The 106,085-nt window shown below is 38.1% G+C and overlaps 11 protein-coding genes across 13 annotated transcripts; 6 read left to right on the top strand and 5 right to left on the bottom strand.

Moving 5' to 3' along the window:
- The first annotated feature begins 745 nt into the window (after nucleotides 1-745).
- Nucleotides 746-2,296, top strand: LOC102708207 (CBL-interacting protein kinase 4). Its single transcript, XM_040529563.1, has one exon. It carries the CDS (start codon nucleotides 843-845, stop codon nucleotides 2,175-2,177), a length of 1,335 nt encoding a protein of 444 aa, XP_040385497.1. The 5' UTR covers nucleotides 746-842; the 3' UTR covers nucleotides 2,178-2,296.
- A 14,615-nt stretch (nucleotides 2,297-16,911) lies between these two features.
- LOC102707926 (ethylene-responsive transcription factor RAP2-2-like) lies at nucleotides 16,912-22,341 on the top strand. The gene is made up of 2 exons (XM_006664656.3): nucleotides 16,912-17,208; nucleotides 21,390-22,341. The coding sequence occupies exons 1-2, from the start codon at nucleotides 16,968-16,970 to the stop codon at nucleotides 22,049-22,051; spliced, it is 903 nt and encodes a 300-aa protein (XP_006664719.2). The 5' UTR covers nucleotides 16,912-16,967; the 3' UTR covers nucleotides 22,052-22,341.
- A 7,542-nt stretch (nucleotides 22,342-29,883) lies between these two features.
- LOC107305429 (ethylene-responsive transcription factor RAP2-3-like) lies at nucleotides 29,884-31,854 on the top strand. Of its 2 annotated transcripts, none has more exons than XM_015843115.2 (2): nucleotides 29,884-30,030; nucleotides 31,068-31,854. In XM_015843115.2, the coding sequence occupies exons 1-2, from the start codon at nucleotides 29,931-29,933 to the stop codon at nucleotides 31,556-31,558; spliced, it is 591 nt and encodes a 196-aa protein (XP_015698601.2). In that variant the 5' UTR covers nucleotides 29,884-29,930; the 3' UTR covers nucleotides 31,559-31,854. The 2 variants fall into 2 exon arrangements, with proteins under 2 accessions (XP_015698601.2, XP_040385630.1); XM_040529696.1 differs by having other exon boundaries at nucleotides 31,065-31,854.
- Nucleotides 31,855-34,171: 2,317 nt separating this feature from the next.
- On the top strand, nucleotides 34,172-35,546 carry LOC102707642 (dehydration-responsive element-binding protein 1B-like). The gene is made up of 2 exons (XM_006664655.3): nucleotides 34,172-34,443; nucleotides 34,766-35,546. Exons 1-2 carry the CDS (start codon nucleotides 34,230-34,232, stop codon nucleotides 35,335-35,337), a joined length of 786 nt encoding a protein of 261 aa, XP_006664718.2. The 5' UTR covers nucleotides 34,172-34,229; the 3' UTR covers nucleotides 35,338-35,546.
- Nucleotides 35,547-43,708: 8,162 nt separating this feature from the next.
- LOC102707366 (arogenate dehydratase 1-like) lies at nucleotides 43,709-44,484 on the bottom strand. The gene is made up of 2 exons (XM_040529884.1): nucleotides 44,365-44,484; nucleotides 43,709-44,233 (listed from the first exon to the last, which is right to left on the bottom strand). Exons 1-2 carry the CDS (start codon nucleotides 44,482-44,484, stop codon nucleotides 43,709-43,711), a joined length of 645 nt encoding a protein of 214 aa, XP_040385818.1.
- A 4,545-nt stretch (nucleotides 44,485-49,029) lies between these two features.
- Nucleotides 49,030-54,696, bottom strand: LOC102707086 (light-inducible protein CPRF2-like). Its single transcript, XM_006664653.3, has 6 exons — nucleotides 54,452-54,696; nucleotides 52,227-52,314; nucleotides 51,371-51,524; nucleotides 50,790-50,865; nucleotides 50,590-50,715; nucleotides 49,030-49,694 (listed from the first exon to the last, which is right to left on the bottom strand). The coding sequence occupies exons 1-6, from the start codon at nucleotides 54,584-54,586 to the stop codon at nucleotides 49,386-49,388; spliced, it is 888 nt and encodes a 295-aa protein (XP_006664716.1). The 5' UTR covers nucleotides 54,587-54,696; the 3' UTR covers nucleotides 49,030-49,385.
- Nucleotides 54,697-60,130: 5,434 nt separating this feature from the next.
- On the bottom strand, nucleotides 60,131-61,226 carry LOC102706807 (auxin-responsive protein IAA31-like). The gene is made up of 3 exons (XM_006664652.2): nucleotides 60,960-61,226; nucleotides 60,528-60,863; nucleotides 60,131-60,397 (listed from the first exon to the last, which is right to left on the bottom strand). The coding sequence occupies exons 1-3, from the start codon at nucleotides 61,142-61,144 to the stop codon at nucleotides 60,319-60,321; spliced, it is 600 nt and encodes a 199-aa protein (XP_006664715.1). The 5' UTR covers nucleotides 61,145-61,226; the 3' UTR covers nucleotides 60,131-60,318.
- A 7,630-nt stretch (nucleotides 61,227-68,856) lies between these two features.
- LOC102716180 (auxin-responsive protein IAA30-like) lies at nucleotides 68,857-74,083 on the top strand. Its single transcript, XM_006664108.3, has 5 exons — nucleotides 68,857-69,408; nucleotides 71,443-71,651; nucleotides 72,992-73,124; nucleotides 73,306-73,367; nucleotides 73,504-74,083. Exons 1-5 carry the CDS (start codon nucleotides 69,104-69,106, stop codon nucleotides 73,539-73,541), a joined length of 747 nt encoding a protein of 248 aa, XP_006664171.1. The 5' UTR covers nucleotides 68,857-69,103; the 3' UTR covers nucleotides 73,542-74,083.
- Nucleotides 74,084-75,873: 1,790 nt separating this feature from the next.
- On the bottom strand, nucleotides 75,874-80,126 carry LOC102706527 (putative uridine kinase C227.14). 2 transcript variants are annotated; one of them, XM_015842924.1, is made up of 12 exons: nucleotides 80,046-80,126; nucleotides 79,734-79,879; nucleotides 79,587-79,651; nucleotides 78,860-78,937; nucleotides 78,291-78,498; nucleotides 78,184-78,214; nucleotides 78,047-78,105; nucleotides 77,891-77,964; nucleotides 76,901-76,987; nucleotides 76,660-76,721; nucleotides 76,538-76,566; nucleotides 75,874-76,219 (listed from the first exon to the last, which is right to left on the bottom strand). In XM_015842924.1, exons 1-12 carry the CDS (start codon nucleotides 80,080-80,082, stop codon nucleotides 76,127-76,129), a joined length of 969 nt encoding a protein of 322 aa, XP_015698410.1. In that variant the 5' UTR covers nucleotides 80,083-80,126; the 3' UTR covers nucleotides 75,874-76,126. The 2 variants fall into 2 exon arrangements, with proteins under 2 accessions (XP_015698410.1, XP_006664714.2); XM_006664651.2 differs by having other exon boundaries at nucleotides 78,291-78,483.
- A 1,328-nt stretch (nucleotides 80,127-81,454) lies between these two features.
- On the bottom strand, nucleotides 81,455-86,011 carry LOC102706249 (F-box/LRR-repeat protein 17-like). Its single transcript, XM_040529586.1, has 11 exons — nucleotides 85,469-86,011; nucleotides 84,547-84,648; nucleotides 83,917-84,061; nucleotides 83,651-83,835; nucleotides 83,458-83,562; nucleotides 83,254-83,351; nucleotides 82,935-83,173; nucleotides 82,764-82,830; nucleotides 82,579-82,664; nucleotides 82,026-82,124; nucleotides 81,455-81,898 (listed from the first exon to the last, which is right to left on the bottom strand). Exons 1-11 carry the CDS (start codon nucleotides 85,969-85,971, stop codon nucleotides 81,833-81,835), a joined length of 1,695 nt encoding a protein of 564 aa, XP_040385520.1. The 5' UTR covers nucleotides 85,972-86,011; the 3' UTR covers nucleotides 81,455-81,832.
- A 14,872-nt stretch (nucleotides 86,012-100,883) lies between these two features.
- On the top strand, nucleotides 100,884-102,799 carry LOC121055993. The gene is made up of 3 exons (XM_040529553.1): nucleotides 100,884-101,056; nucleotides 101,388-101,610; nucleotides 101,707-102,799. The coding sequence occupies exons 2-3, from the start codon at nucleotides 101,443-101,445 to the stop codon at nucleotides 102,055-102,057; spliced, it is 519 nt and encodes a 172-aa protein (XP_040385487.1). The 5' UTR covers nucleotides 100,884-101,056; nucleotides 101,388-101,442; the 3' UTR covers nucleotides 102,058-102,799.
- Nucleotides 102,800-106,085: the final 3,286 nt, after the last annotated feature.

The raw sequence follows: 106,085 nt of genomic DNA, 5'->3' as shown, positions 1-106,085 counted from the left end.
ATACAGTTTGATCCATGAAGCTGAAAAGCCACATACACAGAGAATTGACCCCAAAACAGGGACCTTATACTACTGAATTTTTTTTTCTATATAGTTTCTGCAGAATTGTCACTGTGTTCCAAACAAGACCTTGAATTATAATAAATTGGGTTGGTGGCCACATGGAGGAAATTAAACATGGTGATATATATTATATTTTCTGTTGTCATCAGGTTCAGCCAAAGGCATCTTGGTGCAGAGATTCCATCCCCCAACATATATATGGCCCTAGGAGGGCTTGCCAACACTATATATATGGTCCCAGCAAAGCAAATATCAATGGCCAATTGCAACATGCCATGCCACCACCACATTGGACACATCAACCCCACACCTCAAACCAACAAAAAATAGCATGATACAGTTGAATCAACGTGTATTTTTCAGTACGCAGTAAATTGAGTTTAATGTTCGAGAACATACCTAATCAAAAATAAATCGCGTAAGATAATATATGTTAAAAACTATAATAATTTATCAGGACCAGACATCATAGACGACCACACACACAATTTGGTACACATGAACACTGACCAGAAGCTACTCTAATGTTGCACCACTCCATTGGTTGGAATGTGCTCCTTTATACCAATGATGATGACTAAGGTTACACTAACCATGGTTTAGCTAACCCACCCAAGCTACTTTAGTTAATTAATTGGAGTAAATAATAGCTAAGCAAAACTAATTAAGACACCAAAACCAAGTGAGCTCCATCATATAAAACCATCACACACCTAAAGCCGTACATGTACACAACTCATTGGCATAGTTAAGCTAACCTTCGAGGTGTGTTGGTGTCCATGGCCATGGACGCGAGGAGGAAGAAGAGCAAGAGCGGCGGCGGCGGCGAGGTGCTGCTCGGCAAGTATGAGCTAGGACGGTTGCTTGGGCGAGGGACGTTCGCCAAGGTGTACCTGGCGCGGTCGGTGGGCGGTGGCGAGGCGGTGGCGGTGAAGGTGATCGACAAGGCGGAGGTGATGGGCACGGCGGGCATGGCGCCGCGGGTGCTCCGGGAGGTGGCGGCCATGCGCCGGCTGCGGCACCCGCACGTGCTCCGCCTGCAGGAGGTGCTGGCGACGCGCGCGAGGATCTACCTCGTCATGGAGCTCGCCACCGGCGGCGACCTGCTGTCCAGGCTCGCCGCGCACCCGCGGCGGCGGCTGCCGGAGAGCGCGGCGAGGAGGGTGTTCATCCAGCTCGTGGACGCGCTGGCGTACTGCCACGCACGCGGCGTCGCGCACCGCGACGTCAAGCCGCAGAACATCCTCCTCGACGGCGGCGGAGGCCTCAAGGTCTCCGACTTCGGGCTCTCCGCGCTGCCGGACTCGGTCCGCGACGACGGCCGCCTCCACACCGCGTGCGGCACGCCGGCGTACGCCGCACCCGAGGTGCTCCGCCGCAGGGCCTACGACGGCGCCAAGGCCGACGCGTGGTCCTGCGGCGTCATCCTCTTCGTCCTCCTCGCCGGACACCTCCCCTTCGACGACTCCAACATCGCCGACATGTGCCGGAAGGCGCACCGCCGCGAGTACGAGCTCCCGCAGTGGGTGTCCCAGCCGGCGCGCCGCCTGGTGAGCCGCCTGCTCGACCCGAACCCAGACACCCGCGTCGCCGTCGAGTCCCTCGCCACCCACCACCCGTGGTTCAAGCGCTCCCTCAGCGTCGACTCCCAGCTCGACGGCCTCCTCAACGGCCAGCCGGAGCGCGCGGTGGCGTTCCAGGCGCCGGCGCCGCTCAACGCGTTCGACATCATTTCCATGTCTCCCGGCCTCGACCTGTCCGGGCTGTTCGGCGAGAGCAGGACGAGCAGGGAGAAGCGGTTCATGACGACGGAGTCGCCGGAGAGGACGCTGGAGCAGCTCGGCCGCGCCGGCGGGAAGCTGGGCTACGTGGTGGTTGGCAAGAAAGGAGTGGAGTTCCTGCCGCTCGGAGGGCTGTCGCCGTCGGGGATCGCGGCAATGTCGGTGGAGATGTCGGAGGTGGCGCCGCCGCTGATGCTCGTCGAGCTGCGGCTGGAGGTGGCCGCCGGCGACGGAGACGGCGAGGTGCAAGGGTTCGGGTGGGAGCAGCTGAGAGTGGAGCTAGGTGACGTAGTTAGGGCTTGGCATAGTTGTGAGGATTTGGGTGAACTCTAGGGCTTTTTTGTAAATGATAAGGGACTCTTTTGTCGCATGGAAATGTAATTGTAATTGTAATACATATAGGGGTGATTGTTTAAACGAAAAATAATCTGTGAATTTTTAGTAATTTAAAAGCTAAGGCTAAAAAAACAAACTGCGATGAAGAAGCCACCAAATTAACTCCAAATTTAAGGTTGAAAAAGTTTAAATTTTAGCTCCTAATCATAGGTAGAAGCGAAAAGATGCGGATGATAATGTACGTATTAATGCTAGATTTATTTTCTACTCATTTCAAGTTTACATAATTAATCGGGAATTATTAGAAACTAATACTATATGTTGATAACGCTAACATAATCTGTTAACTTGTTAACCACTATACTTATTTCTATCAACTGTGGGATGATTCTTGCATCACAACGGAAATTTACACTTTAATGGTTCCATTTTCCCTTATAAGCTATAAGGAAATGGTTATTCGTAGGTGCTACTCCCTCCGCTTGAATATATATAAATATAAATATATATATATATCTAATATTTGCACCCCTATTATAATAATTTATTTTATGCCCCTCCCCTCATATGGCCCAAACCCACCACACACCCCCTCCAAAGACCCAAAACCTCTCAACTAGCCTGGTCAAAGCCCTCCCACGCCGATCAAACCTGTGCTTTGACCTTCCTCCACATCCCACCTTTGCCACTCTCGTCTATCTAAAAGTGCAGTAATATAAAAAGATAAATAAGGAAGAATAATCCAAAGATACCATGTATGATTAAACGATGAGGCAGAGGCTATAAGGGAGATGAGCCACTTCTACGTAATCTTTAATATAAAAAGATAAAAAAGAGTAGATTGGTTAAGCCATGATTAAAATTATTACACCAGAGCGAGTATAGATGTGATATGTTGCATGCATCATCTCTTAATTAATAAGTTGCTTACATGGATAAAATTAAATAAATATAGCATCCATCTCTATTGTAGAACTTGCTCTTAGCTTTTATTTTGTTGTCTAAAAAGGATAATTATATGCACGATGGCATATGATTTTGATCATTTGCAAAATAGTTTAAGTCTACATGTTGGAGACTCAGTTTTTGTTGTTAAATTGTATATAGTACGACGTTGGCGACATTGACGGATTATTTGCATTTGTATTTTGCATCACCCAGACCTAGAATTAGAACATGTTGAAGTGGATATGCACAGCAAGCATGCCGACGACATTGATGCAATATTTGCATTTTACGGTGTAGGCCTAGCTGCCACAGTTAGAAGTTTGTCATGACAATGGAAGCGTGGTATATATGAGTAGACATGTCAAGAAAAATACCACGTGAATACATGCATGACTACACAAAACAATTAATTATTTGTTAGTGAGATAAATCAACGTGATTTAAATATATAAGATTAAGTTTCCTGATAACTTCTGTCGTTTAATTTGCCAAGTCTTTAGAAAGTGATTTGTTTACCATGCATGTTTATTTTCCATCGAGAATTAATGTAATGACAACCATGTATGGAAGCATATGAATTCGAGATAATCAACATACCACTATGCATTTTTTCAATAAAAAAACTCTACCCATCTTATACACAACAACTTAATTTGATTAGTTTTCCTCCACTTTCTTAAAAACTACACTAAGAGCTGACTTAATATCAAGTTACTCATCATGATAAGCAGGAAGAGTAAAGAAAGGGTGACAGTTGTAGCATAGCTACTTTAACTGGTATTTATATATGTCAGATGCTTTTCCGATTATCACGAACTTCTGTGTTAGACACACAGAATCAGTTTATTTCATGCAAATCTGACCTTTTCATTCATTTGAGAGTAACTTCAATAGTATAGCCAACTACTAGCTCCAATTTATCTATAGTCAATCTAATAGTCAATTCATATAATAATTACCTACAAAACATTTGTACATGGTCTCACATGTCATATACACACTCTGTCTTAGAGTCCGTATGCAGCTGGCTACAAATTAGTAGTCCACCTCTCTTCTCTCTCCTCTCTTATCTTTTTAAAATATGCTTATAGCTGGTTTATAGACTGCTATTGTACCTGCTCTGACTGCATATACTGATCAGTTAATCGGTCTCTAGCTAGAGTTGCTCAATTCTCAACTCAGAAAGAGGGATGGATACGAGTTTGAATATGGAAAAGATTAAGGAAAAAAAGTTGAACGAGTATTCAGAGTTCTCTTTGGTAAAAGTTAAAAAGATATCATGCTTGCTCTGTCCTGTACGTACAATCAAGAATATCTTGCTCTTTCGAGGACATAAACATTAGAGCAATTTTATCATTATTTAGTAGGTACCAAGAGGTACCAAATTTTTCAGGTACCTGTTGATACCTTAGGTACTAGAATGTACTAAATTTTACATAGAAAAGAGTAGTGCCTCGTGGTATCTATTCAAGGATAGGAAAAAAAACTCTAAACAATAACACTATGTCGCACCATCATTTCGATTTTTCAAGGATGAATTGTGCCTAAAAAAAAAAAGTGTAACTGCTCTCATTCTGAAAAATCTCGGTTTAAAGTTCAGGTGCCATCATCACTGTATGGGTGGCTTTAGCATTCATTCTATGACCTGTCTGAGGAAGATATCATAATAACAAATCCTACTTAAACAAAGTCATTAGATGGGTTTGATCAAGCTGGCTCCCATAGCAGGCTGGAAAAGTAAAGATAAACATCATTGCTGATCACCTACTATCCTACTACTAACCCTGTCCTTGCTTTTCAGCAAGAATACAAGCTGCAGTCACAGGCCAATGTAACTGACATATTCATGTACCAATCAGGTGAGTTAGATTCATAGCATGAAGACACTCCAAAATACAGTGACATGTTTGGCTCAATTGTGGCCTGCTTGTACACAAAACGGCTGTTCAGATTTCAGAGTCAGGTGCATCATTCAATTGGGGAGCCATGTCTGGCCTTCTTTCAGTAGAGCAGAGGTGTTCATGCATCAGGGAGGAGAATATTTCCTTTTTTTAGACTAACTCTACTCTGTTGATGATCTTGGATGAGATTAGTGTTAGTGTATGTATGTGAGAGAGATGAAGAGGGTCACTTTCCATGTATCTGTTCATTTTCTTGCATCCAATGAAGGTTTCTGTCGGCTGAATTTTCTGAATGATTTGATCGATACCCTGAAGAAAGTGAGAGCGAAGGCTGTGTGGTAGAGTTCATGGCAGCCGTTGGTTTGAGGGGTCTGAATTGACAGGTCCCTTAGCATCATGAATTCATGAGCTCATGACATACCATGAATGTGACTATACATGTTAATAACATCAACTTGCAATCAAGCAAAATGGTACATGAAAGAACCCATTGCTGGAACTGACAAGGGAAAAAAAACATTATTTCCTGGAAAAGAAGTTGCAAAGATAACAGAGTAACTGTATCCACTCATTATAGAGTTTTTCTACCATCCTCGAAAAAAATATTTCGAGATACCACATTTTTCAGTATAAAAATTAGTACCTTAAAATATCTTATACCTTAAGGTATTAGAATTTTACGCTAAAATTTTTGACACCTCAAGATACTTCTCAAGAATAGTAAAAAAGCCCCTTTTTATATTAGTAACTGAATGCTTAAGTTATGCTGGTTTATTTTGGAAACGCATAGTAGAAGTTACATGAGCTCAAACAGATGTTCAGTTGACCAAGCTGAAACCCAAGGTTAATTGCTGTTGATAGCACCCATTGATGAACAAGAACACATAGTCATGTCATGATGATAGCTCTCCGAAATACAATCAAAGTGACCTTAATTTACTAATTAAATTTTCTAGATGACAAGATGGCAAAGACGTGGATCTAAAGAGATGCAAGTTGGAAAGAGTTAATAGTAGATTAAACTGTGATTTGACCTGAAAACCAGAAAAGAAACAAACAAGTAGTGCTGCCAAAAGAAGTAGTAGCTTAGAAATTCAGCCCATCTCCTAATTGGTTCATGGCATAGGCTTATTTTCTGAACCAAGATGGCCACTCTAAACTCTAACCTCATTGATCAGTAAAAAAGGTGAAAAGGAAATCACTGTTTGACTAAACTAGTTAGGCCACACCCATAAGATGTGACTGTTGCATTACTAGTTTGCAAGCATTTGGATGTACCTGATTAATTACCCTAAGGTCTATGAGCACATGAAAACAATGATATATATATATATACACATACTCCAACAAGACAAAGTGTTGGATAAGTGAGTACATATCAACTTCCTAAACATATCTGCCATAGATTTGTGCTTATCAAGGCATCATATCATATTATGGAGGAGGATCGATGATGCCTATAATCCAGGAGTAATCCAGAGAGCATGAGAGATGTCCTAGGTCTGAAACCATATATAATCTCTTTGCATTAAACTAATGAACCACTTGACCATCCTGCTTGAGTCTCATTGGAAGGAAGTACAGAAGAATATGTTATCTCCACTATGCTCCAAAAAGTGCAGCGACAAGTCATCGTCACTCGATCAAGAACAGTTTCAGACACATCGTGGATCTGACCACCGATGGCTGCTGCTGCTGCAAGTCTCTGCTGTCTGAATATATATATATATATATATATATATATATATATATATAAGGCCCTCTTTAGTTTGTAAAAACTTTTTGCAAAAATATTACATCAAATCTTTAGACACACATTTAAAGTATTAAACTTAGTCTAATTATAAAACAAATTTCAGATTCCGCCTAGAAACCACGAGACGAATCTTTTGACTCTAATTAATTTATCATTAGCACATGTTGGTTACTGTAGCATATATGGCTAATCACGTCCTAATTAGTCTCAAAAGATTCATCTCACGATTTCTTCTATAAATATGTAATTAGTTTTAACATTCATGTATATTTAATAATTTATTTAGATATCTAAAAATTGATGTTTTTAACTAAACGGGGCCTAACAGCGTGGCATTATCGGTCATCGTCGTCACAGCATATACGAAGATTCTTTCGCACAACCGTTTATGCTACCTACAGCAACAGGAGCATACCTTGTTTTCTTCAGAGACCTACTAATCTACTATCATGTCCTGGGCCTAAACTTCATTGACATAATGTATGGCAAGGGGAAAATAATTGAAGAGTAAAAATACTTATTTTGTAAAGAAAGAATGTATCTTCAAAGATGGTACAACGAGGATAAATACAAACTACGATAAAAAAACCCCTAAAATCAGATACAAATTTAAGCCAAAAAACTTAAATTTTAATTTATAAATATAAGTATAAGCGAAAAGATGATGGCGTGCTAATCTACTCGGTCATGAGCCAGAGTCTAGAACTTGAACTCAAGGAGACAAAATACCAATGCAGAGTTAACTGGGGGCAGAACAGAGTACAAACAATTTCGCTGCACAAAAGGAAGAAGTCTTCATCGGAATGTTGCGTTATATTGACGGCCAGTTGCCACCGGAGAAAAAAAAAAGAGAAGATTTTATGGGCCTAACTCTTTGCCATTGGCAGGCCCATCTGAAAACATCAGAGCTATGATGAATGGGCCGGGTTGAAAGAGAAAAAAAAACAATGTGATTTTGCCTCCCTCAACTATATAGCAAGTTTGGTTTCCATCCATAGAGCATCTCCAAGAGTATCACTTGTTATACTTAAATTTGGTAATTTTGTAAAAAAATATCCTCCAAGAGAGTGGCTATTTAACTTGCCATGTCATTTGAATGGCTAAACTTGAGTTCTCAATGGCCAAATCTAGTAACTTATTCCTTCACTAGCACAATTGCTATCCGTGGGTTCCACATGGGTGGACCCTCTTTTCATCCTCCCCTTGACAGGATTTGGAGAGTGAGCATGGATAGTCTCTTGAAGATGCTCTATGAATTTGAGTTGCCAAAACTAAAATGAATGGCTAAATTTTGATTTGAAGAGTCAAAATTTAGCCATTCTCTTGGAGATGCTCTTAACCGCAAAACCGGGTACCACGTATCCCTTATCTCTCAAAACCGGTAGGAATGAAGTGCTAAGTTAGTTTGAGCCTAGTCTTTGCTGACGTGGCTAGCTTGACCTGATCATCATCCTGCGTGAAACTGATATGTCATTAGAAGCAAAATTAAAAAATTAAAAATAAAATATACATGGCCCATATGTTAGCCAAACAAAAAAGATAGAGAGGGAGATATTGAGGAGGAAAATAGGTATAGAGGCTGACACGTGGATCTCATTGTCATAGACTTAAGATAAAGAGAAAGGATAGAGATATTGTTGGCGTAAAAAACGAATTTGACTTACCAAATTGAGTGACCAAATATATATTTGAAGAGTAAAATTTAGCCATCCTGAGATGTTCCAAATATATAGTTCCATGTTCTTACACCAAATCAAGGAAATACTTTTCAGTTCCCAGCTTTACAGAAAACTGAAGTGTAATGTGCACAGCAAGAGGCCAAGCTCAGCTCTGATCCATTTCTACAGGTCGCCATTTTTCTTGGCATTGTTTGTCTAGACTGAGCAATGTTTAATTCTTCTAATCGCGATGCATTCAATTTGTGCTTTGTAAATTATTTTTTTACCGCAAATTTTGTAACGACGAAATGTGGCTTTTTCAAAAGGGTGGAATGATTTTCCCATTACCTAACAATAAAACAACCACTTAAATACTACGAGACCCAGCTATGTGCTCTTTAAATGAACTGAAATTAATTAATACCATAGGGCCGTTTAGCAAACTCATTTTTTAAGTGTGCAAAACTAGCCTATACTCCTCTAAAATATACTACCTCCGTTTCATAATATATGATGTTTAACTTTTTTAGTTATAACGTTTGATCATTCGTCTTATTCAAAAATTTAGTATAAATATATAAAAGAGTGAAGTGCACCAGTGGTCCCTAAACTTGTATGCATGTGTCATCTAGGTTCTTGAATTCTCAAAATGTATTTTTAGGTCACCGAACTTGTTCGGAGGTGTCATATAGGTTCAAACGGGCTCCGACCCGCTCCATCCGCTGATGTGGCATGCCACGGTGGTGTCTACAAGAAGGGAGAGAAAAGAATAAAGAGGAGAGAGAAATTGACATGTGAAACCCACATAGCACCACCAACACGTAGGCGTCACCATGGCATGCCATGTCAGCAGATGGAGCGGGTCAAAGCTCGTTTGGACCTATATGACACCCCGGACAAGTTCAGGGAACTAAAAATGCATTTTGAGAATTAAGGAATCTAGATGACACATGCACATAAGTTTAGGGACCGCCGGTGCACTTTACTCTTCTTTTAATAATAAACTAAGTCACAAGCAAAATAAATAATATTTTATAATTTTTTGAATAAGACAAATGATCGAACATTATAAGTAAAAAAGTCAAACATCAAGTTAAGATGGAATACATTATGATACTATCATTCTAGATAAACATGTGTTTAGAAGGTTCTAGCTAGCTACGATACTATCTCTATCACAGAGTTTTTAAGCGTATCATTTTATAGTTCGAGTTTAAAACAAAACGAGTTGAACGATAAGATCACACTTTAATTAGCTTACCTAGCTCATGGATGCATGTAACTTATCTCTTAACGATCGCCATATGTAATTACCCAGCACAATGCAAGTTGAGTGCGTTAGGCTGCAGGCCAGGTCCTTGTTTACACCGCTACCTCCGTTCTTAAATATAAAAAAAATTTAAATACATTTAGATAAATGATTGTTTATATTTATATCTAGAATCCTATATTAATCCCTATAAAAAAACGATTTTTATCACCAAATTTTAGGTGGACCATTAGATAGCCTGTCTTATGATGTGTTCAATCGCAAGGGTGGTACACATCTGTCTACGAAAGTTTAAGGGTTGTTTAGTAGGCAAAAATTTTTGCTAAAGGGTCACATCGAACATTTGATCGGACGTTGGAAGGGGTTTTCGGACACAAATGGAAAAACAAAATTCAGATTCTGCCGGGAAACCGCGAGACGAATCTTTCGAGTCTAATTAATCTGTCATTAGCACATGTAGGTTACTGTAGCACCGATGACTAATCATGTCCTAATTAGGCTCAAAAGATTCGTCTCACAATTTCCCCCGTAACTGTGTAATTAATTTTAATGTTCATGTATATTTAATGTTTCATTTAGATGTCCAAAAATTCGATTTGATGTTTTTGGAAAAAAAAATTTGGAAACTAAGCTAGGCCTTATTATGTCAGACAGACCGATAACTGCAGAGAACCATCTGAAAAATGATGGCATTATTACAGGCGGTCACTAATAGGATCATATGTTAAAACCGATTATCCCATACATTCTCTTTAATAGCCCGTTTGCAATAATATAAAATTTAAAATAATACATACGTCTACCTAATTTTTTTCATATAAAGTCGGATGAATATGATTTTTATATGAAAATTATGGTTTGGATAAGATCTAAAACTTTGTACTTATTTTTTTTCATTTGACATTTTTTACACGCTCAAAATATTCATTAATATCTTACTTTATTTACAAAATCTTAGATCTACATTTCAAATGATCTCAAATAAAGATATGATCTAATAAAAATTATACAGCTCAACTAGATCAACTTTGTAATTGATTACATTTCGATTTAACATTATTTGTAAACATTATAAGTTTAGGAGATGTGAAGTTAAAATAATAGCATCTTGCTTTGTAAGTATTTCATAGTGTTAGTAGTAAGGATGAATGTGTGTGCATAGGATGTCTTGGGTTCCAATCTCATAAGCAACACATGTGCATATATTGATTAAAAAATATGACGGGTAATATATGAGTTTGCGAGTGTGTAAGGATGCGTTTGGTTCGTGGACGAGGTGGGTTGGGTTGGCTCCATCCCTGGACTATAGGATGAGTTAGTTCTATTTTTCTGTTTGGTTGGATGAATGAGTTGGACCTGTTTTTTATTTGGTGGAAGGGATGAGATGGGATAGGTTGGACTTGTTTTTTGTTTGGTTGAAGGGATGAGATGAGATAAATGTTATCTCTCATATCTAAAATAAAATATTAAATAATAGGATTAATATATGAATAACCTATAGTAATTGAATGTATATTTATACAAGTAATATATTTTAAATAAATTTAATAAATAAAATGGATACCTCTCTATGCGTCATGATCGTCCTAGGACGGATCCGTCCCACCGTTCTGGTGGGATGGGTTGGACCTGAATATAGATGGAATATTTCTCTCCTGGGTCCAATCCATTCTACCTATCCGTCAACCAAACAGGGTCGGGGATGGATTGGCTCTGTCCTAACCCATCTTATCCCTAAAACCAAACAAATCCTAATCCTAAGGTGACTCGTCGTCTTAGACGGAAATTCATTTCCCTCAGACAAGCACACTAAATAATCCGATTAGGATAATCAACTATCTCAACCGGATGGATTGTCCATCTCTAAGGTGACTCATTGTCGTAAACAGAAATATATGGGTACATGAGCCTGTGTATGTTGCTTAAAAAATAAAAATATGTTTTAGTATTGACATAAAAAATAATTTTTATACCATCGACCCGTATAAGATTACCAATAGTAGTATGCTATATGAGTTGATATGAGTTGAGAAAGGCTTATTATGGCAGACAGAAAAGGACAGCTGGACCAACAGCCTGCTTTTGACCGTCCGTGAAGATGGGTGCAGTAGTAGTGATTTTCTGTTTTTGGTTAGGTGCAATTCACCAGGTCGAGTCACTTCCTTTATTGGCCACTTGCTCTTGTACTAGTACTACGTTGATGGAGTACTGTACTATTTGGACAGAAAAAGATGTACGGATTAACACGTTGTTAATTACGACTGGTGTCACATGCTGCTAGCTGCAGCAGCATCATCATCATCATCAACCGTACGTACGCTCTGTCGCGTGGAACAACCTAGAGCCGGTTTATTTCCATCTAATTTATAAGTATCTATCACATGTAATGTTAATACTAATTAGAAATATTAAATATAGATTATTAATAAAATTCACTTATACTCTGACTATTTCGTGAGATGAGTCTATTGAGCCTAATTAATTTATCATTAACAAATGTGGTGCTACAGTAAACATTTAGTAATCATAAATTAATTAGGCTTAAAAAATTTGTCTAATGAAATAGCCTTTATTTATGCTATTAGTTTGGTTACCAATCTATATTTAATATTCATAATTAACATCCAAACATCCGATGTGACAAGAACTTAAAAAAAGTTTTTTAATCCAAACACCCCCTAATACTAGCACAATATATAAGCTTTATGATTAAATTTAATTATAATAATCCTACCTCACCAAGGTCGTGACAGAATTTACTAATAGAGTTATTTTTTATTATACTTGAAAAAATACCCCAGGATATTATATTTTTAGTGTAAAAAATTAGTATATTGAGGTACGCACAATATAAGTACAGGTATTAAAATTTTGCACTAAAATTTTTGATACCCCAAGATACCTTTTAAGGATGGATGGTAGAAAAGCCTCTAGTAATGTCACTCTGCCCACATTTATACTTAACGACTTGCACTTTTTTAGAAAAAAAGAAATAGATGATATATACTTTTTATATCGTAACACTTTCTGTTCTTACATAAATTCACTCATGAATGAATGGATATAGTTTGTATATATTTAGATTAATTAACATCTATATAATACATAAATCTAGATATTAAATAAGTGAACGTCACGATTGATTAAGATCAGAAAGTATATAAATAAATTAAATGAGTGATACTACATTGGAATTGATTAAGATGAGATATCAAACTACCCATATTATATTACCAGATAAAGTTTAAATGTTAGGTTTCCGTGTACTCGTCCGAAAAAAAAGTAAAATGAGTCTTCCAACAACAAATTAAGGGCATCTTCGAATCACAGGAATTTTAGAAAAAATAGTTCAATTTCTCTATTTTTCCTCTGAAAATCTTTCAAACCGAAGAGGCGCTAAAGGTACATCAGCTTAGAGTTTGGATTTCTAGAGATAACTTAGAATTCCATATTTTGGATTTTTTTAAGATACTCTTTAATAATTATGAGTTGTTCGTCACTTTAGATCCAAGGACTTTGATCGTATTATACTACACCGATACCGATAGTAGATGCAGTAGAGAAGTTTTATAGAGGTAAAATGAGAACTAAAATATATAACATTCCGATAAATTTATGTATCATATATCGTGTTAAAATAGATTAATCGATAAATATATATTACCAAAGTTTCAAATAAAATTTTTAATATACCTATTGAAAATACATGGTTGGATTTAAATTTACTATACTACTACCGTTAGCAGTATGAGGTACCATAAAATTCTTGCATATAAATTATATACATTTATCAATGAATGAATTTAGGCGAGGCGAGTAACCCTTACGAGATATAAAACAGAGGTAGTATATATATATACACGTGGAGTCCACTCTAAACATAGCATTTCTCGATTAATTTTGTATGAAAAGAGAACAAAACCGTAAATTTAGTGCTATGCAAGTATATACGAATGGACCCAACCAATGTGTTAAATGGGTTACATGGATCTAGCGGGTACGTAATTGTTTGATTTTTTTTTCATAAAAAGCCAAATAACATATTTACAAATAAAAAATAATTTGTGAATAAAATTTTTATATATGTATTATTAGCGATATAAAAGCAAATATTGAAAAATAAACTTCGATAAAAATTTAAACATTGACTAAGTAAAAGCAAAAGATGGGAGGGATAGAAATTGGAGTGTTACAAACAGTAATAACCCTATAGATATGCGAGCTTTTTATTTTTTTAATGAGCTCGATCATATTAAAAATAAATTAATATATATTAAAAATCGAAATATTATATTAAAAAACTCAAATCAACTGCGGCAGCGAGCTCAAGCCGCTGTGTAATTAATTTGTGTCCACCCCGTAAAACATTCGTGAAACCCATTTCTCCTTCTTTAGAGGAGATTCGATAAATATACGGAGTCATTGCAATCTGTGGGCAGGACCATATATATTTTTGTATTTGGCAATTATAGCGACATCAGTATTATGTATAAAGTAATTGCAATAATATACCTTAGCTGATGGCTACAAAAATACCATACTATCTATCTCAAGTTAGCACTAAAAAGTGAGAATATTCCTCCGTTTTAAAAATATAAGTATTTATATAATTTAAATCATATGCAAAAAATAAAGGATATATGATATTAAAATCTTGTAATAAAATATAATTATTTCTCTACCGTTCGCAAGACTACTTATCATCTCAACCATTTCTCGTTCAAAACCTTTTTCTAATTTTATCATCTCTCATCCTCATTTATTATGGGATGCTATAATTGCCTCATGTTAACCTTAATCTTAAATAACCTATGAATAATAATATTTTAGAACAAACTAATTACTTTATATCTAAAGTCACCGCCTGAAAGCTGACGGTTGGAACTATTTTGCTCTCTTGGGATAAGTATAGTGCTTGCTCTCGTGGAATAACTGTAGTGCTCTACCTGACGTCATTAATATTAATTTTTAGATCTATGCCGACCATTTTGTCTTATCCAAAAATTTTATGTAAATATACAAAGTTATAAACCATTGACTGTAACACAATAATTATTACTTATTTAATTACTATTAAGATAAATTGGCAAACGTAGATCTAAAAGTCAAAGACTTCAAATAAAAAACACGGAATAAGTATAAAAGTAAAATGCTCTTCACTTTTCTCATTGTATTCGCTACTTTCACAAAGTATAATGCAATGATTGCTCCAAAATGCAATTATTTTGAAACAAATAAGAGAGGAAAAAAATGATCTTATTTTGAGATGGAGTACTGCTTCTGCATAGCTCACGGTGGCAATCGTTGTCAGCTGTAGAGATGCTTATGCATGTATCCTTCATACCAAAATATCGCAACTCTCAGCATTTAAAATTTGTTCAAAATGATATATTACCTTAGTTTCGTATTGTAAGACTTTCTAGCATTGTCTAAATTCATCAATTGATAAATGTATATAATTTATATATATGTCTAGATTTATTAGCATCTATATGAATCTAATAAATCTAGACAAGGCTAGAAAGTCTTATATCGTGAAACGGAGGGAGTAACAAATTCCATAACCACGTTCTCTTTTTCAATCCTCTTTTCTTAACCAATCATAACTTTTTATAGTTCTACCCGTTTTGTTACAAGGTATGCTCGGCGCTAAAAATCCTTATATTCTACGGGGTCGGCACAGCTTTGCTATACCTGAGTGATTATAGAAGGTAGCTAAAGTGTCAATTCAGTAATCAGTATATACTCGATCTATCCTAAAATATAAGTATTTATAAGATTTGATTTTTTTACTACAATATAAATTAATATTTCTGCACTGACTCGTATGATTTTAATCATACCAGCAGTGATTCTAGAGTTAATAAGATGCTTAGAAAAAAAATCTAATCAACTCAAATTTAAAAAGATCACTAGAATGATTAAACATGAATCTTTTAACATATATTTAATATATACTAAATAAGTTAGAAATACTTATTTTTTGAATAGTGGTATTATACATAAATATTTAACTCTATGTCACCATTACATTTGACACTTAACTGTACCATTGTATCAATGACATATGTACCCTAAACGATGTATTCCGTAAACATGATACTCCCTCTGTCTCAAAATAAATCAATCTTTTATTGATTATCTATAATGTTTGACTATACGTCTTATTTGAAAAAAATACGATTAATATTTTTATTTTTATTAGATGATAAATTATAAATAGTAATTTACGTGTGACTAATTTTTTTTAATTTCTTAAAAAAATTTAAATGAGATGGATGGTCAAATTCTGGATTGGTTTTTTTATGGACGGAGGAGTATCTATTTATGAAAAAAAATGCCCCATTATACATAAACCTGGGCCGTTGGTCCTGCGTGCGCCCAGGGATTGCTGGCCGGAAATGGCATAAAAGGCACTGGCAGCAATGCCACTAGCTACTGTAAGCTATCTATAAGCTATCTAATGGGTATTTATAAACTATTTATAAGATGTACTATATAATTTTTTAATAGAAGAGAGATATAAAAGCTATTAATTAAGAGATAGTCTCTTACACGTATTTTAATATCAAGTAAGGATGAATGGTGGGGTTATTTGTATTATAAGTTTTTTTGCTAAAAGTTAAATTATTGAAGAAGTTATCTTTTAGAATGTTTAGAGATAGTATGCTATCTCTATTGTGTTGGAGGTGGCCTAATGGTAGCAGCAGGTAGCTAGGGTCCTTTGGAGCTGAGGAAAAGCACATGCACAGTCGTGCTGTGCTGCAGCAGATGGCAGGTGTGCGTGGCCTAAATCAACTTGAGCCGCGTGTGCGCCTCGTCCCATCACTCTACGCCCACTGCTGTCCCGTTCTTGAGCCGCGAAACAGTATATTTTTTCACGCTTAGACTCCACGGTATATTTTTATAAGAATAAAAATTACTTTAAAATACTACGACAGTCTATTTTTTAATTTTTTATAATTAATAACTAATTAATCATATACTAACCCACAAATAGATTTTACCGTGACAGATAAATAAAACACAGCCGAATACAACTTCGTGTGAAGCTTGGGTTGGGTTGGGTTTGCTTCGCTCTCTTCCATTATTGAACAGGGGCCCGCCGGCGATGTCGTCTCCTCCTGCTCCTCTTCAGTGCCTCCAGCTAGCCGGAGACTGATCGAGTGCTTTCGCTACTCCTGCTGCAAACCCGGTCTCCATCCATCCATCCATCCATCTAACCTAACTACTCGATCTCTATCTGCATTGCCCATGTGTGGAAGAAACCCCGACAACCACCACGCCCTCGCCGTGGTGCCGGCGTTGGCCGCCGAGATGGCACTGGAAAAGGAGGAGGAGGAGTATGATGAGGTGGAGGAGCAGGAGGAGGACGACGACCGTCGTCGCTTTGAGGAAGAGTTCCTCAGGTTCAGCATGATGGAGGATCAGGAGGACGACGACGAGGTCCTCGCCGTCTCGCCGCCGCGCCGGCCTCCGGCCTTCGGAGCCAGAGGTACTACTACTGCTTGATCGATCTCCGGTCTCCTCTCATCTCTCTACAAGTATATATATATATATATCGTCTCGCTTTATTTACTTGCACCTGTATGTATACGTACATTCCTTCTTGGATCGTCCTTGAAATAATTTTGATCTTGGCATATTTATATATTCTCTCCTCACAATCTTACTTAAGTTGATGGAATGGAATGTGTTTTCTTTAGTTTTTTTTATTAGATCTGGAATCTACACATCAAATCAAGTTGGATGTATATATTACTCCAGCAGGTCAGGTTGCGTATACTTTGACATTTCTAAGGTTCAGCTAGCATTATTCTATATTTATACTTTGACATTTCTAACTAGGATCTTCGTATATATATTTTTCTTGTATCTTTAAAGAGGAACACAGGTAAATCATCCACGCATAACTAAATGAAATATTACTTCCCATATATTGTGACACTGATCTACCTATTCCACAGAAAATTACACCGATTGGGAACTTTCAAATTCCAAAAATTAATGTAGATATGTTTAGCAAACTATATATGTCTGCAGGAAAGATTATATCTTGTGTACTGAAACGCAGTGATGCCGTACTATTGATCTATATGATCTCTTGGGCTTATAGGTTGCAAAGGACACGCTATGAACATCATGCATGTCCAAGTCCCTTTTATTGGGTCATCCAAACGGACATTGTAACCATGCTCCTTATCCTTTATAAAATAAAGAAAAAAAACAAATTAACCGACATTGTAATAACCATATATACAACATTCTTATCTTAAAATAAAAGCATAAGGGAAAATGCAAAAGGGCATTATTTAATTAGTACTAAAAAATACATACATATATATATATATATATATATATATATATATATATATATATATATATATATATATATATATATATATAGCAGCGCAACTGAATATATATAATTCTAGTATACATATACTAACTAACCTGATTATATGTATATACGTTCAGCCACATGTAGTACACTGCTGCTATGGTAAGCCAACTTTCCTTTTACTTCTACGGCAGCTGGTTTTCATATGTTCCTTATATAGCTAGCTAGCTCATCTCTCGTCCATCCTTAGCTAGCCAAAATGCCAAATTCAGCTTGGCTACTGATTAAAGTGGTGAATATTTTTTTTCTTAAAAAAACCAAACTACATATTTACAAATAAAAAATAATTTGTAAATATAACTTTTATATACATATTCTTACTGAACTAAAGACTAAAGTTATAAAACAAACTTGACGAAAAACTTTAAAATTAACTATAAAATGTTAGGTTAAAATTTTAACTTTGGTTTATAGTTAAACATAAACAGAAGCGAAAAAAAGGGATAAAATGTTTGTTCATGAATTGGTTTTTATCCACAGAAGATAAATATGGATCCAGCTAGCTAGCAGCTTAATTTCACGTGCATGTATATCAGTGCCGCTCGCTAGCTCACCGTTTTACCCAGTTAGATTCATGAGTCCTTTGCTAAGCAAAATGTCAAATCCAACTTGGGCTTCTGAATTGAAATAATGCCGGTTCATTAACTGGCCATTACCCAAGAGAAATGAACCCATGCATGTAGCCCATAGCTTTAGGATTCGTAAATGTCCCATATCCAACTTGGCTAGCTTCCGAAATTGGTCATTATCCATATAAGATAGATAAAATACAATCCAACAATCGACATATAGGGGATTGTTACAAAGAATGTCACACAGTACACACTTCTAATAGATTAATTGACACACACCTAACTGTTCAATAGTACAAAATTAACCATGCATGTGTCCGAAGCAGTGCATTGAGGGGATCGATCTACAGCTATAGTATATTTGAAGAGTAATTAAGGTGATAGGCAGTGTGTTTGCATAACTTTGGTCATAAAACAAAAAAAACACTTTATTAACTTCTCCAAACTATGTTAACAATTAATGCTTACCATATTACCATTTGATTAATTGGTTGTCAACTTTTGTAGGAGCTGTACTTGTCGTATGATATATTTACATCAAAGTGGTTAATTGAATTGAACGAATGAGACCTAAATATATAGCTCCGGGGAATATTTATTTATCGGGAAATTTTGCTTGTTAAGATGCTAGTACTCTCTCTGTTCCACATTATAGAACTTTTATATGTGTGCTAATGAATATATACACACATTGATATATGATATATGAGTGAATCTCAACAAACCTAAAAAATCTTATAATATAAAACGGATGGAGTGTTACTAATATCACAAAAATATTTTACCTACGTTATCCATGGTTTTGTGGATTATAGATATCCCACCCCGATGATCCCAGAATTGGTTAGTTTTCTAATAAATTTGTAAGAGAAATTAACTTGATTACAAAATCTACAAGGTTTGGTGCCAGAAAATTAATGAGTTCAAACGAGTTCAAACTTTTAAGAAACAAACTCATATTTGGGAGGCAGGATTTTAATGCAAGGAGCAAAGTGATATGAGAAACTGGACCCTATCAAATTTTTTTAATTATATCACACCTTGATGATTTCAGAGCTGGATTTCTAATAAAATTGCAAGACATCAAATAAACCGGATAAATAATTATCAGGTTTGGCACCGGAAAATTATTGACTTAGTACAAGTTCATTCTACAAAGGAACAAAATTAATAGCCACACATATGGGAGGAAGCTAGGATATTTATGTAAGTAAGAAAATTAAGAAAATTGACCTTTTTTTATTTTTCCCGGTTTAATTCTACCCTTGGTTCATTTCTGTCAAACATTAACCTTATGTGGTTATATGCTAATTGTTATACCCTTTCAAATTAGATTTGCCATTTCCCAAACGGCTGATTTTATACAATAATCCTGTGAAAATACTATGCATGACCACTGTTGTCTGATCTTCTACTGTTATCTTCCTGGCCACGGTATTAATTTCTCTGTGTGTAGTATAAAGTTTCTTAATTAAACGTAATGAATTAGATATGCTTGCTGTGATGATGAAGCCTAGCTAGCTAAATAATAAACAATTAATATAAGTTGTATCTACTTAAAATGAAAATTGGTTAGCTTTGATAGTATATTTTCTCCTAACAGTTCCCTAGCTCATGCTAGTACTGGCTATGTCGCCAATATATATATTTCTAATTTGATTGTTCAAATTAATAGATAAATCTGTAGTGTACATGTCTTGCATATCGATCTAGTCCCTCTATATCTGTTTGTGTTCTCTTGGTGGTACATGGGATTAAATCAATGTTTTCTCTTAAAGTTTCCATATACAACTTTGCATTTGCATTTACTAAGTATATACTATTTTTCATATATGAACAAAAAAAATGGGGCTCAATATATGTTTTCATTGTTAAAATATGATACGGATTGGTTCCAGTACATATACTTAAAAATGGAATTCTACTTCTAGTTGCAAACCATTGTATAAACCAGAATGTTATATGGTCATTGGGGTACTACTTACCAACTTTGAGAGTAAATTTTGATACTCTTGCAAGTACGTACTCCTCAACATATCAAGTAATTAAGTAGAATACTATTTCTCTTTGATATATTGATTACATCAAGCAGCAATATTTTATTATCTTTACTGCATAATGATCAAATTATTAATTGCTGGCAAACTTGATTGGTAATTCATCATATCCTGCATGAGAGACACACTACATTGATCTGGCATCCTACTTGAGCTGAAACCATGTCAATTATTTTGACTCTGTTTAAATAGCTGGTTCAATTGGCACACGGCGACATGAATTGCTGGGTATGAAATTTACAAGATTCTTGTCTTCTTAAAGATAGAGGTCGCCTGGATCAATATGAATAAACTCTATGTACAAAAGAAAGAGAATGAAGTAATCAACAAAAGTAAAGTGGGAAATTATTAGAGTGTTTAGTTACCCTGCATCCATTTACCTGATACAGGACTGTTTGCCAACTAAATATGTTTATTTCCATGTGCGGTTTTTATTATATATAGAAAAAATCTGATCGGCATGCATGGTATATATTCTCTAATAGATTTCTGAATGTATTTACGCATGTGAATGTCAACGGACATAACTGCACTGGATTTTATCACTTTGCATTGAACATATATCCAAGTTAAGCTAGTTAGGTTTGTTCAGATCTAATTTATGTGAAATTAATTAATGCTGCATGAATTATAATAATGCATGCAGATACTACATCAACTGTCCAATCTGTGACAATGCTCGAGACCGGCGGCGATGGCACTAAAGCCAAGCGCCGCCGCGGCGGCGCGAGGCGGCCGGCGAGCAAGCACGGCTTCCGCGGCGTCCACCAGCGCACGTACGAGCGGTGGGCGGCTGAGATCAGGGACACCGTCATCAAGGGCAGCCGCTTCTGGATCGGCACCTTCGACACGGCGGAGGAGGCGGCGAGGGCCTACGACGCGACGGCGCGGAGGATCTTCGGCCGCAACGCCAAGACCAACTTCCCCGCCGACGACACCTGCCCGGCGCCGCCACCGGCGGCGAAGACGACGACGCCCTGCAGCTCCTCCAAGCGGCCAAAGAAACACAACATGATTGGCGGTAGCGCCGCTCCTCGTTGTCGTCGCGGCGGTGACCATGGCGCCGCGGCGCCACCTCAAGCAGCTGTTGCCGACGGAAGTGTTCATCTCGCCAGCCATCCTCCGGCGCCAGCTGCCGTCGATATGCTAAGCCTAAGCACCGCGGCGGCGCAGGCTCTGGAAGTCACTGCCGGCTGGGAGTTCGAACCGTTCTTCCAGGAGCTCCTCGTCGGCGTCTCGCCGCTGGAGCACTACCGCGGCAGCGGGAAGGAGCACGTCGCCGGCGGCCTTGATCTCTGGAGCTTCTGATCGAGCACTACGGTGCGTACTGCCATTGTCGATCGAGATAGTGGACAGCGAGGCAGAGTTATTTGCTGCTGTTGATTATATATCAAGTAATGAAGCACGCATCCGTTCATGCATGCTAGTTAAATTAATTAATTAAGTACTGGTGTAGTTATTAATTAGTAGTGGCTTGTACGCAGATTAATTAAGAACCCCTTTAAATTAAGTATGTATTGCTACTTGCTACCAGTAGCTAGGTTAATTAATGTACTAATAATCATTATTCGTGGCTTGATCCATTTATCATACGATCGTACTAGCATGCATGTTAGAAATATGATCCGAATTATTATCTATAACGTATTTGGATTGTATTATTAGTTTTCTAGTAGGTTTCTTCTAAACCGTTTTCTACTTGGAGTAGGGCTAAGATTAATTTCCTAATAGAATTCTGCAATCATTTCCCTACTAGAACTCTTAGATTTCCCGTTATATAACTCTCGTAAGCTGCACAGGAAAGACGCGATGGCTCGGTGTATTCTCCTGTATTGCAATCATTACGTCAGAGTGGTTATTGTCTGTTGGCGCCCGTGGTTTTCCTGTAAAGGTTTTTCACGTTAAATCCATGTCTCGGTTATGCGTCTATTCCTAACAATTCATGTAGTAATTAGCCACTCCTTTCGTTCTAAAATATAATTAATTTTATATATGCAAATGTATATGGTCATGCAGAGTCTGGGTCCTATGCCATTAAAGAAATTAAATCCCTCGTATTTCAAGAAAGAGGGAGTATATATATACACATGCATACAGTAATTAGAGACGACATCCATCGTGTGGCTAATGCAGAGAAGCACAGTGATAGGGTCCTTAATTGTCTCCATCGTATAAGCTAATGTGAACACACTACAGTAGTGATCGTTGGGAGCATCTTCTAAGAGCATATCCAACGGCTCATCTATCTCATTCTCTATCTTAAAAATAAAGGACGAAGACTACAAATTGAGCTCCAACAGAACGGCTATTCTATCATCTATTTTAGATGTCATCTATATTTGGAGAGAACCTTCATATTTGGATGATCTCAATTCATCCTCCAAATAGATATAGAGGATGTCATATATGGATGATCTAGTGGAGCACAAAGAGATATGAAAAATAAAACTAGTTTAGATGATGCAAATAAAGATATGAATAACCAAATTTAGATGAGCTGTTGTGATACTCTAATCTCCTAAGGAGTAGTACTACTAAAACCAAAAGGCACGTTCATTTGCCGATAGTAGACCTGACAGTCCTCTGCTTATATATGTACAGTTGACATGTATTCACAATGGGTAAAGTTATTTGAAAAGTACCTACTCCGTTTCATAATGTAAGACTTTTTAGTCCTGGTTAGATTTATATGAATGCTAATGAATATATATATATATATATATATATATTATACATTGATGAATTTTGACAAGTCTATAAAGTTTTACAATATAAAACGAAGGTACTATCTCTATATTATTATAAAAATATCTATACAAATTAGTTATTTTTGTTGTAGCGTAAGTACTAAGTGTGAGAACGGCATATTCCACGGTGCGTGCGTGCTCAAGAATTTTCTCAAAACCGAGCTAATACTGATGATGCATGCGTTCATGATGGATGAATAATATTCTCAAAAGAAGAACAATTAATTTAGAAGAAAGAAAAGAAGAACATAAGTCACTACTAATTAAAACCGATTAAGGGCAACCGGAAACAAATTCGGACCTCTATAGTAACATATGCTACAAAGGGCTCCAGTGAGTTAGAGCATCCTCAATAGCTTCTTTATTAGCCTCTCAAAGCTAAATTTTAGTTATTTCAGCTGGCCAAAAACGCTTCCTCACTGGTCAAATTTGGCCAGCCTTTGCCCAGCCAAAAGGGCTTGCCAAACAGGAGGCCCTACATGCAGCTACTCTTTTACGCAATCGTCGGGTTGTTGTCAGGGTCATCATCGAGGTCGTCATCATGAGCCGCTGGCGTTGGCGCCGGTGCCGCCGAAGCCCTCAGAAGTCGTCCGCCTCATCGCGCCTGGCCGCTAGGGGTGAAAACGGGACGGATATTACCCGTCTGACCGCCCGCCTGAATTAATTCGGGATAAATTCGGGTCACCAAATCGGGTATCCGGAAGGTAATACGGATTTCGGGTCGGGTTCGGGTATTTTTTCTCGGATACAAATACGGGTTCGGGAACATGGTATCCGACGAATACGGGTTACCCGGCAAAAAACGGGTATTACCCGGTTAAACATCCGGATATGACCCGGATAGTTATAGCCCACCAAAAGCCCATGTTGCATTCACATACAATTAGCCTAGTAACAAGAAAATATTATTCTAAGTGTTCCATATACATGTACATTAACTTTATTTATACTTCTTGTTCATATATACTAACATACTAATGATATAATTTAATGAATCAATTATATTTCCTTACAAGCTTTGCTAATGCTAGTTGTTACTTCCATGATATAGTTGTATTTAAGATTTATGGAATAGTTGAATAGCTATTATATGTGATATATATATAGTTGTTGTTTTGATTTGATATCTGAATAAGTATCCGTAACCGAGATCACTCGTATCCGTCCTAGCACGTATCCGTTCCGTATTTGTGTCTGATATTATCCGTCTTCGTATTCGTAAATATCCGTATTCGACCCGATCCCGAAAAGAAAATATAGGTTAGGATACGGGAAGGATGCTATCCGACCGTACACAACCCGGTTTCACCCCTGCTGGCCGCGCCGCCGGCCCGTCGTCTTCCGCCGCCCCGAGCTGCGCCGCCTCCCACGCAGCATCGCCATCGGCTTGGGGAAGCCATCGCCGCCTGGAGAAGCCGTCTCCATGTCTCATGCGTCGCCGTAACCGTCCGCGGTCACCGCCGTGCAAGCCCTCGATCGTGGTCTCCGTCGCCATCATGGCCCGTGGAGGCCGTTGCCACCGCCGCGTATGTCCACGGTTGTCGTCGCCGCCACCCGCCGAGGCCACCGTCGGCCTCCACCCCGCCGCCGCTTGTTGCTTGCTGCAGCCTAAAAGAAAATAGGAGAGGAGGAAGAGAAGGGGTGGAAGAAGAGATTAAAAGTGAATGACTTGTGGGTCCCACTTGTCATACACTTGTAATGGAGAAAGTATACAGAGAAGCTGTTGGAGTAAGCAGTGTCTTTGACTTGTAAATCAAATGGATAGCTGGTTATATGGATATTTGGAGAGTCTATTTTAGAAAGATTGTTGGAGATGCTTTTAAATTTAGACTATTTTTTGCCATTGTACTAAAACAGACGGGCCAGATCAAACGATACAGTGATGCTACAATATTCGATACAGTACCTGAAAGCATCGTGGGTACAACATTTTTCACTGCTCATACTATTTCTTTACTGTGCCACTCGTATAAACAGTGACCATATGCTGTGACGCAGACAATCCGGACTCGCCGGAAACCAGGTTTGGTTTGCTCCGGTTTTGCAGTGATCTGGTGTTGTGCTTAACTTGCGTGGCTGTGATCGATCGATCAGCGAGTGTGCCTACTGTCTGGGCACACACACCAGACATGCATATCTTAATCTTATCCATAGCCGATCGAGAGCACTTCAACTAAACGGTCAAATGGGTATTTGATGTGTGTTTATATATTCTTAGATTAAATATTTAAGTCCTGCTATAAACAAGTCTATAATAATAAAGATTCATCGAAACTGTATTTATTTTATAGTATAAGATTTTTTTTTAAAAATATTTGCTAGATTTATATAGATGTTAATGAAATATATATACATATATAAATAATATATATGTGGATCAATGGATAAATTTATACGTAGTCGATGGAACCGTAGGAAGTAATAATAATTAATATACGAAGATATTAATTGCATGAATTATGAATAAGCTTAAGGCCTGGTTTAGTTTCTAAATTTTTTTTTCAAAAACATCACATCAAATCTTTGGACACTTAAATAAAGCATTAAACATAGATAAACCAAAAAAACTAATTGCACAGTTACGGAAAAAATTCTAAGACAAATCTTTTAAGCCTAATTAGAAAGTGATTAGCCATAAGTGCTATAGTAACCGACATGTGCTAATGACGGATTAATTAGGCTCAAAAAATTCGTCTCGCGATTTACAGCCGGAATCTAAAATTTGTTTTATAATTAGACTACGTTTAATACTTCAAATATGAATCCGAAAACTTGATATGATGTTTTTTTAAAAAATTTTTGCAAGCTAAACACCACCTAAGCTTTAGGCCTTGTTTAGTTCCCAAAATTTTTTTTCCAAAAACATCGCATCAAATTTTTGAACACCTAAATAAAGCATTAAACATAGATGAACTAAAAAACTAATTACACAGTTATGGAAGATATCTTGAGACGAATCTTTTGAGCCTAATTAGCCCATGATTAGCCATAAGTGCTACAGTAACTAACATATGCTAATGACGTATTAATTAGGCTCAAAGGATTCGTCTCGTGGTTTCTAGGCTAGCCGTGAAATTCGTTTTTTCATTCGTGTCCGAAAACCCTTTCGACATAAACATTTAACGTGGCAATTTCCTAAAAATTTTCTCAATCTAAACACCACCTTAATAACTTTGCAACTAGCTGCATGCTGCATGTGAACCTGGTATCCAGCAGTACTGGACCCCAGCCCGTACGGAGTACAATGCATCTCCTTTTATTGGCAACTTTCTGGCTATCCAATTTTAGGCTCGTGGCCAGCTGCTCTGTCGGTCTCCTCGGATTATGGAAAAGCCCGTCACTTGCTATTTATTTATTTATTTATTTATTTATTTATTATTATTATTATTATTATTATTATTATTATTATATATGAGTGCATATCAAGATTAAAAGTTCATCTGAAAATAAGTATTATCGGATACTACTCGTCTTATCAATTAACTCTCATTTATATATTTATCCTCGTTCTACCCTGAATATCCTCCCACTTTCAACCAAACTTTATTAACCATGTCCAAATTAATTAAAATTTATGTGTTCTTTTATGAAAAAGAGAAGCACCGTATTCTCCTGCAGGCAGAAAACAACTTTGCCGACAATGCAGAGCAATGGTCGTACCCAACTTGCATAGGTGGCATAAGTTGGTGGTGCAAGGGGGCCCACACACTGGAGGCATCTTTTTGTTTTTATGCAAAAAATAGATTTGCCATATATATGTATATATGAAAAATTAGATCATATATGTTATGTTATTGTACCTTTCAAAGGACAATAAAACATCTCTTGTTAACAGTGTAGATAATCAACTTATTTATTGGGAAAAATGGGTAAACGTCGCACAAATAAAATCTTTAATTTAGCTCCATCAAATAATATGTGTAGCAAATTAATTCGGCTATGCACGCTTAATAAATATATACTGCATAATCTGGTGCGCTCGTGATTATTTGACTTTTCCGTTATCTAAATAGTCCCTCTCCGTCTTAAAAAAAAACACCTTCCGAGGATGAATCTGACAATACATAAATCTATATTTAATTCTAGAAATGCGTTTTTTTAAGATAAAGAGAATATTAACCACAAAAGGCATTTCCGCTTTCTAAAATGTCAGATAATTCCATTCTGTAAGATTATTGTGTATATAAAACACAATATATGTTAACTGCTAGCTAGATGATTTTGTTTTTAACTGCGTCAGATTTTTTTTTCGCCTTTCTTAATTATAGTAGTGGTGTCGACTTAGAGCATATTCAAAGGTCGAGATTAGAGTTGACTCTTCTCTATCCATATTAGCAACAACCAGAATTAATCTTATCTAGCAATATATAAAGACAGAGTCAACTACGGTCTATTAACGAATACTCCTTTCTTTTTATCTATCCCCATGTAATAAAATTTCTTTTAATAAATAGTAAGAGTTGTGTGTGATTTCTTTTAATATAATATATGACACACAAATTTATCCCAATATATTTTAGTTCTATTTTTTACATCTAGAGGATTTCTACTGCACATACTGTCGGTGTATTATAATAAAATGCAATCCGTCGGATTAAAAGAGTGCGATGAACGGCTCACAATAATTCGAGGGTATCTTAAAATATCCCTTTTAAATGTTCCATCAACAAACTATATTTATTTCACTATATATATATTGTGGTATTTTACATGGCAATACGTGTTTTTCCATTTTTTTAAAGAATGTAAGCTTTTTAAAAGTGCATTAATGTCATCATCCTTGAAACAAGAAAAATGGATTTTTTTAAAAAAAAATTGAAAGACGTCATTAAAATATACGGATGGAGCTTAATAGGAGTATGTTTTACGGCTTCTTTTTGACAATTATATCTACGTAAGAATTTTGGTGTCATTTTTAGGCTTTTTTTTGAAAGAAAAGTCAAGCGGCATATTTTTAAATGAAAAATAATTTATAAATAGAACTTTTTTATACATGTGGTTTAGGGATTTAAAGCCAAAGGCTGAAAAAAAACTATAATAAAAAACTCCTAAATCATCTTCAGATTTGAGATTAAAAATTCAAATTTGGCTTATAAGATTACTCCCTACGTCCCAAAATAAATTTATTTTTTAGTTTTAGATACAATATTAACTCTTCATCTTATTTACAAATTTTTATGATTAATATTATTATTATTAGATGATAAATCATGAACAATACTTTACACGTGACTAACTTTTTTAAAAAACATATACTTTTTTCAAATAAAAAAATGATTAAACGTTGTATCTGGAAAACAAAAATAAAGTTTTTTCAGTACGGGTGAAGTACGAGATTAATACCAAGAAATAAAAATAATGTTTTTTTTAGGGATGGATGTCGTACGAGATTAAGGCCCTGTCAGTTTCCAAAACAAAAATGTATGGAGTATTAAATGTAGGGGAAAAAAAGACTATTATACAGATTGATCGAGTGTAAATTACGATACAGATTTTTTAAGCCCAATTGATATGATTTGTCAATGTGGTGTTAAGTAAATATTTGCTAATAATTAATTAATTAGGTTTAATAAATTTATCACGCAGTTTGCTGGCGGAATCTGTAATTTATTTTGTTATTAAACTACGTTTAATACTTTAAATATATATTCGTGTATATATATATATCCGAGGTGACAAAAAAAATTTAGACCCTGATTAGTTTCAAAATCATTTTCCAAAAACATCACATCGAATCTTTGGACATTTAAATAGAGCATTAAATATTGATCAAAATTAAAACTAATTACACAGTTATGGGAGAAATCGTGAGACGAATCTTTTGAGCCTAATTACTGTGTATGATTAACCATAAATGCTACAGTAACAAATATGTGCTAATGATGGATTAATTAGACTCAAAATTAAGATTCGTCTCGCAGTTTTCTGGTGAAATCTAAAATTTGTTTTGTAATTAGACTACGTTTAATACTTTAAACGTGCAACCGTACGTGCCGATGTGATCCCTCTCCCAAAAAATTTTGGGAACTAAACTAGACCTTAGGGCATTATAAACTATCTTGGTTTCTATACTCTAGAATATCGTGTCAAAAAACTATCTTCCAGAATACAATTTTTGTATCTTGTTATTATATGGCCTACTTATCTCTCACAGGCGGTCACCGTTTATTCATTTTTATATCTCTATCTAATAAATAACATGTCACATCAGTTAAGTTGCTTACGTAGCATAGCAATAAATAGAGATAGAAAGTATTCTTGGGTGCATGTTGGGAGTGCCCTTAGCAACCGAACTAATCCTGACCGTAGATGTCCCCGTCGTGCGAAAGCTGCCAACGTCCGAAGCGTTAAATGCTGCGCGGTGCTCTCTGCTCCTCCCCAACCCCAAGAAGCTCTTGTTCCTCTATCTGCTCTCTCTTCACAGCTAGCTATAGCGAGGGATGTGTGGACCAACCAGAGATGCTACTGGCGCCGCCGTCGGCCAGCTGCCGGCGGCGATGGTGCTCCCTGCGTCGCGCCGGCCTCCAGCTCCCACTGCTGGTACAGTGCACTAGCTAGCTTCAACATATATATATATATATATATATATATATATATATATATATATATATATATATATATATATATATATATATATATATATATATATATATGTATATATATTGTGTATTTTTTCCACGGTTCTGGTGTTTTCTGTTTTTCATTATATTTTTTGGATGGGTTTGTCTCTGTTGTCGTTGATCCGGTTGAAATATATAAACAAGAGCCCACTAACAATACTCTACATTAAACATCCCATCGTTTGGTCGATCCCCTAGTCTAACGTGTAGTCCATGACTTCAGGGGGGAAAATAAGTTTAAACAAATTAATAGTGAATGTCTGACAGATCGAACTATATATATACCAAAGTATCCGTGTTTTACAACGGTACATATATTCTTTAAGATAATACGTTCTTTAAGATAGGTAAATTTGTATTCTAAAGATAAAATAAAATATTAATAATATATATAGAAAGACTACTTTTTAACACTAAAGGACGTAGAGCAGTTCATAAAGAAAAGAAAATAAGATAGGTGGTAGGGTGACAAAACCACCGTAATATTTAGTGTAGAGGATTCTGATGTAACAGAAGATATCTCATATTCTAGCATAATCTAGCTATCTCTGGATATATACACGTATGTACGGTATTTCATTACAAGATACTCCTACTTTCCGGGAGCCTTTTTTTTTCTAACTTCGATGTGCATGGTAGTGATTTGAGCATTTCCCTGACGAATTAAGCAGAACACACTATTTGAAAGAAAAATCTATAGCTTTGGAGTGAAGCACTATCATCGTCGATCTAGTACTAGTTATTGGCTGGAAATTACGTTGCCGGTATTTTTTTTTCCTTTTTGAAGGCCAGTTATCTTCTTTTTGCACTTGTTTATTTGGACAGGCAGAAGAGATCGAAGAGTCAGAAAAAAATAGTTTCGACTGAATATTTATATTATTTGTGGTAGTTTGATTTATTTATATGTAGTAAGTATAACTAAAAAATATTTTATATATATTTCATTTGTTGTAGCAGCTGCTCTGCAGCGTGGAAAAAATCGCCGGAACAAGAAGAAGGGGAAAACCGGACGGCGGCCGGCGGTGAGCTGGCACGGGTTCCGAGGAATCCACCGGCGCAAGAGCGGGCGGTGGGCGGCGGAGATCAGGGACGTCATCCAGGGCTGCCGCGTCTGGATCGGCACCTTCGACACGGCGGAGGCGGCGGCCACGGCCTACGACGCCGCGGCGCTCGCCATCCACGGCAGCAAGGCCAAAACCAACTTCCACGGCTACCGCGCTACGCCGCCGGCCTCCCTCGTCCAGACGAAGGAGCCGCCGGCGGCGGAGCTCTGCTACGCCGCCCCGTCCCCGGTGCTGCTAGCCCATGCTCTGGAGGCCACCCAAGGGTGGGAGTTCGAGCCGTACATAGGAGTTGTCCACGGCTTGTCGCTCATGGACATCAACTACACATACGCCGCCGCCGACGAAGAGCAAGGCGCCGCCGCCGCCGGTCTCTGGTACTTCTAGCCGGCCGGCCCTGCACCAGCTATATATGAAGCAATTAATTAATAAATAATGACGTACGCTAGCTAGTGCGTACGTTTAGTGTGTTTGTTTGTTGTACTTTGTGTTCGATTGTACCTATCTTCGTCCACGTGCTCCACCGGTCTAAAATATAAATATTATCGACGATATATTAATTTGTATAATAGATAGGAGAATATTTATCTAGTACTATTTGTATCTCTCTTTGATCTCTACCTATGTGTGTTTGTAATAATTTGGCACTGAGCAAGCAAGTAATGTAAGAAATATCGTGTTTACTAGTGAACTATTTCTCAGTTCTAAAATAAGTTTATTTTTAAGTTTTTTTATATAATGTTTAACTCTTCGTCTTATTTAGTTCTTTTTCTTATAAAGAAATATGAAGGATATTATATATGGATGATCTGTTAAAGTACACAGAGATATAGAGAATGAAACTGTTTTAGATGATCATTCAAATGAAAAAATGGATGACCAAATTTACATAATCTGTTGGGATGCTCTTACTCGCACTGAAGATGCAGGAGCTAGCACGACCCCAAGTTGATCCATACTACTCCATTCTAAGGTCATGCTAGCTTGACACACAACTGTGATTCGGTTCGTTTTATTTTTTTAACGAGTCGAGCTAGCATTTTAGCTCATTAGAGATAACGAGCCAGCTCGAGCTGACTCGTGAGTTGCTCGCGAGCCTAACGAGCTAGACCAAAGACACAAGATTCACCGGCGTTCATTGATTTCACCCTGAAATGCATGTGTTCAATACTTCATATGTTCACCATGTGATTTGTTGGTTCAAACTTTAATATTTAAATACAATTTCATAAGATTTGTATGTTTGAAATGAAAATTTGTTTGTATAATATATTGAAAAATTGTTTAGGTTAACTTTTTATGCATGGCTTATTAGCCTAACGAGCCAGCTCGAGCTTTATAATGAGTCGAGCCGAGCTGTATTTTTAACTCGTTAAGATAACGAGCCGAGCCGAGGCAGCTTGTTCTTAACGAGCTGGACAGAGTCGAGACGAGTCGAGCTGGCTCGTTATCCAGCCCTAGGTGTGTCATTTGACCAACAAATGCACGCATGTGGATGACCACAAGAGGACATATGCCTGCAGCCCTTGCCCCTGCCGGGTCCGGCAGCATTATTGCCCAGCAACAAGTGAAAACCTCGTAGCTCTGATCTGATTGGCTCCCCGGCCAGCCACTTGCACGAAGCATCCTCTATAGTGTATACTGAAGTGGTGGTGGTTTGTCTTTCACAAGAACCCGCATATTTACCAACTAAAAATAATTTATAAATACAATCATTATTTATGTGTTTTTAGTGATTAAAAGTTAATGCTGAAAATAAAATACGATAAGAGAACATCAAAATTAATTTTAATTTTAATATTAAAATTTTAAATTTTGACTTAAAAGTATGATCAAAACGAAAACGAAAAGATGATTACGTAGATTAATACTGTGCATCCATCTGTCGTAGCCTGCGTTCCTTTAATTTGCTGCTGCGCCTACTTACATCTCTGCCGGTCCTGTGCTTGGCTTTTTCCGCCCGGCCGTCAATTAAGAGTGGTGGCTATATACTTCTAGTTTTTTAATAGTACCTTCGTCATTAAATATTATAAGTATATTTGGCAATAAATATTATAAGCGATTGTAGATATAAATATAGCGAGAAAAACATTTATCTAGATTCAATTTATCTCTAGAATTTCTTGTATTGTACTACCTTCCTTCCAAAAAAGACTTTATTTTTTCATGTGTCCAGCGTTTGATTATCTGTCTTATTTAATAAAATTATTTAAAAAATTTAAAAAATGTCACACGTAAAGTAAGATTTATATTATATCCTCTAATAATAAAAAATATTAATTATACAAGTTTTTTAAATAAGACGAAGTGTCAAATATTATATCTAACAACTAAAAAATAAACATGTTTTGAAACGGAGCTAGTGCAGCAGAGAGAGATGGAAGAGAACCGGGAGATGTCACACTAGTTTAATTATTAAAAGTATTTTGATCGAGAGATATTATGTTGTCGCCATCGCGCTAACAGTAAGTACAATAGCAAGCTATAAGCCAGCTATAAGTATATTTTAAGGTAACAATAGAGGGGAGAGAAGAGCAGCGGGCTACAGATTTGTAGTCAGATATAATACGGACTCTAAGACATATATGTGTATGACATGTGAGCCCAGATATTAATTGTGTAGCAGATGACTATCGTATGAATTGACTATTAAGTTGGATATAGACAATTTGTAGCCAGCAGTTGACTATATTATTGAACTTGCTCTAAGAGCAGGTACAATAGCAAGCTATAAGCCGGCTATAAGTGTATTTTAAGGTGATAGAAGAGGAGAGAGAAGAGCAGTGGGCTACAGATTTGTAGCCTGCAGCTGTAACACAGACTTCAAGACATATGTGTGGATGGTAGGTGGGACCGAATATTAATTGTGTAACATGTGACTATTATATAAATTAATTATTAAAATTTGTATAGTCAGCAGTTGGGTATACGATTTAAGTTGCTCTAAAGCTGCCTGGCTGCCAGCCTCGGATGGCCACATTTATTAATGCTCTATGCGCTTCCTCCGAAACACTGGCCGGCTTGCTAGCTAAGCTGCGACAACAAACTGCCTGGAAACATGTGCGGACGAAGGAATGGCGGCGTCGGCGGCCACCCTCTGCCGGCGGTGGGGGATCTGCGAGGCCGCCGCCGCGACGACGAGCAGGAGCAGCTGAAGGTGGTGGTGGTGGACAGCGACAGCGACGATGAGCATGAGGAGGAGATGAAGCTGGAGGAAGAGTTCAGGAGGTACTGCGAGACGGGGGAACTGCAGCCTCTCATCCCCACCAAAGGTTTAATTATATATTCTTCTTTTTCATAATATATATATATATATATATGCTGCTGCTGCTTTTTTTTTCTTATTCGTTATATATATATATCCTCCAACTAGCTATTTGCTACCCAAACTCTTTGGAAAGAGTAACGGCTATTATTTTCTTTCTTCCTCTTCATCAGGACTAGATGCACTTTCTTATTTCATCCATTTTTTAAGTCAATCCATTCTTCATTATATATATTGTGTTTTTAAATTTATTAGCATATGTACGAAACGAAACGAAACAGAGATGATAGTAGTATGGTAACTCCAAAATCTTTTGGTGTTGGATGCAGCCGTCCTCAAAGATCACCGGTCCAAAAAGGACAAGCAGCCGGCGCCGGCGGCGAGCAAGAACCGCATCCGCGGCGTCCGCCAACGCAGGAACGGGCGGTGGTCGGCGGAGATCAGGGATACTACCGTGCTGGGCGCCCGCGTCTGGCTCGGTACCTTCGACTCGGCGGAAGCGGCGGTGCTGGCCTACGACGCGGCGGCGCGCAGGATCCGCACCGGCGGCAACGCCAAGGCCAAGCCCAGCTTGCCGGCTCCTGCCGCCGCCTCCTCCAACAAGATGAAGAAGCAGCCGCCGGTCCCGGCTGTTCCCAAGAAGATGAAGAAGCCGGTGGTTCCGGCGGCGGCCGAGATGGTCCCCGGCGACGGCGAGCCTGCAGGAGAGCTGGCCCCGGTGCTGCTGGCTGACGCACTGGAGGCCACCGACGGCTGGGAGTTCGAGCCGTACTACGGCATGAGCCTCCACGGCCTGCAGGGCGGCGTCTACGCCGACGACGTGCCGGCCGATGAGCTGCAGGGCGGCGGCGCCGGCGCGACGGTCTACGCCGCCGACTACGGCTGTCTCTGGTCCTTCTAGCTCCTAGCTGATTAAGGATCGATCGATAGGCAGCAAGCTTAGCTGCTAATTGCAGTAGATTACTAGTATTAATTAATTAGCACTAGCTTTGAGACTAGCAACCGTACGTACGTGCTACTGCACCTATTGGGCATTTTTCACATTTGAATCTAGGGTACGTTGTTATATATATATATATATATATCGTTCCGTTTATGCTTGTACACGTATTGTCTATGTCCTTCACTTTTACAGTTTTTTAGCAGAATCTATAATTTATTTTATTATTAGACTATATTTAATGCTTTAAATATGTATTTATGTATTCGATGTGATAACTAAATTAAAAAATTTCCATAGCTAAACAGGGCCATAGTTAATCGATACCGTAGAGCAAGTGTGACTTCTAGCTGTGAGCTCGCAAAACGTACGTACGAAAGAGAATATGGTAGCTATGATCAGCTATTAAGTAGCTACAATCATGGATGACATTGTAAATGTGTAGGTAAATTGACAAATGCCTAGCAGGACCTATCCCCTTAATTTTCAAAACTGAATATTTAATTTACCAAATTAAATTCTCTTCTTTCAAATTTCTCAACTTTTATTTTTTTTTCTTTTTCAACTTGCCATCCATATTTCTTCATAAATTATCTGATGCTTGCACACGCAACTTGTGAAGCACATTACAAATCCATCATCACACGATGTTGCTCCACCATGTGTCACCTCGTAGTTAACATTATCACCTGGCATCCTTGACCATCTGGATCTCAGCTCTTTCCCAAGCCTAGTCTCTATCCCACAATTCACCGTTGTTGACCTCTACTCCCTCCGTCCCAAAACAAATCAATACAATGGTTAACTCTTCGTCTTATTAAAAAAAATTATGATTTAATAATTTTATTTTTATTAGATGATAAAACATGAATAGTACTTTATGTGTGATTAATTTTTTAAAAATTTCTTGAGAAAATTTTCAAATAAGACGGATGGTCAAATGCTCGACACGAAAACCGAACAGATGATTTTTTTGGGACGGAGGGAGTAAGTATCACAACTCTAGTCTAAATATGTCACATGGCATCTCGACCGTCTAACATCGGTTCCTCCTTAAACCTAGTCTCGATCCTCACCATTGACCACGGTAGACATACATAGAGACAAACCAACTATATCCAGGCACAGATATCGTAATTTGACGCACATGAGTCAAACGCACTCACACCAACACTATAAATATTTCTAAAGCAATTTATATTAATAATTAATTTACAAGCTAATTATTCATCATAAAATATTATTATTATTCATGACTTTGATCCCACGGTACATACGAAAGAGAGAATGGGAGCTATGATCAGCTAGCTGGGGCAGTTAATTAAGTAAAGTAGCTACAATCATGGATGCCATTTGCAAATGTGTACTGTATATGTAACGACGCTCCCGGGAAGCAGGAATCATGGATGCCTTTGCATATGGACCTACACATGTCTCCTAGACTAGTCGACGGGTGTCTGCTTCATGGTCTCCGTCTCTGTCCATCCACTTGCTGAAAAAACAATAATTTTTAAATATATGTGTTATTAGGGATCTAAAGTCTACGCTAAAAAGCGCCGAGAAATATTAAAATCAACTCTGAATTTAAAATTTTTAACTTATAAGTAAAAACGGAAAGATAAGTGGCGTAGTAATTTCTACGAGAGGAAATATATCTTTATATATGCATGGTTAATTTGTTGAATCCGATTCCTTTTTCTCCTGATAGGACAGCATATATATCTGCCAGTCAGTACTCTCTCAAAAGACACTCCAAGAAAAGACTTTAATTTACTGGCCGGCTGATACCATGCATGTGCACAAGCTAGCTAGGGGACACAACAACACAAGGACATGGGAATAGCAAACTAAGCATAGTACAGTGTATGATTCATTCCTACACTTCCAACTCTCTAGCTAGCCGTCCATCGTCCAGATCAGGTCAAAGACTTCTTTATCCTAGCTTCAATTCATCACAACAAGGGTGTTAATTAGAAAATATATGACAATTACAGATACGTTAGCATACGATTGATTTGTTTAGAGTTATTTTCGTTCTCTACCCTCATAACTCTATATATACCAACCGCTCCAGGCTCAATATAAGGTGGTGTTTAGATTGAGAAAATCTTTTGAGCCTAATTAATCCGTCATTAGCATATGTTGGTTACTATAGTATTTATGGCTAATCATAGGCTAATTATGCTCAAAAGATTCGTCTCAAGATCTCTTGCATAACTGTGCAATTAGTTTTTTAGTTCATCTATGTTTAATGCTTTATTTAGGTATCCAAAAATTCGATATAATGTTTTTGGAAAAAAAATTTAGAAACTAAACAAGACCTAATATTTCATTCCCAGTACATCTCCCCTTCCTCTATTATTATATCGGAGTTGGCAATCGCTCAACGCTTCCGTCACTGTTGCCCTAGCGAGGGATCTGATCCCTCGGGACGACAATTATTTTTTGTCAATCGTTGCTCTTCTTAATTTTGTCGTCCTCGAGTCATGGTCGAGCTGATTTCAGCACGACATCAAGCTCAAGGACTCCTCGTCCTCAATATGCATTTGTCACTACATATCGGGTGATAAGGCTACAAAATAAATAGGCTCGTAGGAAGTAAAGGCTGAAAAAGAGAGTGATAGAAGAAAAACATGTATATCAAAAATAAATTTAAAATGTTAGAGCTCCCATGTTGGATATTATCCTTTAGTGCAGCCATTGGTTTCCGGGATTTCACTTGCGGGATCCACTGCAGTTTAGATTATTTGGGGTTGTATGGTTGGCCGGCGGTGGCTAGAGCTTCCCCCAACAGCTTATTTAAATTTGGTCATCACTATCTCCATTTAGACGATTAATATCTAAAACAGTTTCATTCTTCATATCTTTTTTACTCCAACTGATCATCCATATACGACATTATCTATATCTCTTTGGAGAATTGAGAAAATATCTAAATATACTTTTATTCGATGGATGCCCTGTTAGAGCTTAACTTTTACTCTCTATCCTCTTTTTCTAGAATGAATGATGGGATAGCTGATCTGTTGGAGATGCTCTTAAAAGCCGTTCCAAGCACACCAACATTCAACAAATAAAATGGGTAAATTTAATTCTAAGTTTAACTACATTGATCTGCTTTAAACATATCTAGCTATTTCCACTAATTTTGTTGTTTTTCAAGTCTTTTTTTGCACATTCATAATCACTAATTTTGTTGTTTTTCAATTCTTTTTTACAGTTTGTAGATACAATATTTAACCCTTCATCTTGTTTAAAATTTTTTAGGATTAATATTTTTATTGTTACTAGATGATAAAACATAAACAGTAGCCTACGCATGACTAATTTTTTTGTTTTCCTATAAATTTTTCAAATAAAACGAATAGTCAAACGTCGGAGACAGAGATAAAAAAAAATATATTTTTTATGGGACAGGTGTAGTACTGTGCAGCAAGCTAGTGTGGGCTGTGAGCAAAACCTAGGAGAAGAGAGAAAAGGTGACCTTATCAGGTGGGCCCTGTCTGTACCGTAGGTACAAACGACGCAAATTTAGGGGTTGTTTAAATGGGGCTAACCTTTTTGTCACATATCACATCAGATGTTTGGACACTAATTTGAAGTATTAAATATAGACTAATAAAAAAACTAATTTCATAAATAAGCGCTAATCCACGAGACGAATTTTTTAAGCCTAATTAATCCATAATTAGAGCATGTTTACTGTAGCATCACATAGTCTAATAATGTATTAATTAGGCTCATTAGATTCGTCTCGTAAATTAGCCTAAGATTATAAATAAATTTAATTGATACTACGTTTATTATTTATAATAAGTGTCCAGATATTCGATGGGACAATGGGCTACAAACACCCCCCCCCCCCCCTTAAGCTCCTCGTGAGCAGGAATGGATCATCATGGATAGATGCCATTCCAAATGGAGCACTTCATCCACTTGCATTGATCGCCCCGGATCGAACAACCGCAAATCTCTTCCAAAATACATATATAATCATTTTCAATGGTGGATCTAGGATCCGAAGGTTAGATGGGCTGATTACTTATTCTACCTTCAGCCCTCCTATTCCCTTCTCTCTATTTTCCACAGAAAATCCAGCGCGTAGGGGGCTAGAGCCCCGCTAGCCCAGCCCCTTCCCCTCCACGTAAATCCGCCCCTGATCATTTCTAGGTTATTTTGGAGTTTAAATGTCATTTCAGTAGTTATTTTTTAATTTTTAAATTGATTATAATCACTTTCTAATTAAGCATTTGATTAGCTCTTACACATGTATACAAGTTTAAAGACCGCTGGTGCACTTCACTCATAAATCAATACAAAAATATTTATATTGGAGTACAAAATTAGTGCAACAGTACTAGTTCCTGTTGCCCTGCCCCTCTGCTTCATCCACTTGCATCTTCTTTGTCTTGGCCTGTCGATCGATTAGCCAGCCAGAGTAGCAATTTCTGTTAGAGGAAATATATACAGATTTGGGGGTGGGTTACCCGGCCTGATTACATTGTCGAATCCGGTTGCTTTTTCTCGGGAAGGGCAAGCATATGGTACTCCACTGTAGTCCATGAGAACAAGTTCAATAGCATAGTCAAACTACTGAATCTAATTTATCTATAGTCAATCTAATATTCAATTTATATAATAACTATCTACAAGACATTAGTATATTATCCCACATATCATACACACATTTTGTATGTGGGTATAGGCAGTGCCTACCCGTGTCTGTTTATCCGTTGTGTAGTACTATTCTTCATATTTTAAATGTTTTCATAGATGACTCCATCGACTTTTTCATACGCATCTAATTGTTGATCTTACTAAAGAAAATAATTTATGTAATTATTATTTGTTTATTGTGATTGGGTTTATTATGGTTGGATTGTACGTAAAATGCAATTTTTCTTAATTTTATGCCACAAATAATATTTAGTTGTATGGAAAACGTGTTACGGTAAACAGAGTAGTCTATCCAAATACCGGAATGGGGCATACATATATTTATAATTGAAAAAATTTCATACATGCCCTTGATAATTTCTGACTTTATAGGTTTGTCTAGATTCATTAGCACATATATAAATCTAGTTAATTAATGTCAGAAAGTCTTATAGTGTGCAATGGAGTTAATAATCACTTATGGCCCCAAAATTATATATCATTCCCCACATGCCTTTGATTTTTTTTTTATTTTCTTCTGCTCTATATCATTTTATTAGTCGACCATGAGTTAATCGTTAATTCTTTTAAATGCTTATATCGTTCATATCTAATATTTATACTTATGTGCTAGCTATTTTATAAATCTCAACGTGAATTTTTTTCTTTTTACTTTGAGATTTACAAATGGGTGTAAAGACAATCTACCGTAACACATGTATAAGGTATTTTTTTAAAGTGTTTGTATGTTAATGTAAAGACATTTAAAAAGTATTTTTATAGTATTTGAAAAATATCTATACAAGTAAGTTATTTTTGTGGTAGTATAAGTACTAAGGCCGTGTTCTTCTCCCCCACTTACTTACTCAAGATTCTCTTGTTTTCGCGCGCACGTGTGCTTCCCAAACGGCTAAGCAGTGTGTTTCTTTGAAAATTTTGTATAGGAAAGTTGTTTTAAAAATATATTGATCTATTTTATATTTTTTTATAACTAATAATTAATTAATCATGTATTAATCTATTCTTGTATTTTTTACGCTGGATAACTGAACTACAACCGAATGCGGTCTAAGTGTGTTGCACAGGAATTTTGTCAAAACTTAATACCGCTCGTCCATGCGTTCATGACTGATGAATAATTAATATCCTCAAAATTATTGTCACTTCACAACAATTAAGTTAGAAGAAATTAAGAAAAGAAGAACAGAAGCCAGTAAAAATTAAAACCGCTCAAGGGCCACCGGAAACCAGGTTTGATTTGCTCCGGTTTTGCTGTGATCTGGTATTGTGCTTTGCGTGGCTGTGATCGAATGGGTGTGTGTATGTATATAATCTTTTTTTTTGGTTAATTTATTTATGTCCTGGTAGAAAGAAAAAGGGGGCAATAATATTATCATAAGATTCAATAATATTGAAATAGTAATAATAATAGATGATAATATTCCAGAATAAGCCAAAGTTGCAACTCGTAAGGTTACGTTCTTTTGGTTGTTGGAAGATAAATAATGAAATATCATATGATTTTCTAATAGCTATTTAATAATATAAACAATGAAATCAATTATTATAAAATTAAAAATGTAAGATGATATTAGTATATAAAACTTTTTGAAAAAAAAATACGCGCCTAATAACGGAGAAATAATAGAGTGGAAAAAAACGCAGCCGTTTAGCTGCAAGTTGTCTCTGCTCTAATTGGCAACTTTGTGGCATCCAATTGCAGGCTTGTGGCCAGCAGCAGCTGCTCGCTCAGTCGATCTATCTTGAACAGTTTCATAGGATTATCGAAAAGCCAACACATACTACAGTATTAATTATTATTACATCCGCGAGTCATTCTAGATCAAGATGTATGTTAATTTTATTCAAAAATAATTATAATCTTATAGTTGCTCTATCAATTAACTCTAGTTCAAGTTTATCCTCGCTCTACCCTAAAACATCCTCCTATTTAATTTCAACCATATTTATTTAACATGACCATATATATGCGTGTGTATGTCATTTTACTAGTCTTTTAATTTACCCAATCACTCCTGGAACCACTGCAGTTAATATAGAACGGAGATAGCACTGTTAATCAAGTTTGATACTTCCTCCATCAAAATAAGTTTATTTTTAGTTTTTTAATATAATATTTGACTCTTCATCTTATTTGATTTTTTTAAAATATTGTTATTAGATGATAAAATATAAATAGTATTTTATGCGTGAATAATTTTTTTAAAAAAATTCAAATAATTAAGATGGATGGTCAAATGATGGACACAAAAATCGAAAAATAAAGTTTTTTTTTTAACGGAGATAGCAACTGTAAGTCGCGGATATGCTGGTACGTTTCTCTCAGGAATGTGTGTTTTTATTAGCAAATTTAACAAGACTAGCATGTTTCTTGTCTTGGTACGTTGGCTTGTTTGGATTGAAAAGGAATTAAACTGAAATTTATTAGCTCTTTTATTCTCTAGCTGAAAACAACCTGCGGACAAAGCACAGGAATGGTCGTACCAACTAGCACAAGTGGCACAAGTTGGTGCTGCGTCCACGTATCATATCAACTACTTTACCAGGCAAGCATAGGAAAATTAACTGTAGGCATCTTTCCTAGTACAGTACATTTTCATCTAAAAGTAATTACTAGGCCTATAAAACATTAAAAGAGATGGATACAGGGCATCATGCATGTTAACAGGGAAAGCAGGAAGATATGCTCTACGGGCATGCACTCTGCAGGCTAATTAATGGAATAGTTCTAGTTAAAAAACAAGTGACACGTAGGACGAAGTTACTCTTCTCATGGTGCTAGTTACTCTTCTCATGGTTACTCTTCTCATGATGTAAATATGATAAGTATATAGATCGGCAAAAAATCATCGGCTACAGACGGTGGACAAACAACCAAGATCTATAAAATACCTAGCCCAAATTGCTAAGAATAATCATAGAAGATCGGACTTAACCGAGACAATTTAAGATTAAATCTATCAATGTTAGGATAGATACTAAACAGATCTAGATTGCTATCAAGCCAATAAGTCGATGACTGGTAACTTATCGGCTGGTACTCCGATAAAACAATGAGTAAAATATATCAATCTGATATAAACCATCTGACAGACGCAATCTACTAGATCGGACCTAACCAAGATATTACTAGATTGAATGTGTCAAAGAACGAATATCAAACCAACATAGATCGCTCAAAGTGGTTGACTAGATCAACTCAAAACACGAAAGCGGTCTAAGTTGAAACTGATACGATAACTAGCAATCGCGCAACTAGATTAGAAGATCAGACCGAACCGAGATAGTTCTAATCTAGCCGAACGATTACCGTGGCCCAGCGGAACGATGGACTTACCCCTCCGCTGGAGATCGAAGCGATGCAACCTCGCGTTAGGTGCCAAGTTCCGACGGAGTTGAAACCTCGGTGAAGAGGGTGGCGATGCGCCGAAAGAAGTTGATCTAATTGATTTGTAGATGATTTACAATGACCCGGGGCACATATATTTATACCCTCGGGTGGATAATAGTCCATGTCGGACACAACACACGACTTCTAATAGATAAAAAGAAATAGAAACTCTATCTCTAATTTCTATTGAATACAACACGGATTCTAATCTATACTATTGTAAAAAGCGGTAACGATTCTGTCAACCTATTTCGTCCGTCTGTCCTATGGGCCAACCAGGCCGCGTGTGGGCCTCCAACAGCCCACGCACAAGGAGTCGACTACCCGCCCGTCGTCCGTACGCGCTTCGCTTTCCGTCGCCCGCTGAGCCAGATCCGATTCGGGGGCGGACTGGATGCCGTCGACGAGGACCTGGAAGCCGTAGAGGTCGGCGGCTCGGTAGGAGGCGATGGCGGCAGTGTCCCATAGCCCCACGATGGCGACGCTCTCGGCGGTGGCCGCGGTGTCGTCGATGGCCTCACGGGCGACGTTGAGGCCCATGGCGTTGAGGAGCTCACACTGGGCGAGCGCCTGAGGGTGGGAGATGACACGGGTGAGGATCTCCTTGTGGATCCTCGGGAGCGCGAGGAGGCAGTGGTGGACGGGGAGCTGGATCTCGCCGATGATGTGGAGGCAGTGACGGAGGAGGAGGTCGCAGTTGCGGTGGATGCTGCTGCCGAGGGAGTTCTTGACGTGGAGGACGACACGGTCGGCGATCCAGAGCTTGACGGCCTGGATGGCGACCTCGAACTGTTCGTAGGGTACAACGTCGTAGCATGGGTAGGCCTTTGCCGCTGCTGCCACCTCGCTGTAGGCCCTCGTGAGCTTCTCGCAGTCGACGGCGCCAACGCCAACGCCGGCAAGGACCGGTAGGCCTTTGCCGCTGCCGCCGCCTCGCTGTAGGCCCTCGTGAGCTTCTCGCAGTCCACGGCGTCAGCGCCAACGCCGGCAAGGACGAGCGTGGTGTGCCTCGAGCTGTGGCACGCGTGCGCTGGCCCCATCGCGTCATGTACTTGCCGCAGGGGCACCTTGAGCACCTCGGGGACGCCGCGTGGTCAACGCCAACCGTGTCTCTCTCCGCCAGTTTTGCTGCTCAATGCTTCATTTTCCTCTCTCCACGGCTTTGTGTTCTATTGCAGTTGCAGGCGGACCTGGCCGCCGACGAGGTCTGCCCGCAGCTCTCGCTTGTGCCGGAGAATAGCATTTGATTTTGATTTCGTTTTGGGTTTTGTCTGAGTTTTGGGTTGGCTATTTCCAGTCCGCTTCTGATGCCGATGCTGAGGAGGGGGACGCCATGAAGCAGCGCTTCGCGCGGATGTCGTACATGTTCTGCAAGACGGTCACGGTGTCCAACACCAACACGTACGGTGGCTTCTCCATGCCGAGGACTGCTTCCCACAACACCACTGGTTGGTGCATTCGAGAAAGAAAGCTCCACCTTTTTACGCCAAAAGACTTGATCTTTTTTGGGTTTGTTCATTGATGAATCTGTTGGTTTCGAGCTCGCACGATTATAGCTAGCAGCGGTCGTCGCAGGAGCTTGTTGCGAAGGATTTGCACGGGGCTGCCCTTTTATTAGTTTTGCAGCAAAGATTTTGCTTACTTTTTTGTTTTTCTTTAGATTAGTTAATCTTTTTTTCAAGATTCAAGGGGTGAAGTAAACCTGTTTTTTATTTTATTGGAAACGAGCACCATCTTCCTCCGTGCGAAGAAAACGAGGAAATAAATTAATCAAATTACGAGAAGCCTTCTCTCTTTTGTAATAATAATAATAATAATAATAATAATAATAATAATAATAATAACAATAATAATAGATAACATATGCTATTGTAATCAATTGTTGCTACATATAGTGTTTGTCTCCACGCATAATATTTTAAATATTTTATTTTGTTTGTATCAAATAAAAATCAAAAGAAATAAGAATTAGAGAGACTTAGTTAAAAATGACATAACAAGTTTTAGTACATGCATCTCAAATTAGTTGCACGTTGACAATAGTTTACTATTCCCGACATGACACATAATTGTTTTTAAAATTTATTTTTAATTTAGATAATTAAATTTAACTGTCCCGGTGCAACGCACGGGTATTTTTCTAGTAGATAAAAGAAAACAAACAAGTACCGATTGGACTCTAACCTCTTAGAGATAAGATCTTAACTAACTCTAACTACTAGATAAAATTATACCGCCAAACCTTGGTCTTCACAATTCTTTCTTGAATTCGGTCTCTTCCGGATAAAATATCTATTGACAATTGCATCTTTTCTTATCCGAATCCAATACGAAAATTTACTAAATTTTGGTGTTAACAATTATAAGATTAGACAAAAAAATGAATTATAATAAAATATGGTTTGTAAAATTAATAGATTGATTTATAATTTTTGGCGATGAACAATTGGTGGTCCGTGGTGTGTTTTTTGATGTGCTGAGACTACAGGTATGGCAATGGTAAGACCACTGCAACAGTACTAACGGTTAATTAGACCGTAGGACGGCGGCCGACAATTGTCGGTTTGGTCTCAGGTTTTGAATATTCTTTTCGATTTTTGGTTTGTTCTTCGAGCAATGATAGTCAAACTAGTGCAGTATACAGAAACTTGAATGAATCTTTAGTCGAAGGTAAAATATTTTAATTACATAAAAAGATTTGGATTTATGATATGCCTACCATTTATCCTATTAAACCCTATTTGAATCGTACAAGGTTAACATAAAATTAAAAAGGCCCAAATACAAAATATATATCCATGGGTCCCATTAAAACAAGTCTGCATTGTGAAGAGGGAGTTTCGACGTGTCTTCGTCCCACGTACGCACGACCCATGAAACCAATCCTCCGGTGGCCTCAATTATTACTGCCCATAGGACACCAATTTATTTGTTCTCTCCGAACACAGAAATTCTATTTGAACAAATCAACTTGAAGTTTTCCTTACAAATATTCCCCTCTTACTTTATTCATCGTTACCTCCCAAAATCTCCGTCAAATTTGAAATCAGAACTTTTCTCGAAAATCAACTTTCAGCTTCCAATACGGCCGCCTCGAAATCCTAAAATTCCCAGAATTAAAATGTCATTTTCTTTTGTTCTTTGGTCATCTTCCATGCTACGTCCCTATCCAGGGGTTGGTAGTAATACCCGATGGATACCACGACCTTATACCTATCTCCACAAAATAAAATTTTACTCATTGAATTACCCAATTACGTTCATAGGTATATTATTTTCTCATATTCATACCCACGTAGGTATTTTTTATCTACGGATAATCCACACCTAATTATTACATACCCACGATGAAATAATTGGGTCGTGGCTCGGCGGTGGCGGTGGCCAGGTGGCGTCTACTACTCTGCTTGTGCTAGGGTTTTGGGTCTGAGAAATGAAAAGTGGAGACTGCTGGGCGGCGGTGGCCGAGATGTTGAGTGGCTGAGTGCTATTCAGTGTTGACCGTTGAGAGGAAAGGGGTGGCCTCTAGGTTTTTTTAGTGGGCTGGATGGGCTATTTTTTTTATGTTGGGCCTAATATTCATAGGTGAATGGTGTAATTTATTTTTATTTATTTTTAATGGCTACCGATTAGGTGATGGGTATGAATACTACCTACTCATATCCAAACCCAATTACCCATCAGGTATAAAAATTTCTCATTAAAAAATCCATGGATAAAAAATCTAACCCATTTAGCTACCCTAATGAGATAAATACCCATCGGGTATCGGGTAATGGGTCCCCATTGCCACCTTTAGTTGATAATGGGCTCACCTAAAAATTATCATAATTTAAATGTTATTTCTTTTAATCCCCTGAAAACTGGGCCCATTCATGAGTGCCTAGGGCATTTACTTTTTTTTTTTTTGAAAGCCAGCATTTACGGTTCAAGAGTGGCCCTATCCTCTAAATATAAACAAAACTTAGTGTTAATATAACTTGCTTATGAGAGAAAATAAAAGGAAATGGAACTAGGAGTCGCAAGGGGACATGCATATGGACACTCGGAGAGGGGCCCACCTTCTTAATTGGTATATTTCGGACTAAAAATAATTTATGAATAAAATGTTTATATATGTATTCTTAGCGATCTGAAAGTGAATGCTGAAAAATAAACTTTAATAAAAAACTCAAATCAACTATAAATTTAATATTAAAAATTTAAATTTTGACTTATAAGTATAAGTATAAACGAAAAGATGTTGGGGTCATCTGATTAAGTGAAAATCATCCAAGTCTTGCTTTTTTTTTCTTGGCATTATTAGGATAGCTCTAATTTATAATAGGTGATACGTGGTAGCTTTCGATAATTTTTTCTAATTTATGAGAGATGGCCTAAAGTGGCTTGAGCGTGCTCAAAAGGATGTTTAATGGGACCCTCATCATGGACCTTGTTGATTGTAAATAGTACAATAGTGTGAAAAAAAAATACAAAGTTATGTGTATAATTTAAAAGTCATGTTTGTGTAAAGTTTATTATTATAACAATAAATTTATCATAAAATACTCTAGCAGAAGGGAAGGTATTGAATAGTGGAAAGCCGGTGGTGAGGGACGGGATAGGGTTTTCAATTAGTGGCATGTAGATTTTAAAAATGTAACTATTATTTTTCTCATCATCTAAAAAATCATTATTTTTTAATAAATATCTTATAGTACATTAGGTGGGAGAGATTAATATCTTATAATAAATAAATTAATCCAATAGTCTAAAATAGTGGGTCAATTAATTTAAATAAAAAAATGATGGTCCGATGTTATGCCATTTTATTAGAATTTCAAAGGTTTTTTTCCCTAATTTACTAGAGCGCCACCCAACGGTATAGGAGCGCTCTACAGAACATTTAATGAACTTTTAGTATATAACAGATGGAGTTATATGTTAGTATTGTTAAGAAATAAAATATATGGATGATCAATTAGCACATGTCAATTGAGAGGCACATCTTCACTACTAGGATGTGTTTACACCTAGTATGAAGAGATACCTCTTCACTAATAGAATGTGTTCACATCATGTTTACAGTTCTTACCTCTATAAATAGTTATAATCACCCTTATATAATGAACTAATAGAAATTGGGAAGTACATAAGTTGATATCTCTATTCTCTCTACTTTCTGTTTGCTCAATCTCTCTCGCACTTTACTTTCTAACAAATATTAGCTTATATGCTCAGCTTGTTTCAGCCTACCTTCATATTATATTTCTCATTCCATAATCACCATTAATCAACTGGCAATTGAGTCCCCTCCTGACATATTTATCTATAGTTAAATCGATTGATTTGATCATTCAGACTTGTAAAATGGCAGATGGATTGATTGGTTGCAAGTGTTAACTTAATTCAACTCAATTATGTTTGTGATGGCTTATCGAAAAGGGATCCTCTGACTTAGAGTCAGAAGGACTCCTCTCACTGACATGTGGACCCTACATGTCAGTCTCAAACCTCATAGACTCAATGTCCCTCTGACTTTAAGCCAGAGGAACCTCTTCCATGGCTTATCAATCACCCACCAAATGGGAATAGCAATAGCGTGCAATTGGAAAACTTGGGTACACATTATTTACCATTGATCTAGATCATAGTGTACAAAAAACCTCCCCATAAGTGTACAAAAACTATGCATCCAGATACATTGATGCCATAAACTCCATTAGACCATTACCCAAAAAAAAAGGACCTTAATACACTATATGGCATTTAACTTTTTGCCACTGCCACAGTAACTAGTTTACACATTTGTCATCCTATGTGTCTATGATACGTGGATCTAAACCCACACGTCATAGATACATTGATTAAATACCATGTATAAGAGCGACAAATAGTTAATTATTCCATATTTAGCAGCACGACAAGCAAGCTTGTTCCAGAGCAGTCTTGGCACCTGCTGTTAGTACTGCTTGTCACTGGCAGCAGCTTCAGGAACTGACAAGGTTGATGCCGCCTCAGAATCTGCACGGATTCTCTTCTGCAGGTTCTCCAAGCTGGCGACGCACCGCATCGAGGCCATTGCCGGACACGACACAGGAATTGCTTCATCTGGGAGGCTGGAATTTGCCCAATCATCTTCGACGAGGGCAGAAGCTGCATCAGATAGACCTGAAGAAAAGGGCGTGCTGCTTGCAGGCGTTTCAGATGTAGTGAACAACAGAAGGCTTCTTCCAGTTACTCTCCTCACAGCTTCCTCGGCTATATTCACCTGAACACAGAGTGATTCGTCACAATGCGTAACACTAAACCGTAAGAATTAAATGACATCCACAGATTGCAATGATATAAATCAGTGTCTCAATTGTAGCTCTGATAGAGATATATTCCAGTAAACATTTTTACCGAAAGTAATGCTGTTGTTTTCGGAAGACAGAATCATCTCATATACAAAGGGTTAGAACAGTAGGTTCTTGCGAGTTCATGTTCCTTTCGATATCTCGTTATGTGTAGTGTTAGTGAACACATAATTAAAATTTTGAAACTACCAACAAGTTCACTATGCAGCAAGGCTCATCACTGAACTGAATGTTCTAGAAAATAAAGAACACCTTACCATGCAAGACATAAATAAGAGTTGTGCATATACTCACATACAAGCATTAACAAATGTTTGTATGATTGTGCGGTTGTGCGCTGCATGGACTCCTCATATGAAGGTTTTTGTTCTTCTCAAGAGAGAAAAGCCCTTCCATAAGGACCAAAAGCATAGATTTAATGGGACACTCTTGAGCAACATGGTATGAGCGCTTTTAAAACGTTTTGTTTCTTTTTTACAGCGCCATACCTGTAAGAGAACATTGTTATTCTTGACACCAAAACTAAAATAACAAAATATTTAAACATACTACAACTGAGCTCTTCCTATTCCACATATAGAGAGGACAGTACGTACCTGCATCCTCAGAAGAAACGGAAACTTAAAAACATTACAATGCTATGTAAATGGACTTCATTTGATCATAACATTTTAATTATTGAAAGAATACTATGTAAATAGATACTATAAGTAGCTATAAGCCTATAATCAAAGGATTCATAACCTTCAGTGGGAATGAAAGAAGTGCAGATGCAATCAAACACTCGTAACAACAAAAGGAATATACCTTTCTCCTCATAGTGTTCACATCAGCTCGAAGATTGCTAGTTTCAGTGGTAGATTGCTTGTATTTCTGAGTCATGTCAGCTAGGCGCTTTTGCAGACATGCATTCTCAGATCTTAACTCAGAAACCTAGACAATAGTGTAGTAATTAGCATTTCCTTCGTTACATTTTACTAAAGCACTCATGGTTCATGAATTGAGACCTGTGATTCTAGATCATTTAGGTGAGCTTGCTTCCTTTTTCTTGACCTCCTGGCCGATTCCCGATTTGACAGCATTCTAATCACAACAGAACACCAAGAAAATTCAGCATAGCAAAGGATGTACTAGTTTTCCAACACTAAAGTGTCCGGTGTCATGTGTAATCAAACTGTTGTTCAGAAATGTAAAGATTTGACTTGCAGACAAAGCAACTCATAGAGAAAAACTAAAACATGTGTCAAAGTGGATATTTTCTTCCTTAATTCAAATGGCATAGGCATTTTACTTGTGACAACTAAGGCAGAGCAAATAATTTTGATATAATATCCTTCAAAGACAACAATTTCTTGCCTGTGTTGGCACCATGTGTTGATTTCCAACTATATGGCAGAAATTTGTCAAAGGGTACATGAATCGAGAACTGCACAACATAGGATTTTGATTTTTGGGTGGTAATAAAATCCTTCGAGACAAATTCTAGAACATACTATCCATGGAAAACAAGAAACTTGTATTAAGATTTATTTCACAGTATGGTTGTATCTATGATAAATACTAATAGCGGAGGAATGTAGTCCGATACCTTTTTGTCCGCTTTGCATTAGCTGGGTTTGTATTTTCCTCAAGATCGCCGTCATCATCCGAGTGCTCCTTTGATGTAGCACTATTAGCTGGTTTGCCTTGATCGTCATTATCATGAATGGCATTGGAGTTTGTTGCTATGGTTGATCCATAACCTATAACAGAGAAGTAAAGAGACCAAAAGAGTACGGTAAACAGGATAGTATATGATAATGGCATTTCAAACTCTGTAAAACCACCTAAACACATTCCAAAGAGTCAAATTGTAGGTACTCCTGCACATATCGAATGGTGCAGAAACTTGTCCATGGTGCACACTGTTAGGATTCATATTGGTAGCAGCAAGTTTGCATATCAAATGTGTCATGACAGTGTTCCACGTCACAGAAGCAGGATCAGAGATTCAGAGTACACATTTCTAATCTTTATATCGATGCCACCAGACCACAAAGTGAAGCCAAAATTGGCATGTCCCCCATTTTGATCCTTTGGGCATTAGTTAACCTAACCACAAAAACTGCTAGCGAGACTCTTCTTATCTTTGTTTCTGTTTGCCTTCTTATAAAGCTGGATCATAAAGATCTTTGTGGAACTAAATCTGATGAAGTTAGTACAGCTTCTTGTGGATGGTTCAGTAGAGCTAGAGAAGCAAGACAGGAAGAAATCAAGTGTGACAATTTAAGAAAATAGGCAAAATGTCAATTGAAATGGATTTGACAATACACTCTGACAGTAACTGTCAAGGCAGATGGTATTTGACCCAAAAAAGCACTTCTTTCAGATGACATAATTTCAGCTCGATTTTCCCCAAGTTTCCATAGATTGATATGTATGCGACTATGGAAGTTTATAACTACCATTAAAGGAAGCTTGAGAAACCAATTGTGAAGTGTCTGAAGCTTGTGAATTGAGGTAGCCCAAAGAAGATTCTTCCAATTTAGCTTCCTGAAATAGATTTACATAAGTATCTATATATCACAAGCAACAAATGATCAAGGGGCTTGTCGCAGCCAGCACATGGGACTTCTGCCACTATAAGCTCCGGAAAACTGCTTATATACATAAAAATATAGCTCATGATTCTCCAAAACTATCGAATAGAACCAGCAGTATTGTAGTTGTCCAAGGCTGTCTGTTCTGTATTGACAAAACTGAATAAAACAAACATGTATTCTTCAACCAAATCCATAAATGAGGACCGTGCAACTAAGAAGAAAAAAAGGAGTTAAGAAAAGGATTTTGTGAAAAATGTCCTTCAACTAGCTAGTAGCCTACTCCTAAAGAAATCGCTCCAGAACTATTTGATGTACAATCTCATTTGCATATAATTATTGTGGACTCACTACCCATATAAACCTGAATACTTTTTTCTCTGTTGTCAGTTGCCACCATTTCAAATCACCGGTAGGGACAAGACCCCAATCCATAGGACAACTTAACACTCATTTTGAAAACATCAGGTTAGAATTTATAGTAACAAAGAAATGATCATGGAAAAGAATCAATTGCAGGAAAACCGCTAAGCTTTTTTTCAATGTATACTGCTTATGTTTTGAAATGAACCAACCGGTAAAGAGGGGCATTAGATCTATAACGAGAGAAGTGGAATATAACAGGGGAGAACATATCTGCCACAAGGATTCCAAAACCGGCAAGTGGTCCAGAGTCAGGGGCTAGTTAAGAAGAGGTTACAAACTCGAAGGCTATAAATTCGAACTTTGAATTTGAATTTTAACTTTAGACCATTTCTGGTCAATATCACTCCGGGCTCCTAAAAAGGGTTGTCACGGGAAAGGACATGTAGCCTGGTGGTTGCAGTGACCTAAGTAGCACCCAAGGTTAAATGGTTGCATATATCCGGGTGGATATAAAGACCGGGTAAAAATACCCTTCTCTAAAAAAAAGGGGGGGGGGGGGGGTTGCCACAGCTCAGAACCCTGTCTGGGACTCGAGAGTGATGAGCTTATGAAGGGATCATGCTTCTGTGTGTATACAACTTGAGATCTCATTAGTTTCTCTGTCACTTTCTCAAAAAACAGAATATACCAAACTTTTTCTTAACACTAAAAAGTTGGAAAAGAAAGAAAAATCCTACTGGTCCGATTCTTAAAACATCGTATTCATCCAGCCCTTATTGGATGTGGTCCACTGGTCCATGAAAGAATGTCTTCAAGACTATTCATATTGCTCCCGTTGACAAGTCAGCTTCCCTTGAAGCCACAATCTAAACCATACCAAATCTACCGTCCTACTCCCATTTCATATTATAAAATGTTTTGATGCTATCTAAATTTATCCATGGATCAATGAATATGTTTTATATAGGTGTCCAGATTGATAAGTATCCATATGAATATAAAGAGGGCCAAAACATTTTATAATGTGAAACATGGGTAATACATGTCAGTACACCAAGATTCATCTAGCTCAAGAATCAAGAGTAAATATCCCCTGCCCCCCTTGCCTTTCAGGCAGAAAAGGCGTGGTGCCACTTGGTATCATTTTCATGTAAAATCTTAAGCAGACTAAAATATTACCATAGTATGTTACTCCATCATATTTCCGTCAGATTAAAAGTTTTACATTAGATATTTTATTCACGAAACTGGAAAATTGATCCAAAGTTGTCTGATTCTTCAGACATATGACTGAAAGATGCCATCTTAATCAGACATGTAGTTGGATTTTCAATCTCCATTACAGAATTGGTTACTCATGCCGCCCATTTATTATTGTAGATAATAATGATGCCACCCATTTATTAGCCAGAAAAAAAAATCTTCTTTTCACAATCCATGCTTAAATGCTTTGCCAGTCTATTACGGTGCAGCTGGCCATGAACCAAACTGTCCTTATAACGCCATTAATCTACTGCAGTGCAGAGTCTGCAAATGAAGCAGCGATTTCCATCCCTTCGTTAGAATTTCCTAAACTTGAAAATCGCAGCAGAAAATCCTCCCAAAAGGGAAGGGGGATTCGATAATTTCGCGATTGAATAACTGACTGAAAAGCAAACTACCCCTCCGCCCGCGACTGAACCAAGAAGAAGAAGTGATCTTCGGAGCAAGAGCAAGAGGTTTACCATGGACTTAGCCACGGCCGCGCAGTACAGGTCGAGCTTCGACTTGAGCACCGCCGCGTAGGCGCCGGGATCTCCGCCGCCGCCGCCGCCTGCACAGTTCACCTCGGCCGCCCCGTCTCCGGCGCCGCCCTTCATTCTTCGCGAAAGCCGCCTCCTTTTCCGGCTCCGGTGGGCAGCAACCACCGAGGGGAGGTAGATTTTTTTTCTCTGAGCAACGGAGCAACGCCCAATGGCAGCGATGAGTGGAGGGAGGACTGATCGGTAGTGGCCTGGGTAGCCGTAGTATTTATACTCGTTTGTGGGTCCCACCTGTCAGTGGCAGGCACTTCACCCATTGTGCGATCCTAGTGATATTCTTCTGTCTTTCCCTTGTAATGATTCCCTTTACTGTTATTTATTTTGTTAGAAGAAATAAATTCCCTTGCTTTTGTGGAGGAATATCTTTTAGTATTGTTGTACCAGATTAGTAAGCCATCTGTAACCCCATTAGGCTGTGTTCTTCTCCTCATCTTTTTCTTACCTTTGTTTTCTCTGTGCGTATGTGCTTCTCGAACGATTAAGCGGTGTGTTTTGGTAAAAAAGTTTATAGATATAACCTTTTATAATAGATTTACAAGTTAATTCCATCATTTATGCTATTAAATACCAGATCTGTTTTATAATAAAGATTTTCTAACATTATCTGATGAATCTAAACACTTCAAGGTTACAACTTACAAATAGAGAAAATTTAACAAATGTCATTGACAAACACTTAATTCTAAGAAATGTCATTGACGAGTGTGAGTTCTAAGAAATGCCATCGTACAAACGATGTCTAAGAAATGACATCGCCGTTAGGGTTTCGTTAACTTTTTTCCGTTAAGTGCTATAGTATGAACAGTGCTTTTAACGGTGGAAATAGATAGAACCCTAACGGCGATGGCATTTCTTAGACAAATTCGTTTGTATGATGACATTTCTTAGAACTCGTATGCGTCAATGGCATTTCTTAGACTTAGACGTTTGTCAATGATATTTTTTTAGGTTTTCTCTCAAAAATATATTCCAGAAAGGTGAGATGATTAACTACTATATAAAAATTTTTCGTAAAAAAACATGTGGTTTAGCGGTTCGGGAAGCGGCACGTAAAAGCCGAGAAATAATTTTGAAATAATCTAAGAGAAGAACGCACCATGATCTTATACCCCAACTGCATGAATTCACAAAGAGAAATGGGTGATTGCGATATATTGTAAACGAAAAATAGTTTATGAATAAATTTCTATATAAGTGTTTGTAGTGATGTAAAAACAAAGACTAAAAATAAACTATTATAAAAAAAACTTTGAAATTAAGTTAAGATTGAAAATTCAAAATTTTGACTTATAAAAATAAACAGAAGAAAAAGGATAATGGTAGAAGAGAAAGAGGAATGATCACCTAACCTCCCAAAAGAACAAAAGATAAACCTCAATCAAGTCGAGAAGGCATCCTTGTCAATTCTGTTGCAAGCAGGACGATGGTAATGAGATGAGTGAGCCATTCCTTTGCCCAATTGCATGCCCAAGTGGCAGCTTGCAAGTTGCAAGCCATATGCATATGCATGCACAGAATCAAAATCTTGGCTCCACAGCTGCGTCCTTTTCATCTCCAGGATGAAAGATAGAAGATTATTTAATTTCTATGGTAATTATTTTAATGATCTAAATGATGAGATGAGATACTATAAAGTTATAAATATATTTTAGAAATATAAGATGATTAACTTCTGTATAGAAACTTTTTAAAAACATATGTACTTATTATGTCCCAAAATAAGTTTATTTTTTAGTTTTGGATTTAATATTTGACTATTCGTTTTATTAAAAAATAATTCGTGATTAATATTTTTAATGTTATTAGATCATAAAACATAAATAATACTTTACGTGTGACTAGTTTTCTGTGTTTTTTATTAATTTTTTAAATAAGACGGTTGGTCAAACCCTGAACATAGAAATAAAATATAAAGTTATTTAGGACTAATAGAAATAAAATATAAAGTTATTTAGGACTAATACAGTAAGTTTAGTAGCTCGGGAAGAGTGCGCATGAGAATCGAGAAAAAAAATAAAGAAAATGAAAGTTAAAATAACGTAGCCCACAAGTGATTATTTGGATGCAGAATCTCCTCCCTGTGGGTGGGCCCACGCCGTATCATTTTCGTGGCGGCCAAAGCTGCCACGATTTTTCTTCGCCCACCCTGGGTGGAGATCGACACGTCAGACGGACAGACGATGCACGGCATTTTGCTCCCGGCTCGTTCCTATCAACAAACCTGATGATTCCCCTTCTCTGTTTCTTTCTCTTCTTTTTTTTTCTTTTCATGTTAATTACTAACTAAATTTGTTGCTGTCTGATCCGTGCCATGTTGCTTGGGCGATGGCGATGCTTCTTATAATCTTATCCTAGTAGAGGAATCATGGGTTCTTCTTCATGCGTGCGACTTGCAGTGCCATGTTGCTGTCTGTCTGCTACTTGGTCGGCAGCGCGATTGTTCGGTGATATTGAGACACATGTCGATGTAATGACACTTCACTTGTGCTCCAACTTTTAGGACAGTCACATGATAATTTGTATCAATGTTATATATTTATATTTATTTGTGGTGGTCAGTTGTGATTCTGGAAGCGAGATTTGCTACGGCTGGACTAGGATGAAATTGGTCGGAAACAATGTTATCTTTTATCATTTTTCATGAAAAAAGGGCCTCGGTATGCAGCGTTTTTCAGGGGCCGGTGCGAAAGGCCCCTGCCAGACTATACGATAATAATTAATAGATACTAGTGTATATGTATGAATTATTGCCAAAATATTTAAATTCCATTCAAAAATAATATTTATATAAAAAGCATGTTGCCTCAAATTTTTTTTCTGATGTTTCTGATAGTTTCTTCTTGATGCATAAAAATAAACCTAATTAATAGATGATAGATGAATACCAGAATATATCAGTTAGTTAGTAGTAGTAGTTACCTAGAGCAAAAGTGACAGTGCAGTTATGCTTCACTTTTGCGATCAGCCGAATAGACGAGGAGTTGGCCTCGGTGGGCCTGATCCACGGACAGCCCATCAACCCAAGAGGATTTGGGGGCCCAGGGGCGGCCCTGTCTGTATGGTCGATAATTTTGCATGTTTGTGAATTTAACTATTTGGTGCCGGTTTCAGTGCAACATAGAAAGTTTTCATATAGTTGTAAATAAAAATGGTCAGAAGTGATATTATTTTTACGGAGATGGTCAGCCACCGCAATCATATAGAACTAATCACGTCCATCGACATGTTTGTGTAATGCGTGTTTGTGATCATGCTATAAGCAGGTAAAAAAAAAGGCCTTATGACAAGTTTTCAGTCTCTTGTTTGGGCTAGCAGTTAAAATTATTTTTATTGGGATTGTAATCTCCCTTCTCTAAAGGGACAAAAAGACCCTATGGTCAAAATGGCCTTAAGCTTTAGTGTCAATCCTTCCTTATGGGCCTGAAGCCCTGTAACTTGAAGCATTTCAAGTGGGCCAGCCCACAGAAACACATGCAAAATTATTCTTTGGGCCACAGTTAAAGCCCAATCCTTTGGGCCATTAATTACTAATTAGGCTATCCCAGACAGCTGACTGTTCTTGCTTGCCACTGGACATTTGGACCCAAGCCAGTGTCACTTCTGACATGGAGTACTTGTTGGCTGTGGATTACCTAAATTTGGCTGTTTTTCACTGCTTTGTGCATCATTTGCCTACTGCAGATTAATTATCTGACCATAGTAAATCTTCTTTTTATTTTTATTGATACCAATATCAATTCGAAGATGCATGTATCACTGGCCACAGTTTTAATTTTGCTGCTTGCAATTTTGCGTGCCATAATACCTGGAGTTTGGAGAATTGGAGTAACTGAATTAATGGCACAATACTAGGCCGTTCTTCAGATATGGAAGTACCTGAATCTCACTAATAAGAAGGGTATTACTTCTAGGGTCTATAAGGTTGCATAAATAAGTGGCCAATAAATGTAGTTATATTGCATCTTGACATATGTGTGTTGTATTAGCTGTACTTACGCAAGAGTGCAAGACCAAAATGGTTGCAGGTCAGATTTCCTTTCTTGGGAGGTTGGACAGTCAGGTTGAGGCCTCTCTCTGGTTTCAGAAACCAACTGAACCTGCTCTGAACAAAAACAAAAAACCTGCTACTCTCTACAAGGAACAGACACAACACAACGGACAGAACTAAAAGCTACAGCTTCTGCATCAACCATCCAGGCTGTGCTTGCACTGACCCTGTAGCTAGCAAGCAATCCAAGCCAGCCAGCAACCTCCACAATAAACACACTAACACCCAGCTCTTGTTGAACCTAACATCAGAAATTAATCATGCAGGAAATCTGCAACCAGACAGTGACTCTGCATCTGCATCTCCATCTCCATCTCCATCTTTCCACAGCTCATTTTCCTTGCTGCTTCACACTCACATATCATGGACCCTACCCTCTTCTCCAGGCACTATGTTCTCCATTAGCCAAACCATCACAGCATCCCAGGAGATAAGGAGGATTGCTCCTTGCCTGCATTGGATGCTATGCTACTCTCCTTTTTTTTCTTTCTCTTTTCTCTCTGATCAGAGTGAAGCTACAGCCAGCTAGCTAGCTAAGCCTTGACCACCATTAATCTTTGTTTCACTCTCATGTGCACCACATGTACTCTGTCTGTCCAGCCCTAGACAGGTGCATGTTGCCAGTGCTGGATGAGAGTTGTGCAGTCAGGCACACAGATTCAGCACTGACCATGGAAGGCTTGTCTCTTGACCACCTTGTTTTGATCTGCCTCTGCCTAAAGCTTAATTACTTTGCTTGGTTTTGTCATTTTGGACAAGTTGGAATATATGGTTAAGTAAAAGTTTTAACTGGATCTTGAGGCCCTCACTTTCCCTGGGGCACATGTTTAAACCTGCTCAAGAGTCAAGACAAGGAAACCTCTGATGAAAGGACAAGATTTGGACACATGAAGGCAGTTGTGTATATATTATTTTGTTACTTCAATCACTTGGGTGAATGAATCATAGCCTGTCTCCTTTAGTTTACAAAGTGATGCTGTCTGAAGAGGAGAAAAATGTCTTGTGTTCTCTGCTTCTCCTTGGAAACAGAGTAAAGACTAAAGTCTGTGCCTCCTTCAGAAAAAGAAAAACTGATGTGCATGCAGTTTGTAGCTCAGCATCAAGTGTGGAGGTTTACTGGACTAATTAAGCAGATGGTGAAGTAATTAACCATATGAACGATGCAGAAGAGTAATTGTTCTGTCGTTCTTGCAAATTGATAAGCAGGATGGAAATCAAGCCAAAGGCCATGCATACATGCATTCTTTCTCCAGTTACAAAAGTAATCAACCATTCATGTAACTGAGAAAAAAAAGATAGAGAGAGAAAATTCAAAAGCTGTTTGCTTTGTACAAACACACATGGAGATTCAACTCGATTCTCCATTCCTTGTGTGTTTTTCATCTAACACCCTAGTTTAAGAGAGAACAAAATAAACTGAAAACAAATTAAAAGCCACACATCCATGCATGCTTGCACTCTGATGCACCAATTAAGTTATATAATTGCCTCTCTCCTCCAAGTAATTAAGCTTCATATATCTTCTTTTTTGTCACTCCATCTTAAATTTCATCTTTTTTTTTTTGCTTTTCTTGTTGTGTTGTCTTGAAGGTTGCAATGAGATGAGACGAGATGAGATGATTGCATGTCGTCCATGTCTTGGAGAACCCAAAAAAGAACAAAAGAATTGCTCATGCACAACATGAAGATGATGACATCGATCTTTTTTTCTTTTTCTTCTTCTTGATGATGATCTTGAGTTTTAGTCCCTTGATGCTCCTAGGCCTCTTGCTTCAGACCCCTTCATAATCCTCAACCTCTTGCAAGTGCTTATGAACATCCTGTAATTAATTAACACAATCATCAAATTAATTAGAAACCATTCAAACAATTAATTACCAACCTGATCAATAATTGATATTACTGAGAAGAAGTAATTTAGATGTGTGTGTGTGTGTGTAGAGTGCTTACTCGAATGGCACGTCGCCGACGAGCATGAGGTCGCCGTCCTTGTCTTCGTAGGTGACGGCGAAGTCCGACGGGCAGACGGCGGCGTCGCCGGCGCCGGAGAAGCAGAGGAACATGGCCTCGAGGGCCTCCCTCAGCTCGCGGTAGCCCTTGTACATCTTGAGGTCTATCTTCCTCAGGTACGGCGCCCCGTCCATGCTCACCTTCACGAACAGCCCTCCGGCGGCCTCCTCCTTCTGCTGCTGCGGCGGCGCCTCCGCCGCTGGCTTGCTCCTGCCGCTCGTCTGGAGGCAGCTCTTCCTGTACGACCTCACCGGCGGCCATCCCACCACCTGAGCCCTGCAGCACGCCATGACAACACGTATCTGTAAGGATCGACCTCGCTCTGGGCATCCATGGCCAGAGAAATTAAAGAAGGTAGCGACGGCGACTTACTTGGCGGCAGGTGGCGCGGCGGCGGCGGCGGCGGGCTTCTTGGCCTCCGGCTCGCCGGCGAGGGCGCGCTTGCTCCCCGCCCTAGGCGTCGACGGCGGCGTCGGCATCAGCACCGCCTCCTCCGTGCCCGGCAACCCGAGCCTCAGCTCCGTCGCCTTCAGATTCTCCACGTCGGCGGCTTCCATCTCTCCGGCCACCGAACCCCAACCCCTCCTTTAGCGAGGACGACGACGACGAGCTCCTTCTTCTCCAGCTAGCAAGCTAGGATAGCATGCGCTCTGTGGTTCGTGGCCGGCAGCCATGGCGATGTTTTATAGAGCTAGTAGCTATAGCTTGGCCTAGGTATACGTGACCGTGTGACACATGCATGCAATGTGGTACGTGTGGGCACACACGTACGTGCGATCCATACGTGCCAGGCCACACGCGCGCCAAAGGGTTGCTAGGGTGCATCCATGAGAGCCATGCTGGGTCGACCCGCGACAGCGCAGGCCGACCCGGTGGGCCCTCCGCAAGTGACTCACAGGCCAGATCCATTGGGTAACGGGTTTCGGGTTGCCCGTTACTTCGCCCGCTCTCTTTACACTAGTCGTCACTTCGCACCGCCCGATCCGATAAGTATATATATATTGTGATTTGATTGTATTGTATTATTATGAAGACTCCTATAACCCAGTCTGCATGTTACCGGGTACGGGTTAGTAGCATGTGGTTTCGGATCTGGATAACTAATTAATTAATTAGTGGTAACTAAAGGTTTCTCTTTTGAGATAAACAAGGGTGCCAAAGCCATGATTAGGATGCTATGATTAGATATCTTTGGGGGAGCATCTTTTGGCATATACAATATTGTCCAATAGGATAATGAGGGGCATGGAACAATGTAACATGGAGTATATGTGGAATTGTCTATTGCAAGCTTGGTTCATCATGTAGTGTATCTCCTTGTGAATCTCTCTCGACTGCCTTTTGTTTCTTCTTTCTTTTTTGGCCTTGCTTCTTTTGGTTGGCCATGGGGCCTAGGGAAACCCCTAGTGGCTCACCTTGTTTAGTCTAAACATTTCCCAGTTGCAGAGTACTATTAGTATTGTTAATTGATTAATTAAATCCCTTTTTCTTTGAAAGTTAGCTGCAATTAGATTTAAGTATGGTTTATTTGCACCAGTGCTGTTTCTTTTAACTAACCAAAGCTAGCTACCCCTCTAATATTTTAGAGATGGGAGCAAGCAGATGGTCCCTGGCTTAGGGTGAAATAGTAAATTAAGCTTAATTTTAATTTGGCCTATGGGTATCATGAATGGTGGGTCCAGCTAAAAAAAATGCTCCCAAAAAAATTTTCTTAGTTGCTTTTACAAGTTTATTTCAGTTGTCTAATTGACATTAACATAAATATACACACTAGCCAGAAACAGTAACTTTAATATAATCTATGTACATATGTAGTTGTTAAAGTGATTAATTGAGACATATGTGCATGATCCATCAGAGTGCATGCAGAGATTGATTTGATCTGTGGATGTTCCTAATATTGACAAGACGACCTGTCCCAACTTGTTTAATTTTATACCATTTTATTAACCATCAAAGTTCTCACCATCAATCTATGCAAGATACTGGATGTACAGTGTGTGTCTCATTCATGTGCAGTGAACCTGCAGTCTCTTCCCCTGTAATAACTAATTAATCTTGGGCCTCTCGATTTGCTGAAACCACACAGTGCTAATTAGCAGTAGCAGCAGCAGCTGGATAGCATCAAATTTGATTCCCTCTGCCATATTTTGCTACAACCTATGATCAACTGCACCGAAATTTCGAACACCATGTCGATTTTGACCAACCACAATTAATCAGCAAGATGCCCTATGTTGCTGCAACCTCATACAAGCACAAGTTAGAATAATAATCAGTTCATCATCATCATCATCGATCAAAGAATCTTTTTTAGTTAGAATTCGCGGCGAAAATTAAGCGTGGCCTGTTTCTGATCTAAACCACGTTTATATAGATTTGAGCTTAGTTAATTCATTTGAGCCTGAACTGTTTTGAAAAAATATTTTGCTCAAGTACTGCCCCTGTCGATCGATGCTGCACTGAAGCTTCTTGGATTCCGGACGTGAACTTAATCGCAAAATTAAGCTTGCAAAGATGCACAGGGCTCATGCTGATTAGTATCTGAAAGTACAATGGATTAAGGATTAATGTGTTGTTAATTGCAATGGTTATGGTAGGAGGAATCTTTTGATCAGGTTTAAGGCCGGGGAATTAGGGCGGTGCATGTTTGACTGTTTGTTGCTTGCTTGCTTGCTTAACTCCATACACATATTTCACCGACTAGATGTTGCAGCCCAATGCTGCTGCAAACTCCTTAAATTTTGTCTCATGTGTACTAGATTAGTATATATAATATAGATGTGTATTAGTAGTAGCTTAATTAAGTAGAGATTCCAGTACCATTAATATTACACAAGGAAATAAAGCCTTTGCATTACCTAGATTATAATTTCATGACAATAATTAATTGTATTGGAAGATGCCTTGTGTTGCAATAACCTCCCACATCACAAGGATTAACAATTTGCACTTGCGTGGTTATATATTGTACCCGTGAGAAAATTAATTAGCCGGTCGTTTGTTCCTGCAACAATCTTAGTACCTCATAATATTCTTAGGAGAAACTGAAGCATTAACTAGCAGTGTATTATTTGATCGATTCATGGACTGTTTAATTAGCTATATATATATACTAATACTCAATGTCTCAATAGCATAAACGCATGTTACTATAGCTAGCTAAGTTCATGCATGTATATGTGTGCATGCACTGACCTAATCTCTAGCTAGATTATGTGCGCATTTACATGCCATTAATCAATTGGATCAATGGGTGTAATACATGTGTAATGGACAGTAGTACTGACAGTGACTAACAAGTGAGATGTCTCATGCATGCACCCATGGCTGCATTGCTCCAATTACTATCGGCCGGCCGGCTGGCTAGGTTTATTAATTAGATAGCCTTTGCATATGTATGGATGCATGCATCTGCATCCCTTTTGATTAATTTCCCTGTGGTACTGATCAATCGATCGATCAGAGTACAGTAAAGGGGTGACTGTTTGTGTATTTTTATGAAAAAAAAATCAAACAACATTTTTTTTTAAACAAAAAATAATTTGTGAATAAAAATTTTATTTACGTACTCGTAGCTATCTAAAAATCAATGCTGAAAATAAGCTTCGCTGAAAACCTCAAAATAAACTCTAAATTTAAGGTTAAAATTAATTTAAATTTTGGCATATAAGCCTGAGTAAAAGCAAAAAGACGGGGGCGTGTGTATGGTAAGCTAAAGAACTCAAATTAGTTAGTTAGTTAAACTAATGACCAACATCCAACGTGCATATGTGATTAAGCTTTTAATTGATCATGCATGTCCATGTCAAAGGCGCACGTATGCATCCTGTTAATGTTAACAGCAGTAGATTGGATGGAGACATGCAGGCGTGCACTCTAGCTAGCTCACTGTCACTGATGAACAGAAGCTTAATTATGTTTTGACGCTAACAGTGTACGTACCGTACCCTGCAGATGGCCGGCAGTGCTTCATGGATGATAATTGACAGGTCCGGGTACATATATATGTTGTGGTCGCAGATTATTAAGTTATTAATGAACTTGCAGTATGAAATGAAAAAAAGCTAGCTACGAAGGAGTATATGTATGTGTGCATGCATGTCTCCGGTCATTTTCCAGATTTTTGTGAGGGTATGTCGAATCCTACCGTCTTCGTCTTAAAATAAAATTATTTTTTAGCCATTCTAGCTAGTTTATATTAAAATAAGTTTATGTTTGAGAAATTATTGTATTGTAGTTTATAAAAAGCAAGGAAAGTGTGGAATACATGTACTAGGGGTATCGGTAGATTATGTGTATACATACAATCGTAGAGGTACTGAATAGAAAGGAGATTATATATGTATGATATCAACCGGAGTTTGGTAACTGTCAGTTGCATGCCGCTCATACCGGATCCGAGTTGTAACTGAATTAGGATAGATCTTAGTCTTATCGGATTAGTATTCTATCTGTAAGCCCTATCCCCCACTATATAATGGGGATAGGGGCACCCCTCATGAGGGGACGGCTAGACACACGGCATATTCAGATCTGCTATCTTTTAGTTGATCTGTCCACAATCCAATACAATCGCCAAGCAGGAGTAGGTTATTATCTCGCTAGTCGAGAGCCTGAACCTGGGTAACCCTACGTCTTCGTCCTAACCATCGATCTTTACGCCTCGCTAGCCACCCCATATATATTGCCGACATCCAAATCATCGACAGAATAAATAAATAAATAAATAAATGTATTATGAATAAATAAAGTATGGGATGGCAGTATTGGGATTTTATATAAAGTGAATGGTATTTTAGTCTTTTATCTTTTGTATTGGTAGGTGTTTGATGAGTGAAAAATAAAGTTATTTTGGGATGTATGGATCAGTACATAGCTACTGAAATTTAATTCATCCTCCACAATAGATATTGCTATGGTTAGAAAACGATAAAAAGTTTTGCTCTTTTAGAAAGGTTGTTGGAGTGCAAAAACGAAATATAGATATTTCTAGCTACGGTGAGTTGTAACTCACGGGCTGCTTCGTGAGTCGGGGTCAAAAACATATCAAATCATCTTTAAATTTCGATTTATATGACTCACTAGATTCTTTGAAATCTTATAGCACACATTTTTTTTCATTTTTGGAAATTTTTAAGTATTTTTTTAAGATTTTTAAAAGTGGTACAGTCACTTTAAAAATCTAAAAAAAATAAACCACGACTCACGAAGCAGTCCGTGAGTTACAACTCACCGTAGCTAGACTTTCTCTCTCTCTATATATATATATATATGTATGTGTGTGTATGTAGGAATATACATGTTGAGTAGTGTATACGTATAATTAAGCCAAGATATATAGATATATACTCCTAGTAGATAGGAGGAGAAGAGATGATATATGAAAATGACACATATATAGATGGACAAGATGGCGTGGATGAGCATAGAGGACGACATGGACGACGAAGCAAGCTAATGCGCTGCTGCTGTGTCGATCCATCCATCCATCGATCGTACCTAGCTAGCTAGGGTCACTCTCTACTGTAGCACATTCATGCGAAACAAGCTAAGCAAGAACCAACCAGTTGATCAAGCCTTTTTAATTGATTCTAATATATACAAAATATATATATATATGTATTAATTCCTTCTTTTTCTTTCATTTTCCAGATATTCATATGCATGGTCAAGCAAGCTAATTGTTTATGATTTGTCTAAATTGTAGTGGTTTAACTTATTTCCTTTGTTTGTCAACTTGTCTTATATATAACTAGCTAGCTGTTGATTATTATTATTATTAGCAGTATATATATAAGATGAATATCCAGCTGGTATACATATATACACGTAGAAATATACATGTTGATCTAGTAGTTGGTCGATCGATCGGCTAGTTAGCTAGGTTAATTGATCAATTAAGATGCATCACATCAAAGGCATCGAAATTAAGTCCACACGTGTGGTGTCGTCGTCCCCTCGATCGATCGATCGTGTCGACGCCTCATTGGATCATTAATTAGCTTAGCTGTGAACATCGATCGATCATCAGCTGGCCCATTTCGAATCGATGTGAAGCTGGAGATGAACATGTGTGTGTGTTTCTGACATGTGCCTGCCCGGTTTAATTTAATTTGTTGCTCTTGCAACTAAAACCTTGTGTGGTGTCCCAATATATTTTTCCATGTTCAATAAATCGGAAATATAAATTATTTCTATTATATAATAAGGAAAATTTTCATGTAGGTTTTGCTCGGAGCACAAGACACTTTACTAGGTTTTTACATGATTTATATATATTGTTGTAGTCAAGAATTTTTTATGCTTCGGGCAAGTTGTTAATTAGGGATTTAATTCTATATGCAATATATTTCTAGGGTCATCCAAAAAGAATGAAAACGCTAACAGATGACCAAGAAGGATAATATTTGGTGTAAAACCTTGCCCGTTTGTTATGATATTCATAATAACAAAATACTACTGCATCAGGAATATATTCACGTATGAACATAAGAAATGTTAATTTGCTTCTTATATAAGCTAGACTTAGATTTAAGGCTTCATATGATATATTTTTGAATAGTTTGAAATGATATGTTTTGGAAGAGAACATTAATTAATTGTAACTACATTGGTGTAACAAAAGGAAGCCGCTTTGCAATCAGTAAGAGTAACCAGCTCCGGGTGCACATAGCAAATATCCGAGGAGACACCCCGGCAGGTTCACATGGTAGCCGTCCGTGGGGGCCCACCTCGAATCTCCTCACATGATGGCATGTATGCTACATGCACCCGCCAGCTTTCCCCAGCAGACCGCATCGGCCCCACCACCACTCATACAAGAAAAAGAATGTTACGCAACACAAGATACCTTATCAGTAAGTATCAGGTATTATATAAACTGAAAATAGATTAGTATGATTTTTAAAGTAATGTTTGATTAACTTTTTTAAAAAAAATTATCGGTTAGCAGCCATGGGAAACGAGGAAATTTCTCTTTCATTTTTCTTCGTTACATTGCAAACAAACCATCCATTGCTTGGAACATAGTACTTGGATATGATATTAGAGGCAACCGCATTTTTTTCTCATATATTCTATCTTATTTTCTTTTCTTCTATAATTCTACGTTTCATTTTCTTGAAATATGAACGTAGCACAATTTGGTCACAATTTATTTCAAAACCTCTAGATATCCTACACGGTCTAGATGTTTACTAAGATTATTTCACTAGATGTTTACTAAGATTATTCTGATAACCAGTTATTACAAAAAATCCAGGGAAATCCAGCATTTTCATAAGCAAAGCTATTGTAAGCTAGCTAACTTCCCACGATTAATCAATCAACTGCTCGGTGCAACCGAAGGGAAACAGTAGAGTAATTAATTGAGCAATTGATTTTCATTTTGTTTCACTGTTGACTATGCGCAAGAAATATGTTGACTGTCTATATTGTCTCCTGTGAGCTTACCAGTTGGTGGTCTTTAATATCAATTATGCCTCTCTGAGTTTAACTAGTAAATTTGATAAGCAAAATTAGCTAGGAATCCAAGACCGACAAATAAAGAAAAGAAAAGTTGTGAAGACTAAAATGAATTATACTACCTCCGTCCCAGGATACATTAACAGACCCATTTTGACTTTTCTAAGGAAAAAGACAAATAACATATTTGTAAAAAAATAATTTATAAATAAAAATTTTATATATGTGTTGTTAGCCCTATGAAAACAAAGCCTGGAAAATAAAATACGATGAAAAATCTCCAAAACAATTCTAAATGTAAGTTTAAAAACTTAAATATTGGCTTATAAATATATGCAGACAGGGAAGATGATGCCTTAAGTTTTAGGAGTAGACAAGGTATTAAAAAATCTGATGAAATATAATTAAAATGGTTGAGATTATTTAAGAATAGAACATATATTTTAAGCAGATGGAATATACATTTAATTGGAATTAGTACCAAAGCCGTCAATCTCTCTCACACACACATAAGTGGTGCACCCAATGCAAGTTGTAATTTGTAAAAACAAAAAATAGATAATTTTATTATCCTTTAGAAAGTACTAAAAATTATAAATATTTTCTAATATACAATTTTGGAACCTATAGATGCTACACTAAAATTTGAGCACATCCTTCTCCGTGTATTTTCTCCACGACTGTAAAATTAACACTAACCGGACCTGAGTAAGAATATAAATTTTGTGAGGGGTTTAGCCGCAAAAGAGGCCAGTGTCCATGCATTATCATCATGGCTCTATTATTCTACGCACCCATGCTGCTGCAGCTTGTTGCCATGCCATTATCATTTCTGCCCTCTCCCATCTCCATCCATCCCTTTTATCTATTTTGCATCTGCATTTCCATTGCACTCCTTTACACCACCGAGCTTTCTTTCTGTCTTGCTCCAAGAAAACTTTTAAGCCAGCTAGGGATTAATTGGTCGATCGATTCATCCATTGATCGATCGATCAGCTTGGGAGAGGGGGAGCTACGCTGAGGCCGGTGAAGTGGCGGCGGCGGCGGCAATGGCGGCGGACCTGGGCTTCGAGGCGACCGAGCTCCGGCTCGGCCTGCCCGGCGGCGATGGGGAGGCGGCGAGGAGCTCCTCCTCCGGGAAGAGGGGCTTCGCTGAGACCTGCATCGACCTCAAGCTGAAGCTGGAGCCGGCTGCCACGGCTGTGGTGGACGACGAGAAGGAGGAAGCGGCGGGCGAGGAGGACGTCGACGCGTCGCCGCCGGCGTCCGGCGGGATGAAGAGGTCGCCGAGCCAGAGCAGCGTCGTCACCGCCGCCGTTCAGCTTCCCGACCCCGGCAAGCCACGGGCTCCCAAGTACGTGCACGCACCACAGCTTTAATTCCTAATGCCCTTTTGCATTGCATGCATGCAAACTAATCTCTCTTCAAATCAATTAGTCAGGTTCATTCAAACTGCAACCAAACTAATCGTATATATATACACATCCTCTTCATGTCACAAATCTTGGCAAATTGAAAACCCTAATCCACCTCACATCTTCCATCAACACCAAGCAAACCTACAGTACTCTTACTTAGCTTGCTGAAGCATTTCATCATGAAAATCAGTTAATTACCAGGTAGTAGTTATTAATCAATATGTTCATCAGTTACAAATCGATATATGAACACCCATGCATGCATGAATCATGCATGAAAGCAGCTAGAGATCGATGCAAAACCAAACAAACTAACTTGTAAACTGCAATACCAAACCAAATCAATCTTAATTACTAAGAGAGAGGAGAGAAAACTAAAGAAATTTAGTGGTGTAGTGTATGCATGTTTTATGTATGGCTGGATCTAGGGAGGGACAGGTTAGTTCATGGGTACAGAGAGACATGGGCATGTTATGTGTGGGTCACCAGGAGACACTGCCTAGTGCCGACACGATAAAAGAAATAAAGCCACACTGCACTGCACTGCATTGCATTCTCTCTCTCTCTCTTATCTTTCTCTCTCTCTCTGTCTTTGTTGCACAGTTCTATCTTTTGTCCACATCACCATCATTTCCACATCGATCACTAGCCACCTATAGTTCTTGAGATGTTACTTCACACGATAAAGAAGGGAATAAATATTAGTTGTTGTGTGTATATAGACACACTGTGTACTAGCTGCCCATGCTTGGTTGCTTGCATTGGTTGATGTATCTTGAGAGTAAATATGTGTATTTATACATATGCATGGCCTACCATGCATTTTGGATCTGTCTACCCTGCTAGCTGCTCTACACACTTAACTGTCGAGAGTCTTCTATTCGTGTATATTAAATTTTATTTACAGGAGGAAATTAAAGGTAGATTGGTATAGTAGCCATTGATGCTGCAGTAGTATATATTTGTTTTATTCAAAAAATTATGAAAATATTATTTATTTTGCTTGTGACTTACTTTATTATCAAAAGAACTTTAAGTACGATTTGTCTTTTTTAATATATTTATACTAAATTTTTGAATAAGACGAATGATCAAACATTGTAACAAAAAGATCAAACATCTTACATTATAAAATGGAGGGTAGTATATGTGCGTGGGTTTTTTTAATTAACTGAAGAGGAATTGAAAATGTGATGCGAAATGTGGTAGATGTTGGGTGCTGAATTTAATTATGTGCATGAAGAATAGAGGAGAGGTAGGTTAGTTGCTAGCTTTGGAAGGTACATGTGTGCCACCACAAAAGGTTCCCCCTTTTCCATGATTTGATGCCCTTCCCAATAGTCTCATGGACCACTTGTGTTCACCTGTATAATACTAGTATATAGCTATATATGCATGTAAAAAAAGTTGGGTATATAAATTAGAAAAGGGCAATGTAATGTATTCAGTTGTAGCTATTTTAATAAGTCAAAATCTCATATGAATATATATATATATATATATAAATGCATAGATGTAATATAATATTATATTATTAAAATATGGCAAAAAGTAAAGCTATTGAGAGATGGTATATATGCCGGTTTGAAGAGCTTCTAGAAAATTCCCTGCTCATATTTTAATACTCGGTATATATATAGAATCTAAAAAATAAGCTAGCAGCAAGAAGCGCTATGTAACCTAACTTCTCCAATTTTTCAGTATCATTAGCTGTTGGTCAGAATCTTCGGCTCTCGCTATTAGGATTAGATGGTGTATAATTAGCTGGATATATGGATATTATTATAAAGCAACGTACTACAATATGTGAAAAATAGCACTGAACTTCAAGAAAGAAATAGATAAACAAACACTTATATACAATTAATTCTTTCCCAATATAATGCGAATTAAGGGTACCTGCAGAAAATTAAGAATATCAATTAACAAACCTAATAATGATGATGATTTTGGATGGATGGATGGATCAGGGCACAGGTGGTGGGGTGGCCGCCGGTCCGGTCGTTCCGGAAGAACATCCTGGGCCTGGGCCTGCCGGAGAAGAAGGAGAAGGAGAAGGAGAAGGCGTTGGTGAAGGTGAGCATGGACGGCGCTCCATACCTGCGCAAGGTCGACCTCAGCATCTACACCTCCTACCTCGACCTCTCCAACGCACTCCAGAACATGTTCACCTCCATTGGTACACACCATCTTATTTCTTACTTACTTAATTCATTCATTCATTCCAACCTATATAAATTCATATTAAACTATTTTATGGAAAATTACTAGTTTTACACAACTTATATTTATGCTATTATGTCGTTGGGGCGATTGCAATTGGTTTGAATCATTATTTCTGCAAATACCACTGGAAATTTATTTTTTTAAAAAAAATACCACCAAAACTATTATTCTAATGGTATTCTTACAATATAGAAAAAATAGTGGCAGTTTTACCCCCCAAAAAAATTATATTGTTCATGCGAAAATCCCGTGAAATTCTAGCGTCGAGCCTAGATAAGGCTTTAATTAGGGTATTTGTTATTTAGCTTTTTTTTTGTGTGTGTGTGCAGAGTCAAGTTATAAAGTTATTACTAGCAGCTAGCAAGCTTTGGTTCATGATGGTGACTTGGGGGTATATATGTGCATGATTGCATTTGGGGGCATTTGCATGTGTAGTGGTGGTCACCATGTGGTTTTGCCAAGGAGTGCACTGCATGCATGATTATTGATTTGCATCATATCCTTTGGTGGTGGTAGTAGTAGTAGTAGGTGTCTGCCTGCCCTGTCTGGCATAATGCCATTGTCTACTGATCATCTCTTTGCTAGCTAACACATGTACATGATGGAGATCACATATACTCCCTCCTCCGTTTCGCAGTATAATATTTTCTAGTATTGTCTAGATTCATATGAATGCTAATGAATCTAGACACATATATAAATTATATGCATTCATCAATGAATGAATTTAGACCAGGCTAGAAAGCCTTACGATATGGGACGGAGTGTAGTAATGCTTTTGCATTGCTACTTTGGTAACTAGCTAGCTCATGATCATGCAAGCATGGTGGCACATATATCTGCTTAATTAGCTACATATGTACTAGCTGATGGGGTGGTGGTAGTGGTACATTGATCATTGACATGTGCTGCCCTAATATAATCCAAGTGCATAATAATAATCAAATCCACATGTTGATGCGTGCTTCTTTTAAAAAGGAGAGGGGGAACCTATGGTATTGTTCAGAGAACCAAAAGATGTTGGATTAATTGGTCGGCTTTTTAGGTGTGCAAGTGTGAGGTTCGTTTACTGATTGAGCCTTGACACTTGCTTTTAATTAGTAGATATAGTAGCTAATTATCTCAATCGTTCTCCAATCCAAACTGAATTCTGAAACTCTGAACACATCTAGCCAAAAAAAAAAAAAAAAAACTGAACTAGCATTTTGTGTAAACTGCTAAATTGCAAACAAATTTACCCATATAAATTTAACATTTTGTTTCCAAGGCTAATATATGAATTGATTGCATCAGGAAACTGTGGATCTCAGGGGATGAACGGCATGAACGAGAGCAAGATTGCTGATCTGCTCAACGGCTCTGAATACGTGCCAACCTACGAGGACAAGGACGGCGACTGGATGCTCGTCGGCGACGTCCCATGGGAGTGAGTATCTTTCTACTTAATTAATTGTCTATCTATTAATTATTATCTATGTGTTTGATGTTAACCACCTAGTTAAAATACTATACTAGTCTGAATCTCTGATGGCATGTGTTCTTGTTCTGCATATGTACATGTGGTGTTCTGAATTCTGACCATTTTTCTGTCGAAATGGAAATTTCAGGATGTTCGTTGAATCATGCAAGCGCCTTAGGATAATGAAAGGATCAGAAGCTATTGGCCTTGGTCAGTGTAGTAATAAACATCTCATAAGTTTCAGATCAGCAGATCAACTTCTTTTTCTCTAGAGGCTAAATTAAGTTTGGTGTCAGTTACTAACAGAACAGAGCGATTCATGCATTTGTGTTTTGAATTGTTTCAGCACCAAGGGCAATGGAGAAATGCAAGAACAGAAGCTGAGGAAGACAATAAGGCCATCAAACAGATGGAATATCATCTGATGCAAGAACCTATCTATAGCTTCTTTTTTTTTCTTAATTGCAGCTTTGCTCATCTCTGTATCATACTCGCAGTCCTCTCCAAATCTCTGTACCTCCTGATCAGTGAAACTGTGAAAGTCATTTTGGTTGTGTGGTCAGTTCTGTTGCAGTCATTAAGTCCCCAAGTGTCATCTTGTCTTATACATAAGAAAGAAGCCAAGAACATGTACCAGTAGTACCTGTCCCATAATTATGTATTTTTTGCTCTCCCTGTTCTTCCCTTTCTCTCTCTATATATCTCTCTTTTTACCTTAATGGGACAAAAATGTAAAGGCACCCTGCTCAAAGGGACCTCAATGCATACTGTCCATCAAAAGCTTGTTTAATTATCATCATGCTGTACCCATCAAACAAATAATTATTACTGCAAGGTGTTAAGTGTTAATCAACTGTATTGTATGAGGATGGTGCCTGCCCCCTTCCTTCTATTAATAGTTTGATTAATGCTGCATTACATTGAAATATTGAATCAGTATAGGAAAGGAGGATTCAATTCAATGATGAGATGCTCTGTTTGGTGATGTGTGGGCATGCATTGCCATGACTAACTGGCTGGCTGAGTATGTTCTTTTTGTTTATAATATGGAGCCAACTGTTTAGAGAGAAGCATGCCATGTGCATAGCTATGGAGGCTTGTGTTCTTGTATACTACATTATTATCATCAGGGAAGCATCACAGCTTGCTGCATCTTTTGCTGTCTAGCAGTAGTATTTAAACAAATGTTTGGTGCATTGTGCCCTAATAGCAGGTACAATAGTAGACTCTAAGCCAGTTATAAATATATTTTAAAAAGATTAGAGATGAGAGATAAGACAGTGGGCTACTAATTTGTAGCTAGCTACAGCACGGGCTCCAAAACACAGCGTGTGTATGACATGTGGGATCATGTATTAATGCTTTGTAGATAACTATGGTATGAATTGGCTATTAGATTAAATATAGATGAATTGAAACTAGTAGATACTATTGAACTTGCTCTAATGCCATGATAAAGGGTGCAAGGTTGGGCCAAAGTTGAGGTGTTCTTTTTTTTCTCCCTGTTTTCTAGAGAGAGAGAGGTGTGGGTGGACAGGCAGCAAAATACTTGAAGTGCTGGAAGGTGTTTGCTGCCATGATTTTTGGGGGCTTTCAGCTGCACCCTCCTTGTAATGAGTATCTATCTTCTTCCCCAGCTAAAGGTGTTGCCTTTTGTCATGTTAAACTATGCACAAACATATTTTCCTTTGGAGATCATGTCTCCTTACAATCATGGCAGCTTTGAGTCTTTTCAAGGTGCAGCTTGTCCATCTTTGAAGACAATCTGTGCTGCTTTTACCAAGAAATAGTTGAGTAAATACATGTCACTCTAGCTATTGTTTTCTCCCAACGATGCAGCATCTTTTGATTAACTTGTCTATGTACATCGTCTCTTAGGAATGGGATTTTCTTCATTATTGATTCTACAGACATTTGTGCCTAAGAAGGTTTCACTTATCGTAATTGTTGTGACGATTATCGTGATAATCGCCCAAGCCGCCACACGATAACAATAATCATGTGAATTTTTTGAAAAAAAATACAAGAAAAATTCATGTTAGTATATCGTGATAATCACGACATATCGTGTGGTTTTTCGCATCAAAATTATGATTACCGATATCGCAAAAACCGTTGTGATTATCGTTACCGTCAAAACCACCATGATAATCGTCCAATATCGCACGATTATCACTCAATATCGTGCGGTATGACCACCTAAACCACAACGATTTATCTTAAAAATTTGAATTTAAATTTGTGCAATTCCTATACAATTATTAGCGATAATCATTTATCCACCAACGCACGGTTTTAGAGGGGAAACGATAAATGAAACCCTGGTGCCTAATGCTTGGGGCTCATATGTCATTGGTTAGTATTGCAAAGGATCTAAATCATGTCTCTTAAGGTTATACTCTCTCTCTCTCCATTTTAAAATAATTTCAAAATAAAGGACATACAGCAAACCCTTGATCAATGATTGTTCTATTAAGATATTATTTATATAGTATAAAAGCATAATCATAAGTGAATAATTTAAGATATGGAACTAATAAATTCATTTTATGTAAAAGAAATATAATATTATAACATAGTAGTAGTTCATTGGTCATAGCTTTCTCCTAGCAAAATAAAGTACGCAGTATATTTTGAAAGCGAGGGAGTATTGTTTCATCGAGCAACTGTATACCATGAAGTATAGAACTTACACACACAACTCTGAAAAGTAATATAGTTGATGCTGGACATTCTTCAGGAGTAGGAAAATTGTAGAGAATCCATTGTTGAATAATTATTCATCGAGTGTACAGCAACCAAACTGGTTGGAGAATGGAGATAAGCTTGTTCCATGTACAAAAAATCACCATGAAGATATGCATTGAGCTTATTGTATGTACAAAGATCTCCATGGAAACAACCGTTGGCAGTGTCTTTCTCTGGACATTATTAGAGCGGACATCTAATCAACAATTGAGACATGGACTCTAGCTAGACAAGTCCACCGATCCGATTACAAGGTCTGCTGTCTTTTTTGACTTGATGATAAGCTCCGCGTTTGGTCGGTCATTGTACGAGATCTGGTTCACATGATCAATTTCAAGATTATAAGAACATGCAGTATTCAGAAACTGGGGTGACAAGCATGACAACGTATTAGCATCTTTAGCTGAACATAATTAGCTGTAAATACCCACAGGACATAGCTATATTCATGATCAACCGATCCTAGAAAAGGCAGAGGGAGCCATTTTGGTTAAATGCTTAGATTTTTAAATCTAAAAGAACAGATCAATATTAGTATAAAACAGACTTCTTAAAAGGAAACTGCAGTGCAGTGGTTGGCATCCTTATGTAAAATTGAGTAATAGGGAGGAGAGCTGAAAGGGTAGAATTACCCGCCATGCTGCTACATCTGGCTCTTTTCCTGTCAAGAGGAACAAGACATACGAATAAGTTGGATAAATACTGAAATAATAATTCACTCCCCAAGAGAAAGAACATGAATAATAGGGCAAACCTGTGGCAACATGTCTCTTGAGCACTCTTTGCATGGAGACATCAATGTCAATGTCGATAAACCTATCAAGGTAAATTTTAACCATATAAAACACTGTTTTCTCCATTTCAAGATTTAATGAGAACTTAAAAATTATTATCCAAAAAAGGGCATTCTTATGTTGTGTTGTAGTAGCGAGCTTCATGGCCTCATGACATGATGAATTGTTATTGCTGTTATTGTAAAGCCCCTGCATACTCACCATTTCTCATCAAACAAGGCTCTAATGTCCCTCCAGACATCTTCTTCCAGTAATAGATAATTACCTTCGACAATCACTATTTTGTGCCTGCCAAAATCATAGTAATTAGCAACCAGCATGTTCTGCACATGAACTTAGGGTAAACTGGAGTGTTTAAAGTAAAACAGTTTTTAGTACGAGACATGCAGGCCATAATCTATTGGAAAAATGAAACATAACACAAAACTTCTCATAAGCAGGGGCCATGGCTCCTCCCAACATGCAAAATTTTGTGAACCACCATGTACTTTGTATTTCAAAAATTGATGTGAATTTTTTAGTTACAATTAATCAACAAGTGTATAAGTTAAATTCTACAGTCAGTGAACATGCTACAAAGATTCTTACTCTGTGTGTTTTTTTATTTTTTTTGGGGGGGTTGGGGGGGACCCCAAGGATTTATGTACTTAGTCCATTTAAAATTGACAATGTTACCTAGCTTAAAAATTCTAACTGATGATTTTGTGTACCTTTTGGTTTCTTTGCATTTTATATCTACTCAAAGATATTTTGTTATCTCTTTATTTTAATATAGTCATATGGATTAAAAAAGGTCTGCTTGTTTACTTGTCTTTCCAACACCTCCTATAGATTTTTCCTGCCTCCGCCACAAAGATATTTGCTTGCCACTATTTAAATACAGGGATACGATGATACGAAGTTCCAAACATGAGTATTCATAAAAAAATGGGTGATTAGCATGCAGTACCTGATAGAATATGATCTTCCACACATAATAATAGCAGCATAAGGTTCCAGTGTTAGGAAATGCTAAAAGTGAGTTGGCCTAAAAGGTTCTAGGGTCAGTGTGTAAGTGTTCAGCATCTGAACTAACTATATGAATAATTCAGGCATGTTTCATGTTTGAACTAAATCGAAGCAAGAAACTAGGGTTCAAGTATTCTGCAATCTACAAAGATAATATATTCTGGATCTGCAAAGATAACTCACTGCGGCTTTACAAATATGTCATTTTCAACTGGGTCACCAACACCATGATCAAATGATGGAGCATAAACGGAACCCTGCAAACAAAGATATTTCAGCAATCAGTCCAAATACAATTTAATGTGTTATTACCTTACATGATAGTAAAAATGATAGTACCTCTTCTCTTAGGGTCTGTAGGCATTTCAAAAACCGGGATGGGTCAAATGTCCATGGTGCTAAATTTATTGATTTAATTGTTAGTGATCATCGAAGAGTATATTATTGAAACCAAATAGGTGGAGAAAATCTCTCACCTCCTCTTCTTGCATGTGCTTCTTTTGGATCCTACAGTGACAACAATGTCAATGATTAGAGAAAACCATATAACATTCAGATATGGGTTGCATAGCAGAGAACAGACCTCCATTGCATCAAGTTGGGACCGATAAAGGTGGAAACCATCCATGGGAAGCATCGTGGCAATTTCTTCAGTTGAAATAAGTGAACTGCTATGATCATGCTTCTGGGACCAGCGATTATTAACACGTTGAACAACTTCAGAGGCAACTGTTGACTTGCCTGCACCAGGTGGTCCAGCAATACCAACAATGTATCTGTTGATAGCAGTACTGATAAGTGGTTTAAGTGGGGAAGTGGTTCCTAGAAATGAAGCTAACGTGAATCAATAGTGCTCCAAGAGAAAAGTCAAATACTGGGTTTATTCAGATTCAAATTGTCAATACAGTTGAGTGTGAATAGGTGCACCTAAGTGATGACTAATAACAATATTACAGGGTATTTTACAGAATGAAGATAAAATTAATCTTGCTCTAGTAGAAGAAGGTTGAAGGTCACAAGAAAAAATGAGTTCATTTATGTTTAACAAGACAGATTACAGCACATGCTTGATTTCACAATATTCAAAGGTTGAAGAAACATTATGTGCTAGTGCAGTAGGACCAAAATAACAACAGCCAGAAATCAGCTTACTTTGAGTCAAGATGTTCAATGTTCTTCAAAACGGAAGAAAGGTGCTCAGCCAAAGCCTCATATACCTCCTCCATTGACCTTCAGGTTTTAAAAGCAGAGACAAACTTTAATTTGCATGCTCAATTATACAGCTCAATGCATTCCCTAAATAAATTGTGCCCTTCAACTACTATGGATATAGCTCAGTTTAAACATTAAATGCCTATTACATCACATTTCCAACAACTTGCGGTTGTTTTTCATCTTGTAAACCTCCTGTTACTCATTTTACTCCAATATTCAGGTGTGGCCTCTCTCTCCCCAAGTGACCACTCTAAAATCTTGTGGTTTCTTTGCAGATTTACGACAATAATAGGTTTACATTGACTGGTGCGGAAGTAGAAAAACAGCTTCTTTTTCCTTGACTGGTGGCATCACCAAATCAGGTGATTTTCTTATGCCTTATATTTATCTATCTACTCTTAAGACAAGCATCATTTTTGCTCTTGATCTAGGAAGATACTGCATGGAGAAGAAGAAACTCGCTCACTGAATAACGCATGGATACAATTTGGCGAAAACTGAGAAGTAAAAAAAAGCAGGGAAACGCTATTGCTTTCACTAATATAATGCGCTATAGTCTCACTACACATCCACTATATGAACTGAGTAAAGAATCAAAGCTAAAGTAACAGTACTGAGTATGATTGGATCCTTAAACAAGTTAGTTGGAAGAGGTGAATTTTACTTGGCTTCAATCTGTGGAGCTGGAGCTGAAGCTGAAGCTTCTTGTCTCTGGTAGTGGCAAGCAACCTGAAGCAGCAGAAGAAGAACGAGGTAGGAGTCGATCAATCACAATCACTACAAAATTTTGCGTAAGAAAGAAGCCACTCACGACGATCTGGCCCTTGTTCCGTGTGGTAGCCCGGATGCTTCGCTGCGGCAATGCGAGGCGGAAGCCGGCGGTAGCACCGCCGCCGATCGAAGAACAAGGCGTCGCCATCGCCGCCGCCGCTCTGCTCCTGCCCGCGGACACGTACCCTGAAGAAGAGCCAGCGAAATTTAGCATCTAGGTGGATTCGTTCGCCGCGAATCAAGGTCGCCATCCACAGCCACAGCCGGAGAGAAAAGGGGTTGCTCCTCCCCGGCGGCGGCGAACCGAGAGATCGAGAGGAGAGGAGGGGAGGGGAGAGGAGAGGCGTCAGACCTCCGGCCCAAGCCGCCGCCACCTGAGCCGCCGCCATCTCCGCCGCTGCCGGCCGGCGTGAAGCCCTTCCTGGTAGTAAGTACGGCGGCGGCGGCGGCGAGTAAAGGGGGCGTGGGTCGTTGTGGTTTGGGCCGCCGAAATAGTGGTGGGCCTTTCTCCGTTTCGTGGGCCGCGCTCGCTAAACGGGCCGGATTCAAACCTGATTTGCGGTCCGGTCCTCACCATGAATTCGAACCAAATTCAGTCCCTCTTTGGGAGCTTCTGTCAGCCATAATTTCTCAATTAATCCCCATAAAAGCTAGTACCTCCGTTTAATATTATAAAATTTTCTAGTCTTATCTAAATTTATGTATATGTGTCTAGATTCATTAACATTTATATGAATCTAGGTAATGCTAGAAAATCTTAACAACCTTCAGCTTTTAAGTATCTGTGGTTTTATAATATATAAAATAAACTAGAAATCAAAAGCTGAAAAATAGACTTATCGTAACATTTAGCTCCCCTAAACAAGACCTCGATTCCAACTGTAGTGGACTTAGGTTGACCGCAGTTTAGCTTGTCAGAGGTGCCGCAGTTTAGCTTGTCAGAGGTGGATCTAATATATGAGCTGTGGGGTTCACTGCCCTATTAGATCTATGTGAGCTCCCACTAAACCATCTCTAAAATTTTATGTCAACGATAAATGGAAAGAGGGGCTAACACTATATCTAGTTTGTTTAAATCCCTCTAACATTATCTAGTAAATTGATCACTGGTCAAGACAACAGAAAACCATCAGCTCCAATTTTCGGTCTTATTCCCTTGTCTTAGTATAACCTTTTGCGTCAAATTTTTTTTTTCAAAAGTAACGATTAGTTATATGATAAAGTAGGTAAAAAATAAATAGGAGAATGTTTTAGTAATTGGTTAGGATAACAGCATCTATAAGAGATGTTTAAAATTGTTTCTTAAAACTGAATTTTATTAATTAGGCTAAAATATATATCTTTAACAGGTTACCAAAGACATGTCTAATATTTACACATGACTAAAATTAACTCACTTGTATCCTAAATTTGAAATAAAATACATTTTTCTAATATAATTTATTTATTTTAGATTTCTCGATATGTGTGTAATTTTTATACAGAATATTTTTTAGATGAACCCAAAAAAATAAAACATAAAATATTAGTATTCTCTTGAATACGCTAGTTGTGTTAAAAACAGAATTGAATCCTAAAGTTAGATATATTTTGACACAGATGGTGTAACTTTTAAGAGCTCTGTTGCAAACTCCTACCAAATTAAAAATCAACTGTTTGTGGAATCCCCACGAAAATTCTGTAAATTTGCAATTTTTTACTGGTCTATAATCAGCTTCAAAAAGTAAAGAAACTGGATGCAAAGAATCAAGATTGATGAGATGCAGTTATATAGTCTAAAACTCAATATTGTCAGAGTACACAACAGATCTAGGTTCTTATTGTTCTACAGGGGTTCATCAAGGGAAAGCCTTGCAAGTACAGAAAATTGAATGGTACAGAGACTACAGAGTACATTGCTACACAAATTCACACACATACATTGGTTTGATCCAATCCAATTCAATTCCAGTTGCAGTGCACTTAGATCGGAGGAGGCTAGAGAAAGCTCCATGACGACGACGACAATGTCAGGTCAGATTTTAGCTCAACTAGATTCATCTGAAGAAATGTAAAGTAGACTACAAGCTGACAGAACTAACTGCAATGGCCTTCTTCCTCACTCAATCTCGGTGGCTGCAATGGAGGTTATTCAACTGGCTAGCTCAGGTGGACGGTGCATTGGCTCCGCTTCAATCCGCCGCCCCATTTCTCCTCCTCGAATTGCTGAAACAACCACAAGAGTTTTGAGAGCTGATACAGCAGCAGACAGGAGGATGAACTCCAGAACGAAACCGTTGCTTGTGGAAATGGTGATCTGCTGAAAAAGTAGAGGTTTTGATTAGTGTTTTACCTGTTCGAGCATGAAATGTGGCACTTGGACACGTTTTGAACCATCGGCGAGCCGCTTGCATGGAACCCGAGGCTCTGCTGAAGCGAACTCATTCATAACCTGGCAAAAAGAAGGCATTTTATCAAGTTTTTCACATATAGATGTGGCGATTATAGGAGACCATGCTCTCAAAGTAATGATGTTTGATTATGTCCAGCGTAAGAGATTTGCTCCAGTCTCAAGGTACCGGTACCTCGTAGTACCAAATTGTTTTTGAACACATCGAGGTAACGGTACATCCTAATCAGCTAGATCCAATGGTAAAAAATAATTTAGTACCTCGAGATATTTTTTGTTGGACAGGAGCAAAATCTACTGGCATAAACTTCCTGCTGCCTACAGATGTGTTCGTGTTGTTATTTAGTAATCAACTGCTAAAAGGCTAGCACACATTTGCTTCTGTGGAGTGGTGTCTGATCTAAATTACTACTACATCCAGTGACCATGTATACGAGTCAGATTCATTACAAGGTAAACTGTCGATGCTTGACAAAGAGGATCATCAAAGTCGTACCTGGTTTCTGATTGCTCCAATCAGCATGTCGCGGCACCCAGAGGCGTGTACATCTTTCAAGCTTGGGCACTGAAGAAGCAACCGTTCTGCACAAATGTTCCCAACGCTGTTAGCACTTGCATTTTAGCAGTTTAACTCTGTAAATAAATATGGCATCTGCATTTTCAGGAAGAAGGACATCACACCTGGATGAAGATTTGTACACGAGTTGAGATTGAGGTCACTCAGCTCTGGACAATTTACATACAGGGCCTGAAAAAACAGAATATCAGTAATGAAAATGCAGCTTTACCATGGTTGTGTTTAGCAACCAGGACTATGGATGGATTTGATGGTAGCAAATTCTGGGGACTCACATCCAGAGCTGAACAACCCCAAAGGCTCAGTTTCTTCAGGTTAGCATGCTTTATAATCAGCTTTTGGTAAGTAGGCTGCTGCTTTCTCTGGACAGGTAATTTTGAACAAAATTTAATCCCTCCAAAAATTTCACCAAAGTACGATCTCTCAGCTTCAGGCTGTGAATTAGCACACAAGCTCTTGCCACAGTCCATGAGCTGAAGAAGTGGCAACTGTGCAGTAGCCACCTGAACCCCACCTATAAATCAGAAGAGCAAGTCTTACTTATTGTCTTCTTTGATTTTCTTTTAATCAATGGAACAAAGAAACAGAGCTTACCTGATGTGACATTTGGGCACAGGGCAAGGAGAAGCCTCGTTAGAGTATGAGGGAATGCCTTGCAGATCATCCCAAGTCCATTATCAGTAATGCTGGATCTGGAATTCAAGCAAAATAATTTCAGATGATGTTTTGGAAGAACATCCTGACAATATATCACCCAACTGATTTGAAGCAATTTGACATCACAAAACAAAGGCTTACCCGCTTAAATCGAGTAAATCCAAGCTTGCGTAAGAGCGAACAATAGATGCAACAGCTGCATCTGTTATTTTTGAACCAAGAATCAAGGATAGCACGCATAGGCCCCTGACAAAACAAGGAAATGTATGGTTGAACGATTGAACTCAAAAGACTAACAATTCCAGAAAAATGAAAAGCATATATTATAAAGTACCTGAGATTAGCACTCTCTAGAGCAAACACAGCTTCATTGCATAAGTGAATTGAGGATATGTGCAGGTTTCTCAAATTTGAGCAGGTACGACCCAGACTATCCATCAGACTAATCAGATCGGTAGAATCATTATTTTGTTGGGTAAACCCCAGTGAGAGCTCACTCATATTAGGACAGTTTATGACCTGCAAGAAGTTAATACCTCAATGAATTTATGCAACTGAAGATCAATTTAACTCAAAAATTGTGAGAGCAGGTTGTTTTACCGATTTTGAAAGCGAAGACAGGTCTGATAGCCAAAGTGTTGAAAGGCTCGAAGAGTTTATATTAAGAAAAGCAAGATTGCTGCAGCCATCTAATTTGAGAACCGAGAGAGATCGCTTCTCCGAGACAAACCTGGTCAGCTCCTCCCTGTGTGGACAAAACAAAAGTCGGTTCAGAGACAACTCAAGGCTTAAAATGCTAATTGAACATATATATATATATATATATACAGAGTTTCTTGGGTAATTTTTGAAATGTCATGTACTGTGACAACAAGCAAACAGTAAGACAATTGTGGCATAAAGCATCAGTCAGAATAATGTACATCTTTTTTGTGTAGGAGAATGATGGAAATCTTAAAGCATATAACACTAACAGAATAATGCAAATGGGACACTGCTAAAAACTACTACATATGTTTTATATTATAAGACTTTCTAGCTTTATTTATATTCATTCATTGCTGAATATATATAATTTATATACGTGTCTAGATCCATTAGCATCCATATGAATCTATACGATGCTAGAAAGTCTTACATTACGAAACGGAGGAGTAGCATATAGACATGCATTCCTACACAAGATGGAACAAAGCTATCGCATGAATTGGAAGTGATATTTCACCGTACCCTGTCATCCGGTTGGCTGCACCATCAGCCATGCTGATCTCCAGAGATTGCAAACTAGGGCAAGAAAACGCGACACATGCGAGCATAGTGGCATCAACGTCGCTGCATCAAATACACAACACAACAAAATCGTTAGAATGTCCCTCTCACATTAAAGAGAGTGAGCTATACATGTATGTTATAAAACATGTACTACCAGAAATCAGCACTCAGAGTATATCTAGATAAACCAGACTTTCTTTTCTTTTTCTCACTGTAGTAATAAGCAAACAAAGCAAAGAATTGCCATTTTGCTGGCTTTGTTCATGATACAACCCATATTTTTAGCATAGTTCGCAGGACGAAACACCAGATCTGCCCACTAATCCCCCAGTTTTGCCTAAATAACCAACAAAACGATATCTGAATCATCAGATCAAGCAAATCTGATATTCCAAACCAAAAATTGAGTGGCACGGCTAACCAGAATTCTGTACTTAGTGCACATAACAGGTCCATGCCATCTCTTGCACCAAACAGTATTCCATCATAGATGGACAAACTATCAGAATTCAGATCCCTGCTTCCTGCTCACAAATCCATCCAGATCCAGCCATCCAGGCACCGATCAAAGAAAGATCCATAGACCAATCTCAAGGCACCACGGTGAATCGATGACTGGATCTAATCTAACCAGGCACACGCTCAAAGATCCCACGAGCGAGAGATCTCACGGCACCAGATCAGATCGCACATCTGCACGCGGGAAACCATCCCTACCACATCAAGAACAACCCCGTGCTCTTCCGTTGGATTAGCACACGATGTCATGGTGAATAATTTTTTTAGTTTTTTTTTTGTCGTTTGATTCGTTAGTGGGCTGCAATGCATCATCGTGTTCCATGGCGCGCTCGACGGCGGATGATCCATGGGCGTTGCTCACCTTTCCATGCGGAGCACGAGGGTGGACAGCGCGGGGCAGCGCGGGAGAAGCGCGCCGACGGGGCGCACCCCGGCGGCGCGGAGGCGGAGCTCCTCGGCGGCGCGCCACACCCTCCGCGCGCACTCGCGCCAGCCGCGGCTGACGGCGGCGGAGGCCGCCACGCCCCTCGGCGGGAGCCGCCGCAGCACCTCCACCACCGCCTCCCAGGGCAGCCGCCGCCCGCCGGCCACCTCCACCGGCCCGCCCCGGTCCTCCCTCTCCCCCTCGTCGGAGTCCACCTCAACCACCTCCACCTTCACCCTCTTCGCCGGCGGCGGCGGCGGCGCCACCGCCTCGTCGAAGTGGAGCGCCCTCCTCGGCAGCTTGTGCTCCGTCCCGGCGTCCCCGGCGGGCGCCGCGACGGAGCAGACGTGGCCCTTCTTGGGGAGCCCGCACCGGCCGCAGTTGTAGCTCCCGCGCTTCTTGCCCGCGGCGGCGGCGGAGGAGGCGTCGGAGGTGGCCATGGGAAGCAGCGGCGTCGTGGAGGCGGGGGGATCTGGGAGCTCGGGGTAGGGTTCGATCTGGCGGGGAGGCGATGCGAGGCGGGGTGAAATAGAGGGGGGAGAAGAAGGCGGGAGATTGGGGGGAGGTTGGCGCCATTTTTCTGGCGCGAGAGCGAGCTCTCGTGGTGGTTTTTTTCCTTTCTTTTCCATTTTTGGAATTTGCGGGTTCGCGCCGGCGCGAGCGTGTGGGAGGGTTTTGGTGTGGTGGACTCGGTCCATGTGGTCACGAGGGTTTTGGGAGTACTCAACTTGTTGGTGCTGTACATGAGCCTCCAAATTGCCCTTATTTTTGGTAGAGTCACTAACACGATAAAGACACATAATTTTCTTAAAATGTTACGGTGTTACAGAGCTGCAAACCATCTTGGTCTTGAAAGCTGACCAAGCTGATGGCATGGATTAAAATTAATTGGTAGAGCCAATTACGATAAATTGGGGATAAACGGAACCTCGTCTTGTACATTGAACGGAAGATTTTCAAGATAGACATATGAAGGGATCTATACTCCATGAGAAAGACATATGGCTGATGGTACAAGCCTACAAATATTGATAAATTAGAACAAAATGTATAGATAGAATTGAAAAAATAAACTGCTTGGCTAATTAATTGTGCTGGATTGATGCCGTCGTTAATATAACCAACCGTAGGCGTGGCTTGGTCTTGCCTCCATGGGGCTTCTCCACGTATTAACAGGGTTAAAGTCTATGATGATCTGAGAAACCAGGGAAGAAGATAGATCAAGTTCGGACGGATATTGGTCATCCCATATCTTAAACCATAACTTTTAAGCAGATTCAAAACGGGTGTGGATGTTGAGTGGATTGCTTTGGATGATGGATATGTTGCGGACTCGACTCAAACACAAATTAAAATCATCAAGTGTGACATTTATATGCAATTAATACAATGAACAACGTGAAAGGGCTTGACGCGTCACCTTTGGGACAAGGAGCCAGACAACTAGGGTGATGGATGAATTAGGTTAAATAATGGGCTTCCGCCAAATGATCTTTGGGCTTGAAATGTCTAATTTATCCACAAAAATGACTACTGTATAATCCAACCAAAAAGCCAGATAATCCACATCTATTGAATTATCAATGCCATGTTTGCATTTGAATGTACATATCACTATTCGAATCCAGCTCCGTATCTCCTTGGAATCTATAAGTCCCTATCATATCCTCAACGTTAGGTGTTTTCAAAGATGATCAAATCGGATGATATCTACATGTTTTCACTCATACGAAAAACCATATACATGGAAACACGATAACTATCTATAGTTTGGATTTATTCGGTCAAACCAACTTATGTGGTCTCTAACCATCCATTGCTCGGTCAGATGGTCTCTAAGTTGAAGCTCCAAGTTCTTCTAAATTTGGCTAAAACTTGCTATAATTTAGTTTTAGAGTCAAATTTAGTACTCGCTTTGTCCAAGTACGTACTCGCTATCCAAAAAAACAACTTATAATAATGATCCTATACACCCAACAAAGGCAGATCTAGTGTGGAGACTCTAACCCTGCTCCCACTTCCTTACACGTTGGATCCCCATGGAGTGAAGGGACACTAACACATGTGACCTTATGTGACAAATTACTCGTGAAATCGGAGCTATACATCTAGGGGTAGACAGAAAGCTCGTGGCTCGTTAGCTCGCTCGACTCGTGACAAACTCGGCTCGGCTCGACTCGACTCGTTTCATTTTTCTAACGAGCCGAGCTAGCATTTTAGCTCGTTAGAGATCACGAGCCAGCTCGAGCTGCTCGCGAGCCTAACGAGCTAGACCAAAGACACAAGATTCACCGGCGTTCATTGATTTTACCCTGTAATGCATGTATTCAGTACTTCATAGGTTCACCATGTGATTTGTTGGTTCAAACTTTAATATTTAAATACAATTTCATATGATTTGCATGTTTAAAATAAAAATTTGCTTGTATAACCTATTAAAAAATTATTTAGGTTAACTTTTTATGCATGGCTCACGGGCCTAATGATCCAGCTCGGGCTTTATAACGAGCCGAGCCGAGCTGGGTTTTTAGCTCGTTACGATAACGAGCCGAGCCGAGCTAGCTCGTTATCTTAACGAGCTGGACCGAGCCGAGCCGAGCTGAGCCGGAGCTGGCTCGTTATCCAGCCCTATATACATCATAATGCTATTTCATTTTACGATCTTCGGTAGAGGACGATGTGGCTTAGTGATGAAAACAAGGTGTTTGTCATGAAGACTAAAAACAAATCGTCACAAACTAGTTCAATGATGTATCCTGCCGAATGTTATTTTGTCATCAGAAGCCAACCAACAAACACCATAAGTTCGCGACATATCGGTTGGTCGTGTCTCTTTTTATATATTTTTCAAAGTAAGACTGTTTGAACCGTCCTTTCAGCAGCGAGCATAGCCCACCTATTAGAGCAGGTCCCACTGTCACCTATTAGCACATCTGTCACTCATGTATTCAACACAACCACTATATCTTTGTAAAGTAGGTTGTTACCCAATTTACACCACCATCCGGTGTGTCGGTAATATTAGTTTCTTAGTTCTTGTTCTCCTTTTCAGCCCAACCACTGTTGTCCGAAGTGAGCTACAAGCTGATTAGTGCCATAGTATGTTAGCTTGTTAGCTCGGTCCGAAGATAGTAGATGGGGGGCTAGGGAAAGAGGAAGGTGTCCCCCTTCCCCTTGATCGGGTTATTGGATCCACCCCTGATATTTGTTAGTTGTTAAGATCTATTATTTTAAAAGTTGATTTTGAACAGAGCGAATGATGTGTATTTACATCAATTAATTTGGTGTTCTCAAGGCTACTTACACCTAGAATAGTTTGAGTTTTTGTTAAGATCTCCTTTTTCTCATCCAACAAAGATGACAGGCATTGTGACGTTAGTATCAACGTATGATGGTTGCCATTGATAAATCAATAATATGCTTCATCCCCGTTATAGCCAAAAATAATAATAATCTGTGGCCACCATTGATATAGAATTTTTTATGGTACTCCATCTGTTAAAATATAGACAATTTAGAATATCTTACAAACACTAAGATTAAGAGAAAATATTCATTTTCAGTTATTTTAGCGGTCACTTTTGATTTCTTATTGCTTGGTTCATTTTTTAAGCACCTAATTGGGCTAAAAACGTATGAATTTATATATACTCCATCCGTTTCATATTATAAAACTTTCTGCATTTATTTAGATTTATCTATGTATCAATGTATATATATGTCTAGATTTATTTTATATATATATATATATATATATATATATATCCAGACAAGGCTATAAAGTCTTATAATATGGAACGGATGGAATACGAAGAATCAACGCCATAGAAATGTTTAAATCATTATACGAATTTTAAACCTAACATTTATTCCAAAAGAGAGAGGATGTGATTCCATTGATACTGTGTGCAGAACCAAACACAATCTCCGTTTCCCCACATTTTAATTTTCGTTTTCTGCCAGTGCTGACAAGTAGTAGTTATACGGTGGCGGAAAAACAATTTAAAGATCTATTTTTTGGATCAATTTAAACATATGGCTCTACCTAGATTTACTTTTGGACCAATATACTCTATTTATGTGTCCAGATTCATTCGCATTCATATAAATCTAATGATGACCAAATATCTTATAATACGAAATCGAAACAGACGTAATACATTACAACCGACAATAGCACAAAATTAAGGAAATTAAAATACACACCAGGCATTGAGCCCTATTGTAAATCTAAGGACGTGTGTCGCTTTAGCAGTTTAGCTTGCTCTATATCTTGCGAAATGTTATGCGCAAAGCCGTAATTTTTATAATAATTTGGTGTATCTTTTCTTTAAGCAAGCATCGGGCTTTTACCGTCTTAGAGAAAAAAAATTTGACCACTCGTGAATTTGGTTAATTTAAGCTACCCATAACACGACTGGATTATTCATGAAAGTTAAGATATCATATAATGATGACACCATGGAGGCAAAAATGTGTGGATGATGGTAATGCAAAGAGAAATGGACGCGATGCTTTTTGTTTGGTTCTCGTCGATCGGTGGATGATCGTTCGTCCAAAGCACAGACAAAATGCCCTTTTTTCTTTTTCTTTGGCCCACGCAAACATCACATGCATGAATGAATTATGACAAGATGCAGTAAAAATGTCTATTTTGTCTCGCACTATGACTTGAGTCTCTTTCGCATCTATCACTAGCAAAACTGGGTATAAAAAATATAAAATGAAAACTAAAACATATAGCGTCGTGATTAATTTAATGTGTAATATATCATGGTAAATTAAACAAATTGGTAAATACATATTACCATAGTTTCAAATAAATTTGTTAATATACTTATTAAAAGTATAGATTTAAATTAGCTCGCGAGGGAGCCAAGTTCTACAGTTGGGGACATGAATCAAGCTTGGTCCATAGTTGAGGGGGAACGAATGGACTTTTCATAAAAATGTGTGGTCCATGTGGTATCGATGGGAAAGAGGCGACAGAAGCCCATCCAGCCTACTGGGCCAGGATAACTACAGGCCCAATAAGCTTCATTTTTGGCCCAAGATAGCTTGATTGGGATGCTCCTCTTCATGGGCCTCCATAGCAATTTCTCCCCGTCTTAAAAACAAAAACAATGTGCCTGGCTGAGGCCCCGGGGATTTTTTGAAGCAAGCTACTCCCTGCGCTTCACTTTGGCTGTATTAAGTTAAACATATTTATGTTAGATAAGTTTATAGAAAAAATATAGCAATGTTTTTTTATAAAATAAATATGTTATAGAAAATATATTCAATGGTGGATCTAATTAAATTAATTTAGTGTCATATATGTTAGTATATTTTGCTATTAATCTAATCAATTTGAATATGCCTTCTTTGTAATAAATCTAAATTGACTTATAATATAAAACGGATAGAGTAGTGATGTAGATGCATCACGAGAAGTTGAGTTCTATTGAGACATATAATCTAGAGCGAAAAGTCACGGTTATTTAGAAGAGAGATTTCTGTTGGTTGGAGCCAAAAGAAGCTTCTTATGGCATACATAGTGCACCACGATAGTGAGTGACTATAGCTCTCCACGACAATACTGACGTGCCACTCCGGATGGAACCATGCCCTTCCGGAGCCACTCGCGCCCTACAAAGGACACACGTTCGTCATTAGAGTAAGGTCAGAGGTGCTGCTCAAGCGATGCGTTAGGCGACTTTGTACCCCGTGTGGTCACCCCATATCCCCAAAGGCTATGAAGAAGGAAAGGAAGGGAACATACTAGTGTTGCGTGATTCACCGGCAGGGTGACGGGTTGGAGGGACGATGACGAAGGATGATGATTCGCCGCCGACACCTGGCGTCAATCCGCCGTCGCCTTGCCTCGATCCGTCATCGCGCGGGCTCCAGTGTTGCTTGGGCTCGACAGGGAGGAAGGAAAAGGGTGTCACCCCATTGTTGTGGTTGTTGTATGACACGTGGGCTATAGATTAATACACAAGTTCCTCTGTTGTTTGAGGGAGTTCAATGCAAATTTAGTAACATGATAGGAATTTTACGCGGTGAAATATAAAGAGAGAAGGATTCACTTAGAAAATTTAGGTGGGACCCATTTCAAATTCAAGCCATATCCATTGAGCGAATAAGGGTCTTCATTTTTTTTTCTACGTGACATGCCGAAGCTCCTTATCTGTACGTGTAGCCTGCGCTGTGCATGCCCTCGGACAAAAGGTGTCCGTAAGAGGTGCCATCGTGCCGTCCGTTCGGCGCGCAAGGGCCGATCAGAGCCGTCCAAAAGTACGTGCATGGGAGGATCGGGGAAGCTTCCTGCTAGATTTATTATCATTAGAGACAGAATCATGTAATTATTCAACCACTAATAAGTACAGAGATTACATACATTAAGAGATAGAGAGAGAGAGAGAGGAGACGGCCTAGCCAAATAGTATAATTTTCTTGTGATGAATCAACCAATGAATTAATCAATTGATTAGCCTGTGTCACTGGCGTGTGTGATACTGTCAGATGCAACATGACACGTATTAGGCGATCCATCGACAGCAGCAAAAGCTAATTAAACCGGCAGATCTCGTCTCGTATGTGTCCTGATCTTGCTCGGCCGGCCGCGTACATGCATGGCTCCAAAGAGAGATCAAAAAAAAAAAACAGACACTGAAATCATTCCAATACTTTATTACAAACATATTTAAATTTAAACAGACTCATAGAAAAGTATAGGAATATCTATAGCACTATAAATTAGTTTCATTCAATAGAACATCGCATACATTGTGAGAGGATATTTGTTTTATGTTGAAAATGTCGCTTTTCATTTTTATATAATTTTGCTCTAGTACAAAACATATTTTTCCTAGCAGCTAAAACACATTTTTCCCTGTGGCCAAATATCCCGCCAACAATTGTAATGACTAATGGTATCCAACCGCCAGCTAAGATCGATTTTCCGCCAACGAAAATCAATTTCTACAATTTTTGTTTTAATATTCTTTAGATGTAAAATCCTCCTCATGTCTATACATTAAAATTTGCAGCAGCACTGCACACTAATATGCCTCATCACAATGCGTGGGGTGTCATCTTTACTCTTTCTCCATTTCAAAATATCCCTCCATCTTCAAAGTCATGATCTATATACTCAACGCAGCATTGAAAAAAATAGTTGTGGTTGGTGATCACCTGTTCTTCTACATGCCTAACACGCTCATCTAGGTTTGGATATATATGTAATTTAGTCTAGCATGATATATGACTCAACAAAGAGGTTCCCAAATTAAGCCTTCGGAGGCCCCTCCGAACAGGACAAAACCAAAAAAAAAAAGATTTGAAAATATTAGATGGGTCCTATTTGGGGACTGACGATGCATCTAATCAGGGCGGATTTGGCATGGGGCGGTAGGGACTCGAGACCCCGCTATTTCTGTTAAAGTTATTAGAGACCCCACGATGACCCCTTAAAATTTATGATAAAGATCAATAGAAAGGAATGTCCTGAAACTCTATCTAATTTGTTCAGACCGTTAGAATAACAACATGCAAATAAACGATGAACATAGTAGATCAATTACAGAAGACACAAGATTTAACGTGGAAAACCCTTCCAAAGTAGGAGAGAAAAAACCACGGGCGTCAGACAACAAAATTTCTTCACTATTTCAAGATGAGGTTACAACTCCGCACGGCGGCTTACAAGAGGTATATATATAGGTGAAACTCTAAAACCATATAGTCCATACCGCTTCCCTCTGGCCCAAGCCTCCCGGCGAAGTCGGACTCTCATACTAGAGATTTGGATCATAACTCAACACAGACCCCTTAATATTATTGGCCAGATCCACCACTACATCTAATTAAGTTCATATTTTAGCATTGATTCTGATGAACGGATGGTACAACACCAAGTTGGCTGAACTTGCAAAAATTCTGAGACTGGTTTCAAAAAGTACGGCACAAAGCTGATTTGGAGGCTTGAAAAAACTACAGGTCCAGAATAAATGCGACTTATGTGCTTGGAAGCTCCTTCACAAATTAAATCCTATTTGCTGACATTTGGCTGTCCGTGGTTATGGCCACACCAAACACATTGTATCCCCTTATCAATCGCATGGAAAACACAAAACCTAGATGGATTATCGTGGACATGGTTTTTATGTTTCTAAATAATATGATTTTACAAAAGCTTTGTTCATTAGTATTCTTAAGATAAGATTTTTTTCTTAATAATCTAACTTTATGACTCTCTTATATTTAATTCATTCCTATGCGCTTCAATCATTGTTATCATATTAGTTTCAAGCCGATCAAAAATTTAGAACACTCCTTATTATATGATGATTTCGTTAAATTTAGCGCTACGTGCTATTTAGGCTAAAATATTTTTTAATGAAAAATTCAATTTTGACTACCACTATTTCAAAGTTTTCACATATATCCTGATATGTTTATGCCCTTTGCAATTTAGAACATCCTTTCACTTTGGATTAGGATATGTTTGCCATACATTTGCGTAATTAAACAAGATGTATTGTTTTCTTCAGTTAGTTCTCACCGTGCGTGCGTGTGTACGTACAGAGATGCGTACGTACGTACGCCATCGTCCTTAATCTCAGCACCGTACATATGCACATCGATCAGCGTATGCACCTAATTTTAATGTCCTAATAATGTACACATATAAGAGTACCATGCACCATGTAGGCTAGCTACTCCCTCCAGGTTTATAATTCTGGTTGTTTTAATAAACATACGTGTTGTCGACAACACATAGTATTAACCGTTAATAACTTTTTAAATTTGTAGTTTAAATTACAAGGACAGCATATATAGACATGTCATATATAAAACTATTGTTAAAGAAATAAGAATGATCCAGCTGGAGAAACAACATAAGAATGATTTAATTTGCAGCCGATTAATTTAAAGGTGAGTGAGGCGACAACGGCCGCCCCACACGGCCATACATGCATGCATCGAGATTTCAAGAATGGATCGATGGAGCTAAAATAATTAGGCACAAACCAACCATCCATCACCTCTGGCTTAATTAGTCAGTTAATGCCATCCAACACACTGATCTCAAGCACACGGTTTTGATCTAGTTAGAGAGGCAGGGACAGTATAAAGAGAGAGAGAGAGAGACCATACTAGTAGTATAGCTAATATACAAGTATGAACCCTAATGAGAGAGGCTGAGATGTGTAAACTAATTAACCTAACCTAACCAAAAGGCTGAGGCATCCACCATCATCGATCCTCCCTGCTGCATGCATGCATGATGCATCACATGGCCATAGCCCACAAGCAGAATAATAACAAATGCATGCATCTGCATATATTGCACTTGAGCTTCATGCATTCAGCTGCTAATTAACTTTCTAGACATGAATGACCCTTTTAAAGGAATGGAAGGATAAATCAATGCATATGTAATTTTGAGCTTAACACTACGATTTTCGAAAAATATAAACTTCTCTTCTACTAGACAACCGTGTTACAAATCGACATTTTAACTTTACAACAGTTAAGCTCTTGTCCGTACTATCCTAAAATCATTCGGCTTTTTAACGTGAAAATAACAAACCACACCACAGCAGGCACACATTTTGTTCCGCAGCAGCAACAACAACATCAGTAGCAAGGAGAGAGATGTAATAACATGCTATAAGCCAGCTATAATCATATTTTAAGAAGATACGAGAGTAGAAAGAATGACAGCGTGCTACTCACGCTGCAGCACGAACTCCAATACACATGTGTGTATGACATGTGAGACCGAATATTAGTTGTGTAATCTATGCCATTATAGACAAGTTAGAGCCAACCGTTGGCTATACTATTGAACTTGCTCTAGATATATTATATAGAATGATAGAGAGAGAAAGAGGAGAGATGTGTTAGAGAGAGAGACGATCGATGGAGGGCCGGCACATCACGTGGTGGTTTATTCCGTGCATGCCAGCCCAAAACCATCCATCCAAGCATGCACCCACGCCCGTAATAATAATCAATCAAAACGTCTCTTAACCACCTTTAGATCTCCTCTCTTTGCATCAGGGAAATATAATTTGTAAATATATTTTGTAATTAGCGATCTAGAAAACTACGATAAAAAAAATCCTAAAATATACTCCAGATTTAAGACTGAAATATAAGCATAAGCGAAAGGACGTGGCTAGCTAATTGTATTTAACCACGTAATTTATTTCGATTTTCCTTATAACTGCATGCAATATGGTGCCGTTGAATGCCCTCATCGATCTCTCAAAGATACTGCTGCTGCTCACCATGGATGTAGAAGAGAGGGGAGCTAGGGTGCCGGCCATGGTTTTGGGTGTAGCTAAATAAGGCTAATTGATGGCCTCACATGGCCACTGTCTGCTCTCACTCTCAGAGTGTTGATTAGTACCAGCAGCAGCATGCAGTTGTTAGCTCGCTAGATACTGCCTCTATTTCGATAATTCTTATCATTTTAGACAGTGGTATGGTTTTTTAATCTATTGTTTATAGTATTTTTTCTTTAAAACATATACTATAGTAAATATTTATTTTCATTAAAAATATACTTTATGGCTCATCTATACATGCTATCATAGTAATTCCAATTTATATATTTTAAAGATATTAATAGTTAAATACTTAAAGTTTAACTATACACGTATCTAAAACACAATTATAGAACCGAAGAGAGTATAAGACGACGATGAAGAAGATGCCAAATAATCTTTCATTTTTTATTAGGGATATGTTTTGGGGACAGCTAGCCAATACCTACATGCACGCTGGCTCAGCTCAAATACATGCATTATTATGTTGCAGTATACTCCTTCCGTACCAAAATAAATCAACTAAAAATATTTTGACTCTTTGTTTTATTAAAAATTTTATTTTTATTGGATGATAAAACATGAATAGTATTTTATATGTGACTATTTTTTAAAAAAATTATTGAAATTTTTTTAATAAAACGGATGGTCATACCCTCTGACACAAAACCAAAAAGTGGTTTTCCTTGGGACGGAGGGAGTACTATTTTAGTTTTCTTCTGTCACGATTGATCGATCGATCGGTCGTTGGGCTTTGCACCTTAATGTGATGGTCAAACTTGTAATAGAATACTAAGCCACTAAACGTGCTACGCAGTGCTTTGTTCTTTTGCTTATAGTGGCTAATATTCTATCACAATTAATTAATTAATTAATATAGTATTGTGCACCAAGTTGGGGTGTTGGTGCCCAGGGTTTTCGCCGTGTAAGTTGTCACGTAATCTTTTCGATTATGTTTATATCTATATGTCAAAATTTAAATTTTTATTTTTAAATTTGGAGTTAATTTAATTAGGGTGTTTTTATCATATTTTAATTTTTAACTTTATCTTTTAGATAGCTAAGAACATATATAAAATTTTTATTCATTGATTATTTTGTATTTGTAAATATATCATTTTGACTTTTTGTCTAGAAAGCTAAACAATTACCCCTAGATTATTAAGCCTCGAAGCAGGCCATCTCTCTCTCTCTAAAACCTCTAGGCCATTAATGTACGTAGATTTTAAATTTTGGAATTTTTAGGGCCACTTCGGTAGCACGTCTAAACATGGGATGGCAACATGGATCCGTTCTTCGTCAACATATATATGGAGTATTGTTTCTGGAGGCTAAAAGACAGCCTCTAATTAATTATGCTATTTTCACCAATGACCTCTAGCCCGCTGTTCTAATTAAGCTGTCTAGTTAACTCTAATTAAGACACTGGCCCCACATCCCTTGTTCCCCGTATTTTAGTTAGAGCATGTACAATAGCAGATTATAAGCATATTTTAAAAAGATTTGAGAAGAGAGAAGAGAGGGGAACTATTAATTTGTAGCTAGTTGCACACGAGCTTCAAAATAAAATATGTGTATGACATGTGAGACCACGTATTGATATTTTGTAGGTAAATATTATATGAATTGGAGCTATTAGCTGGTTATACTGCTGAACTTGCTCTTATCTGGGTCATCCCTTCCTCACTCTCTCTCTCCTCATTCTATTTGTGCAAGTAAGTTGTAGAATGGTGTGTTCGTCCCAAAGATATAATTATTTATATTTGTTATTTGTTCACTGGAGGTTAAGTGGAGAAAAAATATACTCCCTCATTTCCTAAATGTTTGACGCCGTTGATTTTTTTATACATGTTTGACTACTCGTCTTATTTAAAAAATTTATATAATTATTAATTATTTTCATATCATTCTATTTATTGTTAATTATATTTTTATGCATATATATAGCTTCACATATTTGATAAAAAAATTTGAATAAGACGAGTAGTCAAACGTGTATAAAAAAGTTAACGGCGTCAAATATTTAGGGAAGGAGGGAGTAACATCTTTTAATATTAAGGAATGAATGAGGGTGCAAGGCTAGATGAAAAATAAAATATAAATAATTTTGAATAAGCGACTGACATGACAAATAGTAATATAAATAGTTATATATACAAATACATACTCCCTGCATGTAAAAATATATGACGTTGGCGTTCCAAAAAATAAATACAAGGAAGTATATTTTAGGACAATATTTAAAGGCTAGAAATGGAGTAGTATGCAGTAACTCTCAAGGAACTTGAGCCATAACAACATGAAAGGGATCCAATTAATAGAGAAGCTAACACATTATACCCGGGACACGTATAAAAGTATAAGAGTATAGCTACGGATAATCCTCAACGGATGAGATCAGCTGCTGAAGTCGCTACACTACCGCGAAAGTAGTGGCGATGCTCAACCTCCATAGCTAGCACAGGGAACCTGTCAACCTTCCTTCTATTTTTTTCTCTTCCGCTTATACTTATAAGTTAAAATTTTAATTTTAGCCTTAAATATATAATTAGTTTTGAATTTTTTTCATCGATTTTCTTAGCTTTTAGATCACCGAGGATACATACGTTATTTCTTATTTATAAATATATCGTTTGGTTTTATATGAAAAAGCCAAACAATCGGTCCCACGTGCTATGTGACAATGACATCGCAGAGATATGGAATGTCTATGCTATTGGTTTAGAGTTACATACATTCATGTAATACATCATGGTTATTTTTTGGTTTATAAAAAATAAACAATATATTTGTAAATAAAAAATAATTTGCTAATATAATTTTTGTATATATGTTTTTAGCGATCTAAAAGTAAATATTGAAAAATAAATCACAATAATAAAAAAACTCAAAATCAACTCCAAACTCAAAGCTGAAAATTTAAATTTTGGCTATAAGCATTATCAGAAATGAAAAGATGAGACCACATGTAAAAAATTTGTTAATTTGATTATGATGATTTTTGGAGAATAAAAAGAAAATATGCAACCATGCAGAGACACAAAAATTATACAAAAATGAATTATGTCGGATCATCCAACATCTGAACATATATATATTTACTAAAAATAGGTAAGCCAAATCACCGGGTGTGATTGTTTGGGTGCGTATTTGCAAATGAAAAATAATTAGTGAATAAAATTTTTATATATGTATTCTTAGGAATTTAAAAGCCAAAGCTGAAAAATAAACTTTACTTGAAAAACCCTAAACTCAATTTTAAACTTAAGGTTGAAAATTCAAATTTTAGCTTATATATATATATATATATATAATTTGTTTATAAATATGTCATTGGATCAATTTCATAGGAAAGCCATTGATGAAAGTGAAAATAGTTGCGGGAGATGCATGTTGGTAGCAGACTCAAATTTCCATATCCCAGTGCCAGGTCATGTACTCTTATTTTGATCTCGAGTTAAATATGCATGTCCCATATCGAACTTCAATCATGTTTGTTGGTCTGCATTGCATTCAAAGCGGGAGAAATATAACAGACACATCCTTACGAAAAAATGAAAAGAAAAAAAAAGAAATACTCCAGTTTTACCTTCATTATTTCACTACCAAAATATACGAACGACATATTTGTAATGATAAAAAAATTATGAATAAAATTTTTATATACGTATTCCAAGCTATCTAAAAGCCAAGAATAGAAATAAAGTTTGGTGAGGAAGATATAAAATTAGCTCTAAATTCATGATTGAAAAATTTAAATTTTAACCTATAAATATAATCAAAAGCGAACAGATGTTTTGATCAGCAGAAGGATACGTGTACTGTACACATGAGAACCGTTTCCACAGATTCAAATTATTTCAAAATCATTGACAGCCGAGAGAGCAGCTTGAGCTAGTACGTGCACAAGAAAACAAAGAAGGATGGAGCGGAGTATAGTACTGCAAGCGAGGCTATCAGATCGAAATTTTGGATATCTAAATAAAGCATTAAATATAGATGAACTAAAAAACTAATTACACAGTTACGAAAGAAATCTTGAGACGGATCTTTTGAGCCTAATTAGTCCATGATTAACCATAAGTGCTACAGTAACCAAAATGTACTAATGACGGATTAATTAGTCTCAAAAGATTCGTCTCGCGGTTTCCAGGCTAGCCGTGAAATTCGTTTTTTCATTTGTGTCCGAAAACCCCTTCCGACATTCGGTCAAACATTTGACGTGACATTTATCCCAAAAATTTTTTCAATCTAAACACCACCTTAGTTGCCAAAAATTTTTAGTAAAAGGGTCACGTGAAACGTTTGATGTCGAAAACGGTTTTTTGGATACAAATGAAAAAACGAATTTCAGATTTCACCTGAAAACCACAAGACGAATCTTTTAAGTCTAATTAATCCATAATTACCACATGTTGGTTATTGTAGCACTTATGACTAATCATGTACTGATTAGGCTCAAAAGATTCATTTCACGATTTCCCTCGTAAACGTGTAATTAATTTTAATGTTCATGTATATTTAATCCAAAAATTTGATACGATGTTTTTGAAAAAACTTTTAAAACTAAACATAGCCTAATTATTAAAAACAAATAGATATTTTGTTTAGCAATATGACCTGACGAGAGACACCCTCTACATAAAATACAGCAAGGAAGAAAAAAAAAGAAAAATGTATATACATGACCAAGCCATGAGGAAAAAGGTCCCATCTTTTTTATTGCCTCAATAATGACAGCAGTTTTTTTTTTCTTTTGCCGTGCAGGCCGAAATTATTTCCTCTTGTCCCCTCCACCAGCTTTTGTTCAACCATGTTTCTTCTCCCAATTGCAAATATTTATTGTCTCTCTCTCCTCATAATTTCTTTACTGCTACTGCTAAAAAGATTCTTTTTTCTTTCTCTCTCTTCTTTACTTTTGACAAAAAAAAACTGATATTTGCCACTATCCTGTGGGTAAGCTGTCCCTTTGGTTCTGTGGTGCCACTACATGCCTATAGCATTGGTGGTTTTTGTCTATTTAAGACCTCTCTTCTCCTACTTTCGCTTCCTTCCTCTCTTGTCCTCCTCATCCAGCTCCTCCCAAAGCTTGAGTCTTTTTTCTTTTTTTCTTGTTTTGTTTTCTTTCTTGGTAGGAGTAACAATAGTAGGTCTCTTCCTCTCTCTCTCTTAATCCAAGGAGAGAAATCCAGAGGCAAAGCTTCAGGTAAACTTGCTGCATCTCTCAATCTCTCCTGTTAAATTTTAGGGTTTTCTTTTTTATGTTGTTCTGAAGAGGCCACCTGTTCTTGCCTGTGAAAAAGATGTTAATTTTTTCCTTCTGTTTTATGGTCTCACATCTGGAGGAAAAGATGTGGAAAGACTCGGTTTTTAGTTGGCGAGGCCAGTTCTTGCACTGGCTCGTGTAAATCTGAGCAAAAGATTCGATTTTTTTCCTCTCAGGAAGCTTAGCCTTCTTCAGATCTGCAACATAATCCATGAAGCGGTTCACTTCCCTGAGATTCTGACGATTTTTCTTGCGTTTCTTGTTCTTTCAGGGTTTGTAAAAATTTTGGATCTAATCGACTAACGGAAAAAGCGAGAAAAAAAATCATGAGCCACTTCGCCGCCGCCATGAAGAGCCCTCTCCCGGTCGCCGCCGCCGCCGCCGATGGCAAGAGCCCGCTCTTCTGCCCCAAACCACGCCGCCCCGTCGCGCCCCTCCGCTGCCAACACGATGCCGGCGCCAGCATGGATCTCCTCGACCTCCTCCTCTCCAAGGTGAGCGTCACCTCTCTGGCGCCAAGATCTACGGCCTCCTCGTGCGGATCTTTTCCCGGCGAGTTCGCTGATGTTTTCTCTGGCCTGGTCTTGTAGGAGGAGAGCAGCTTCGCGGCGGCCTCGTCGCCGCAGCCGCCGCTGTTCTGCGGCTCGCCGCCGCGGCGGGCGTCGAACCCGGTGGTGCACGACAGCCGGTTCGGCGTCGACTGCCCGCCCATGCCGGCGTGGCCCGTGGTCGCGGCGCCGCTGCCGATGCCGGCGCCGGTGGCGGTCGTCCACCGCCCCACCCCGCGTCCGGCGGCGGCGTCGCCGATGCCGATGTCGCCGCGGGGCGGGTGCGCCCGCGCCCGGTTCGCGTTCCAGCCGGCCGCCGTCCGCGTCGAGGGTTTTGACTGCCTCGACCGCGGCCGCGGCGGGCGCGGCCATGGCATCACCGCCATGGCCTAGATGCACATACATAACCATGAAACACCACCTCTCTTCTCTCCTCCATGGTGCAAAAGAAAGAAGCTTTCTTGAGCTATTCACAACCACTCATGGAGGTAGAGGGAGATGGGAGTGAGAGAGAGGAGGAGAAAATTTTAAGCCCTAAATTTAACCCTAAAAAACTATATAATTTCACATCCCATCCTTCCATATAATCCCACAAGTATAATGAGTTTAGGTAATTTACCCAAAAAATCTTTTTGTATGTAAATAAATCTCAGGTCAAGGTCCTTGATGTAAATTCTATGGGGGGTTAGAAATTTAGTGGGAGGATGCAGGGACAACAAAAGGGCATCTCATCTCAAGAACAAAGGAGAGCCCTTTTGGATTAATCAAATTTTTTTCTTTCATCTGTTCCTGCAACTCTCTTATGGGATTAGCCAATTGAATTAGGTGGGAGGGGGGGTTGGGATTAGTTAGGTATCTGTCCTAGTTATTCTATCATGATGCTTATTTTTGGTTTTTGATGGAATTGTTTTTTGTCCATGCAACCAAGAAATGCAAAGGCCATGGAGATATGTACAAAAGAGTGGCTACAAGAGGGTGAGTAAGAGAGCAGCTTAGCTAGGTTAAGTCAATCAGTGTGAGGGAGACATGAATGATGTATCTGTGATATCTTCTTTTTGTATATTGTAATATCTTGTTGGATTTCCAATCAAGCAACCTGTATAATATGCTATGATTATTATCGTCACCACTAGTCTTCTTGGTTTTTGGAGTTTTGTTTTGCTCCCCTCCTCTCTAAAATTCCTTTTTGGTGGTTGAATTGTCCATGGCAACACATGGTTTCCATGTGCTCAAGCAACATTGAGATGTGATAATGATGGTGACCTGCCACTGCCAATGACTAATAAAGAGCCTCTGTGACTAATCTGAGGCTGACCCATGGAGATCCTAGGGGCCATGGTTTTGTTAAGTAGGCCAAAATTATCATGCCATTTAATCTAATCTTGTTTTCTTTTCCCTCCTAATGTCATTTTCACCAAGGTGTGCTACTGATTTTCTGCTCAGACATCTCAGTTTCTTGGGTTAGTCAATCAGTGCTGCTGACACAGCTGATTAGTAGTAGCAGCAGCTGAATCTTTTACATCATCACGGTTTTGTTTAATTTTACTCGTGCAAGGCTAAAATGTCATCTTTTGTGTTACTTGTTGTGGCAGTGTTGCTGCCAGGAAGAGCGTAGGATTGCAGCTAACTTTTTTGTTGTATCGCTCACCTCAAAAGAAGCCTTGGGAGTCTGAAAAGGAGAGGAGGACGCAGAAAGACGCAAAGCAGGCAGTAGCGTGACAACTTGAGTGCACTTGAGTACACAAATATTCATCGGTTTGGGAGGAATTTCATAGGAGTTCTACTACTACTACAAGAGTAAAATTGCTAAATATTCATCGGTTTGGGAGGAATTTCACACGAGTTTTATAAGAATAAAATTTCTCCTACAGCTAACTTCTTGCAGTGTCCCTTCAATTTGCAGGAAAACACAAGAAGTTGGTACTGGATTTAGGCCCCTTTTGATTTATAGTAATTTTAGAGGATTTTATTTCTATAGAAATTTATCCTACAAAGCCCTTTGAATCAAAGGAATGAATCCTATGAATTTCTATGAAATTCCTATGGAATGCATCTTCCTATATAAGTTTTGGAGGAAATTTAACACGAAGTTGAACCACATGGAAAAAATCCGAGTCTATATCCCTCCTCAAATTTCTGTGTTTTTTCTGTGGTCAATCAAACGGTCATTCCTACGTTTTTCCTGTGTTTTGCAATTCTCTATTTTACACCTATGTTTCTGTCAGAATCTTATGTTTTTTTTCATTTCTCTGTTTTTTCATTTCTATAATTCAAAGGACCCTTAGTCATTTGAGAAAAATGATTGAGATTCTAAAGATTGTGAATTTCAGTGCTTTGTATGAATGAATTAATTATGGACAGAGTAAAACAGATTACTTGTATGAATAAATTAAATATTAAAATGCTTGTAACAAATACTTTTTAGAAAAAGTGTCTAAACAATACTAATGTAGAATAAGCCAAGTCCCAAATAATTTGGTCCGCTGCATTTTTGCAGGGCAAGCTAGACTATTTATACAAAACCAAACCATGCTTAAGTTCGCGAAAAGAAATTTTCTGGGTGTTACGTCGGGCGTTTGACCGGATGTCAAAAGGGGTTTTTGGGTACGAATGAAAAAATGAATTTCATAGCTTACCTAGAAACCGCGATACGGATCTTTTGAGCCTAATTAATCCGTCATTAGTAGATGGTAGTTACTGTAGCACTTATGGCTAATCGTGGACTAATTATGTTTAAAAGATTCGTCTCACGATTTTCCCATAACCGCGCAATTAGTTTTTATCTATGTTTGATGTGATGTTTTTGGAAAAAAAACTTTTTTGGAACTAAACGGGCCCTTAATCAGAAATTTTTAACTACAAGGTTTACCATCTTAGTTTCAAGTTTTTCTTTTAAAAAAATATATGTTTCCCTTTGGAACTAAGGAAAACATAGAAATTTCAAAGGATTTGAATTCTGTAAGAAAAAAAAAATCCTATGAGGCACTTTGAAATAAAGGATTGGGTTTTAATTCGTTTGCTCTTATCCAGAACACTACTAAGTTTACATGATTTTCATAGAAAACCGTTCAATTCCTTCAAATTTCTCGCAAAATATCTTTGAAGCAAAATTTTTCCATTTTGTCGGAGACACTCTTAAGAGCATCCTCAACAGCTCATCTAAATCTGGTCATCCATATCTTTATTTGGATGATCATCTAAAATAGTTTCATCCTTCATATCTCTATGTACTCTACTAGATTATAAATTCATTCTAAACTGTTTAATTAGTTATTTTTTAACTATATTTAATACTCTACTCCCTCCGTCCCAAAATAAACCAATTTTTCACTTTTTACCTTCAATTTTTGGCTCTTCGTCTTATTCAAAATTTTTTTGTGATTGATATTTTTGTTTTTATTAGATGATAAATCATGAATAGTACTTTACGTGTGACTAATTATTTTCTAGTTTCCTAAAATTTTTTCAAATAAGACGGATGGTAAAACGTTGAACACGGAAACCGAAGAATTCGTTTTTTTGACGGACAGAGTATATATTTCCAAATTCCAGACGATGGATCAACACGAAAATTTTTAGGGACTAAACGCGGCCTGAGTTATGAGTTGGTCGGAGTGTTAAGGCCTTGTTTTCCCAAATTTTTTTTAAAAAACATTACATCGAATTTATAGACACCTAAATAAAATATTAAATATAGATGAATCAAAAAACTAATTACATAGTTACGGAAGAAATCTTGAGATAAATCTTTTAAGCCTAATTAGTCCATGATTAGCCATAAGTGCTACAGTAACCAACATGTGCTAATGATGGATTAATTATGCTCAAAAGATTCGTCTCACGGTTTCCAGGCTAGCCGTGAAATTTGTTTTTTCATTCGGGTCCAAAAACTCTTTCTGACGTTCGATTAAACATTTAACGTGATACTTCTCCCAAAAAATTTCTCAATCTAAATACCCCAACCAAGGAAGGCTGTCCGTCAGAGTAGTTGGTGGTTAAACACGAGGTGAAGTATAGTACAGATGGACGTATGGAGAGTGACGTGTGGGGCCCACGCGTGACTAGGATAACATCTCATCCCATCCCATGCGGCCAGCACTCCAGGTCTGTCACCCAATAATTTAAAGTTGGTTCGTTATTTTATTTTATTTTATTACCAATATTATATTATATTCTTGCTATTCGATAATAATCTTATTTTTTGTTTTTACGTGTCCAACGTTTAACCATTCGTTTTATTTGAAATTTTGTTGCTATTAATATTTTTATTATTACTAGTACTTTATACGTGACTAATTTTTTTAGTTTTTATATAAATTTTTCAAATAAGAAGAATGGTCAAACGTTTAATACGAAAAAATAAAAAATAAATTTATTATAAGACGGAGGTAGTACTGTCAGACGGCCACTAGATTCTCCGG

This window comes from Oryza brachyantha, chromosome 12 (genome assembly GCF_000231095.2).
Source record: "Oryza brachyantha chromosome 12, ObraRS2, whole genome shotgun sequence".
Classification (NCBI taxonomy): Eukaryota; Viridiplantae; Streptophyta; class Magnoliopsida; order Poales; family Poaceae; genus Oryza; species Oryza brachyantha.
This window is presented reverse-complemented; position numbering and strand designations above follow the sequence as displayed.

Excerpts from the sequence above, each read along its gene's own strand:
- LOC102706807 (XM_006664652.2), bottom strand. The coding sequence starts at position 61,144 with ATGGAAGCCGCCGACGTGGAGAATCTGAAGGCGACGGAGCTGAGGCTC. Across the intron at positions 60,864-60,959 it reads GCCGCGCCACCTGCCGCCAA|GGCTCAGGTGGTGGGATGGC; the intron begins GTAAGTCGCCGT and ends GGCGTGCTGCAG. Across the intron at positions 60,398-60,527 it reads GTCGGCGACGTGCCATTCGA|GATGTTCATAAGCACTTGCA; the intron begins GTAAGCACTCTA and ends AATTAATTACAG.
- LOC102708207 (XM_040529563.1), top strand. The coding sequence starts at position 843 with ATGGCCATGGACGCGAGGAGGAAGAAGAGCAAGAGCGGCGGCGGCGGC.
- LOC102706249 (XM_040529586.1), bottom strand. The coding sequence starts at position 85,971 with ATGGCCACCTCCGACGCCTCCTCCGCCGCCGCCGCGGGCAAGAAGCGC. Across the intron at positions 84,649-85,468 it reads CTCGTGCTCCGCATGGAAAG|CGACGTTGATGCCACTATGC; the intron begins GTGAGCAACGCC and ends TATTTGATGCAG. Across the intron at positions 82,665-82,763 it reads GTGTACAAATCTTCATCCAG|AACGGTTGCTTCTTCAGTGC; the intron begins GTGTGATGTCCT and ends ACATTTGTGCAG.
- LOC107305429 (XM_040529696.1), top strand. The coding sequence starts at position 29,931 with ATGTGTGGACCAACCAGAGATGCTACTGGCGCCGCCGTCGGCCAGCTG. Across the intron at positions 30,031-31,064 it reads GCCTCCAGCTCCCACTGCTG|CAGCTGCTCTGCAGCGTGGA; the intron begins GTACAGTGCACT and ends CATTTGTTGTAG.
- LOC102707086 (XM_006664653.3), bottom strand. The coding sequence starts at position 54,586 with ATGAAGGGCGGCGCCGGAGACGGGGCGGCCGAGGTGAACTGTGCAGGC. Across the intron at positions 50,866-51,370 it reads AATGCAAAGCGGACAAAAAG|AATGCTGTCAAATCGGGAAT; the intron begins GTATCGGACTAC and ends TGTTGTGATTAG. Across the intron at positions 49,695-50,589 it reads TGAACACTATGAGGAGAAAG|GTGAATATAGCCGAGGAAGC; the intron begins GTATATTCCTTT and ends CTCTGTGTTCAG.
- LOC102707642 (XM_006664655.3), top strand. The coding sequence starts at position 34,230 with ATGTGCGGACGAAGGAATGGCGGCGTCGGCGGCCACCCTCTGCCGGCG. Across the intron at positions 34,444-34,765 it reads GCCTCTCATCCCCACCAAAG|CCGTCCTCAAAGATCACCGG; the intron begins GTTTAATTATAT and ends TGTTGGATGCAG.
- LOC102707926 (XM_006664656.3), top strand. The coding sequence starts at position 16,968 with ATGTGTGGAAGAAACCCCGACAACCACCACGCCCTCGCCGTGGTGCCG. Across the intron at positions 17,209-21,389 it reads TCCGGCCTTCGGAGCCAGAG|ATACTACATCAACTGTCCAA; the intron begins GTACTACTACTG and ends TAATGCATGCAG.
- LOC102707366 (XM_040529884.1), bottom strand. The coding sequence starts at position 44,484 with ATGGGGCCAGCGCACGCGTGCCACAGCTCGAGGCACACCACGCTCGTC. Across the intron at positions 44,234-44,364 it reads ACAGCGAGGCGGCGGCAGCG|TTCGAGGTCGCCATCCAGGC; the intron begins GCAAAGGCCTAC and ends CCCTACGAACAG.
- LOC102716180 (XM_006664108.3), top strand. The coding sequence starts at position 69,104 with ATGGCGGCGGACCTGGGCTTCGAGGCGACCGAGCTCCGGCTCGGCCTG. Across the intron at positions 71,652-72,991 it reads GAACATGTTCACCTCCATTG|GAAACTGTGGATCTCAGGGG; the intron begins GTACACACCATC and ends TGATTGCATCAG. Across the intron at positions 73,125-73,305 it reads GTCGGCGACGTCCCATGGGA|GATGTTCGTTGAATCATGCA; the intron begins GTGAGTATCTTT and ends TGGAAATTTCAG.
- LOC121055993 (XM_040529553.1), top strand. The coding sequence starts at position 101,443 with ATGAGCCACTTCGCCGCCGCCATGAAGAGCCCTCTCCCGGTCGCCGCC. Across the intron at positions 101,611-101,706 it reads TCGACCTCCTCCTCTCCAAG|GAGGAGAGCAGCTTCGCGGC; the intron begins GTGAGCGTCACC and ends CTGGTCTTGTAG.
- LOC102706527 (XM_015842924.1), bottom strand. The coding sequence starts at position 80,082 with ATGGCGGCGGCTCAGGTGGCGGCGGCTTGGGCCGGAG. Across the intron at positions 78,215-78,290 it reads CCCAACTTGATGCAATGGAG|GATCCAAAAGAAGCACATGC; the intron begins GTCTGTTCTCTG and ends TTGTCACTGTAG. Across the intron at positions 76,988-77,890 it reads GACATATTTGTAAAGCCGCA|GCACAAAATAGTGATTGTCG; the intron begins GTGAGTTATCTT and ends TGATTTTGGCAG.